Below are 103,465 nucleotides of genomic sequence, written 5' to 3'. Positions count from 1 at the left end.
TATCACAAACAAATAGGCCTATGTTGAAAAATAATATAAATACAAGCTAAAACCGTTGGGGTTCGATAATGAACCCCACAAAACTAACTGACTGTATTGGAAAATGCCATACGGCCAGGCGGTTTCACAAGTTGCCGGCTCGATCATGTCATCCGCCGCCTGATTGAACCAGTCATATAACATTGGGTAAAGTTATGTAATACTTCCTTTCATGTCTATTCCCAATTTGAGGCTCTCCCCGCATATGGCGGAACCATGCAATAGGCAAATAGTGGGCTATTCCATTTGAAAAACACATTCCCTGTGTGGAAGATTTAGCTAGTCTTACACAGAGGGGGTATGGGTTTCAAATAGAATGGATGATTGAGTAACTTCCAGTTGAAATAATGAGGTGATAGTGAACTGAAACATAGAAACTATCAAATAAATTTAAACAAAGGGCCGGATTGGGCACCTGGCGTGCCATCCCCCTATTTTTTGCAGAGTGGCGCCGCACCCCCCTAATTTTTGCAGAGCGGCGCCTGACTGTGTGGGTGCTGTGCCGCCGCAGTGGTGGCTCGGTACCCCTCCTGGATCCACCCGAACCGGAATGGTATAACAATTACAATAGCAGACATGTTGGTTCTAAGTGACAGAGAGACAGGTCTCTAGTTCGATTCCACAACCCTTCATACCTATCACCTGTTTTATTGTATTATCATGCGAATTGCCCTGTGGTCCCTTATGGTGGACAGAATTTTATTTAAAATTACGTATGGTATACTATACGATAGGCTCTATAACAGCAAAAAAGGTCCTGCATACCAAAACTTTTCCATGATTGATAAACTAGTCAAATATTATTAGGTTAAAAACCCACATGTTTGTTTCCTGTAGGCCTTGTGCATTTTGTTGTGGTCATTCCATTTGAAGTTCATACTCCCCCTGTGGAAGATATTTGCAAAATCTTCCACAGGGGTAGTGTGGATTTTAAATGGAGCAATTTTATCAGGTACTATTGTTTTCAAGCAATATGAAATTACTATTCTATGAAAATGAACCTATAATCTTCCTAAACTATCAATTTTCACATCTAACCTACTCTGCAGTGATTTCACATTGAATGGGCTATTCCCTTTAAAATCCACACTACCCCTGTGGAAGATTTTAGAAATATCGTCCACAGAGGGAATATGAATTTCAAATGAAATGAGCACATTAGCAGCTCCATTTGAATTTCACCTTCTCTCAGTAGAAGATTCTGGTTGAATCTTTCACAGAGCATGTATGAAATTCAAATGGAGCTGCCCAATGTGGTCATTCCATTTGAAATTCATACTCCCCCTGTGGAAGATATTTCGTAAATCTTCCACAGATATTTCCAAAATCTTCCACAGGGGTAGTGTGGATTTTAAATAGCCCAATACAAGTACTTTTGAGGCATGTTACTTCCAGACTTTTTTTTAGCATAAAACTGTTAAAAGATGCTACAACTCAAATAGTTGTTATTGGAAAAATAATATTTAATATCGTCATAGCCGTCTGCTTTGTACAAAATTGATACACTATTAACCAGAAAAAAAGTTGTTCTCAGCGACCTTTTGCATGAGATCCTTAACCCTAAGCACTATTATATGTATATTTTTATTATTGTTGTGATGAAAGGATCAAGCTATGTGGGTTTTTCTGTGTTTTTTTTCTTTCATTTTTGGCCCACTTTTCTTTTTCCAGCTACATGATAAATGCCAAATTTTCCCTTTTTTCCTGATATTGAAACATGTAAAAAGGAAAACAAAACCTGAACATTTGGATTTAAAAAGCTGTATGCAGGGTGCTGAGACAAACCTTTTGTTTCTATTGGCCTTATTTATTTACCCCCATAATTAAATGTACTGATAATATTATTACTGTTACATGTCAGTATAAACTACATTCAAAGATTTGCTCCCAGCAAACACACAAGAATTTCAAAAGGGTACACAAATGTTGCCATTCGCCAGAAAAAGTTCTAAAAGTTTCAAACATTTTAACCAAAAACATAACATACTGTTATTTAAGTGTTGACGGAAATGTTACACATTTTTTGTTTTCCCTGATAATGAATGTAATGTTTTCCAAATTTTTGAATAACTCAACATTTAAAGGTATTTATTGTTTTGAGGTGAACCAAACCTGACTGGTTATCATATTATCAGTGTCAAGATTATCTCTGACTTTGACAGGTGTTAATTGATGTTTTAATGTTATTGCATCAATTAGCACCATGTCACTGATTAATTTGATAACCAGGCAGGTTTGCTTCACCCCAGAAGAACTGCTCTGACAGGGCTTCCTCTTTAATTGCAAGATGTAACGTTGGAAACGAATTTGTGATAAAATAAATCAATAAAACTGGAATATTGACCAAATGAACGAAACGAGTGCAGTGTTTTTGTTGTTTCACAAGTAGAGCGGATGTATCTTTTTATGTTTTTGTCACCGGCTAAATCAAAACGTTGTCGTAACATTCTCAAAAGGACGCAAAGGTTACCAAAAAAGTTTAAAATGTCTGGTAAAAGTGACCAACCTTTTGATAACACTTTCAATACAAGGTTTAAAATCAACTTTAAATAGTTGACCATAGAACTTTTTTTCTTCAAATGTTTCCAAAAACATTTCGACAACATTCTAAAAATATCGCTGACGTAGTGCACGTTACTGGTTACTGCTCCAAGCCTGGGCTCATACACCTGTTCCGAATTTTGATATGCCGTAGGCTTTGTGTTGTGATCATTTCGATCAGTGGTTCGTAACAAAGAAAGCGTGATCCAGTTGACCTAGCAACGGTCATATTTTAACGTGCACTACGACACCGAATAGAATGTTATTAAAACGTTTTGCTTTTTTAAAATTTTGTAAACCGTTTAGGCCCTAACTGTTGTTGTTTTATGCTGAATATCTAAGATTTTTTTTGAAACATTTGCTTCTTCCAAACCTACCATTAAATCCTTTTGAAATTACCAGATATTTAAAAAAATAAATCATTAGAAAAGTCGGTTCATTTCAAGTGGATTCAATGGTGCGTTTGGAAGAATCAAGCGTTTCAAAAAGTACCAAAAACTGATAGAGAACAATCAGATTTGTTACTTCACGAAAAACGGCTTAAATTTGATTCGTTTTTGTACAAATATAAATAATGGAAACCTTTTTTTTAAAGTTGCAAAAAACTGAAATTCATGATTTCGTTTATTCGCGAAATACATTTGAAGTTCGTTTAGTTAATGATAAATATCTTGTCCTTCTCCGTCGGTTTATTGTGTTTAGAGTTGTAATAATTCCCAGCCGGTCCCTGAAAAGAAAATGGAAAATAAGGAAGTTTTAGTTGTATAAACGTAATCGGTGTAGAATGTTATTACAAGATACATAGGCCTATGGCAAGCCAACTGTGCAAGTAGGCCTAATAATTGCACATGAATGCTTGTCATATTCATGGTGGCTGATGATGGTTATATTTTGTCAATGCATGCAAAAATGAACTATATAGTTTGGCAAGTTATTTTGAACAATGAAGGTTTTGATAATTTCTTCACTTACAAAAAAGAAATTATCATCATAACTAGATCGATAAGACCAAGGTTGTCGTTCCTGTCCTTCTTCCACGTCGTCTTCACGACGATTTGATTTTCGCGGTAGTTGCCGGGCGGGGGAATCATCTTGTGGTCGATGTGGTTGCCATCCTTGGCGGACTGGTCTCGTCCTGTAGCAAATGTAGCAGGTAATGACAGCGAAGGTGATAATGAAGATGCCTAGGACCACACCTAACACTATGTATGCGATGAGGGCATTCGGGTTATTGGTGAATCCTGTGTAGGAAGGAATTGGTATATAGTTAGCGTCAAAATCTGCACTGGGTGCTTTTGGTGAGAGAAGGTAATGTGGTATACGATGTATTTCGCAGCATCTTGCGAATGGTAGCGAGCTTTAGCAAAAATTGCATTGCTCAATTCATATCGAGCGTGTAGAAGAATTCAAATATCACAGATATACTTTTGTAGGTCCTGTGGTTCTTGAGTTATGTTGTAAAGAGGGCTGAAACAACAACACTTTTGTAAAACGTTCATAACTCATTAACAACAATAAATTAAGCAAGTTTTTAAAGTATATGATTTGTAGAATGAACTTTTGCAAAACACCAAAGTGTTATTTTTCAATAATATATTGATTCAGATAATGAAAATCGAAGGCCAAAGAAATGGAAGTCATTTGGTGATTCTTCGATTTTAATGCACCAATCTTTTTAGGGAGTTGGAAAATATGGGGGTCAAACCATTTTTGGGTCCTAAAAAGGGGGATCAAAAAAATTCAGTCCTTGGGGGGATCAAAAACATTTGAGGGTAAAAGTCTGGGATAACATGTACGACAAGGCATGCACATTCCAAATTTTGACGCGTTTAGGGTCTAAAAAACAGTGATTTTCAAGAATAAGGGTAGTTTTCTGAAACTGGTCAACTTGTTTAGGGTACCTTTTCAAATTTTTGGTAAATTATGAGTCCAAAAAGGGTACATTTGTTGCATTTTCACCAGCCAAAAACTCATTAGGGGGTAAATGCTACACTAAATTACCTTATTAAGGGGGTAAATTTGCTGGTAGGGTAAAACTCGTTTAGGGGGTGTTTGAAAAAAATTTGGTCACGCATGCGTACACTGTCATATTTGAGTGCCCCCCCGGGGACTTGTGTCGTAACACTTTGGCTCGAGATTAGACATTCGTTATAAGCTGTTATACTTTGAATATAACACTTTTAATTATTTTTCTAAATCGATCAAGGGTACTGGAGTAAGTTAGACCGTTTTTGGACTTTCAAAAAATTTTGGCCCAAAATTTTTTTAATTTGGTTAGGGCCTGTTTAGACGAATTTCAACCTAACAACATCAAGTGTTCTGGAGCATTAGACACCATTTTTGGACATTCATAATTCATAAATAACTTGTTCAAAAATTATGAAATGTTTGGACCAACATTTTTGAATGTCCAAAAACTGTCTCAAATTGCTCCGGTACCCTTGATCGATGCAGAAAAACGATTAAAAGTGTAATATTCAACGTAATAACCGAGTGTCTAATTTCTAATCTAATCTCGAGCCAACTTCGCCGTGCTTCTAAAATTATACCCATATTACCAATCAGAAGAAACAATGACTTGTGCCCGGGGGGATCACTCACATAAATGGTCTGTACGCATGCGTGACCAAAAAACAAGTAAAAGGGGGTGTTTTTTTAGGCAAGGCAAGTTACGCGCGTGACGCGTTTAGGGTCTAAAAAACAGTGATTTTCAAGAATAAGGGTAGTTTTCTGAAACTGGTCAACTTGTTTAGGGTACCTTTTCAAATTTTTGGTAAATTATGAGTCCAAAAAGGGTACATTTGTTGCATTTTCACCAGCCAAAAAACTCATTGATGGTAAGTTCTACACTAAATTACCTTATTAAGGGGGTAAATTTGCTGGTAGGGTAAAACTCGTTTAGGGGGTGTTTGAAAAAAAATTGGTCACGCATGCGTACACTGTCATATTTGAGTGCCCCCCCCCCGGGGACTTGTGACGTAGCACTTTATTTTTTGTCTTATAGACATGAGGGGGGGGGGTATATGAAATTTATTAGGAAAGTTAGTTAAAGATCTACATTTACAGATCAATGATCTGTAAATGGTGCTTTAAAGAACCAAAACGGGTTGCGTGGAACTCAAAGATCCTGTTTTAGAACCATTTTGTGTCAAAAAGGTTCTGCAGAATTGTTTAGAGTGAATTACTAAAGTGCGTAACCAAGAAATTTGCATTTATATTTCTATTCTTCGACAAGATATACGATATACCTTAAAATTGTTAAAGCTAGAATGTACGATTTCCATAAAATTTAAATTTTGTTACTCTTTATCCAAAATGCTGGAAATGGTTTCTGTTTATTTTTATAAGCTGATATAACAAGGTATAATAAAGTGACTTTCTGTCACTTTATTATACCTTATAAACACCACTGGTTATTTTGGCCGTATAGCATGGAGTTCTAAGGGGGAATGTCGAAATTGCTCTGTTGACCTACAAAGACAACAAACTTGGCAGATTCCATTTAGGTACAAGTTGGGATTTGTGTAAACATTACAAAAATGCCAAAAGATCACGGTACATTATGGCTTTAATCTAACTTGAAGTTCAGTGATGATGTTAATTGCATGCAGATCATCATAAAATCAACATAAGAATTTATCTGAGATAGACAAATAAGGTATAGAGTATAGTATCATCATTACTATTATACATGTACAGTATAAAGCTTACCCTTTGGATCTTGAGCGTAACAAATCGTCACTAAACTGACGAATATTACCAGTAAAACAGACCGAATTTGTGATAAATACGCCATTCTGCAATACTATCACTCCACCGCATCAAATTAGCCACTGTGTTTTAAGTTTTCAACAATCAAGAGGGTCTTAATTATCGCCAACTTTTTGCAATCATGGCTGCAATATCGCAGTAGAGAATGAGAGCCAGTCAACTGACTGGTTTATACAATAATTATTATGGAACCCAGCTATAAGATATAAACTTGACCTTTTATTCTTGTTTTATTTTTTACAGAGAAAAATTAACAAAAGAAAATGCGACAGGTGACTGGGTGCTCAGAATGCGTGATTTTGGGTCAAAATTGCTACTGGTGTGTCGTTATGGCGATAATGTGCGTAATAAGGCGTATACCATGAATATTATTTTATACTCGGTCAAGGGTGGCAATGACCATGGGCGCCAATCTCCGGGGGGCGGGGACAAAAAGACCCATTTTAAAGACCCATTTTTTAAAAGTTCAGCCACTTTTTGACAAATCGACTGGGAACATGATATAGTCATAATTATCTTTATGACTTTTTTAGTTTAGTTATAGATACCCATAATCACCTCAACATTGTACAGCAAAATGCCAACTTTTCGAGTTGCATGTGAAATAATGTCGTCAGTTTAAAATATAAAATAGAGCTCAACATTCATAACATTGAAGCATAGAATTAGAAGCAGCATGAAATGCAGAGTGACCCCAATTGACAAAACTGAATCAAAAAAGGGGAAAGGAGAAAAAAGGGGAAGGAAAAAAACAAACGAAAAGGAGAAAATTAACCTTGAAATTATCTTTGGGCTAAAATATTGTAAAATAATTGCACATTGGTCATAATTATGACCATATTGGGAATCAGCATGTGCATTAAAATGAGTTAAAAATCAGCATGTAAAATGCATTAAAATGAGTACAAACAACCCCACCATTGGTTTAGTTGTTCTTGAAATGAGCACTTGATATTTTGAGAAAAGGTCTAAACTTCAAATTACACAGTGAATATTTTATGTTGAAGCATATGGCTAGCATCTAAAATTAATTAATTTCTTTATAACTTGCTATCTTCAGTAGATAACACACACATTTAAAATGGCAATAAAAGTTGGAATTTTTACACCACTGGAAACCTCTGGCTACGTAATGTTTATTACATTTCTTCAGTTAAGGGATCTGGAATGAGCGTTTTGAGCGTTTCGACAGTATTTTTTGTGGGACATGAGAGCACATCAGACATATCGAATTGCATTAATCTGAATACGAAGAATCTGATATCAAATAATTTTCATTTTTTTTTTTTCACTATATAATACAAATTTTATGACAAATTATTAAAATTTGATATTTTTCACATTTTTGATATATAGGCCTAACAGTCCTCGAAGTAAATTTGATAAATCTAAATGAAATATTCTTAAAGTGTGTGTAATTGGGAGGAAAAGCCGACGATCAATTGAAAATTTTGACCTTTCATATTGAAAATATGGATTTTTCTCCAAAAGACCTAATTTTTTTGGTGTTTGGGGGAAAAAAATTCATATCTTCAATACAAAAGGTTAAAATTTCCAATTGATCGCCGGCTTTTCATCCTACCTACATACACTTTAAGTATATATTATCAGATTTATAAAGTTTACTTCGAGTAGGCCTACTGTTAAATATCAAAAATATCAATTTTTAATCATTTGCCATAAAATGTGTATTACATTGCGAATTTTAAAAAAAATCTAAATTATTTGATATCAGAAGGACATTCTTCGTATTCAGAATGCAATTCGATATGTCTGATGTGCTCTAATGCCCCACAATAAATACTGTCCATGTCCAAACCTTCATACCCCAGCCCTTAATTCGTTTAGCAAAAATATCGTCAAATTTGAATTACGTTCTGGACGGTGTACCAGAACGAAATTACAACAGTGGCTTGGAGCAGTGTAATCCGAATCGGAGTGTAATACACATAATCATAATGCATAACTCCCAAACGCAAAATCAGAATCAACTGAGATTTTGGGAATAAGTTTTTTTGTGGATATCTACTGAAAAATGTCATAAAAAGAGGATGCTAGGATCACAAAATACTATTGTAAACAAGTCTTTAGCATCTTCTCCTGCACATTCATAACGTTTTAAAAACATTGTTGTGTTTGCTGCCCAGCAAACGCAAAACGTTTTGGACATCATTCGCAAAAGGTTAGAACAGGTTGCCAGAAAACGTTTAAATGTCGGGTTATAGAAAGGGTATATGGGTAATACCCATTGGGTATCGTTTTCATAACAATTAAAAACTTTTTATGATAACGTACTGCAAATATTTTAACATAATGTTATTTAAGTGTTGACAAAATATTTGGCAAAAAATGTTTGCAAAAAATATTTTACAATAACATTTTAAAAACATATTACAAATATTTTTGTATATTTTTGTAGTGTGTTTTCATACAAAACGTTTTAAAATGTTTTCATGACATTTATACAACCCGACATTTAATGTTATTAAAACGTTTTACCAAAACCAAAATATAACCTGTATAAAACGTTAACGTTTTGTGTTTGCTGGGTGGTATCCGGCATTAACGATAAAACGCTGAGGAAATTTATTTTAGGGCCACAAATTGGGGAAAAATTATTCATGTTAATATATGTTACTTGTTTGTCTTAGATATCGAATCATTTATTAATGCGGAATATTTTTTTCCTTTTTTGACGGATGGGCGTCAGCTCCCTCCACCTGAGACGTCTCTTTCCGACCCCTTTAATTGCCCCGTGGGATAATGGCCGACGTGATTTTTAGCTTTTTTGCCCAATTTTGCCAATTTTCATCAAATCTTGCCCCCCGAAAAGGATTGTACACATCAGACGATTATTGTTTCCTGGGGAAATGGGATGGGGGGAGGGGAACTGACAATTTTGGACGCTATAAGAATCTAATGGTGCAGTAATATCAATCTACGCTGAATTGCTATTCTTTGACAGTTTAGCTGTGTCGGGGATGGGAGGGGGGTACACCGAGTCAATTTTTTGGTGGGGCTGTTCCCCCGCAATTGGAGATGATGAGTTTGAGGGGTCTGACAGCTTCTGTCGGAGCTGCGAACAGGTGACTTGAAGTTAGCTTTTCTTGGCTTTCTGGTTGAAATTTGCCTCGAAAAAGCGAGAAATGAGCAACATATGGGTCATTAAGAGATTAAATATTTAAAATCAAGGGTTTTTAAGCTTTGTTTTGGTCAAAGTCAGGGGTCTATAGGAACTGTGTGATAAAAAAACATCAGGGGTCTTTTCGAGGGAGCATACTTGTATGGTCATTTGTGTTGGGTCCCCCGGGTGTGCATCAGGCGCGGCATTAACCTTATTTAAAGCCATATTATAACATTTGCTGAGGAGAACGCCCTAAAAAGATTTAATTCTGGTTTTTACACGATTGTATTAGCCAATGTACTTTAGTCAATAAAGAAACTCTGCAAAAATCAAGACTTTAGGTGCTGTAGTTTTGTCAAAATCCGAGATTTTGAATAAAACGCTGGAACCAGTGCAGCGTTTTATTATTACGATGGAAATATCAGTCGAACACGTATGCATAGTACGTACACGGCGTGCGGGATACACACACACACACACCCCTGTTTGTAAATACGTTCAAACGAGGACCTCGACTTTAGAAGGATCTAACCGAGGACTTACACACCCGTTTTTAATCGACACACCGTGGACCTCACGCAAACACACCAGGCAACTTACTATCCAACTGAGACGTCCTATACCCGCTATGGGGGGATCTTATATGCTATCTTATATGCATATTTGCATCATTTACGTCATCCTGGGCATAGTTTCAAAACGAGGACGTCCTCGTTTGGAGGTGTGTCCTCGTTTTACGGTGTGTATCCATATGTAGGTCCTCGTTAGACGGCATTTACAAACGCACCCAGAGGATTGTACCGTACAACCGCGGGATGGGAGTAACATGCATGGGCGCTGAGCCTTTACCTCACTTGTTCGGCTCAAAATTAAAAGGGGACATATCTGACAGTAAAAGCTAACATTTTATGGAAAATAAAATACTAATCTATTTTTACAGAAATGTTATAATATGGCTTTAACGCCAGAATTAGAATGACTACTCTACCGGTACATTGGACTGGATCATGGAATATCGAATTTGGAGAAAGAACTTTTCAGGAGACCGTAGACAATTAGTTTGTTCCTACCTCAAAGGATGTGGACATGAAATTCATTATAGATTTACTTTTCCCCATAGGGCGCGCGTAGCCAGCTTTCTTGGTCGGGGGGTAGTGCTATTTGGGCCAATGATCGTGGTGAATTTAATTGGCTCCTTTCCTAGTTTTCTTACTGGTTTTATTTTGTATTTTGGAGCACCATTCTCTCCATTTTTGTCAGGGTGGTAGGGCCCTACTCACCTCTCCCTATTGCTTGCAGGGACCCCGGGGGACCCCCCTGCAGGGGGCGCAGAATGTACTTGTGTTGATTTGTCCAAAAATAACAGCCCCATCATTTGTCACTGCCAGGTTGGGGGCAGTGGCGTGCCTAAACTTTATGTCGGGGGGGGGGGGGACTTTTTGCCCAGTTAATATTATTTTGATCCAATATCACTGGGATCTCTGAGCGTCTACATTAGTTTCATACTATTTGAAGTGAAAGTTGATATATCAGGGCTGTCAACTTTTTGGAATTGCTTGGCGTGAGACAGAGGCGTACCGGGATTTGCCGACTCCAATGTTCATTTTGTACCAGGATTATTTGAGCCACGAGCATGCTCTGGAGAATGTGAAAAGCGGGGGGGGTAGGAGCAACAAATTATTCAAGACAATGCGTGAGATTTTACTCATTTTCCAGCTTTGTGCGTGAGATTTACTATATGTACTACCAAGGCGTGAGATTATACTACCTTGGCGTGAGACCGTGAGAAAGTGACCCAATGCATGAGACTCACGGCCAATGCGTGAGAGTTGACAGCCCTGATATAATTTACCTATTTTTATACCTAAATCAAGGCGTTTACTTCGGTAACACAACATTATTATCATATTTGACCAACTGGAGGTATTTTCATAAAATTCTTTATTATTTCAAGAATGAAGTGGTTAATTGTCAGCATAAAAAACGTTTATGAAAGCTGCCCTTTTATGCAATTGCATAAACAATATGGTTCAAAGGCCCATTCAGTGATTTGCTCATCCGGAAGATCGTACCTTTGTCATTGTCATAGATGTGCTAACATAACCTGCGAATGGTTCAGCCGAAAGCCGTGTATTTAAGACAAAATGAGACATTTTACACGAATCTGTAATTTAGATACTGACGGTATCTAAATTAGTTACATGTATTTGAATGAGGCTTCAACTTCGTCAGTACAGCAGCTGTTTTCTTCGTTTTTTGCCAAATTTGTTAACTTAAAAATACCAAATAACAATTTGAGTGACTTATCCTTCACTTTTAAGCAATTTATAAACAATTTTATTTTTTTTTACACTTGCGCTGGGATCACTGAATGGGCCTTTAACATATAGTGAATAAGCTTGACTCAAATAATCACATGACTTCATTTTACAATTTACAAATGGCATTCAATTTTTATCAATATGTCACATTCTCAAGCACCCTAGCAAAGAAAATGGGACAATTAACCATGTTAGTCTGCAAACAATATTTCCGATTAACAAGTTGGCAAACAATATTTCCATCCTGGTATGCCCCTATTCAACAATATCTCACTCCAAATAATCCGAGAAAGCCTTGAAGTCACATGACATCATTGGCATGTCACATGACAAAACCAAACCAATGAAGACAAGAGATCACAGATGACACTTGGTGTTGTCAACATTTCCTGAAAAACATGGAAAAATCCTGAAAATGCATGTTCCCTATCCTTTTGCACAGGAAGCTAAAATGTTTTGAAATTTGTACATTTTCTTCAAAATTACCTGAAATCAGGAAATTTCTTTAAATGTGGCATCACTGAGAGATGTGTATCACTATGACAACTTCCAAAAATGTTGACATTTGGCTATTCCAGTTGAAGTCCATACACCCCCAATGAAAGATGTGTCCCTAATCTCCCACAGAGGGAGTGTGAATTTCAAATGGGGTTACCAGAATGAGCAACTCCATTTGAAATTCACACTCCCTATGTGGGAGATTAAGGCCATGTCTTCCATAGGTGTCTGCATTTCAACTGGAATAGCCTGATCCAACTAAAAGGTGTCCTAGTGCCCCACCCATTTAGTCTGTCCCTGCTTTCTGAGTCCAAGGCTCTTTTATGTCTACATTTCTCCCTGCCTTTATAACAACACATTCAGTCCCGACTCTCACTGCTTTCTGAGTTCAAGTCCTCATACATCTAAATTTCTCCCTGCATTTGTGTTTGCTACCCAGTAGCTCCCCCATTTAGTTCTGACTTCCCTGCTTTCTGAGTCCAAGCGGGAATCCAAGTCTCTTGTACGTCTAGATTTCTCCCTGCATTTATGTTTGCCAGTAGCCCCCCATTTAGTCCTGACTCTCTCTGCTTTCTGAATCCAAGTCTCTTGTACGTCTCGATTTCTCCCTGCGTTTGTGTTTGCCAGTAGCCCCCCATTTAGTCCTGACTCTCTCTGCTTTCTGAATCCAAGTCTCTTGTACGTCTAGATTTCTCCCTGCGTTTGTGTTTGCTAGCTAGTAGCCCCCATTTAGTCCTGAGTCCTCCTGCTTTCTGAGTCCAAGTCTCTTGTACGTCTCGATTTCTCCCTGCGTTTGTGTTTGCTAGTAGCCCCCCCATTTAGTCCTGACTCTCTCCAAGTCTCTTGTAAGTCTAGATTTCTCCCTGCGTTTGTGTTTGCTAGCTACTAGCCCCCCCATTTAGTCCTGACTCTCCCTGCTTTCTGAGTCCAAGTCTCTTGTACGTCTTGATTTCGCCCTGCGTTTGTGTTTACCAGTAGCCCCCCATTTAGTCCTGACTCTCCCTGCTTTCTGAGTCCAAGTCTCTTGTACGTCTCGATTTCTCCCTGCGTTTATGTTTGCTGGTAGCACCCCATTCTGGGTCTTTACTACTTCTTCCCCTTTGCTTCCCTGTGGCACTTGATCTCTTTCTTGTCTTTCCTTCACCTTTGGAGTTCAACAATGGATGCAATTCTGAAAAAAGGAACGAAAACATTTGTTGAGTTGTTATTGTTCAAAGATGCAACACTTGGGGAACAAACCAAAAGTCTGATAATGTCCAATAAACGAGAGTGCTTTCATTAGGAGCATGACCCCATCCCTTGAAATAAACTTTACAATGTAATGATATCGTTATGAACACAGCAGAGTGCCAAATACGCAAAATTGCTGTTCTGAGTAAACGGTGTTTGAAAATCTTGGTACCATTCCATTGGTCCTTCTAAAAATTTAGAACATTCGTGAGCACTCATTTGAAATGTATATTATAGAAGTGAATGCACACGAATTATTGGCAATACTTGCATGTTCTGAAATAATCGATATATCCCTCAAAACGCGTTTTAACAGCTATTCGGCTTTATGCTGTATCCAAAATGTCTCTACCACTGCACAGAGAGAGGTCGAATACGTATTCAACTACGTGTAAACCATAGCACGCATTCTTGATTTGGGGCTTTTGTGTAGAAATTACTGGTTGTCCTAAGGCTATGTAAACTTAAGTTGCTATTTAAGTTATAAATAGTCATCCCTGTAATATTTAGCAAAAACTCGAGGATTTTAAAGCAAAAATAACAATATTGGCCTATATTTTGCATATGATTTTCTGGGATTTTCTAATTTCACTGGCGCGCACTCGCATTATTAAACGACAGCAATATCATGTGGGGAATGTTTGTACTTATTTTGGTATCACTGGACAGAAGATACCTACAGCTATACGTTGGTATCAAATATATTAGTATAGGACATGTAATATAGAAAATTTGGGGTTTCCCGTTATACAATACTATAGATTAGCATGATTTGTACAGCTAAATAAGTATACGATTCGTCTCTCTGCCGAATTCATTTATCGCACTTATGCGCGATTCGTCCAAATCAAAATTTCAATAACTACGTCGGTGAGTAAGATTTGCCATTAATTTTTGGTGGAAATAAAAGATAACCTGAAACATAATCATAAGCATACAAAAACTCAATTTGCTCAAAATACTTGATTCGTCACTCTGCCGAATTCATAACGATATGTACTTAAAGTATATGTAGCTGGGATGAAAAGCTCTCATGTCCCAGAAAAAAACTGTGCAAACTTGCTATCCGAGCTCTTAAGGCTTTTTTTTTTTTATTTACCAAAAATATTGGTAAAAATATGCTTGGAAAGGATTTGTTGGTAGAATAGTGTGAATAACATTTTGAATTAGTGCAAATATTTCATGTGTATAAGAATTCAGTTTTGAGTCGGGAGGGGAGGGGAGGGGAGACAAAAGAATTGTGTTCCACAGTGGATTTTAAAATCTTTACAAGCGTTGAGACATTTTTATCTCTTGGCCAATAACCTACCATCTCTGCCTGTCACATCCAAGTCAACATCAATGGTCTTGATTTTCTTCTTCTTGGGTGATGGCGATGTCTTGTCTTGAGATGAGCGTTTCTGAGATTCTTTTTGTGGGGGCGCTTCATCAGTCTGCAAACAAAATAACAAAAAGCGGGGTCAGTGCAAGGAGACAAGTGCAATTGAAGAATTCACATGCAAAAATAGATATTCATTCATTCATTCATGGTTTATTAAAAGACACAGTAGCAGCTAAAAGCTGAATTGATGTGAAATGTACAATCATTAAAAACAAAACAAAAAGCATGACATAATTAAATATCAAAAATATCACTTAAAGTACACAAAATAATCCAAGGGGCGAGACCTCGTCCTGCAACCAGGTCCGCAGCTAAAAGTGCGGTCAACTGAACATGGGAAAATGGTGGAAAGGAGGTCTCACCCCAAGGATAAAATTATTCTAATACTGACCAATAAATATGATATTGCACGTGAAGGAATACATTATTCAAAATAGATAACAGTAAAAAGAAGGAGTCGTGTTGGGCGAGTCATCATGATCCCAGATAGGGGTGGGAGAGAAAGAGATGGAAAAAAGCACCAAACCCCTAATGAGGGCATGATCACTCGCTCCAAAGCAACTACACCAATAAAACATATCAAAGCATACAAGAAGATCAAAAGTTTAAATACTATTGCACGTATGGAATATATATAAAAGATGTAACACAGGCATTGTAAACAAAATCGACACATGGTTAAATTGTTGAAATGCACATCAGGTATGAAAACATCACTAAAAAAATGGTTGGCACATATTGCAGTTAAGAGTTCAGCAGTCTGGTTAGGTAAGGTATTGCACTATCATAGTATCTTTTGGTTTTCCAAGTTTGGGTTGTAAGTTTGTGAGCTCTACGCAAGTTTCTGCCATGGGCAGAACGCCTATCAGTGGGTAACCAGTCACGGAAGGTTGGGTCATCAAGTAATTTTTTGGCAAAGTCTAGACATATTTGATGCCTTCTTGTAGCCAACGAGTCTAGGGAGCATACTTGGAGTGCATCATGATAAGATATGTATTGTTGACGCAACATGATTCTCAGTGCCCGCTTCTGGACTCTTTCTAAAGCAGCGGATAGAACATTTGTGAGACTGCTATGCCACACAGGGACCGAGTACTCTAGCAGTGGTCTGATGAAGCCAACGTAAATGGTGATCAGATCTTTGCAGGGCAAGTTAAACCGCTTAGAGTAGTTAACATGAACAATCTACCTGCAACACGTTTTATGACACTGTTGATATGAATGTCCCACTTTAAGTCACTGCTGATCTGAACACCCAATACCTTGACAACATCAACCTCTGCTAATTGCTGATTGCATAATAATAGCGGAGAAGGTGTGACTGGTGATTTAGAAAAACCAACCATCATCGACATGCACTTGGTTGCATTGAGTGACATATTATTGCTCTCAGTCCATTGGTCAAAGTTATTAAGATGCTCTTGGAGATGACTTCGCTGATTCAGCGTACATTTCTCCACTAGTGTGATATCATCAACATATTTCAGTGCAGAAATTTGCTGAACATTGGAGATGGCAGCATCATTGTTTAACACTAAGAATGAAACTTGGCCAACCAAGGTACCTTGTGGAACACCCCCTTTTAGGGTTCTCCAACTAGAAGTGATAGACTGATAACGCACACACTGAGACCTATTGCTAAGAAAATCGCACAACCACGGAATGATTTCAGGTCTGGTACCCATATCAAGGAGCTTGGGGATGATGATGTTGTGATCAACCCGATCAAATGCCTTACTAAAATCAGTTACCACTACTCTACACGTACATATATTCATTTTGATTAATTTGAGGTGCAGGCATAACTGGTAAAGTATAAAGAAAATAATAAGAAAATATGTGCTGCTTTTGGTCATATAATATTTTGCAGTAAACCTTTGATGAGAGTGTATTAAACATACTTCAACAACTCTTCCTATACTTTTGTACAGGAGCCAACCGTTGTTAATCCGTGATGAATCCACACCTTTGCAGTAAGCGCATACGCGAACGCCAGCGCACATCCGTGTTACGTGTGAGCGCGTAAAATATGTCATGTCTGGAATCTGTGTGCGTATCACGCTTTTACAAGCTGAATTCAGTATTTTGAAGGAACGGATAAAGATTGCCGTTTTATTCAGTTTTATTGATGATATCAGCAGAAATCACCGATCTTTTTGTAAGGCTAACTGTCAATGATTAATGACATTCCCCATGAAATAATCGGGGAAATAATCATGTGAACCTTAGCTTCTTTTCGTTATTGAAAGGGAAAAAGCTGCCCTCGCGAAGTAAACCACGCAGACGACGCGGACGCATCGTTGTTAATCGGTGATGAACAACGGTGAAACATGATTGAATCCCTAAATCGCATATATTTAATGTGTTGAAATGCACTTGTCTCTGATTGGCTGCTGAGGAGATCTGCTATTGACAAGTGAATAAACTTTGCGTCATATGCGTTGTTAGCTCTGACTTTGCAACATAGTATGTGCTTGTCAAAGGTTTACTACAAAATATTATAGTTGCAAAATTTAGTTTAGAATGTTTCAATTAGAGTGTCAATATAAAGGTCATTATAGGGTAGATATTAGTGGATCTAACTCAAAACAAGTTTGGAAATGGTGTTTATTAGCTTTTGCATCTGATTTCTTCAATAGTTTCTTGTTCTGATATTTGTCCCGCTTGATGCGAAAACACAGTTTTCAACTAAATTGTGTCACTTCAAAAGAATCACCGACTAACTGGGTCTGATGATGGTGCCCACATGGGCTCTTCTGAATCATGACTTACTGGGTTTGATCATGGTGCCCATGTGCGCTCATCTGGATCATGACTTACTGGGTCTGATGATGTGCCCATGTGGGCTCCTGTAACTGGGTCTGATGATGGTGCCCATGTGAGCTCCTCTGACTTACTGGGTCTGACTCAGGACTTATCGGGGCTGATGATTGTGCCCATGTGGGCTGACTAACTCATGACTTACCGGGTCCGATGATGGTGCCCATGTGGGTTCCTCTGGATCATCAACTTCTGGTGAGATGGGTAAAAAGAGCAGAGCATTGGGGTCATCGCCCTCTTCATCACTGCAATTGAATAAACATAAATAATTATCATTGGGCTATTCCATACTAATATTAATAAAAAACATTTTTTTTTGGCCCAAGAATTTTTTTGTTATGTTGAACAAAAAAAAAATCGGGCCAGTTTCGGGATTTTGGACCACAAATGAGCATTTTGGCCCACATTTGACCTCACAGATGAATTTGCCAAGTCACTGTCATTCTGAATATGTATACTTTTATATACTTTAGACCAAAGGGGGGGGGGGGGGGATCAGATTGCACCGACCTCTTCAGGGCTATTTACAAGATTAAATCTACAAAAATGAGATCAACAACAAAGAAATCATACATTACTAAAGTAGGTTTTCAGGGGAACTATGAAGTGCCCAGCTGACAGACAGAATTTCTGACATGTTCTAGAAGTCTCCCTAGCAGAAATTCTATACAGCAAGAAGTGTATCAAAAGTGTATCAAAGTGTATTAAAACTGTATCAAACGGCAATTTGATACAGTTTTGATATACAAAGGTGTATTGAAAATGTATCAACTGAAAATATAGGGTATCAAAACTGTATCAAATACCACCTAACTGTATCAAAAATGTATCAAAAGTGTATCGAATTTGAACTTAGTTAATTTTGGCCATGCTTGTGGTGTATCAAAAGTGTATCAAATTGGACTTTGCAGTTTTTTAGTGTATGTAAAGTGTATCAAAATGAACTTTTTGGTGCTAGATGTATATCAAAAGTGTATCAAATTGGACTTAGTCAAATTCTGGCTGCATACAGTGTATCAAAAGTGTATTAAATTGGACTGTTTTTTAGTGTATGTAAAGTGTATCAAATTGAACTAAGTTAATTTTTGGTGGCTAGAGGTATATCAAAAGTGTATCAAATTGGGCTTTCATAAACTGACCTTTTGTAGTGTATCAAAACTGTATCAATAACTGATCACATGTCTAGATAATGACTCATCATTTTCAAATTTGCACATGTGGCATGCATGCAGTTAACACCAGGATTTGCATTTGGAAATGTACTGTATTTTAGAGCAAATTATGGTGTTTTATTTATCATGATGAAGATACAAACATGCTTGTAGACTGCACATTAGGTTACAATGTAGTTGTAATCAGGGACTGTGATTAAAGAGGATATTTTATTGACTTTGTTCTGATAAGGTAAGCTTACTATATATTATATTTTGGGCCTCTATATATATGTATTAAGCATGAATATAGCACATGCCTGTGTAGTAAAAAACCCTGCTGAATCTTTTTGTTATTGGTAGCCTTTTTGTCTCTTTATTGAGGGTAACAACTTCAGTGACAAGCACTGCTTTCCAAGCAGGCCCTCTGATGTATGTATGTTCCATTTTGGTTGGGTTTTGCTTCTTTTTGCAATACTTTCTCACACATTTGTCCTATTATGTTGTAATTTTGAACGTTGATAGGGAAAGTGCATTGAGCTGCTCGTGATGGGGAAAGTGCTAGAGGTCAGCATTGGCAGTAGAGGGCAGTGTTGAATTTGAGCTTGATTAGACTAATTTCAAAATTTCACGTTGAGCTTTGGGGTCATTAATGTTTGCAAATATGTTTAGATCATGTAAGGATAATTCTTGTTGAATTTGAGCTTGATTGGACCAATTTTGAAATTTGAAAAACTGTATCAAAAGTGTATAAAAAACTGTATCAAAAGTGTATAAAACCTGTATCAAAAGTGTATCAAAACTGTATCAAAAGTGTATCAAAAAACTATCAAAAGTGTATCAAAAAAACTCAAAAGTGTATCAAAAAAACTATCAAAAGTGTATCAAAAATCTATATTAAAAGTGTATCAAATGGCATGTATCAAAAATAGGGCGGTCCCGCTGGCCAGCATTAAAATTGGACATATTTGATACACTTTTGATATAATTATGTATAAAATGTGTATAAAATGAAAGGATAAGAATTTCAATGCTAATTTGATACAGTTTAAATTGGAACGCTGATTTCATACAGTGACATATTTGATACACATTTGATATAATTATGTATGAAATGTGTATGAAATGAAAGGATCAAAATTTCAATGCTAATTTGATACAGTTTAAATTGGAACGCTGATTTGATACAGTAACATATTCGATACACTTTTGATATAAATTATGTATGAAATGTGTATGAAATGAAAGGATAAAAATTTCAATGCTAATTTGATACAGTTTAAATTGGAACCCTGATTTGATACAGTTACATATTTCATACACTTTTGATATCATTATGTATGAAATGAAAGGATAAAATTTGAACACTAATTTGATACAGTTTAAATTGGAACCCTGATTTGATACAGTTACATATTTCATACACTTTTGATATAATTATGTATGAAATGTGTATGAAACGAAAGGATAAAATTTCAACGCTAATTTGATACAGTTTAAATTGGAACCCTAATTTGATACAGTTACATATTTCATAAACTTTAAAAATGTTTATGTATGAAATGAAAGGATAAAAATTTCAATGCTAATTTGATACAATTTAAATTGGAACGCTGATTTGATACAGTAACATATTCGATACACTTTTGATATAAATTATGTATGAAATGTGTATGAAATGAAAGGATAAAAATTTCAACGCTAATTTGATACAGTTTAAATTGGAACCCTGATTTGATACAGTTACATATTTCATACACTTTTGATATCATTATGTATGAAATGTGTATGAAATGAAAGGATAAAATTTGAACACTAATTTGATACAGTTTAAATTGGAACCCTGATTTGATACAGTTACATATTTCATACACTTTTGATATAATTATGTATGAAATGTGTATGAAATGAAAGGATAAAATTTCAACGCTAATTTGATACAGTTTAAATTGGAACCCTGATTTGATACAGTTACATATTTCATACACTTTTGATATAATTATGTATGAAATATGTATGAAATGAAAGGATAAAAATGTCAATGCTAATTTGATACAATTTAAATTGGAACGCTGATTTGATACAGTAACATATTCGATACACTTTTGATATAAATTATGTATGAAATGTGTATGAAATGAAAGGATAAAAATTTCAACACTAATTTGATAGTTTAAATTGGAACCCTGATTTGATACAGTTACATATTTGATACACTTTTGATATAATTATGTATCAAATATGTATGAAATGAAAGGATACATTTCATTTGATACTTTTTTGATACATTATCTTGGCATTTGATACACTTTTGATATGTATAAAATGTGTATGCAATGTTAATTTGATACAGTTTTGATACATAAAAGTGTATGAAATGAGGGTTCCAATTCAAATACTTTTTATTTCATACATTTTTCATACGTATAAAAAGTGGTGTATCAAAAGTGTATCAAATTTCAGCCAGGGCTATTACATTCTCTGTGTGCAGCAATTGGTATGGGCTCAAGAATGCAGAACTTGGTCGTTGAGTCCATAATAATCCTTTCAATGTCCAATAAATATTATTATGGGATGTGTAAAAGTGGTCTCCAAATGGTGTACCCTCTCAAATGGGGTCTTCCAGTTGAAATCCATATATGTGACACGATCTGGTCCATGGGGGCCAAAGGAGGCATTTTTGAAAATTGAGTTACTGTAATTATTACATTATACATACAATAGGCTATCATTTACTGAAAACACCAAAGGTCTAGCATACTTGGTTCTAAAGTTATGAAGGTTTTTGATATCTATTTTCTTATGTATTTTATTGTTTTTTTACTCCATATTTTACCTTTATCTCAGTTTCACATTTGCCGCCTTTTGCCCCCATGGACCAGGCGGCATAGGACACGCAACATGTGACGTTCGAGGCTGGCGAAAATACAAAGCTGACAGCCCCATTCAAATTATACTGGTTAGCAGTTATAAATTGAAAACAACAACTTACAGTGTGGTACATTGTCGCATTCCCAACGGTTTTAGAGTAAAATAATTTTGCTTTGACACCACATAACAAATTTAGAATTGTTTGTGAAGATTTCATGATTATGTGTTAATCCAATGGCGACGTCAAAAATGACGATATCGCATCCACCATCATCTACCATGGACCAGATCGTGTCAGATATACACCCCCTATGGAAAACATGAGCTTAATCTTCCACAAACAAAGTGTGAATTTCAAATGGGGTTACCCAAATAGGTGACTCTATATGAAATTCACACTCCCTGTGTGGGAGATTAAGTTCATGTCTTCCACATGGGGTATATGGATTTTAACTGGAATAGCCAAATGTTAAATCAATTCATCATTGCATTTATGTGCTAATGTTGATCAAATTAAATATCGCCTGTTTAAAATATGTCTTAGGAAATACCTTTCTTTATTAGGGATGTGTTTATTTTCTCGAACGTTTAACCCCCTGAGAACTACCTGCCGATCTAACATTGCCTCTGATTGGTCAATAACATGACATCCTCCTTTAATCACCAATCAGAATGGAGCTTTGCAAATAATTCACCCCAATTTTTTTGTGTGGTGAAATTATTCTAACAATGTTGCTGATTGGTCCAATTGAAAACTTCTTTTGGCCAATCGGCAGGTAGCTCTCATGGGGTGAACGCATCACAAGCTTTTAGCACATACACTTGCTCAGAAGCAACAAAATTAAACTGGCAAATTCTCTGCAACAAATGCGCACCGCAAATGAATGCACACAGCAGCTAGACATCCAATTAAGGAATGGGGTATGAACATTTGGACAGTATTTATTGTGGGATATTAGAGCATATCAGACATATCGAATTGCATTCTGAATATGAAGAATGTCCTTCTGATATCAAATAATTTTGATTTTTGAAATTCGCAATGTAATACACATTTTATGGCAATGATTAAAATGAAAAGCCGACGATCAATTGGAAATTTTGCCCTTTTGTATTGAAGATATAGATTTTTTTTTTTATTTACCAAAAAAAATTAGGTCTTTTTGGAAAAAAAATCCATATCTTCAATATGAAAGGTCAAAATTTTCAATTGATCGTCCGCTTTTCCTCCCAGATACATACACTTTAAGAATATATCATTAGATTTATAAAATTTACTTCGAGGACTGTTATATATCAAAAATGTGAAAAATATCACATTTTTATAATTTGTCATAAAATTTGTATTATATCGTGAATTTCAAAAAATGAAAATTATTTGATATCAGAAATACATTCTTCGTATTCAGAATTCAATTTGACATGTCTGATGTGCTCTCATGTCCCACAAAAAATACTGTCGAAATGCTCAAAACGCTCATTCTAGATCCCTTAAGGGTACAACACCCCTGCCCAATTTTGTGCCTATTTTTGCATTTTTCTCAAAAATTATAGCGCATTGGTAACAAGTACATATATGTAAGATATGTATATTATAGGGGCAAGGACTACAACTACTGCACTGTGAATTTTATTTTAGCACAGACAACAGTTGTGGAGTTACAGTCAAAAATGAGGAAAACCAATATTTGATCAATAAATCAATAACTACTTGCCTTGAGTTGCTGAATTTTCAGTGCAGTAGTTGTAGTCCTTGCCCCTATAATATACATATCTTACTTGTCACCAATGTTATATAATTTTTGAGAAAAATGCAAAACTAGGTACAAAATTGGCGAGGGGTGTAGTACCCCCTTAACGGAATGAATCAAGAATCCCGTCTCTCACCTGCTGAGGAAAGCCTCTATAGGTTCAACAGTGGTTACATCCACTTCTGTATCTTCTACTGCCTTTGCATCTGTAGACAAAAATGAACACACAGTAACAAACAATGAACACACAGTGACCAAACATTAAGACTATAAGGCCAAAAAAAAAAACAATGGTTTGTCTCAAAGCTCACGAGTGGTTTGAAAACAAATGCGAAATGCGCTTTTTTTTTATTCCCGACTTTTTTCATGGTATTTGGAGAGAAAAATCTAAATTTCACGATTTTTCTAAAAAACTATAAAAAAATGTTTTTTTAAATTAAAAAAAAAATCTGCATTTCTTTTTCCAAATCGCATTGCGATTTTACAAATGGGGTATGAGCTTTGAGACAAACCTTTTTTTTTTGCCTAATCAACCTCAGAGATAAAGAAACTAGACAATCCTGTTATCAACAAACCTCCCATAGCCTGTGATTGGCTGGTAACACATTAAAGGGAGATCGATTCATTTGGTTCCTTCATCGGAGAAATATTTGTTCTCTGTTGACAAGGGGCAGTCTTCAGTGAGCCATCAGTAGGCAAGGGCCGGTCTACATGTCTCATTCTTAGGTACTTTGTCCTGAAGAAGTCAGAGCTACACCTGACGAAAGCTTGACAGTTCTAAACTTGTCCGACGGCGAACCCACTAAAAAAAACACTAATTGTCATGAATTCCCGTCGTAAAAGCCTATCCCACAATATGGTGAATGATGTTGGTACTTTTCAAGGCAAAAAGCAACTTTTCAAAGCATTGTTGACATAGTGCCTTGAATGTTTCCTATTACTTACTAAGACCTAACTTTTGAGGTGGTTTGTTTATTTAAAGGTGAAACACTAACCATAGGAGGGGGGAGGGGAGGGAGGGGGGAGGGGAGGGAGGGAGGGGAGGGAGGGAGGAGAGGAGAGAGAGAGGAGAAAAGAGGAGAGGAGAGGAGAGGAGAGGAGAGGAGAGGAGAGGAGAGGTGAGGTTTTACTGCTACATTCAGAAATTTCAATCATCATGTTTCAGCTGGAATAGCCAATCATATCCTTACCTACTGGATCTACCACTGATTTGTCTTCATCTTCAATGTCAAATTCACTTTCCCTCTCATCATACTCTACATTTTCATCTAATTCTTTGAAGTCTGGTGCATATGCACTCCAGTTTTCCTGTAAAGATAATTAACAAATCAAACAAGGGTGTCAACCCCATGAGCATTTCCTGCCAATCTAACATTGCCTCTGAATGGTCAATAACATGATATCTTCACTTTAATCATGATATCTTTACTTTGCAAATAATTCACCCAATTATTTTGTGTGTTGAGATTATTCTAACAATGTTGCTGATTGGGCCAATTGATAATGAAATCTTCTTTTTGGCCAATCGGCAGGTAGTTCTCATGGGGTTTAGGGGACAGGCAAAGTCGGAAATTTTAGACATTGATTGTATATATAGTATCTTTAAAAGTAATGATGATAAGTACATAAAAGTACACATTTTCAGGAAATTATACAAAGAATCCATCTAGCATGGCAGATTTCTGTAAAAATGAGCAGTTTTTGAGAAAAGTGCCAAAATTGATTTTCCATGACCAAATTTTTTGATATTTTAAGGTACATTGTATATTTTTAAAACGAAGAAAATTTTGTAAAAATTTTAGGAATAGAAGCACACTTTTACGAAGTCAAGTAATTTGGGATTGATATTTAAGACTTGAGTCCATTAAGGGGGTACTACACCCCTCAAAAAATGTGTGTCTATTTTTGCATTTTTCTCAAAAACTAATAACACAGTGGTAACAAAAGTTATGTATATTATAGGGGCAAGGAATCCAATTACTACACTGGAATTTCAGTGACCCAAGACAAGCGGTTTGTTATTTATGATAAGAAATAAGGTACCGCTAGGATGTACCTCATTTCCTATCATATATAATAAACTGCTTGTCTTGAGTCAATGAAATTTCAGTGTAGTCATTGGATTCTCGCCCCAATAATATACATAACTTTTGTTACCAGTGTGTTATTATTTTTGAGAAAATTGCAAAAATAGTCACAACTTTACCACAGGGGTGTAGTAACCCCTTAATGAGTCCTAAAATGTTGACTCGAGTCTGAGTCGAGTCAAGTTGAAACGAGCCTGCCACATACCACTTGGTTTTGTGCCCACACAGATACCACACCACTAGACACTGATGCTATGATAGGCCTAACAGGATGCCACACAACATCACGTAAGAGCCACTTACCACTTGGTTTTGTGCCCAAACAGATACCACACCACTAGACACTGATGCTATGATAGGCCTAACAGGATGCCACACAACATCATGTAAGAGCCACTTACCACTTGGTTCTGTGCCCAAACAGATACCACACCACTAGACACTGATGCTATGATAGGCCTAACAGGATGCCACACAACATCATGTAAGAGCCACTTACCACTTGGTTTTGTGCCCAAACAGATACCACACCACTAGACACTGATGCTATGATAGGCCTAACAGGATGCCACACAACATCATGTAAGAGCCACTTACCACTTGGTTCTGTGCCCACACAGATACCACACCACTAGACACTGATGCTATGATAGGCCTAACAGGATGCCACACAACATCATGTAAGAGCCACTTACCACTTGGTTCTGTGCCCACACAGATACCACACCACTAGACACTGATGCTATGATAGGCCTAACAGGATGCCAAACAACATCATGTAAGAGCCACTTACCACTTGGTTCTGTGCCCACACAGATACCACACCACTAGACACTGATGCTATGATAGGCCTAACAGGATGCCACACAACATCATGTAAGAGCCACTTACCACTTGGTTCTGTGCCCACACAGATACCACACCACTAGACACTGATGCTATGATAGGCCTAACAGGATGCCACACAACATCATGTAAGAGCCACTTACCACTTGGTTCTGTGCCCACACAGATACCACACCACTAGACACTGATGCTATGATAGGCCTAACAGGATGCCACACAACATCATGTAAGAGCCACTTACCACTTGGTTTTGTGCCCAAACAGATACCACACCACTAGACACTGATGCTATGATAGGCCTAACAGGATGCCACACAACATTAAGTAAGAGCCACTTACCACTTGGTTCTGTGCCCAAACAGATACCACACCACTAGACACTGATGCTATGATAGGCCTAACAGGATGCCACACAACATCAAGTAAAAGTTCTCCTCTTGTGCCGTGAAGAATTTTGACAAGATTTCCATATTTCTTCTCCCATATGTATAATGCATGCTGCCTTGCAGATCCTGTCAACAGGTAATAAAAAATAACAAGAATAAAAACTAATAGTGGAAAAGAGTTTATAAAAAGAAAAGGAACTGAAAGAAACAGGGACACAAATATAAATAAACAGAAAAAGGAGGGAAGGGAGAAGAGAAAGAGAAAGAGAAAGAGAAAGAGAAAGAGAAAGAGAAAGAGAAAATATGAAGAGGGGAGGGGAGAGGGAATGAGAGGAGAGGGAAGGAGAGTAGAGGAGAGGGAAAGGGAGAGGATTTAGCTTGTGAACGCTAAATTTTATTAGTACCTGCATGTCGTCTATCACACGGTAGAGGATATGGTCAGTGTTGTTACGGAACACGCCTGCCGAGGTGCGCACTACCTGCACAAGTAGCGTGTTGTGCGTAATATGCAATGGACTATTTGCAACTGAATTTGTAAACAGGTTTAGTTCATTGTAGAATAAGGGGAGTTTACATGACTGTAAGTCTTGTAACTTATTTTTTCCTAAATAAAACTAGTTTTAGTTATCAAAATAGTAATTAATTGGCTAAGAATTACACGGTTGAAGATAGTAGAAACAAAAATTGCTATCGTTTATTCTCTAATTATTTTACTAGGACAAGACTTTGAGCTGCAACATTATATTCTCCATCGCCAGAAAAACAGGAAATAAGGAAGAAAAGAAAGAAGGAGATGAGGAGGGGAGGAGAGGAGAGGAGAGGAGAGAGAGAGGAGAGGAGAGGAGAGGAGAGGAGAGGAGAGGAGAGGAGAGAGAGGAGAGAGGAGAGAAAAATATTATTTTACTAATTTTGAGTCCGTAACACACCTGCAACAATATATTCTCCATCGCCAGAAAAGCAGCATTTTTTCCATGGTGTCCGGTTGACTAAATCTTGTAATTTCTGTATAGGTTCTGGTTCTCCATCTTTGCCGCATGCTAACACTTCTCCACTCTCGTATACTCGGATTATTCTGTCTGCAGTATTCACCAAGAATGTGCTGCAAGGAAAGATATCAAATTAGGATCAATTTTGGTTTTTTCCGTCGATATATCGATAATAATCAATAAATGACTATCCAATTATCGATATCGTTGATATTACTTTCTGAAGAAAATCGATATATCCAAGTTGCCGATAATGAATAAAAAGTATCGGAAAATTGGGGGGAAAAAGGACTGAAATTGAGCTCCATAAGTCGCTGGAAGGTGGCTGGCGCTTTTGTGAGTCCAAATGGTATAGCGCTTCCATATAAACTGGAAGGAGGCTGGTGCATTTGTGAGTCCAAATGGCATGATGCATCCTGTTACATAGGTATGGGTTATGTCATGTGTCAACATCATAATTTATGGATGAATATAGAAGATATGAGTAAAATTGGGAGGGAAATCGATTGAATGGCCAAAATATTGATTTTTTTCCCGTCGTAAAAGCCTATCCCACAATATCGACCGTCTTTACTGGTTGTCAAATTTACTACCTTTTTTTTAATTACCACATTAATTGTTTGTGTTAATGCCAGAGGACATGAAAATTTTCTAATATTGGCAAATCACAATGACTACCATTAATAGTCATGACTATGAGTATAGTCGCTTTAGTCATTCAACCCTGCATACTTACTCCCCCCTTCTTGCAAACTCTATGGATTTGATAGCCGTTGTGTTGCATGTCCCTGTTGTCACTTGGGATGACTACCATTAACCCTAACCGTACTAAAAATAAAAAAACCACACTTCACAAAGCATGTGCACGAGCAGGTATCCCACGTGATGCCATTGCATCATCGTGCGAAGTCATATGGTCGCGGAAAGATTAGCCGGGCACCCCTGTGGCAATGTAGGCCCGTGCACGTGTCTGGCTCCCGAGGGGTCGATGGTTCAAAACCGCACCCAAGAAAAAAGTTTTCTCTTCTTCTTTCTTTCTTCCTTCATTCTTTCCTTCCCCCTCGCCAAAAAGCAGCTAGAGTGTTAGGGTTAATAGTCACAACTATGAGTATAGTCGCTTTAGTCATGCAACCCTGCCCCTGTTGTCACTCAGAATGACTACCATTAATAGTCACGACTATGAGTATAGTTGCTTTAGTCATTCAACCCTGCATACTTACTTCCCCCTTCTTGCAAACTCTATTGATTTGATACCTACTGTGTTGGATGTCCCTGTTTTCACTCGGAACGACTACCATTAATAGTCACAACTTTAGTCATGCAACCCTGCCCCTGTTGTCACTCAGAATGACTACCATTAATAGTCACAACTCTGAGTATAGTCGCTTTAGTCATGCAACCCTGCATACTTACTTCCCCCTCCTTGCAAACTCTATTGATTTGATACCTACTGTGTTGGATGTCCCTGTTGTCACTCGGAATGACTACCAATGTTAATAGTGACGACTATGTGAATAGTCACTTTAGTCATTCAACTCTGCATACTTACTTCCCTCTCCTTGCAAACTCTATGGATTTGATACCTACTGTGTTGGATGTCCCTGTTGTCACTCGGAATGACTACCATTAATAGTGACGACTATGAGAATAGTCACTTTAGTCATTCAACCCTGCATACTTACTTCCCCTCCTTGCAAACTCTATTGATTTGATACCTACTGTGTTGGATGTCCCTGATGTCACTCGGAATGACTACCATTAATAGTGACGACTATGAGAATAGTCACTTTAGTCATTCAACCCTGCATACTTACTTCCCCCTCCTTGCAAACTCTATGGATTTGATATACCTACTGTGTTGGATGTCCCTGTTGTCACTCGGAATGACTACCATTAATAGTGACGACTATGAGAATAGTCACTTTAGTCATTCAACCCTGCATACTTACTTCCCCCTCCTTGCAAACTCTATTGATTTGATAGCTGCTGTGTTGGATGTCCCTGTTGTCACTCGGAATGACTACCAATGTTAATAGTGACGACTATGTGAATAGTCACTTTAGTCATTCAACTCTGCATACTTACTTCCCTCTCCTTGCAAACTCTATGGATTTGATACCTACTGTGTTGGATGTCCCTGTTGTCACTCGGAATGACTACCAATGTTAATAGTGACGACTATGTGAATAGTCACTTTAGTCATTCAACTCTGCATACTTACTTCCCCCTCCTTGCAAACTCGATTGATTTGATACCTACTTTGTTGGATGTCCCTGTTGTCACTCGGAATGACTACCATTAATGGTCACAACTTTAGTCATGCAACCCATTACCATGCAACCCATTAATAGTCACGACTATGAGAATACCGTAGAATTCCGTCTACAAGCATACATGCCTCTAAACGAAAGACGAAAGGCAAATACTGTAACGGAACCCCCAGTAGGCACCTCAGTAGGCCTACTAATATTGAAAACCATCATTTAAACTTCGGCAGCGCTAATCATATTTTTATCATATTTTCTAATCTGTTTATTTAAAGCTTTATTTCAGTCGCTCAGGTATTGCGTGCTTTTGCAGGCGCAGCGCGTACGCAAATTGCGCGACCAAATTGCTTGCGCGATATATAGAAAATAAATGCCGTTTGTGTATCTTGGAACGGCTGACTTGCGGCACAGGCTTTGTACCGGGTGGACGTGTTTTCATGTCTTGCAACTCGTACTGCGGTATGACATTCTGAAAGATTCGCTGATCCTTTTAGGATCAGCTATGTGAGTGTTGTAATAATTTGTAATGATTCGTATTTAACGTAATATGTGACCCGTTACAGCGAAAGGTACCTACTGTCGGCTGCTACAAGAGTCTCTTTTTCCCCAATGTTGGCAGAAAATATCAAACAATAATGACAATCTGAAGTGGCGGTCATTTCAAATCATCTACAAGTCAACGAGGTTCAGGAATGTCCTCTCATTGTTAGTGGGTGGCTAATACATACCTATACAAATACAATACAATGCTTTTGTAACCCACCACTCACGCCACTTGTACAGGGATTAGCCATATCAAATAAAGACTAGAGCTGTATAACAAACAGTTCTATAGACAGGTACAAGCTTATTATCCTCTACAACAATAGGATTAATGATTGGTTTAGAATGCATTTGTTACTAGCAAAATAAGGCATATGTAGCTCCCGACTTAAGGTACCTTTTGCTGTAACGGGTCACATATCTGACTAGAAATGTGCTTATTAATTTATTTATGTATGGTTTTTGTATACTTTTGGATCACTGAGACTCAGTAAGCGCGGATTTATCCGAGAGAGCACTCAATTTATGGCGTGATCAGGTTTTTGGCTATTCTATTTTTAACTTCAGTCAGATAAAGTGAATACGCATCGTCGTAAAACATAAATCATTAATTTATTTAGTTAATTCATCTCATTAATTGTCACGAGTTGTAAACTGGATATATAATATTGTGTAATAATTGTTGTGCATTGTGAAGCTTACAGTTTATGCTGGGAAACCAGTACAATATAATATTGTTAATTTTATATGTTGTCATGAGTCACCTTTATTGATCTGATTTCTTTAATTAAGTGACATAAATTAATTATTTCACAATCCGTGGCAAATCACAATCAATCCTACAACCAATTTCATAATTAACGACGACCAGGTATTTATGCCGTTTATGATCCTGACATTTAGGCCTATATTTCACATCGATCCTTGGGACTTTCACGCTACGATGTTTAGTCCAGATTTGTATTTGTAGGCCAAGGCACATCCGTTTTAATACCCTCCACAAACACATTACAATAGATTGGTCTTTAGGTGTTTGTACAGTCGCCTTTATCAGTAATATAGTTGTTCAAACTCCAAATAATGTTTTTGTGGAGAGTTTCTGCCTCTTGTCTCTTGCATTAAAAAAACCCGTTTAGAGGCATATATATGCTTGTAGACAAGGTTTTACGGTAGTCACTTTAGTCATGCAATCCTGCATACTTACTTCCCCCTCCTTGCAAACTCTATGGATTTGATAGCCGTTGTGTTGCATGTCCCTGTTGTCACTCGGAATGAGGCCAATGTAGCTAATGTTGTACCATGTATTACTAAAACCTATGGAGGGGAAAAAATTACATACGAGTGAATCATCATATGAACCATATTCAGTGGTCAGACAAAATAATGTGGAATTGTCCATAAGCCTCTCCGAAAGCTAGGATCGATCAATCAGATCTTTTGTTTAATAGAGGCCGTCAGCCTCTTCCGCGGGATCCGCCATCTTGTGGGTACTGCCGTTCTGCATGTCATGCGTTAGACATTACGCACCCGATTACGTGAAAGTCGCAGCGAGTGATGCACCTCTTCAGTCAAGCGTCAACGTGGTGATCTTAGCAAGAAGGCACTCCGTACCCACAAGATGGTGGCGTTGACGTCACAATGACTACCTCTGTTGTTTGTTTGCTTATTTTACAATTATAGCCAAAACTTCTATAATTTGCTCTAACCTTAGCCATTCTAGACCATACAAAACCATTCAGCAAGAAGCGACTGCAAGACCATGCATGCCACATGATCTGATTATGCAATCCTACCAACTACATATACGCACAGAACCATTGGCCGGGCACATGCATGGCTTGCTATACCCATTATGCTGGTTGGCACTCGAGGGGTCAGTGGGTCATATCCCGGGTGGGGAAAACAACTTTTCTCTTCATGGAGCTGATCCTGGCTGTGATGGTCTATTGTGGTATGTAAAGGGTGTGCACTACAAAACAATACAAGTAGCTACATTGTAGGCCTCTACTTAATAAAAGAAGTCTAAACAGGATGTACTGTATATCCCCCTTGTATGTCAAAGGATATTACACCAGGGGGAATGTGAATTTTTTTGCCAAGAAAGAGTGGGGGAATGCTAAGTTTTAAATGGAGAAATTTCATAAAATAAGGGAAGAATGCAAAATTTTTGATTGGAAGCGAAGGGGGAACACAAAATTGAAATCCTCCATTCCCCCGGCGTAAATAGTGACCTGTCCCTAATGACTCACCTTTCCCTTGGCATTGCCTGTATATATGTATTCCCCTCGTCTGTCAAACGATGCCACTATATTGAGATCCATCTGAAAGAATGAAGAATAGCAAAGCTTATATTCATACATTTGTTTTACAGAAAAGTAAACCTGGAATATCTGATTTAAAGGCCCATTCATAGAATGTCTGTACAAAATAGTTTGGCTAACTGCACCACCAATTTAGAAGGTCCTATCTGCAAAAGCTGCCCCGTAAAAATTTGGATAATTTCTGCATTCTATATTGTACACATCTAAAGGTTTGCCACCTGGCAGCTATTACATATAGGGCTTTCTTACCCTAAACCCACAATGTCTACTTTATCTCCTACATTATATTTTATGCTAAAACACATAATGCGAGTTTAGGGAAAAAATGCAATAGCTGCCAGGTGCTATATCTTAGATTGTGTACAATATAGGATGCAGAAGTTATCCAATAGGGCAGCTATTGCAGACAGGGTTTTCTTTAAGCAGTTTGTTGAAGGGATATTTTCAAATTTTTTGGACGTTTTCAATTATGAATTTTTCCTCTGAAGGGGTCCAAAATATTGCCCAAGTGGTATATTTATTTTGGAAGACGCTTTAACAATATTGGGTGTTTCTATATTCAAATCTTGTAATATTTGAACGCGTACAATTTCAAGAGTTCCCTTACCATAAATGAAGGCCTTCAATAAGCTGTTTGAAAGCCTTCACTGAACAAGTAATTTAGCTTTCAGATAGTAGCTGTTATTTAGCATGTACTAAGCCTTCAAAATGATGAATTATGTAAATTAGGTACAGCTAGTGATAGCCTTCACTACCTGTTCAATAGTAGCCTTCATTAGCTGTTCAATAGTAGCCTTCACTAGCTGTTCAATAATAGCCTTCACTAGCTGTTCAATAATAGTCTTCACTAGCTGTTCAATAATAGCCTTCATTAGCTGTTCAATAATAGCCTTCACTAGCTGTTCAATAATAGCCTTCACTATCTATTCGATGATTAGGCTAATGAAATGAAATTATTAGTTTCCCGTCACCCGCCCTCATAACTTTTTCAATTTGACCAAAACTTTCATTATTTTCATATATAAGTCAATTATCTGAACATTGAGATGGAAATAATCAAAATTGAAACTCTCAAAATGTGTGACATCCCCTGCTGATCATTCATAATCAGCAGTTTTTCTTAGTTGTCGGGGTAGAGGATGTGGTAAATAATGAAAATTTAAGGATTACCTCATCATGTTTCTAATGATTACAAAAATTGCAAATTTCTTTTCATTTTAATAAAAACAAATTTAAATCTTTTCTCAATCTGTTGCAAAATGTCTGTAATGATTATCTTGGCATTAATACCTGTTTTGGTCTTTTATCAACAATATAGGTAATAGCCATATAAATGAAACTTTTGACAATAATGAAATATTCTAAAATAATGAATAATGAAATCATGACCTCATATTTCACAAAAAAAATGTGGCGGGAAACTAATCATTTCATTTCATTAGCCTTATAGCCTATTCACTAAGCCTGCAAAATTTAAGCTATACTTACATTATCCATGATGTGGCATATATTATTGCACACAAAGATAACTACATGCATTACATATGATATTGTCCACATAAGTGCATCCCAAATGTATAAAGTGAAAAACAAGGCCTATAAATAAAGCTGGAAACATCCAAAGTATTAGATTCCATCTGCATTCATCCACACCCGTTCAAAATGGCAGTTAGAAATATATTCCCATCATGCACCTATTTGACCCACTGAGGAAGTGAAGGCTAGTGAAGGCTATAACTGGCTAACAGCTATAAGCCATGTTCAAAAATTGAACAGCTATAGCTAAACTAGCTGTTCAAAAATGTGAATGCTAAATTATAGCTGTTCCAAGCATGCAGCAGCTAAGCTACTGGCTGTTCAAACTTACAACTGCTTAGTAACAGCCTAGTGAAGGCTTAATTAGCTGTTCACTTTGGTAAGGGTTTGTACGCGTTGAACTTTGGATTTGAAGGGATCCACAAAGTGCGTTAACGCATCAATACGTGTGTTTTGTGCGTTAAAGTAAACCCTGATTGCAGGTATAATCTTCTGGTACTAATCTCTCACATGTTTTATGACACTTTGTTTATTTTCACACAAATCAATGACAATACTAAACTGAGCTCAAAAAGAAACTTATAATTTTTCACAACGTCATATCTTGAAATCCTGTCTATCAAATTCTACCAAAATTACACACAGGTTTACTTCAATGCGCTACTCTTAACACATGTCAGTAAGCAAACAGTTATCCAACTGACACAACAGCAAAATGCACTGACATGGAGCAGCTTCCTGGACCACATTCACAGCCCAGCCCTGTTTCATGAAAAAAGTGTATGAAAAGCAGAAAGCAGCACCGTTTATCATCAGAGCAAGGATCTTGTGTGCATTCTTACAGATTTTCTGTGCTGGGTACCAAATGTTGGGCTGTGAAAGTGGAGGAAGTCCAGGAAGCTGTCCCATGACAGTGCATTAAAGTAATCCTTTGTGTAATTTTGGTTCATTTTGAAAGACAATATTTTAAGATATGACCTTGTGATTCACAAGTTGTAAAAAATTATAAGTTTCTTTTTGAGCTCAGTTTAGTATACTGCGCCAATAAAGTATCCTTACACTTGGAAAAATAATCACAACTTCAAACCTGAACAATATTGAGGTAAATTTGTTTTCTTAATAGATGCACTATATAATCATGCACAATGCCACATTATGACACCACATTGAACCCAATGTGACCTCAAGAAGTAAAGTTACAAGCAATTGAATATACGAAGGTCCAGTTTTAAAAGTGACAAACTGGCCTATACAAGCCGCACAAAAGATTCCAACAAGCGCAACAAAGAGACAACACAGTTTCTTCAATGAAGCGTTATTTAAAGCAGTCTTTATTTCAGTTTTTACTTCTCTGTACTCTTCATAACTTTCATGTTATTTGATAGTTCTTTTGTTTAAGTTTTCTTTTGTTCCTTTTGTTTTAAATTAAAGCCAAACGCATAAATTAGCCATTCACCAGTCTCAAACCAGATGTCTAGTCTATGGAGTTTTGAATAGGCCAGTTTGTCACTTTTAAAACTGGACCTTCGTCTAATCAAATGCTTGTAACTTTGCTTCTTGAAGTCACATTGGATTCAATGTGGTGTCATAATGTGCAGGATTAGATTGTGCATCTATTAAAAAACAAATTTACCCCAATATTGTTCAGTTTGGAAATTGTGATTATTTTTCCAAGTGTAAGGGTACTTTATTGGCGCAGTATATTTACAGGCAACAGCACACCAGTTTGGTAAGAAAGATAGAGAGACAGAGAAAGAAAGAATTAATGAAGGAGAAGCAAAGAAAGAAGAAGAAAGAATGGTACCTGTGTTGAACGGGAACAGCATGAACATCATTCATTAATGCTCTGCAAATATTGCCACTTTTGCAATACTGGGCTATTACACTTGAAATCCATACACCCCCTACGGAAGACATGACCTTAATCTCCCACACAGTGAGTGTGAATTTCAAATGGGGTCTACCCCATTTGAAATACATATTCCCTGTGTGAAAGATTAAGACCAAGATTTCCACAGAGGGTGTATGGATTTCAAGTGGATCAGCCCATTTCACCATACTTACATCATCCTCTACATGTATCTTCTTGTACGTTCCATCAATTGTGAGTAATATAGGTGCATGCTTCATGGGACAAACAAGAATTTTGTTGCTGAAAGAGATAAGAAACACCATATAAACCATTTAACAATGAACTGGGAAGTACAGCTAAGAAGTGCACATCCTAAACATACCACAATAAACCATCACAGCCAGGATTAGCTCCACAAGTTTTCTTACAGGTAACTGAGAGAAACAAGCAGTTAGTTCCTTACCCAGGAGAATTTTTGTCAGCTCAATCATATACAAAAACAAACACTGCGCCAGGCTCGAACCCCCATCTTCTAACACTCTTGCATGCAACGTTCTGATGATTAGGTTAGACACACGCGATCGAACGATCGGCTCTCGTGAATACGCGAGAATTCACAGCATACAAAAAAAGATCGGGGACTTATGCTGTTAGCGAACAGTCTGTAGTTTCAATTCAGTATAGTAATAGCAGCTTGTCTCCAATATAATACAACATGCATTTGTACAAACTGGTTGACCCACACATTATGCTAGTCCAGTTGAAATCCATACACCCCCTATGTAACTCCCAGATTTCACACTCCCTGTGTGGAAGATTCAGGCCTTGCCCTTTGAGGTGAGCGATCGTTCTTGCTCGCCACCGCTCGCCCAAACTCAATTTCCAGTGAGCGATTTTCCACTCGCCATAGACACTAAATATCGCTCGCTGCGAACCACCATGATCACCGGAAATTGAATCCAATTTACATTCAAGTTTAAACACTTTCAATGTATTCATTTGATTTTTACATAATAAATTATCCCGTAAATTATAGCCTTAATCCCTGACAACGAATGAGAGCATGTCAGTAGTGTGTACGTGGTTCATATTGGAATGAATTAATGATCTTTCAGACCTAGAGAGTGACTCGACCACTACATATAACTAGAAAGTGATTTGAAGATTTGCCTAGCATCATGCTAGCGAGTGATTGACCACTTGCCTTTAAAATCTAGACGGCAGGGCCTGAAGACTAAGGTAATTTCAGGGGTGTATGGATTTCAAATGGAATAACTCGATGCACTTGTGTTTTTTTGTACTTACGCATCTCGGGGGTGAAACTGGACTTTGAGTACCGGTGCTGGGAATCTAAATCTGTGATCGCAATCCCCTGTTACAACATCCCATATGGAAATAGTGTTGTCTGTGGATGCACTCAGTAACTTCTGCCCATCTCTACTCCAACTGAAATGAAACAAAGTGTTGGCTTGCTTGATTAGCTTTTTAAAACACCATGACTTTTATTCACCCGCACACAAGGATACACACACCATCAAAATGAACATATCCCTTGACATACTCTGCCTAACCACACATATCACACTTTTATAGTTTTTACTATCCAATCAAGGACCCTACCCACACTGGCAAATGTGGCCTTGGTCTTAAACAAGCTTTTTATATGCTTATTATGTGTATATCCATATCAAAACAATGCACTTGTGGGCTGCTACATGCGTCTCTTTTTACATAATAGCTAGGAATAAATACCACCTTGGTATTATATGAAAAGAGGGACATGATGCAGCCGACAAGTGCATCCTTTTGATCCAAGTTTTGAAATGGATGTATACAACTATACATATGCCTTGTTTTGGCTTAATTCCAGCAACTGAGGACCAGCAACCGAGGACCAGCAACCAGCAACCGCGGACGTCCTTAGTTGGAATGTGGCTGTATTTATAAGAAGTGCATATCCTGGCCAATGTCCACGGTTGCAGGAGAATTAATGCACTCACACATACATTCTACACATGTGCACTGCCTAAGGGCCACACTAAGGTTGAAAATATGCACGGGGGGCCACTCATATATATATGAAAGTTGTAAGCATCCGTGTGATTAAGAAAACACAGATTTAGGGTGGTTTTGACAACGCAAAACAAGGATCCCTGCGGATCCACCATTAAAATGAGGGTTTTGAGACCCTAATTAGGGTCTCAAATAGGCCTGGCATTTTCGGGTAATTTTGTACCGGGTACCCGCCGCAATTTTCGGGCGGGTAACCGGGTACCCGAAATTGCAAAAAAAAAAAAAAAAATTTTATTTTTTCGGTTTTGTAGTGTCTCTGGACCTAGACCTAAATGCCAGGATCATTCATGGTTGACCTAAAAAAAAAAAAAAAAATTTCAAGATATTTTGTTATTTTTATATGAAAATTGATAATTTGTATTCATGTCATAGTCTATTAATGATTTCAAAATGTATTGAATTTGAATGCATTTTGAAATCATTAATAGACTATGACATGAATACAAATTATCAATTTTCATATTAAAAATAACAAAATAGGGCCTATCTTGAATTTTTTTTTTTTTTTTTTTTTACATTTTCTTTCTAATACTAACAACTATTTTGCTAAAAAAATAAAAAAAAAAAAAAAAAAAAAAGAAAAAAAAGACACGGTCGGGACCAGAGTACAGGGTCGGTCGGACGTGGACAAACAAACAAGCGAGGATCATCCTTAGGGTAGTTTTTAAAATTACCCAATTAACAGACATTAGTGGTGACATATTTATCAAATTATTCGGTACAAAAGGTTTCTGAGCAATCTTACCAACTAGATTTTTTTTTAATCGGAGCCGACTTCACCAGCGCCAATTTTAAGCTTACCGATATCACTGTACCGACACACGCAATGTCTATAATATATCCATGTTTAGGGGTAAATTTCAAACCAATTTCTTGCTTAGGGTGTTTTTATTTCAGTAAAATACTTGTTTAGGGTTAGTTACACAAATTTTCGACATCGTAGCTTAGGGTCATTTTTGAAAGTCAATTCACGTGGATGCTTACAACTTGTATACATGAATGATCCCCCTGTGAAAATATGGGGTGGTTATCAAGGATTGGGGCAGCCTAAATACGGATTTGTGTCCAAATTGGTATGTTTTATACATATAAATATCCCTGGGGGGGTACTCAAGTTTGGTTTTGGTAGGGACGTGCCGCTGAGAATTTGAAAGTGGACCCATAAATATACCAATTTTTCAAGAAATTTGGACCCATTGATATACCGAAAGTCAAAATTTTCGGCCGAATTTAACCCAAATTGTCCTAGTTTTTACAAATTTTGGGAAAATTTTAGGAAAATTTTGAAAATTTTGGCTAAATTAACGAAAAATTGGGCTATTTTCCGAAAAAAATTGAGAAAAAAATGAAAAAAGGACCCATTCATATACCAAAATAGGCTTTGAAAAAGGGGTCATTGATATACCAAGAGGCTGAAAATGCTACCCATATTTGCGGCACGTCCCCGTATGGTCATTTGTACTGAGACCCCCCCCGGGTAAATATCCCAAATTAATTAAAAATTGAACCTACCTCAAAGAACACACAGGGTGAGAGTGTGCGCTAGTAATCTTTGCAATGCCTCTTGTCAAGAAATCCCAGATGACGACACGACCATCGTTACATCCCACGGCCAGCAGAGTGCCTCTCTTATTGAAGCAGCATGTCAATGCCATACTAATACAATCCAGAGTGCCATCACTTTCCTAATGTCAAATAGGATAAACCAGAAAGGTTATAATATTAGGGATGTGACTTCACAGGTAATTGTGTGCCTGGGTACCATGTGTAATTTAGCCATAAAATCCAATTACAATAGGCCAGGGTTCAAACAAAACTGTTGTTTAACCTGTTTACATTCAATATTTTGCAGATATTTTTACTAAATACCATTTGCTACTAACTCACAACTGTTTGGAGACAATTTATTTCTGCGCATTTTGACGCCTCATTTGATACAATAGAATTTGAAAAAATAAAACACAGGTCAATTTAATGTAGTGAGGTCCAGATTTGATAGTTGCACTTACAACAATACAAAAACACTCAGATATCATTAACACAGATTTCCTTCCATTATACTGAATACACATCAATAGAATTTACTGCAACTTTCAAATCTTGGGTTACATTGATTTCAATGTACACTGTGACCTCAATATTTAGACAATTGCTACAAATGAGGTGTCAAAATGCGCAGAGCTAAATTCTGCTTCCAACGCATTTTCATATTTGTAATACAATCACCCGTTTTTGAATAATGGCCATTATTTAAAGGAGGGGGGGGGGGGGGGCAGTTACTTTTTTGAGATGTTTTGAACAATAGTGTGACTTGATAGCTGGAACTGGTATCACATCGACAGGCTGAGGCTTCCCGCTGACTTACAATGTATGCTAAAAATGACAACCAAAAATTTTAATGCTAAAATGGGTCAAAATGACGACAATTTAAGTCAATTTTGTCCCAGTATTTCAAGCCAGTGGGGGGGACTTGCCTCTGTGCATTAATATTGCGACCCACACTTTGGGAGCCCTGCCCTAGTATAAATCCTCATTATGACCGAGTAAATCACAAATTTTAGGGGAGCACAGGCAAGATGTTATTACATGATATTTTTAATTATCACCTTTGCATTAAATGAATACCTCCCAATCTCCAATTACATGTACATATTTCACTCATAGATTAAAGAGACAGATATCACACCAAGAGGCAAAGTCCAATGCTTTGTATACATGCAAGGAGACTTCTCGACAGGGCATTAGCCAGGATTTGAAAGTAGGGCATCCAACTTAGTCTGGGATTCTGGAAGAGCACTGCCCATGGCCAAAATCCAGCTATTCACCAAACCTAGAAGATAACAAGCTTAAACAAAATGGTGCCCACTGAAGGTTGTACTTGCGAAAACGCATCATAAAGTGCCTTTTTATAGACATTTAGAGGCTCCTAACAGTGGTTTGTAAGATTCAACATGATTGCTTTATCATTTTGTAGGCCATTCATTCTCTAGTGCCGTACTATTATGCTGACTTTCGTATTCGGCGAGGAGGACAATTTCGACCTCCTCGTTTGTTTACAAACAGAGAGGTAGACAAAAGGCCTGTCAAAACTGTTCCGCTTGTCCAAATACTCAAGTATCAAAAGGATGGTCCACAATAGAGTGATTCACGCAACATGAATAGGGGATTAAAAAACTGTGAAGTAGGACCATGTGCTTCTTTTGTCCAATTTGCCATCAAGATTTCGAATGGAAACAGTTCAGACCCAGAACACGATCATGTCAGAAATTAATATTTTGTTCTGGGTCTGATTATTCGGACTATCCATTCTGTGACAGGCGATGACGGCCGGACGGGTCTGTAGCTAAAGCTTTGCTCTTCAGATATTCATTCACGGCTTTGCATGCCTAGTAATATTGCGTTTACACAATATCAATACGTGCTTGAAAACAGGTCCTGTAACATGTGCAGAGTGGGCATACCAGTTTTGTCTCTCACTCTTTGTGGAGCAATCAGCCCTCATTAATGATACTGGACTTTGTCACTTGGTGAACCACCTATCATGCCTATTTATAGGGCAATTGCACAAAAGTTCATTAGATACTGTAGTTCAAATCTGCTTCCAGAAGACATGATGCATGGAACAAGTACGAGGGGGTATCAAAAAGTTTTAGAAATCGCCCAGAAGTGAATGAGCTATATCAATGAAATTTTGTCAGTGCAATCACTGGTCCTTATGTATATTATGGTGCAAAAATGGTCTCATAGGTATGTTTACTTTTTTTACAGGTGGCACTAGATGCCAATAACCCGCTGCCCCAGTTACTGCGCATAAACTTCAAGATTGAGAAAACTGAGGCAAGCAGCATTATTAAGATCCTGTTTTTGAAGGGTTGCAGTGCCTAGAAAATTGATGATGAAATGAAAGTTATCTTCGGTGGTGATTGTGATATGTCACTGTCGCTTTTTGGAAAAGGAATTTTTATTTCATCACAGATTTTCTGGGCACTGTAACCCTTAAAATGGAACTTAATCATGCTGCATGCCTCAATTTTCTCCATTTTGCTGGTTATGCGGTTACATAGGCAGGTAGTGACATCTAGCTCCTGTAAAAAAAGTGAACATACTTATGAGACCATTTTTGCACCATAGTGTACATAAAGACCAGTGATTGCACTGACAAACTTTCATTGATATAGTTCTTTCACTTCTGTGCGATTTCTAAAACTTTTTGATACCCCCTCGTACAAAGCAAATGAGTCAATCAATATCACTTGATGCATGCATGTCTTCTGGAGGTATATTTGACCTAATGACCTTTTGTGAAATTGTCCTATAGTCTGTAATTTCAGTACTCACCTCTGGAAAATTCTGACCAAATGACTCTGTAAATTAAAATGAATCATGCAGTATTAGTAACAACTTAACACAAATTTGTATACATTTTACACTGACAACTGGCTGAGTATTACATGCATTAACAAGATGTGACCCGCTCTGCAGGATTGTAGCTACAGTGGGCGGTGGTGAGCCCACCACTCAGCTGGAATTTTAGCACTGGAGTCCACCACTTAGAGGCCAAAATTGCACCATTTGAAAATCTTCAAAAAGGTTGAAGGGTGGGGACCAGTCTTCGAATTAATTGTTTTACATGTTATTAAGTTGTGGTGCATTTATGCACCTCATTTGGAAAGTTGTGGTGCAATTTGATCTGACACAGAGCAATTTGAAGTGCAGTCTCAGACAATCAACACATAAATAAAGTCAATACAATCATTTACAATGTGGTATCGCAATTTTGCACCACACTTTATAAAGGTCCCTGCAGGAGCAAAGAAATAATAATAATAAAAAATCTTATCCACTCTCCCCGTGGCTCATCTGGTAAAGGTGGGGCAGATAACCCATGATAAAAGACCTCATTACAGTTGGTTCCGATCAGGGTAATAAGCCCGATTGTTGGCTACACTTGACTGTCCTGTAAAATTGCCCGACGGCCCGACCAGCTATCTCACGGCGCCCCCCTTTGTTCACCAGGTCACTTGTGCCTGGCCGAAGATTCATCAGCGTTATCTCCTAGATTTCAGCTTGTTAATGCCTAGATATGCTCGACATAAAAAAAAAAGTTGTTCAAATCGACTATCAATCATGACTATTGCAGACCCTCCCTCAGGTCCATGGATAACCACTAGTACTGTAGACTATATAACATTAAAAATCAACCCAATACACAGACCCTTCCAATCTGTAGGCAATACGCCTTCCAGTTCCCAGTACTTTGTGGGAATTCACTTTTTACTGATCATGGGTCACACAATCTTCTATATACCATGTCCATGTTCTCACTACATTAACGTATGTGTAAGCGACTAAAACAATGATATTGTATCCGACCAATCAGCGCAGCTTGGCAGCGCTGGGATATTTGAAGAGGCTTCCCTAGCTAACTAATGTGTAAACATTTGCAAACAAAATAGATTAGCATTTCTTTGCCATAAAATGTTAGCTTTTACTGTCAGTAATATCCCTTTATTTCTGAGCGAACAACTACGGCAAAGCAAAGAAAATTGGAATTTACTACCAGCGCACATGTCATAATACGTACCACTCCTTCGGTCATGTTGTAGTACGACCCTTTGTTGTACAGTATATATCACCGTCCCGCACGCTGTGACGTAGGCCTACTGTGTGTTATGAACATCGTGTATGCGTTCGACTAATAATTCCATCGTAATAATAAAGCGCTGAATCAGCCTTTAAAGCCATATTATAATATTTGCTGAGGAAGACGCCCTCACTGATGTTTTAAAATTCCTTTTTTTACACGATTAAATTGTACTTTATTAAACCAATCTACCCTGCAAAAATCAAGACTCTAAGTGCTGTCAGTTTTGTCAAAATCCGTGATTTTGAATTAAAGGCTGATTCAGCGCTTTATTATTACGATGGACTTATTAGTCGAACGCATACACGATGTTCATAACACGCAGTACGTCCACGGCGCATGGGACGGTGATATACACAACAAAGGGTCGTACCACAACATGACCGAAGGAGTGGTACGTATTGGCTTTATGTGCGCTGGTAGTAAATTCCAATTTTCTTTGCTTTGCCGTAGTTGTTCAGCTCAAAAATAAAAGGGGTTGTTTCTGACAGTAAAAGCGAACATTTTATGGCAAAGAAATGCTAATCTATTTTGTTTGAAAATGTTATAATATTGCTTTAATTCAAAATCACGGATTTTGACAAAACTACAGCACTTAGTTATCTAGAGTCTTGATTTTGCAGGGTATATTGGTTTAATAAAGTACAATTTAATCGTGTAAAAAAAAAAAAAAATAATGGCGTATTTATTAAAATTTCAAGTACGGTATAGGAGTTTAGGCAAGAAGTACAAGAAGCTGTGTTTAGGCAAGAAGTACAAGAAGCTGTGTAATTAATATTAATTATTATGACAAACATGCAACTTTAGCTACAGGACTCAGGAGCTAGTAGAAGCCGCCCTTCCCCTTGTATTTTTTAGTGCAAACTCTAATTGAAATCATGCAATTGCGTTGCACTAGCTTTTTGAACACACTTTATCCCATACCGTTGTGCAGAGCTACTACGGTATGGGTTCCCTGATCCCTGCGCTATAATATTAATAATAATGGCTTTATCCAGCTAACATGGCAGCTGATGGCTATGTGACCAAGCTTCCGAATTTTACTACGATTCTGATTACAAAAAATACAAAACCCGAGACACTTCATTGTTACATCAAAATCGGCACTCTTCTTGAACATCCAGCTATTCATACATACCCAATAATTCTAGATTCATATTTCTGACACTAAATGTCCACAAGAAATCAGGAAAAACTACAAATCGGCGATGGGTCGAAAGCCTACAATCATCCAAGCAAAGTCAAAATCTTTGTTTTTGTAGGCACTTTGTTTGGGTCAAAGGTCGCGATTGCAGGTTTGTGTTCTAAGTGTTTTATTTTGCACGCAAAGTACCCATACAAACGTATTTGGGTACCAGCCAAATTAGGAAAATTAACTACGGCAGCCGGAACACGACACCTCACGACAGCGGTAAATGAATTACCGTAGTGGAGTAGTTTAACAAGGGGGTACTACACCTGTAGCGGCCGCAGTTATTTCGCAATAATTTGCCACCACGGTGTAAACTGACTCGCAAAACGCATACGAAGAATTCGCAAGTGACCAACGTGTTTCTGATTCTCACAGAAGTTTATTTCGGTAAAACTCCGTAAAACTGCAAATAACACACATAAGGAAAAATACAGTTTTAGTCCATAAAATCACTGAACATTACTTCAAAGGTTCACATTATCAAACAATTAAATCATATCATGAGACTAGTATGATCAGATCTGGGATCAGATTCAGTAAAATAATAGTTTACCAATTTCAAGATTTTGACACCTGACAGTAATCACAATTTGGTTACCATGGTTACAAAAGATTGATCATGTAGGATACTCTACTACATAGAACACCTGGTTCTTTCTTCATTAGCATAATCATAAAATGAAACGTTTATATAGGTACAAGAATGCATGTGAAATCCTCTTACACATAACATAATAACCCATTTCCTTGCATTACGTTCAACATGTTTCATGAAACTCTGTTTACATGCTGTATACACATGCTCTAACTCAATGAGCTCAAACACATCATTATAAGCTTTATGGCGATCGATCTAGCACCTTTACCTTACCTAAACACAAGTGCAATATTATTATTATGTGGCTATCAAACACACTTACCACCTTGGGTCCTATAAAAGGTCAAATTTACACCAAAAAGTTCCGCAAATATCAACAGTGCAGCGACATGTACGCTGACATGAGATCGGTAGAAATTCGCTGTGGAGATTCCTCCTTTTACTTGGAGCACCGCAGGGCGACTGTTACACACCCCCACAAATAAGGATTTTCTTATTTCCTTTAAACAACATCACACAAATTAAACATCAAATGCTGGATTTTCCAGCAACAGCACAAGTTTATGAATGGGACGGTCGAGGTAGGTTGCAGAGTGGGTACGCTTGCCCTTTGCATCACAGCGCTTGTCTGCAAGCTTCACCTTGACTTTGCGCATTACACGACCGTCTTCACTCGGGTATGTCTCCTCAATACGAGCCATCTGCCACTGATTGCGGGGTGAATCATCCTCCTTCAAAATCACGATGTCTCCCCTTTGGAAGTCTCTACAAGGCTGTTCCCACTTTGATCGGGCTTGTAGACTGGACAAATACTCAAGTTTCCATCGCTTCCAGAACTCTTCCGCTAGAAGTTGGACTCTGCGCCATCGCTTTTCTTGAGTAGATATCTGTCTCCTCAAATTTACCAAAGGGTGGTACGACGACTCTAGACTTCATAGTGAGGAGGTGGTTAGGTGTCAGTGGCTCTTGTTCAGCATTGTTCAGATACTCTGTCGTTAAGGGACGGCAGTTCACAATAGCTGCGGCTTCATACAGCAGTGTTCTCAAGGACTCATCGTTGAGCTGGGTGCCATCACGGTCAATCATGGACGCCAGGATATTTCTAGCCGTTCAGTATCTGACGTTCCCATACTCCACCCATGTGGCTTGAGGCGGGCACATTCATCTTGAAGTCAATAACAAAATCACAGTTCTCCTTAAGTAGGAAATTCCGTATGACTTCATGGTCCATCTTAGCCCATGCTTCCTGGAGTTCCCTTTTGGCCCCGATAAAGTTCGTTCCACAATCTGACCTAAGCTGCCTTATTGGGCCTCAGATTGCAAGAAGTTGCGGAGCGCATTTATAAAGGAATCCGTAGTCAGAGAATTTGCTGTCTCTATGTGGATAGCTCTACATGACATGCATGTGAATAGCACTGCATACCGTTTCAGTTCACTTTGGCCTTCCTTGATCATGAATGGCCCAAAGTAGTCCACAGCGCTGTATGTAAATGGGGGAACTGGTTCCAGTCTGTCTTCTGGCAAGTCAGACATTTTCTGTTGCTGACATGGGCTGCGCAATCTTCTGCACTTCACGCATTTGTGGATAACACTTGAAACTGCTGTGCTAGCACCTGTGATCCAGTATCCACTAGCCCTAAGTGCATTGATGGTCATGCCACGGCCTTGGTGCTGGACTTTCTCATGGTAGTGACGTATAAGGAGGGTTGTTATGTGATTGCCCTTTGGTAGAATTACTGGATGCTTCAATTCAGGTGCAAACTCTGCCCTTCTTATTCGACCACCAACTCTAAGGAGTCCGTCAGAGTCTACAAAAGGGTCCAGACGATACAGAGAGCTGGTCTTCTTGATACCTTCATTGCGCCTCTTTGCACTCACTCTGTCAGGAGTGTCCTGAGCCATGGAGGCAATCACCTCCAACTCCTCTCGGTATGCCCCCAGCTGCACTACCCTGATGACATGACGCTCCGCTCGCTGGAGATCCCCAACACCAACACCCGACTGCCCGCCGGCCTGCGCCCCCTGGCGGACACGATTCTTGAGAAGATCTTTGAACTTGGTGCAGTTCGCCATGGCTCTTCTTGCCCGGTCCCAGTCGGAGAAGTATTCTAGTCGCTCAAGTTCAAATTGTTCGGGGAACTTGCTCACACTCGTGGCAAGGGTGGTTGAACGCCTAACCTCTGGATCATCTTCATTCAGCAACTGGCCAGTATCTACCTTCTCGGGAAGTTCAGTCTTCCACAGGAATTCAGGTCCAGTCAACCACTCGAAGTGTGCACAAGATCATAAGGACTTATGCCTCTGGACGCTTCATCTGCCGGGTTTTGGTCAGTTTTGACATGTCTCCATTGTGCTGGGTCGGTGTAGTCTCTGATCACTTCTGTACTCTATTAGCCACAAAGGTGTGGAATCTACGGGTGTCATTCTGGATGTATCCCAGGACTACCATACTATCTGTCCAGAAGACTTCCTTTATGTCATTCATAAGGCTGAGTTCACGTCTCAGAAGATCACTTACATGTACAGATACCACCGCCGCAGTAAGTTCAAGACGGGATTGTAACGGCTTTCAAGGGCGTGACTCTGGCTTTGCCCATAACTAGCCCACAATGGATACGGTCTGTCTTGTCAATCAGACGCAGGTAGGAACACTGTCCATAGCCTTCTGTGCTGGCGTCTGAAAAGTGATGCAGTTCAATGGACTTAACATCACCAAACTTCTCTGGTTTGAAGCATCGTGGTATCTTCAGCCCTTCCAGTTGGAAGAGAGTGCTTCTCCACTTTTCCCATCGTATTCTCAATGTGTCTGATATTGGAGAGTCCCAGTCGGCTCTCTCTCTGCACATTTCTTGCAGTATCTGCTTGCCTACAAGCAGGACGGGTGCTATAAACCCTAGAGGGTCATAGATCGAGCAGACCGTGGAAAGAATGCCACGCCTTGTCAAAGGCTGGTCCCATAAAGTGATCCGGAACTGGAAGGTATCCGCTTCACACACCATTGGACCCCCAAGGCTCTCTCTATGGGAAGATCATTATTCTGTAGATCAAGATCCTTCATGCCTTGTGCCCTGTCTGTAGGTGGTATGATGGCCATTACTTTCTTTGAGTTCGATATGAACTTGTGCAGTCTTAAACCACCTCTAAGACACAGTTCTCTGGTGTTGTTGATCAAATCAATGGCCTCTTCAACCGATGGCACGGATGTCAAACCATCATCTACATAAAAATTCTCCCTCTCGAATTTTGCTGCTGCAGATCCACATTCCTCTTCATGGTCATTTGCTACACACTTCAGGCCAAAATTGGCGCATCCAGGAGATGACACAGCCCCAAACAGGTGTACCTTCATCCGATATTCCAAAGGCGGTGAGTCGCAATTTCCATTCTCCCACCAGAAGAATCTCAGGAAATCCCTGTGTTCAGCATTCACATAGAACTGATGGAACATTTGTTCCACATCACATATCACTGCTATAGGTTCCTGGCGGAAGCGACATAACACTCCAATCAACCCATTTGTGAGGTCAGGGCCCTGTAAGAGGAGGTCGTTCAGGGATACTCCTTTGGATCGTGCACTACAGTCAAAGACCACTCGGAGCTTGTCAGTCTTCTTGGCGTGGACTCCATGATGTGGCACATACCACACATCAGGGTTACTGAGTTGATCAGGTGGAACCAGCTCTGCATGTCCATTGTCTATAATCTTTTGCATGAAGCACGTGTAGTTTTCTTTTAGTTTGGCTTGACTAAGTAGACGTTTCTTTAATTGTGTTAATCTGTCCCATGCCTGTCTCCTGTTGTTTGGCATTTTCACCTCTTTCGCTTTGAAAGGCAAGGGCATAACATAATGTCCATCCTTCATATGGACTCCATCCTTGACTATCTCCATGAAGTGTCTGTCATCGTGAGAAAGAGACTTCTGTTCACTGCATCTGTCAGAGAAATCTAACTCCATCATCTGACACACCTGGAACGGGTTGATGGTTTCTTTGACGGTAGATCTTAGAGAGATTTGTACATCAGAAGAGCGGTTCAACTGTGGAGGACTTTCACGAGCGATAATACGGTGACTCACGCCGATGGGATCATTTCCATCTTCATCAATCTGATGATCGATGATTCCCACGATGCCCCAACCGAGGTCAGTTCTTTGTCCATAGGGTCCATCAGAATCTGGAGCCGGAAGGATCACCTCACGCGGTGCAAGTGCTCTCGAACAGTCATACCCTATCAGGAGCCCAACCTCGCAATCAGTCAGAGGCATCAATCTTTCTGCGATACTCTGTAGGTGGGGCCACTTTCTGGTCATTTCCATGGTAGGGATATGTGAACGATTGGCTGGGATTAGTTGTCTCGTGTATGCATTAGGAAGAGGAATCCGTAAGTCACTATCATAACCCCTCACTTGCAAACCAGCTATCTTACGGCTGTTCACCACCAGATCCTTTGCCGACATGGTTGACAATAACAGATTCACACTAGGTCCATCCAGTCCAAGAGCATCACAGCTGCTATCTAACATAAATGTGGTGTCTGACTGGGTGTCCAGCAACGCATATATCAGTTGCTCTTTATCTGGTCTTGCACAATGGGAGATCCAGACTGGGACAATCATTGAGCTTTTGCTGCATCTGTCGCTTAAATGTTCAGATGTATGATGACTAACTGATGGAATAGCTGCCAGGGAATCTTCCTTTAGAGTAGGATCAGCTTTCTTCTCTCTTATGTCCCCATGGAGGGCAGTTGGATGATTTTTATTACAGGTCTCACACTGTAATCGATCCTTGCAGCGTTTTGCCATATGACCCTTTCGCAAGCACCCGAAACACAGGCCTTGTTTCATCGCAAAGTCTTTCCTTTGTTTAAGATCCACTTTGCAGAAGCCCCTACACTTGCTGATCTCATGGCCTTCTTTGTCACAAAATACACAGACCAGAGCTGGCTTCGTGGCTGTGGAGCAGGATCGTGCTGGCTTGTGAACTGTGGTCAGCTTCCCTCCTTTCTCTTCAGGTTTGGTTTTACTGTTTAGATTCATCAGTGCTGGCTCGCATGCCACCTTAGCTTCCTTTGTGACAAACTTGACAAATCTGCTAAACGGTGGAAACCTCTTCTCCTTTTCTTTGAAGTCTGAGATGACACGTCCCCACGGTGCACAAGCCACTCTGGTAGCTTGGCTGCCATTTTCCTGTTTTCATGCATATCGTCCAATACCTTCAGGCTCTCATTCCTTGACATTGCTGTCTCACATTGATGTAAAAAATCAGCAAATTTGCGAAGTCCTTGACCATCGCGAGATGGTACTTTAGTCCAGGAATCCAATTTTGTCCTGAAGGCGTTCGCTACAGCAAACGGATCACCATAACGGTTCTTGAGGGCCTGCTTTGCTTCAAGATAGGCATCAGCAGAGCCAAGTAAGAAGTAGCCATCTACCGTTTCCTTGGCTTCACCTGCTACATACTTTTTCAGGTAATACAGCCTTTCCGCTGGAGGTAATCCTCTTTGCTCAATCAGCGTATCGAAGGCCATGCTCCATGCCGGGTACTCAATGGGGTTACCTGTGAATACCCCTGGTTCAGGGGGAGGAAGTCTTCCAAGATTCAGCAGGCTGAGGTAGGTGGAGGCAGGCGGAGGTTGAGGAGTGCTCAGACCATCAGAAGGTTGCCTGATATCCTCACTATACCCTGTGGGCATAGCCCCAGTATCACTGAAGCTTTCGGGAGGGGCGATGATTTGAGATGAAGGGCGTGGCCCGGTTTCAGCTGGAAGGGAACTGACATAATTTTGGACAAACTCCGTCTTATCTACATCGGGCAACAGGAGGCTTTTACGACTTGAACTACTGTAGCTGCCCTCATGCTCTAATTTAGTAAGAGCCTTGACCTGTGATCTGGCGACATGCAGTTCTTTGACTGTCTGAAGTTTCTCAAGTTTGCCTTTCAATTGTATTTCTTCATCCAAGTACTTCAATCTAGTCTCCAGTGCAGCAGCATTAGCTACAGCATCAGACAGTATACTTCCACCAGATCTTACTGACCTGGACGATGATTTTAATGACCTGGACGGTGATCTTACTTCGGACCTCGTTTCCCATGACTGTTTCTCCAAATCCTTCACGAGGTCACTAAACTGTCGGGTTCGATCAGTAATTGATACATTACTACGCAAAAGTCTCTCTTCCTCTCCATTTCTGGGTGTTCTTTCCCATGGATTAAATGCCATGCTTAAGCTTGGTACAATACATACACAAGTAATTTCAAGCAAATTTCATACACGGGTACAGCATTAGATACCAGTACATATATCATGTGACACACTAAATTGTTTTGACCTGTCGTAAAACAGTGTGAATATTGAAGGTCCAATTACTGGCATTCATACAAAATTTGCCGCAACAATGGATTTACAAGTCCTGATTATATATGCTCGCAGTACATCTAATAATATCATGTAGGTACCTGGTACATAATATAATATTACAACTACGCATTCACAGCCCATGCACCAACTTGTTAACATACACCTTCATAATTTTCATTTATGCAAAACTTATCATGTACATCTCAAATTGTGAGACAGACAGACAGACGGACAGACAGACACTGGCTTGCGCTGACATACATGTACACAGACACAGAGAAAACTGAATCCCCAACACCAATTTGTTGGCTAGGGATAAACAATGCTATTAATAGCAATAATATATTTGGTTTCACAAGACACAATTCATCTATTTGACTATACAGTTTCAGGGGCCCTTTGGGCCTTTGTCCCTTGCTTCAAGCAATTCACGCATAGAAAAAGAAACAACATGTAATTTTAACAGTGTTTCACAGAACAATGTAGCTATGACATTGACAACCATGTGTTATTTTACACATACCTTTGGTCACCACAATACTCTTGTATACATGTATAATACCTTTGCAAAACCTGTTTTATATGTTGAGTATGGTCACCACAATACTCTTGTTTATAATACCTTACCAACAGGGGTAACTGTTTTATATGTTGAGTATGGTCACCACAATACTCTTGTTTATAATACCTTACCAACAACATGCAAAAACTGTTTGATATGTTGAGTACACATTAACATAACAAATTTGACCAATATGTGGTGGACACAAAATTATACCAGATCATGGCAAACCATGCATGGATCACAATGATACTCAATTGTACTCAATGAATCAAAAAAGGGAGGTATAACCTTGCTTGTGCTAATAATACCACTGTTGTTGTGACAACTGTAAATGTATACGGTATCATTCATATACCCAGATCCTTTATGGACCATTATTCATTACGATGGTAAATGTGCTTTGCTAAAATTAGCAAAATCAACTTTAATTTCATAAAGTTCAAAGTTCACTGAAGTTCTCTGATTTCCAGTGGATGTTTCCTGTCGCATCTATGCTGAAGTTGAAATGAACGGAGTTACAGCTTCTGCACTCAGGAATCGCAGGTACCGGTAGTTACTATCGGTGTTCGTTGACATCTCATCTCATCAGCTGCGGTCGTGGCAGCTGGACAAACATCTATTAGCGCCAAGTACCACTGATGTTTTACTTGGACCTCGGTGTTTTACTGTAGCGGCCGCAGTTATTTCATAATAATTTGCCACCACGGTGTAAACTGACTCAAGCAAAACGCATACGAAGAATTCGCAAGTGACCAACGTGTTTCTGATTCTCACAGAAGTTTATTTCGGTGAAACTCCGTAAAACTGCAAATAACACACATAAGGAAAAATACAGTTTTAGTCCATAAAATCACTGAACATTACTTCAAAGGTTCACATTATCAAACAATTAAATCATATCATGAGACTAGTATGATCAGATCTGGGATCAGATTCAGTAAAATAATAGTTTACCAATTTCAAGATTTTGACACCTGACAGTAATCACAATTTGGTTACCATGGTTACAAAAGATTGATCATGTAGGGATACTCTACTACATAGAACACCTGGTTCTTTCTTCATTAGCATAATCATAAAATGAAACGTTTATATAGGTACAAGAATGCATGTGAAATCCTCTTACACATAACATAATAACCCATTTCCTTGCATTACGTTCAACATGTTTCATGAAACTCTGTTTACATGCTGTATACACATGCTCTAACTCAATGAGCTCAAACACATCATTATAAGCTTTATGGCGATCGATCTAGCACCTTTACCTTACCTAAACACAAGTGCAATATTATTATTATGTGGCTATCAAACACACTTACCACCTTGGGTCCTATAAAGGTCAAATTTACACCAAAAGTTCCGCAAATATCAACAGTGCAGCGACATGTACGCTGACATGAGATCGGTAGAAATTCGCTGTGGAGATTCCTCCTTTTACTTGGAGCACCGCAGGGCGACTGTTACAACACCCCTGCCAAATTTCTTGCCTATTTTTGCATTTTTCTCAAAAATTATAGCGCATTGGTGACAAGTAAGATAAGTATATTATAGGGGCAATGACTACAACTACTGCACTGGAAATTCTATTTCAACACAGACAACAGTTGTGGAGTTGAGTCAAATGAGGGAAAACCAATTTGATCAATAAATCAATAACTACTCGCCTTGAGTTGCTGAATTTTCAGTGCAGTAGTTGTAGTCATTGAAGACCCCCCTGGCCCCCTTTGAGAGCCTTCTCACCGAAAGACCCTCACATCACTTCCAAAGTCGGCACCCCCCACTGATCCACCTCCACCCGGGAGGGGGCCTATGTAGGGAACCAAAGCAAGTGGCTCCGGATTGAACCGGGGATCCTGGAACTGCCAGGGCCGCCCCCAATAATTTTGGTGGCTATGGATGGACAAGCCACCTATTAGGCCTAGCCCCAATAACTTGGACCAGCACATCATTGTCATGCTCCCCCCATATTCAAAAATCTTCCTACTGACAAAGATTGTATAGAGCTATCAATTTCATACGTTTTTATTTGATGCTGCATGCTGCACAGTGCTGTTTCCTATTTTTGATATGCTTTTAATTTATGTTGTTTTATTTTATTCTAAGGGACCGTTCACAAATACTTGTAAGGGGGGCCTGATGCAAACTATTTTCATCGTGAAAATTTTTCGCCCCCCTTTACAGACCTCAAAAATTTCAGCCCCCCCCCCCTTGACCGTGAAAATTGTAGGTCAACCCCATAGAAAAAGCATATAAACTCAATTTTTCCAGCCCATCAGGGCCCCTCAAAATTTTTCAGGGCCCCCTTTTTGCATCAGGCCCCCTTTACAAGTGTTTGTGAACGGCCCTAAAGTGCATTTTGTGCTGGGGTGGGGGGGTTATTATCTGACTACGGCTCAAGGACATGTAAGCTCATGTACTTTTATGTCAGTGTACTTTTTGTATTTTTATCCTTGGTTGATTTAATGCATATCACTTGCTCGGGAGTGAAATTGTACAAAATATTAATGTGAAAAATGTACTTTTATTTTGAAATCTCGGTTTGAAATAGGGCCTACGCTTTTCTTGGCAATATCCTTTTTTGACCGGCCGCTGAGGCCCTGAGACGAATATACAGTTGCGCAGCGAGTGGCTCTGAGCCTCTGACGGATACTTACGCGTTATAAATTTAATATTTATTATTATTATTATTATTTATTATTATTATTATTATTATTATTATGCTCCCTTTTGGCCTGCTATTTAATCTTTGAGAAAATAAAATTATAAAACTCAAAAAACTGTGTATGTAGCATGTATGAAAATTATTTTTAAAAAGGCCAAAAAAATATCTTCTACCTTTTTGTTTGTTTTGCTTTTGATAACAACGGCCCTAATTTTCTACCATACCTTGATTCGAGCAGCCAATCAGTTGATGGAAGACGAGCTGTCAGCTAATGGCGTCTCACTTCCGGCCTTCAGTAGTTTTACTTCCTGTGTTGTTGTTTTGGTGCGAATTTCAACTGGATTTTAAGTATTTTCGACCATCATAACTGCTTGTAAAGTTTACGGTATTTGCTTATTTGTAAGTCGATCAATAAAATTTGAGTGCACATTTTGTATTTATGCATATTTGTCAGTGAAATTGGAGAGCGTGTTGTAACAAAAGACAAGGAAAATTTATCATCCAACATGGAACATTGACATTCATTCAATTGTGATGTAGGAATAGAATGAGAGAGGGCAAACCATGGAATGGCTGTGTACTAGAGAAAATCTCTTTTGTTTCAGCCAATTCGGAGACTCTCTTGTTTACATTTCAGAACATGACTTTCACCAGTTGTAAGCAAATTAATAGTTCCAACTTTTGTTTTTGATAGTACAAAAAAATATATAAATCAACATTAGCCTACATGTAAGCACTTGAAACTTGATTCGTAGTTTAGCGTCCACCGCCCGCGTTATGAATTTTGTGCCGTGTTTGAGATGTAAAATCTGAAAATAATTCATTATTTTGCAAATTACTACTAAACCAGAAAGAAAATTTGTTCTGCCAAATTTTTAGCCCCCTCTTTTTTGTATTTGAACCCTTCAAAACTAAAGCCTTGGGAAACTATTAGATGAATCCATCTAAATATTTTAGCATTTAAAAAAATATACAGGTTTTTGACCCTTGCTCTATCCAATTATTTCAATTATACCTTTGGGATACCAGGGATACCCTAGCCAAAATGTTTTTACCAGATGGACATTGTTGATGTTGTAAATAATTTAACTCGGAAAGACCTAGTTTTGACAAATTGGTGCCAAAAATTTATTTCATAATGTTCTGCATGATTGTTATTTTTGTATAAAATGAGTCAACCCCCCCCCCCACCATTTCCCCCTATCCTCAAATGTATACGGAGAGGTTAGTACAAACTGGAGTGAAGAAGACTGCCCTTACCATAAGTCGAGGCTAAATAAGCCTTACCTTAGCCTCAACTTGGCCTCGATATCTTTTGAGGCTAAAAATTAACCTCAACTTAGCCATCGAGGCTAAGAAATTAACCTTATCGGTGACAAGGCTAAGAAATTAACCTTGTCTTAGCCTGAAATGTTTTTGAGGCTAAAAAATTAACCTCGTCTTGTAGGTCTCATAAGTATGTTTCAGGGCTGTAAATTTCAATTACTCCATTACCGTACTCCATTAATGGTTTGATTTGTTCAAACTTGCTTGTGGGGTCAGATATGTACCTATAGACAATGTATCTATGACATTTGAGTCATATGACCACATATTTTTGGCACCAAAATGACAATATCACACTTGCGGTTGAATAAATGACCAACTTTGGGTGCTCATAACTTTAAATGGAAAGCAGATATCTAAAATTTAGAGCCAGATTCTGAAAATATGACATAAAGTTAGCTAGATTGCAACATTGCAGCTTTCTGTTCAGAACAAGAAGTTATGAGCTACCCAAGTTGGTAAAAATCACCAATGACACTCGCGAGTGCCAAAACGGGGGGGTCTGGGCCAAACTTCAAAGGGCCATTTCTCAAAAACGACATGGCCTATGAGGCCAATTTTTTGTATGGGTTCATTGTGGCCACAAAAGATTATTCTGATGGAATTTCATCAAAATCTGAGAGGGTCATCTGGGGACCCCTGGTTGATTTGACATGGACTGACCCACATATGCATCATATTCATGAACATTATGTAAAAGTCAGTAATGACAATGTGATTTCCATGAATGATCATGAATAATTGAGGATGCACTAGTTTTTAAGGGGGCTCAGGTGAAGTCACAAATTCATGAAAATGGGCTCTATATTTTATTATTTAGGTATCACACACAGGCAAATTAAACCGTTAGTTTTCCCACATTTTTGTTATTTCCCCAAAGCCCTACCACTTGATCGAAAAGTCTATCCTCCATCCAGGCCACTGATAACCGACGATGGATATGAGGATAGAAGAACATGGATCTCAAAATACATCAGAATCAGTGAAGCATGACACCATGTAAAGCAATGGAAATTTGGAAGTAAACAACCCTGTAAACAACACTGATCAGGACAGGTTTTTTTCATAGCGCCCGAAAAAGTTGCTCAAATGACACACTGGCGAATTGTTAGCATATGGTTAAAGTCCCATTCAGCACAAGTGTAAAAAATTAATTTTTTTAAAAATATTATTGCTGGATTGGATTTGGAAAAGCTATAACAGATCGGGGTGAGGTTAACAGAAGTTCAGATCGGACGGTCCGTGTGCACAAAAGTTTCGAACGGGTCGGGTTGGTATTATTCAGGGAATGCCAGGATCTGGGGAGGAAAAAATCTTGCCCTGCAGTTTGATTGACAGTGATGTGAGATTATGCAATCCAATTCCTATTCATTTTACAGTTGTGATAACGATGAAGCGAGCTGAAGAGGACACACCTATTGGTAGTGATGCCAAGAAGGCCAGGACAGAAGAGAAAGAAACGGATGCTGTGCAAACTGAAGGAGAAGGCGGTGTGGTACAGGATGGAGAAGGTGGTGTAGTACAGGAAGGTGGTGTAGTACAGGAAGGAGAAGGTGGTGTGGTACAGGAGACAACGGATGATGAGTAAGGGTTACATGTCGTCGTTGGGCAGGAAAAACCTTGTGTATACATGTGCTTGGGGCCCCTGAACATGTTTAAAGTGAAAATGCCTATGTAACCTGTTGGCAGTTTTGTTTTAAACATGTTCAGTAGCCACAAGCACATAGGAGGTTTTTCCTGCCTAACAATGATGTACAACTTCCCATGGTGCATTAAATTGTGTTAAAAATCACACAATCATGGAATATAAATAGGGCCTAACCGATATGACATTTGTCTAACATACATGTATCAATGTTATAATATGTGATACATTAAGAGGTAAACATTGGTTAATGGTTTGAATATTAAGGGGGTACTACACCCCTGGCCAATTTTGTGCCTATTTTTGCATTTTTCTCAAAAATTATAGCGCATTGGTGACAAGTAAGATATATATATTATAGGGCCAAGGACTACAACTATTGCACTGAAAATTCAGCAACTCAAGGCAAGTAGTTATTAATTTTATTTATTGATCAAATATTGGGATTCCCTCATTTTTGACTGTAACTCCACAACAGTTGTCTGTGCTGAAATAAAATTTCCAGTGCAGTAGTATAATATACATACCGTTAGTTTTCCCACATTTTTGCCCCTATAATATACATATCTTACTTGTCACCAATGCACTATAATTTTTGAGAAAAATGCAAAAGTAGGCACAAAATTGGACAGGGGTGTAGTACCCCCTTAAGGATAACATTATCATAATATAATATAATCTCAAACCTCAGTTAAAACAGTTTACATCTGCAAGTCACAAGGTTCACTAGTTTGAAAGTTCACTTTACATCGGTTTTCAAAGCACTGGGCAATCGCTATTGGTTGCCACTGTTGCATTTATACAAATTGCAGCAATCAAGCTCTGTTGCAACATTATTTTTTAAAATAATACAAAATACGTTTTTAGGACATCTATTGCTTTTTGAATTAATTCACTTTCACAAGTAATAATAGAGCTGGCTGGGATGGGAGCCTGTGATTGGTCATTCTAATTCATCAGTTGGTGCGTCTTGTTAAGAATACACACAAATTGATTGGTTTTCACCTATCCATTATGACACGATAGTGGATAGTCATATAAGACAGTGAGCGCGTCGACATGCAATGGCAGCACGCTTGTAGAACCTTGATGATCGCGCGATAATGCGTTCGCGTAATACACATGCCCGAATTAAGAACGCCATTCAGCGGCTTAGATGTCCGTTATGGTTTTGTTCATTTGAAACAACGGGGATGTACTCACAAAAGTAACATGATTTTTTTTTTTTCTGGAAAAAGCACTTTTACTTATAAAAATATACTTAAACTGAATTAGAATGAGAATAAAAGATAGATTTTGTCTTTTGCCTATCAATATTGTGTCATAATGGATGGGCTGGCCAATATTTTATGAATTTTATCATAGTGTGCACCGGCATCCACTACTCAAAATATTGGCCAACCCATCCATTATGACACAATATTGGATAGGCAAAAGACAAAATCCTATCTTTTATTCTCTAAATGTAATGCATGTGACAAACAACATCGCTCAGAGGTTGAAGCTTTCTCAAATCGCAAAAGTGATAGTGCTTAAATTGCTAAAGCGATGGTTATCCAAATTACAGACCATTCTAGAACAAGGAGTACCTAATTTCACCTAATAAGCGCCCCCCTCCTATAGCGCCCCTACATAATTTTTCGAGTGACATCTGTCTAAGCACCCCCTTTGCACCTGTGCAGCTAAATTACATCAAATGTCTGAATAAAATATCTTCAAACCCTTCCAGTTTACGATTATGAAGATTATAACTTCATATGCACAGTACATGTATTTTAAATGTTTATTTGTGTAAATTTCATTTCATAATTTTAATAAGCACCGGGGGGCGATATTTAGGTCAAATATAGTACATTGTAACATGCATGTTTGTTTGTTATTTCTATTTATAGGACCGTTGCTCTTCAAGGCGGCACTGTACAGAATGTAATCACACAGATGATGGACATAGCTGAACCAATGTCAAACTTACGCACAATTCTAGAACAGAGATTACAATGCAACCTGTGTGAGCATGAAATATATCTACAAAACACTGCACAGGTAGGTAATGGGTGTTTTCACTTGGTTTATTTGGTTTATATCTTAATGGCCAGTAGAACAGTACTGCAGTTGATGCAGTGAGGGGTAGGGGAGTTCCCTGATGATTGACACAAGAACACTGGGTGATACCATGTTTTTTGCAGGCAGGTACATCAAGGATTCTCGTGTAATAATATACTATCATGGATAAGCCACACATTTGCATGAGATGAAGTCAGTCACAAACTCAATGCGCAATCTTGCTTGTGGTGGTATGTCTTGTGTAAGAGATTGACCTGTGGAAGAGGTGATGCATATTATTGTCGTTCTGTAAAAAAAATGTAAATGACGAAAAATGACAAACATTTGGCCGTTTCTTTCCATTACTATCATATTTTGAAAAACCAAGTAGCTAAGGTTGAGATAAGCTCAATATGCCAGGAAAATATTCAAACTGATGCCCCTATGTTGACTTTGGCTAAATAAGCTGTATTTTTGCAGGAAAGGGTTTTTTTATACAGGGATTGAATACGAGTGTCACGGCCCTGGGTACATTCACAAGTTTGTGACCCCCACTCCATTCCATAAAACCTGGCTATGCCACTGGATGTGAGGCTGTTAATTACCTCACATGGTAGAATTCTTGGTCTTCAATTTGTTTGATAACTAAAATATTTGTCAACTTTTCTTCTTGTTTTCTTGTTGGTGATTTGTTTGTTTTTGATTTCTTGCTTGTGGGTGATTTGTTTTTATTCAGCTTGATCCAGCAAAGAGTCTGCTAGAGCAGGGTGTGAGTGCAGAAGGGGTAGTGCAATATTAGTGTACAGTGGGTGATTTGTTTGTTTGTTTGTTTATTTAATCAGCTTGATCCAGCAAAGAGTCTGTTAGAGCAGGGTGTGAGTGCAGAAGGGGTAGTGCAATATTAGTGTACAATGGGTGATTTGTTTGTTTGTTTGTTTATTCAGCTTGATCCAGCAAAGAGTCTGTTAGAGCAGGGTGTGAGTGCAGAAGGGTAGTGCAATATTAGTGTACAATGGGTGATTTGTTTGTTTGTTTGTTTATTCAGCTTGATCCAGCAAAGAGTCTGTTAGAGCAGGGTGTGAGTGCAGAAGGGGTAGTGCAATATTAGTGTACAATGGGTGATTTGTTTGTTTGTTTATTTATTCAGCTTGATCCAGCAAAGAGTCTGTTAGAGCAGGGTGTGAGTGCAGAAGGGGTAGTGCAATATTAGTGTACAATGGGTGATTTGTTTGTTTGTTTATTTATTCAGCTTGATCCAGCAAAGAGTCTGTTAGAGCAGGGTGTGAGTGCAGAAGGGTAGTGCAATATTAGTGTACAATGGGTGATTTGTTTGTTTGTTTGTTTATTCAGCTTGATCCAGCAAAGAGTCTGTTAGAGCAGGGTGTAAGTGCAGAAGGGGTAGTGCAATTTAGTGTACAATGGGTGATTTGTTTGTTTGTTTGTTTATTCAGCTTGATCCAGCAAAGAGTCTGTTAGAGCAGGGTGTGAGTGCAGAAGGGGTAGTGCAATTTAGTGTACAGTGGGTGATTTGTTTGTTTGTTTATTTAATCAGCTTGATCCAGCAAAGAGTCTGCTAGAGCAGGGTGTGAGTGCAGAAGGGGTAGTGCAATATTAGTGTACAATGGGTGATTTGTTTGTTTGTTTGTTTATTCAGCTTGATCCAGCAAAGAGTCTGTTAGAGCAGGGTGTGAGTGCAGAAGGGGTAGTGCAATTTAGTGTACAATGGGTGATTTGTTTGTTTGTTTGTTTATTCAGCTTGATCCAGCAAAGAGTCTGTTAGAGCAGGGTGTGAGTGCAGAAGGGGTAGTGCAATTTAGTGTACAATGGGTGATTTGTTTGTTTGTTTGTTTATTCAGCTTGATCCAGCAAAGAGTCTGTTAGAGCAGGGTGTGAGTGCAGGAGGGGTAGTGCAATTTAGTGTACAGTGGGTGATTTGTTTGTTTGTTTATTTAATCAGCTTGATCCAGCAAAGAGTCTGCTAGAGCAGGGTGTGAGTGCAGAAGGGGTAGTGCAATATTAGTGTACAATGGGTGATTTGTTTGTTTGTTTGTTTATTCAGCTTGATCCAGCAAAGAGTCTGTTAGAGCAGGGTGTGAGTGCAGAAGGGGTAGTGCAATATTAGTGTACAATGGGTGATTTGTTTGTTTGTTTGTTTATTCAGCTTGATCCAGCAAAGAGTCTGTTAGAGCAGGGTGTGAGTGCAGAAGGGGTAGTGCAATTTAGTGTACAATGGGTGATTTGTTTGTTTGTTTGTTTATTCAGCTTGATCCAGCAAAGAGTCTGTTAGAGCAGGGTGTGAGTGCAGAAGGGTAGTGCAATTTAGTGTACAATGGGTGATTTGTTTGTTTGTTTATTTATTCAGCTTGATCCAGCAAAGAGTCTGTTAGAGCAGGGTGTGAGTGCAGAAGGGGTAGTGCAATATTAATGTACAATGGGTGATTTGTTTGTTTGTTTGTTTATTCAGCTTGATCCAGCAAAGAGTCTGTTAGAGCAGGGTGTGAGTGCAGGAGGGGTAGTGCAATATTAGTGTACAATGGGTGATTTGTTTGTTTGTTTGTTTGTTTATTCAGCTTGATCCAGCAAAGAGTCTGTTAGAGCAGGGTGTGAGTGCAGAAGGGGTAGTGCAATTTAGTGTACAGTGGGTGATTTGTTTGTTTGTTTGTTTGTTTGTTTATTCAGCTTGATCCAGCAAAGAGTCTGTTAGAGCAGGGTGTGAGTGCAGAAGGGGTAGTGCAATTTAGTGTACAATGGGTGATTTGTTTGTTTGTTTGTTTATTTATTCAGCTTGATCCAGCAAAGAGTCTGTTAGAGCAGGGTGTGAGTGCAGAAGGGGTAGTGCAATTTAGTGTACAAGTCATATCCACACAAGGTAAGTAGGCAGCTCTGTAAAAGTGGACATTTTTTTTACATTAATTTTTCACGCTTTTCGCATGTGACACAGCTACAGCAAAAATAAAAACATGCGAATATGTTCTTTTAATGTATAGGTCTATGTAAGAAAACTCAAAATCACGAAATTAAAAATAAGTAATGTAGTTTTACCCAGAGGCCCGTCCACCCATCCAAAAGAGTGGCATAAAAGTAGGTGGGTGGAAAAACCCTCAACCTGTCTTTAATATGGACGGGCACTTTTGATTCTCTCAAAAACGTTCTCATTTTTTTTCCTTTCTGAAAATGTAATACTTTTATATACTTAGGCTAAAAAAAAATAATGCTATGTCTCAAAGCCCATGGCAGTTTTAAATGGACTCATTTAAAAACGAATACGGATTGCGTTTTTTTATTAAGATTTTTATTTTATTTTTTATTTTTTACTTAAGAATATTTCAAAACTTAATTTTGAGTTAAAATGTAATTTCTGAGTGTTCAAAAGTACATAGCATAAGATTGTAGTTGAATTACACAACTGAACTACAAATATCAATACCTTAACAATGCGAGTATCAAATCAAGTAAATTTTCTTCAAAATATGTCTCAGAATTTCATGATTTTACGGCAAAAAACTAAAATAAAAAAAGGAAAATAAAAAATGAATTGCGCTAAGAAAAACAAATGCACGCAGCTTTGAGACATGGCTTTTTCTAGCTGTATCACCACCACCATCATCATCATCATCATCATTACATTTAGAGATACAATAAAAAACAATATTTTAATTACTGACTCAAGGACCATAGTTCCTCTAATTATATCATTTTTGTTGATATTTTGCTTTTATACAGGTGTTAAACCTCGTCTGAATATAGTAGACATCGTGAAGCCTATCATTGAGACAGTAGAAGTACCGGTAGAAACAATGGAACATGGTAAGAACCAGACTTGTAGTTCCTGTACTCGTACCTGTACTCGAGTCCCAATTTCCGTACCTGTACTCGCACCCATGGCTACGGACCCATGGTCAGGGACCTGTACCCGTATTCATGGCGGGTCCCTATACTGCAAGTCTGTTAAGAACCCCAGTGTGTAACTATAGGGTGAAGTTTTCATTGGTTATGTGTTACTAATCATTCACATGCTGTGGGGAATTTTGATTGACAGGATCGTCAGAAGTGAACTAGTTATTTCTGCCTTTTATCATAATCAGTTCGACCCCTGATTCTAATTTGGAAAAAAAAAGAGCAATATAAATGCATGGACCTCCAAGAAAAAATAATAATCATACACAGTGTATAAAATAGCGCCCCTCCGCGTGTCCGAGATGGGCTATTTTGTTATCTGATGTACTATTTCTAACATCTATTCTGATTGGCTACTTGATCTGCATATATTTCTAACATCTTTTCTGATTGGCTACTTGATCTGCATATATTTCTAACATCTTTTCTGATTGGCTGTTTGATCTGCATATATTTCTAACATCTATTCTGATTGGCTACTTACACAGATATATCAGCACCAGGTGAAAGTAAATTACAAACAGAAGAACAAGTGGAAGAGGTGACTAGATGGGTTGTGTGTAATAACTACAGAGATGAACAGGAGAAATACAACATACCGTTTGGTAAGTGATCATGGACGAAAGAGATAACAGACCGCGTATGATCACTCAAAGTCTCAGCATCATCCGATAATGAGGGCGGATTGTTCCATGAAATGCGACAAGCGAGACTACTACGCACTTACTGCGTATTTTACGGTCTATTATTGCGTGTCGCGAAAGCATGCAACGCTATATTGCGATATCTGTGAAGGCACGCATAACACTGGCGTGATTGTTAGACACTGACGCACGGTCGAACAATCGGTCCTCATGAATATGCGAGAACTCACAGCATACAATGCATGGGGGCTTTGACTGGTTGTACACTGTCTGTTACTCTTTCGTTCATGGATATACCATAAAAAACTTGATAGTTAGCATATGTGCTTACTATTGAGCGCTTTTGAAACATGCAAACATGAAGAGCCCCATCCACAAACGTGTTTTGGGCAAATCATCGATACACAAAGTACACGGTATATTCTCGTATAACATTCAAAGCCAGCCATCCAATATATAATTGCCAAGGAGAAGATAGGTACAGCATTTGCTCATATTGTAGCAGCGTACTACTGATGGAGGTGGTCACAATGTGGAGAGTGTGTAATAATTACAGATACGAAGAAGAGAAATACAGCATACCATTTGGTAAGTGATATATCGAGGGGTCAGTGACACAAAGACGTAACTCCATTTTGGTCATTCTGAGAAAAATGAGTTTAAAGATAATGGTCCACATTGACTTATCTAATTAAGTCTATGTTTCACTGGCCATTGATTTCAATGGGGTACTAAATGGAGTTACTTCTGTGTGTTTATTGGAAAGTGCTCCTGAACATTTTGATATCAAAATCTCATTTTCGCAAAAAAATGGAGTTACATCTTGGTGTCACTGACCCCTCGATATATTTTGAGCCAAAATGTTCCCAAAACATTTTGAGCAAAGTTGTTGAATTTGGCCAAAAATTGGGTGTGGGTATAGAGATGGGTCCTATTTTGGACGAAAATTTATATAAAAATGAGTTGTACTTTCTGACTCTCGGAGGCACGTTGGTACTGAAACCACTGGTAGGTGGAATAGTGTTAGTCAATATAGGAATCGTTGGGTGGGATATAGATTATTTCTAGAACTCATACACGACCAGGCTTTTGAATCAAGCCATTTACAGGTGCCGAGACTACTTGGTGGGTTGTCCTCCATAGGATACCGCAGGGGTATTTTAACAAGAGGTGTGTGGTGACAAAAAGTTAAGGGTGTTATATGCTTTATTTAAATTTGGTATTGGAAGGCTGGTTGATGCAGCCTTTCAGTAGGTCATTCTACTGCTTGATGGTCCTGAGGAAGAATGAGTTGATGAAAGGGTCCAACTTGGTGGTGTAAATTTGAAACTTTTGGTCGTGTCCTCTTCTTGTCTTGGGAGTGATGTAGGTGTTGGCGATGTCCAGGTCGCTGTGATGGATCTTGTATAAACCCAACCCACATGGTCCAGCTCTGGTAACATAAACCACAGCGTCTGTGCATAAACACCCAAGGCTGCATTTTAATGAGGTAGCATCATAGCCAGTATTAAAGTGCATAGTTCATTGTATATTCCAAATACGGTAGACCATTTTTTTCATGGATAGCTAGCTGTTGGATCAGAATAGGATTGGAGGATTTTCCATGGTCAGAGGGATTAGAGGGATGATAAATTAAAATGGTTTAACTAAAGTAGACTAAATTTCACCTTTTTTGGGGCAAGATTGGTGCTATGAGGGTGTGGGTGAATGACAAAATGGAATATGCACCAGGTTCAAACCACTTCCCCCCCATTGCATTAGGCAGGTAATGAAGGGGAGGGGAGGGGTTAGGGGAGGTGGGAGTATGTATGTACTCCTCCCTCCTCTCTTGTCTTGGGTAGTGAGATTGAAAGGGGAAGGGAGGGATTAAGAGGGAGCAGGGATGAATTTCAAATAGAATATGCAACAGGTACAAACTAGTAACCACACTCCTTCCTCCGATTGTGTTGGGTAATGAGGGGGAGGGGTTTAGAGGGGGGGGGAGTGAATTTCAAATGAATGCCACAGGTACAAACAATTTTCCACCCTCCCATCATGTTAGGCAATGAGGGGGAGGGGAAGGGTTAAGAGGAGGGGTGGGGATGAAGTTCAAATGAAATGCAGCAGATACAAGCCACTTTCCTCCCTCCCATTGTGTTAGGCAATGAGGGGTAGGGGAGGGGTTGAGAGGAGAGATGGGGAATTAATTTTAATTGGCATGTATGCAACAGGTACACACTACACTCCTCCCTCCACCCCTATTTGCTGGGGGAGAGGGAGGGGTTGAGAGGAGGGGGATGTATTGGGAAAATGAATTTCAATGCAACTTGCAACAGGTATAAGCAATGATAATTATTACTGTCATATTTTTCTGTAGTGAATACAATTACAACAGTTACACAGTCACAATATTTATAATTATTTCTCAATTTCTGCTTTAATGATGTTCACTCCTGAAACAGCTATTAAACAAGCATGCTTTGTACTTAAAAATGTACTGCTTACATTATATTGAATACTACCTACTGTCCAGACCTCCAAGTAAGACAACTCCTGATCCTTCTAATGGAGTTGATAGGATTGCTGTGCATCCAGGGACCCTCACATTTGTAAGAGCATTTGGCTCATGGACCTGCTTTATTTTGAGGCTTGTCTACCATGCATGAAAATACAATATTGAATCTATAGGCATTTTGGGTGAATATTTGAATGACTAGTTTAAGGGGGTACTACACCCCTCGATAAAATAGTGTCTATTTTTGCATTTTTCTCAAAAACTAATAACACAATGGTAACAAAAGTTATGTATATTATAGGGGCAAGGAATCCAATTACTACACTGGAATTTCAGTGACCCAAGACAAGCTGTTCGATATTTATGATAAGAAAAGAGGTACCACTAGAATGTACCTCATTTCCTATCATATATACTGAACCGCTTGTCTTGAGTCACTGAAATTTCAGTGTAGTAATTGATTCTCTTGCCCCAATAATATACATAACTTTTGTTACCAGTGTGTTATTAGATTTTGAAAAAATCAAAAATATCATGAATTACCACAGGGTGTAGTACCCCTTAAACAATTACAGAAATATATTTGAATATACTACAACAAAAAGTTCATTTCATTTTGCTACCACTAGTTTCATGCGCACTGTACATGGCGATCATCAGACAAAATACAATTTTTGACTTTATCGCCCTGCACTACAACGTTCACGCAAAATTTGAGAAATGATTACAATTTATAAAATCTTAAAATCTGCCAATTTCTAAACCTGCCAAAATATGTTAGACCCATAAGATGTGTAGCAGTTTTTGAAACTTGAATAAAAGAAACTGCAAATGGTTCAAAAGAGTTCAAATTGCAATAAATTGCTGCTATACTGTGGTTTTTTGCCACTTATCTCATGTGACACAATTCCTGCATTTGGTCTCATATATAACTGAATACATTATAAAGATAAAATAGGCTATTCCAGTTGAAGTCCATACACCCCCTATGGAAGGCATGACCTTAATCTCCCACACAGGGGTATAGATTTCAAATGGAGTCATCCATTCAGGTAGTCTCATTTGAAATTCACACTCCCTGTACAGGCGATTAAGGTCATGTCTTCCATATGGGGTGTATGATTTTCTAAGAGCCCAATAAAAATTCAGTACATATCACAAAAGAAGTCTAGAACCCTTAAAATGATTTATATAGATATAAGCAATTGAATACCTGAGTGGAAGAAGGGCCCAACTTCATTTTTTTTACAAAAAATGAGTTAGACCCAACATTTTATTGCCAGCAGACTGCTCTTCCTTGTGTGTAAAAGATGAGTCAAAATCCACTCTCTAAATAATCTTCCACGTATATTTAATCATGGTTTTCATGGAAGAAAGGCCCAACTCCATGGAGTTGGGCCCTTCTTCCACAAATATTGTGTTAAAGAGGAATTTTGTTCATCCATGAAATCTGCTTTACATTGCAACAAACTTTCTTGCTAACATATTTACATGCTTCTACTTGTGCAATTAATGGATAATTATCAAATTTCTGTAGCTATTTATAACACATCTGCTTACAGAACTGGCACTTGCAGTATATTAGTGGAAGAAGGACCCAACTCCAGCTCGTATTAAGACCTGTACCGTTGCCATGGAAATATCATATATAATTTCAAATGTATAAATATTGTATGTTCATGTATTGAAGGTCCCCTGAAGATGAAAACATTGTGTCTATAAAACTTTTCCAAATATTAAGTTTTTTCTCAATATCTCAAAAACAGTTTTGATGGAGTTGGGCCCTTCTTCCACTCAGGTATTCAATTGTTTCACAGTTCAATTTACTGTGTCTAAATTTGCTTATATCACATTGTTAAAACACAATTGATTTTCCATAAATAATACAGATGTATTTATCAGTTTTCTGTCCGAATATGAATTAAAGTGTACACTACAAGATTCCTATTGGGGTTGCCTGCACAGGTACACCATCGCTGAGGTACCTGACTGGTACACCAGAGTACCTACACAGTACCAATGCTGCTACTGCACAGGACCCACCAGCAGTGGTACTACACTGGTACTACACTGGTACTACCCAGGTACTGCACAGTACCAGCCAAGTACCTTGGTGAACATGTACCTGTGTAGGCCGCCCTAATAGTAATCTTGTTGTGTATAATTATTATGTTAAACAAGAATAATAAAACAATAACTAGACAAATAACATAAATAGTACACACAAATAGTATACACACTACATGAATATGCTGTCTGAATACACATAAACAAGTATAAACTGATACGTTTTTAGGATCACATTGTTAAAACACAATAGGTTTCTCATATAATCGTCACAGATGTTTATATGTTTTCTGTTTGAATATAAATTACACTGCACATATCATCATTAAACAGGAATTGTAAAACAATAACTAAACAATTAAAGCGTTTAACTTCAACACTGCACTACGATGTTGTGCCGCCCCAATGGGCATTTTCGGTTATCCCAAATAGGGCCTATTTGAAGAGGAGGCGGCACAACATCATAGCAGTCTGTGATGGCATCTCGTCAAGCACATGACATCATCAGATATGACTATCCCGATTGTAGACAACTGTCATCAGAGCATGACCATCTGCTGAAAATGTTAGTCGATCTAGATAGCAAAAAGCGTTCCAGGTGAGCTAAATATATTAGTGTTTTATCTACCACTATGCATGTATATTGACTTGTATAATAGCAAAACAACTATTATAAAATGTAAATTGCCGAAAAATCCAAAGGATGCGTTGCATGGTAAAGAGTGTGAAGCCACCTGCACCTGTGTCACTCATACTGAGAATGATCGGGGCTTGGTTGAGATTGATTGCATTTGCCAAGGTGCGATACTTGAACTTGAACAAACTTGATACATATACACTGAACAGCGCATCCTTTGGATTTTTGGCCGGGAATATACATACGATACATAATTACAAATGACAGACCAGTCAGTAGCAATTTCAGATCAGAAAGCATCAACCTTTGACTACATATGTCTAGGTTCTTTCTAATATAAAATTATAATCATACAATGTATATTATGTCTTATAAATAGTATATATGCACACTACATTTAAACATATATATGCACAACTTTTCTGTCTGAATATACATTAAAAAGTAGTAATTAGTTTGGGGATCACGACTGTTAAAACACAATAGGTTCCCCATGTTATAAGTTACACAAATGTTTGAAGTTTTCTGTCTTTTCTTATGTACATATCATCATCTTATACAAGAACAAAAAACAATAACTAAACAATTACAGAGTTTAACTACACTGTTACAATTATATTTTTATACATTTTCTGTCCGAGTATGAATTAAAGTGAATAACTGTATATCATCATATAATTAACAAGAAGTTAAACTCTTTAATCAATAAAACAATAGCTAGAAACATATCACAAATAGTATGCACACTATATAAACATATATACAAACTTTTTTGTCTGATACATATATTAAAACTGAGATATTGAGGGATCACTGTTGTACAATCATCACAAATGTTTTTCTATCTGAATATGAATATGTACACTATATGCATTATATTAGTCCATGATATCCGTGATAAAAGTAGTGAACAAAAGCGAGAATAGTGTTACTATATGTTGCTGGGATGTTTTCATTAAGCATTAGAGCTGCAGAATAGCAGGTTTGATATGCGTAATTGTGAATATATAGGCAGTTCGCGATATCCGTGATAGATGTAGAACAAACCAAGCATAGAGTTCAGGAAGTCCATATATTGACAGCGATCCAGAATATCGGTGCTCAAACCACTTAACCTTCAAGTGAACCATTTCAGTCGTCTCCCTTCATATAGCCACCATGTTCGTCTAAAATCACACTATTAATGTACAATTGGGTTTTCATTCAAGTATACACTACAAGATTCCTATTGGGGCCGCCTGCACAGGTACACCATCACCAAGGTACTTGGCTGGCACTGGGTAGTACCAGGGGAGTACCTGTGTAATACCAGTGTATTGCCGCTGCTGGTGGGTCCTGTGCAGTAGCAGCAATGCAGCATTGGTACTGCGTAGGTACTCTGGTGTACCAGTCAGGTCCTTTGGTGACGGTGTACCTGTGTAGGCAGCCCCAGTAGGAATCTTGTAGTGTAGAATACACTCTGCATGCTATACTTGCAGAACCTTGACCTTTTTATCAAGTTCACAAACATTAGGTTTGCAAGAATGTCCGGGGTGGAGGGGGGTGGGGTGGCAATTTGGGATTTTGGAGTACATCCTAAAGTGGATACATGTAAGGCCTAAAAAAAATTGTTTGATTGGCGTAACATGAAAAAAAATTACGGTAGGTCGGTAGAAAATTAAAAAAAATTTTTACACACATTGTAAGCTGAAAATCACAATTTTTTTCTTTTTTTCTTAAATTTTAATCTTTTTTGATATTATTATTCATTTTTGCAAAAAAATAATAAAAAAGTCTAGGTCAGGCCTATTGTTAGGGTGGGTCGGTTATGCCAATCAAACAATTTTTTTTTAGGCCTAAGAAACTATTTTTGGCATGGCATTTTACAAATTCATCCTCCTTGCACATTTAGGTAGATATTATCACACAGCCCATGTACCTTCTGTTGGTCATTGGGATAAGAAAGCGACACAATTTCATCAATTGTTTCACATCACTTGCAGATATTAAGAAACAGGTTCAAATTTAACTTTAAGGCCACACTCACACAAGTTTTGTTTATCTTTGTCATAATTTTGGCACAATTGCAACTGTTACAGAAAACTTGTTAATTACACATGAATCATTCCCTTCTCATATGGAGAAAGACTGGCGCATTGAATTTCATGCTCTGCTTCTGTTCCAGTTCATTGATAAAACATGATACAATGCGCACTTGATTTTGGCATTTAATTACGATCAACTGGCCTTATAATGAAAATTGTCATCAATCTCGGATGATGCCACAATTGTATAATGTTACACTGTGACGCCTACATGTAGCAGTCAACCGCAACTTGTGTGGCAATGAAAATTGTCATCAATCATGATGACGGCACACTACACTGCTGATGTCTGCATGTAGCAGTCAATATTGGAACATGATCATAATTGATGCAGAAAATAACTTTCAAACTTCTGTGTAATTGAGGACTTAAAAACTGAAAGAACATAATTGCCAAAATGATTACAATTTGTGTCACTTTCCTTTCTAGAGTAAAAAAGGTTCATTATCATAACCAAATTAAACATACACTACAAGATTCCTATTGTGGACGCCTACACAGGTACACAGTCGCCAAGGTACCTGACTGGTACACACAGAGTACCTAAACAGTACCAATGCTGGTACTACACAGGTACTCCATTAGTACTGCCCAGTGCCAGCCAAGTACCTTAGCGATGGTGTACCTGTAGTGTATCAAAGGGTTAGTGTAAGAATGCCTCATCTGCAATAGCTGCCAGGTGTCAAATTGTAAAATGTGTACACTACAGAATGCAGAAATTGTCATAAGTACATGTATATAGGGCAGCTATTGCAGATAATACCTTCTTGTACTAACCCCTCAAATCTGTCCTCTTAATGGGTTTTTCTAGTTGAAATCCATACACTCCCTATAGTAGACATAACCTTAATCTCCCATATACGAAGTGTGAATTTCAAATAGAGCTACCCGAATGGGTGACTGCATGTGAAATTCATACTCATTTGTGTGGAAGATTAAGGGCATGTCGTCCATAGGGGGTATATGGAATTCAACTGGAATAATCCAATGATAATTGCCCACAGGGCTATACCTTAAATTCGCTGTCACAGTGCACGTTAGAATATGACTGTTGCTAGGTCAACTGGATCACGCTTTCTTTGTTACGAACCACTGATCGATATGATCACAACACAAAGCCTATGGCATATCAAAATTTGGAACAGGTGTATGAGTCCAGTCTTGGGAAAGTAACCAATGATTACTAACGTGCACTACGAAAGCGAATAGTGGCTGTGTTCAAATCTTTGGTATTGCATAATAACAGTTTTTGTAACTCCTATTGTGAGGTTCCAGACTTGACCGGGCCTATTGAAATTGTGACAAATGGAATATATTATACTCTGCTCATTAGCAAACAAAGTCAGCTCATTAAAACAAAACCCTTTCTCGGAATTTATTCTGTGTTGCACTGTTCAGCAATACGACCTGTCAATGACATTTTGAATAATTCACACGTAATGTAGGTGTAATTCAATCCATTTTACACAATAATGGGCCATTCCATTTAAACTACACACTACCCCTGTGGGTTTTGGAAGTATCTGCCACAGGGGGAGTATGAATTTCAGATGGAATTAGCTCATCTTTATAGGCAGCTCCATTTGAATTTCATCCACCCTCTGAGAAAGCTTCAACCTGAATCTTCCACTGAGTGAGAGTGAGTTTCAAATGGAGTACGTTGCTAATGTGTTAATTCCATTTGAAATTCATACTCCCCCTGTGGAAGATATTTCCAAAATCTTCTACAGGGGTAGTGTGGATTTTAAATGGAATGGCCCAATGTGGCTGTCAAACACATGTTTAAGTTGTCAAAATGTGGATCCTAATAATAGGAGTAAATACTCTTAATAAAGCTATTGTTAACAGTATGTAGAGTAGACTCATATTGGACTTTGTCATTTTAACATTTGTTTGAAAATTTGCTCTTTTCAGAGTCTTGGTTGAGCAGCAACATATACATAGCTTGCGGCACCATCACATTGGGCTGTTCCATTTAAATTCCACACTACCCCTGTGGAAGATTTAGCTGAAGTCTTCCACAGAGGGAGTATCAATTTTGAATAGAATAGACAATTGGGTAACTTCCATTTGAAATACTCACACCAGTTGTGGAAGATATAGGTAAAACCATAATATAGAGGGAGTATGGGTTTCAAAATGATTAACCCTGACCAAATACATTCAAAAAACATACTCCCTCTGTGGCATATAATTCCAAAATCTTCCACAGGGGGAGTATGGATTTCAACTGGAATAGCCCAATTTGTCTTCATTCAGCTCAAAAGGGATGATGGATAGGATGCCGCAACCTGCCCACCATGTATGATGATCTGCTGACAATACCACCCCATCAGGTGTTCAGGTGATGAATGCCGAATGAATATGCAGTGATGGGTGTTGCAAGCTACGTTTCTGCTCAACCTAGACTCTGAAAAGTGTAACTTTTTACGCAAAACTACATATGTGACATGATCAAGGGGAATGAGTCGCATGTTGACCCTGGTCGAAAATGAGTCTTGCATATGTTTCTAAAGAGGACATTTAGAGCTTTCAGAAACTGAAAACCTCATGTTGATATGACTTTTCGTTGCGAAGTTACGTCAATTTATCAATTGCTGAAAACAATATAAAACAAAAGAATTTTAACACTTTCTTTGCCAACATCTCAAAATCGATATTAGTGACATCCAACTCATTTCCCTTGATCGTGTCACATATGTACTATTATTATTATTATGCAGTACCATAGATTTGAATGAACCATTCTCCTTATTATTCCTAATCAAGTTACATATTTGTTTGCCATGATTGGTCTCAAATTTGTCTTTGGGTTTAGCTTTGGGTTTTTTTGCTCAATTTCTTTGCCCAGCAAGTTCTCTCATTGGGATGTTCTCTTCCTGTCCTCCACGTTTACAACATGGGCACTTTACTCCATCAAATAAATACCCAGCCAAGGTATACAGAAATGGATTGATGGTGGAATTGATTGGCAGGACGATTGTTGCTATCCAGGCATACGCCGTAGGGCTTACTTCCACCGCGCCAGCCTGAACAAGAATCGAAAGAATCCCAATCGGTACCCAGCACAAAAGGTCTGTGAGGACAAGGAGAGACATCTTCATAGCCATGCGTGTTTCTTCTTTTGATGTTTGTGAACGTCCAGAGGCTCTGCATGTTTTTTTAGCAGTAATGAATATGGATATGTAACAGAAACCCACTATTAAGAAACAGACCAGGTTTAAACCTGTAAACATTGCGATAGATAGGTACAAGGAGGCTTTGCTATAGAGATGTGTATTCTGTGTCACATGGTCACGTTTGACGTCTTTCCACCAAGTGTAGGCAACATCAGTGTGAACAGTGGCAGTACTTTCATTGTAAACCTTGAATTGGGAAATGGGAATCCCAACACATATCTCTGAGGTAGTATAGGCTATAGATTGAACACCTGCTAATACAAACGTGGTGATGCTGAGGCTGAATGCTATCAGCCACAACACAGCCACTAGCTTACGTGCTAATCTGGTTCCCAGACGTCTGCCTCCAAATGGGTACCTGATACCCAGAAAACGGTCTATGCTTATAAGAGTTATAAAGAAGGCTGAAGCCTCACTAGATAAAACAGATAAGGCTCCTGCAAACCTGCATAATACACTTCTTCGCCAAGATTCAGAATGTGATGGGAAAAAATCCATATAGTATGCATCTGCTGAAAGCAGAATGATCATGTACATGCACATTGTCAGATCAGATATTGAAAGGTTTGTGATAAGAAGAAACTGGACCTTATTACTTTCCCGTCTATGTTTGAATCTGGTGTAAAGAGCAGATATATTGCCAAGAATGCCAAAAACACTCAAAAACCACATAAGGATTTGAAGGAATTCATAGTTCAACATACGTGCACATGTTAGGAATGGGGAGCGTGGCTCTTCACTTTTACACTGGACAGATGTATAACAACATGTTGCAGGACTAGTGACAAGCAAGGTGGCATTTTGATTCATCCCTGAAAATACTTCACTGTGTATCCTGAGCAGTGGATTTTCTTTCAAGATAAGTGTCTTTAAAGACTTGCACTGAGATAGCATTGGAATTTGATCCAAACTATTCTCAGACAGGTTTAAATACTCCATATGAGTCAGGCTGTGAAAAATATTTGCTGGAAGATAACTAAGATGGTTATGATTAAGGCTCAGTTCTCGAAGATTGGTTTGGTTTTGAAATGTGCCAGGATGGAGAAATGCTAGCTTATTGTTGGATATATCCAGAACAAATAGCCTTCTCAATGATCTAAATGCATTGAATGATATCTCACCTAATGCATTGTGATCCAGGTATAACCACACCAGTCCTTCAAACACACCAGGTTGTATCTCACATATTGCATTGTGATCCAGGTGTAACCACTGCAGACTCCTCAGTCCTTCAAACACACCAGGTTGTATCTCACCTAATGCATTGTGATCCAGGCGTAACCACGTCAGACTCCTCATTCCTTCAAACACACCAGGCTGTATCTCACCTAATGCATTGTGATCCAGGTGAAACCTCGCCAGACTCGCCAGTCCTTCAAACACACCAGGCTGTATCTCACCTAATGCATTGTGATCCAGGTGTAACTCCCACAGACTCCACAGTCCTTCAAACACATCAGGCTGTATCTCACCTAATGCATTGTGTTCCAGGTGTAACTGCCTCAGACTCACCAGTCCTTCAAACACACCAGGCTGTATCTCACCTAATGCATTGTGTTCCAGGTGTAATTCCCTCAGACTCATCAGTCCTTCAAACACTTCAGGTTGTATCTCACCTAATGCATTGTGTTCCAGGTGTAACTCCCACAGACTCCTCAGTCCTTCAAACCCACCAGGCTGTATCTCACCTAATGCATTGTGAGTCAGGTTTAACTCCTCCAGACTCATCAGTCCTTCAAACACTTCAGGTTGTATCTCACCTAATGCATTGTGTTCCAGGTGTAACCGCCTCAGACTCACCAGTCCTTCAAACACACCAGGCTGTATCTCACCTAATGCATTGTGATCCAGGCGTAACCTTAACAGACTCCTCAGTCCTTCAAACACACCAGGCTGTATCTCACCTAATGCATTGTGATCCAGGCGTAACCTTAACAGACTCCTCAGTCCTTCAAACACACCAGGCTGTATCTCACCTAATGCATTGTGATCCAGGCGTAACCTTAACAGACTCCTCAGTCCTTCAAACACACCAGGCTGTATCTCACCTAATGCATTGTGATCCAGGCGTAACCTTAACAGACTCATCAGTCCTTCAAACACACCAGGCTGTATCTCACCTAATGCATTGTGATCCAGGTATAACTCCTCCAGACTCATCAGTCCTTCAAACACACCAGGCTGTATCTCACCTAATGTATTGTGATGCAGGAATAACATCACCAGATTCATCAGTCCTTCAAACACACCAGGCTGTATCTCACCTAATGCATTGTAACCCAGGTTTAACACCTGCAGACTCGCCAGTCCTTCAAACACACCAGGCTGTATCTCACCTAATGCACTGTGATTCAGATACAAGCCATCTAACCTGCTTCCAAACCTTGCAAACGTCATTGGTTCAATGCTATGCAAAGTATTGTTATCCCAGTAGAGATAAGTCACATTACCTGGTGGATACAATACTTGAGTCATAGAAACATGTCCATTGGTGCAATTACTGATTACGGTGACATCATCCAAAGTACAGGTGCAATTAGATAAGCACTCCATGTGACATTTTATTTTCAAGTAGTTCTCAGAAAACGAGTATCTTTTCTCTCTGACACATTTGATTATCCCACTGTCCTGTCCATTCACAGTCACCTGTATACTACATGAAAACAAAATCAAGTATAACACCAATGCTATTCCTATATAGCATAGGAGTGTACAAGGAATCCTGCAATAAGCAAATCTAGCCATGGTGGTGTTATCAGCTCTGTTTCAAATCACAAACTGATCATGTTATCCAGATTGCTTCATGTGTTAAGTGTACAGGTGTAATATTCCAGTTAGAAATTAATTACTTGATTGACTGATAATACAATACCTGTATTGCACAGATTGTGTCGGACATGGCGTGTTAATACTCCTTGGTAATCACCGACAGAACAGTGATGGGGGTGGGGCAACCTATACTACCACTAACCAGAATATCATAGTCTGTTGGTATAATGAAAAGTGGGGGCAGGGCCTATTGATCAACTAAAATCAGACACATCGTCACTTTCTGTCTACTTGTAATTGATGATGACCATGTAAAAGATACATGTAGGCAAATTAGGTCCCAGCCCCCAACTCAACACAAAAATTGACAACCATGAGAGTTACCAAATAGCGCGGAAAAGGGGTAATTTTTTTACCAGTAGCCATGGTAGCGAGGACCGCGAAATTGGGAAAATAGGGGGTATTTAATTTGGACAGTCCGCGAAATTTGACCGTGAAATCAGCAAAATAGGAGGTATTTAATTTGCACTGTCCGCGAAATTGGATAAAAGGGGGTACTTGGGAAAATCCGGTAATTCTATGTCAATATTTAGTGTCACTGAAAAGGGGTGTTGGAAATTCTGGTCATTGAAAACCACAAAAAAGGGGTTGTTTTTGGCCAAAAATTGTCCTCGATTTTGCATGAAAAAGGGGGGTAAATTTGATGAAAAATCATTGCAAAGGGGGGTCTTTAAAAGATTTGGTAACTCTCATGGTTGCCAACTTTTGTGTTGAGTTGGGGGCGGGAATTAGGTGCAGATTTGAAACGGTCATATAAACGGTCATATACAGAGAGCTATAGTCTTCCACAGAGGGAGTATATGTGACACGATCTGGTCCATGGGGGCCAAAGGCGGCAAATTTGAAACTGAGATAAAGGCAAAAATATGGAGTGAAAAAACAATAAAATACATAAGAAAATGGACATAATAAAACTTCATAACTTTAGAACCAAGTATGCTAGACCTTTGGTGTTTTCCTATTGTATGTATAATGTAATAAGTACAGTAACTCAATTTTCAAAAATGCCTCCTTTGGCCCCCATGGACCAGATTGTGTCACATATGGGTTTCAGTTGCGAAACTTCCATTTGAAACACTCACTCACAGCTGTGGAAGACAGGTAAAGCCATTATACAAGGGGAGTATGGGTTTCAAAATTCTAACCAATTTCATTGAAAAACATACTCCCTCTATGGATGATTTTCCTTAAATCTTCTACAGGGGTTTGGCAGATGGAATAGCCCCCTCTCAGCCTGCCAAAAATTCTTTGCCTCCCTCCTACTTGTAATTGATGGTGACCATGTTTAGTCAGCATACAGCATGTAAAACATACATGTAGGTAAATTTGGTCTGAAACTGGATTTTCTCGTCATATGTTTGTTTGCATCAGCAAAATCATTATACAGCGTGTCCCAAAAGTAACTTAACATTGTGAATTTGCCATATCTCAAATATTTCCTACTTCATACCAAAATGGAGAACATATTCACATAGATTGATTTTTTAGAATTATTCTGATACCAAAAACAGCATTATTGCTGACCCCTTGACCTTACTGTGCGACTGTACATATGTGTGTATCAAACCCACAAAAGCAAGCTCATAATTATGTTCTTTTTTCAGGCACATGAATGATGTGCTTCCCTCGACAATAGAGTTGGTTCACTCACTGCACACATAACATTTAGGTATGAACATTCATGGATTACATGGCTTAGCGTAAGCGTGACTGCTGTTTTAGATTATAATTAGGATATATTGACAATATTAAACTTTACTTTAAAACAGTTGAAGTGAAGATGAATTTCCTATAGATCAACGGATTCAGATTCTTTGCCGAGACAAAGTCGGACAAACTCACTCAAGCAAAGTTTAGGGAACATTTTAATGTAAATTATGCACCCAGCCGAAATACAACCCAGCAACTAGTGCAGGAATTCCTATCAACTGGATCTGTTCATGATCTACCTCGGGCAGGACATGGAAGAACAGGAAGATCGGCTACAAACATCGATGTCATACGAAGAGTGGTGGCGAAAAGCCCAAGACGATCAGTCGACTTTCAATGGAGAACAACGTACTGCGTACAACTGTTCATCGAATCCTCAGAAAAGATCTTAAGCAGTTTTCATGTAAAATCCAGATAAAACAGAAAATGAAGATTACGCATTGAAAACAAACAAACAAACAAACAAACAATCAAACAAACATAGCAAAATTAAACAAAACAGATTTGAAAGCGATAACACGTTATATCGTGTTATCACGTCTCAAATGACGAGATTTATTTTGCGTTTATAAAAGTGGGTTTTACGGTACGGTAGATATCCGTTAATTTCATGCCAAAGGGTCATGACCACATAGATATGTTTGGTATCATAACATTTCTAAAAGAATTATTTACATACTGTGCAATTTTTGTAATAACACTATTAACACAACGCAAGTTATGGCCAATTCACAATGTTAAGTTACTTTTTGGACACCCTGTACTTACTAGCCCCGATTTGAAACGGTGGTACACAGAGGTTTTGAAATTCAAACTACCTCAGTGGAAGATTTAGCCACAATCTTCCACTTAGGGAGTATGGGGTTTAAATCGAATAGACAGTTGGGAACTTCCATTTGAAATAATCACTCCCATTGTGGAGAGTTGCCAATTGGCTTCTTCTTCAGAGGAATTAGGTGAAACCAGATAAATACCTACATTGGATCAAAGGCAGTGAAAATCAGGCAGCAATGAACCATGAACAGAGATAAGGGGCAATATAATCTCAGGCTCGTATTTTACGATTGTTATGATTGTGCTACCTATGGGGGGTACCAGGATTTTTGATTGGGGGGTTGTGAAAATCTTGCCATTTTTACTCAAAATAGTGTGATTTAAGGGGGAAGGGGGAAATTATGCACCCATGGTGGTACTACTGTCCATTGGCCTCTTTCAGTTGGCGGCCTGTTTTGTTTGTCAACTTTAGATTTATCATGTTCTGTCAAAGATAATAGATTGATATTGCCACCTTCAGATATATAATATATGTAATTAGTGTGATGCTTCCTGATTGTGTATTAAATAACGGTAATTCTAGATATTTAATTTGCGGTGTGAAATGAATACTTGTTATTAGGTTTACAGGAAATTAACCAATTTAATTACTTAATTATGCTAATGGTGTCACAGTAGATTTCATGTAATGTATCCTGGTTGAATAATACATCAAAAGACCAGAGGCGCAACTTATAATCACTGTTTCTGGTATTATTTAATATAATACTAATAGCAAAAATAGACTTTGATATGATGCCAAAGTGCCAAATACAAAAAATTAAATTCACAATGAATAATTTACCAAATCAGAGTGAGAAGTTTGTTTTTTTCAGCGAGAATTTAGATGAATAAATTCTTTCCGAATATCTAGCCCTTCAAAACAGATTGCTTAAGGGTAGACGAGGTATTGTTGGTGGAAGCAACCTAAAAATCGATTTTCATTATCTAGATCAATATATTATTCAAACTTAACACCTTGATGTTTTGCAAAAGTTCATTCTACAAATCGTATACTCTGCAAACTTGCTTAATTTATTGTTTTTCATTAGTTATGTACGTTTTACAAAAGTGTTGTTGTTCCAGCCCTCTTCACAACGTAACTCAAGAACCGCAGCACCTATAAAAGTATTCTGTGATATTTTAATTCTTCTACACGCTCGCTATGAATTGAGCAATGCAAGTTTTGCCAAAGCTCACAACCATTCGTAAGATGCTGTGAACTACCAAATCACAACAGTTTAAAATAATTAATAACCTTAAAGCTCCCAATCTATTATAAACAGTACAACACACAAAAATAAAGTCCTCACTTTAATGATCCGTCATAAATCTAAACCTATCATGTGATAACAATTTGATTGATACAATCGTATGCAGAATCATGTTAGCTCTGATCATGTGATAACAATTTGATTGATACAGTCATATGCAGAATCATGTTAGCTCTGATCATGTGATAACAATTTGATTGATACAATCGTATGCAGAATCATGTTAGCTCTGATCATGTGATAACAATTTGATTGATACAATCGTATGCAGAATCATGTTAGCTCTGATCATGTGATAACAATTTGATTGATACAATCGTATGCAGAATCATGTTAGCTCTGATCATGTGATAACAATTTGATTGATACAATCGTATGCAGAATCATGTTAGCTCTGATCATGTGATAACAATTTGATTGATACAATCGTATGCAGAATCATGTTAGCTCTGATCTTGTGATAACAATTTGATTGATACAATCGTATGCAGAATCATGTTAGCTCTGATCATGTGATAACAATTTGATTGATACAATCGTATGCAGAATCATGTTAGCTCTGATCATGTGATAACAATTTGATTGATACAATCGTATGCAGAATCATGTTAGCTCTGATCATGTGATAACAATTTGATTGATACAATCGTATGCAGAATCATGTTAGCTCTGATCATGTGATAACAATTTGATTGATACAATCGTATGCAGAATCATGTTAGCTCTGATCATGTGATAACAATTTGATTGATACAATCGTATGCAGAATCATGTTAGCTCTGATCATGTGATAACAATTTGATTGATACAATCGTATGCAGAATCATGTTAGCTCTGATCATGTGATAACAATTTGATTGATACAATCGTATGCAGAATCATGTTAGCTCTGATCATGTGATAACAATTTGATTGATACAATCGTATGCAGAATCATGTTAGCTCTGATCATGTGATAACAATTTGATTGATACAGTCGTATGCAGAATCATGTTAGCTCTGATCATGTGATAACAATTTGATTGATACAATCGTATGCAGAATCATGTTAGCTCTGATCATGTGATAACAATTTGATTGATACAATCGTATGCAGAATCATGTTAGCTCTGATCATGTGATAACAATTTGATTGATACAATCGTATGCAGAATCATGTTAGCTCTGATCATGTGATAACAATTTGATTGATACAATCGTATGCAGAATCATGTTAGCTCTGATCATGTGATAACAATTTGATTGATACAATCGTATGCAGAATCATGTTAGCTCTGATCATGTGATAACAATTTGATTGATACAGTCGTATGCAGAATCATGTTAGCTCTGATCATGTGATAACAATTTGATTGATACAGTCGTATGCAGAATCATGTTAGCTCTGATCTTGTGATAACAATTTGATTGATACAATCGTATGCAGAATCATGTTAGCTCTGATCATGTGATAACAATTTGATTGATACAATCGTATGCAGAATCATGTTAGCTCTGATCATGTGATAACAATTTGATTGATACAATCGTATGCAGAATCATGTTAGCTCTGATCATGTGATAACAATTTGATTGATACAGTCGTATGCAGAATCATGTTAGCTCTGATCATGTGATAACAATTTGATTGATACAATCGTATGCAGAATCATGTTAGCTCTGATCATGTGATAACAATTTGATTGATACAATCGTATGCAGAATCATGTTAGCTCTGATCATGTGATAACAATTTGATTGATACAGTCGTATGCAGAATCATGTTAGCTCTGATCATGTGATAACAATTTGATTGATACAATCGTATGCAGAATCATGTTAGCTCTGATCATGTGATAACAATTTGATTGATACAGTCGTATGCAGAATCATGTTAGCTCTGATCATGTGATAATAATTTGATTGATACAATCGTATGCAGAATCATGTTAGCTCTGATCATGTGATAACAATTTGATTGATACAGTCGTATGCAGAATCATGTTAGCTCTGATCTTGTGATAACTATTTGATTGATACAATCGTATACAGAATCATGTTAGCTCTGATCATGTGATAACAATTTGATTGATACAATCGTATGCAGAATCATGTTAGCTCTGATCTTGTGATAACAATTTGATTGATACAATCGTATGCAGAATCATGTTAGCTCTGATCATGTGATAACAATTTGATTGATACAATCGTATGCAGAATCATGTTAGCTCTGATCATGTGATAACAATTTGATTGATACAATCGTATGCAGAATCATGTTAGCTCTGATCATGTGATAACAATTTGATTGATACAGTCGTATGCAGAATCATGTTAGCTCTGATCATGTGATAACAATTTGATTGATACAATCGTATGCAGAATCATGTTAGCTCTGATCATGTGATAACAATTTGATTGATACAATCGTATGCAGAATCATGTTAGCTCTGATCATGTGATAACAATTTGATTGATACAGTCGTATGCAGAATCATGTTAGCTCTGATCATGTGATAATAATTTGATTGATACAATCGTATGCAGAATCATGTTAGCTCTGATCATGTGATAACAATTTGATTGATACAGTCGTATGCAGAATCATGTTAGCTCTGATCTTGTGATAACAATTTGATTGATACAATCGTATGCAGAATCATGTTAGCTCTGATCATGTGATAACAATTTGATTGATACAATCGTATGCAGAATCATGTTAGCTCTGATCATGTGATAACAATTTGATTGATACAGTCGTATGCAGAATCATGTAGCTCTGATCATGTGATAACAATTTGATTGATACAATCGTATGCAGAATCATGTTAGCTCTGATCATGTGATAACAATTTGATTGATACAATCGTATGCAGAATCATGTTAGCTCTGATCATGTGATAACAATTTGATTGATACAATCGTATGCAGAATCATGTTAGCTCTGATCATGTGATAACAATTTGATTGATACAATCGTATGCAGAATCATGTTAGCTCTGATCATGTGATAACAATTTGATTGATACAGTCGTATGCAGAATCATGTTAGCTCTGATCTTGTGATAACAATTTGATTGATACAATCGTATGCAGAATCATGTTAGCTCTGATCATGTGATAACAATTTGATTGATACAGTCGTATGCAGAATCATGTTAGCTCTGATCTTGTGATAACAATTTGATTGATACAGTCGTATGCAGAATCATGTTAGCTCTGATCATGTGATAACAATTTGATTGATACAATCGTATGCAGAATCATGTTAGCTCTGATCATGTGATAATAATTTGATTGATACAATCGTATGCAGAATCATGTTAGCTCTGATCATGTGATAACAATTTGATTGATACAGTCTTATGCAGAATCATGTTAGCTCTGATCTTGTGATAACAATTTGATTGATACAATCGTATGCAGAATCATGTTAGCTCTGATCATGTGATAACAATTTGATTGATACAATCGTATGCAGAATCATGTTAGCTCTGATCATGTGATAACAATTTGATTGATACAGTCGTATGCAGAATCATGTTAGCTCTGATCATGTGATAACAATTTGATTGATACAGTCGTATGCAGAATCATGTTAGCTCTGATCTTGTGATAACAATTTGATTGATACAGTCGTATGCAGAATCATGTTAGCTCTGATCTTGTGATAACAATTTGATTGATACAATCGTATGCAGAATCATGTTAGCTCTGATCATGTGATAACAATTTGATTGATACAATCGTATGCAGAATCATGTTAGCTCTGATCATGTGATAACAATTTGATTGATACAATCGTATGCAGAATCATGTTAGCTCTGATCATGTGATAACAATTTGATTGATACAATCGTATGCAGAATCATGTTAGCTCTGATCATGTGATAACAATTTGATTGATACAATCGTATGCAGAATCATGTTAGCTCTGATCTTGTGATAACAATTTGATTGATACAATCGTATGCAGAATCATGTTAGCTCTGATCTTGTGATAACAATTTGATTGATACAATCGTATGCAGAATCATGTTAGCTCTGATCATGTGATAACAATTTGATTGATACAATCGTATGCAGAATCATGTTAGCTCTGATCATGTGATAACAATTTGATTGATACAATCGTATGCAGAATCATGTTAGCTCTGATCATGTGATAACAATTTGATTGATACAATCGTATGCAGAATCATGTTAGCTCTGATCATGTGATAACAATTTGATTGATACAATCGTATGCAGAATCATGTTAGCTCTGATCATGTGATAACAATTTGATTGATACAATCGTATGCAGAATCATGTTAGCTCTGATCATGTGATAACAATTTGATTGATAGAATCGTATGCAGAATCATGTTAGCTCTGATCATGTGATAACAATTTGATTGATACAATCGTATGCAGAATCATGTTAGCTCTGATCATGTGATAACAATTTGATTGATACAATCGTATGCAGAATCATGTTAGCTCTGATCATGTGATAACAATTTGATTGATACAATCGTATGCAGAATCATGTTAGCTCTGATCATGTGATAACAATTTGATTGATACAGTCGTATGCAGAATCATGTTAGCTCTGATCATGTGATAACAATTTGATTGATACAGTCGTATGCAGAATCATGTTAGCTCTGATCTTGTGATAACAATTTGATTGATACAATCGTATGCAGAATCATGTTAGCTCTGATCATGTGATAACAATTTGATTGATACAATCGTATGCAGAATCATGTTAGCTCTGATCATGTGATAACAATTTGATTGATACAATCGTATGCAGAATCATGTTAGCTCTGATCATGTGATAACAATTTGATGGATACAATCGTATGCAGAATCATGTTAGCTCTGATCATGTGATAACAATTTGATTGATACAATCGTATGCAGAATCATGTTAGCTCTGATCATGTGATAACAATTTGATTGATACAATCGTATGCAGAATCATGTTAGCTCTGATCATGTGATAACAATTTGATTGATACAGTCGTATGCAGAATCATGTTAGCTCTGATCATGTGATAACAATTTGATTGATACAATCGTATGCAGAATCATGTTAGCTCTGATCATGTGATAACAATTTGATTGATACAGTCGTATGCAGAATCATGTTAGCTCTGATCATGTGATAATAATTTGATTGATACAATCGTATGCAGAATCATGTTAGCTCTGATCATGTGATAACAATTTGATTGATACAGTCGTATGCAGAATCATGTTAGCTCTGATCTTGTGATAACTATTTGATTGATACAATCGTATGCAGAATCATGTTAGCTCTGATCATGTGATAACAATTTGATTGATACAGTCGTATGCAGAATCATGTTAGCTCTGATCTTGTGATAACAATTTGATTGATACAATCGTATGCAGAATCATGTTAGCTCTGATCATGTGATAACAATTTGATTGATACAATCGTATGCAGAATCATGTTAGCTCTGATCATGTGATAACAATTTGATTGATACAATCGTATGCAGAATCATGTTAGCTCTGATCATGTGATAACAATTTGATTGATACAGTCGTATGCAGAATCATGTTAGCTCTGATCATGTGATAACAATTTGATTGATACAATCGTATGCAGAATCATGTTAGCTCTGATCATGTGATAACAATTTGATTGATACAATCGTATGCAGAATCATGTTAGCTCTGATCATGTGATAACAATTTGATTGATACAGTCGTATGCAGAATCATGTTAGCTCTGATCATGTGATAATAATTTGATTGATACAATCGTATGCAGAATCATGTTAGCTCTGATCATGTGATAACAATTTGATTGATTGTCGTATGCAGAATCATGTTAGCTCTGATCTTGTGATAACAATTTGATTGATACAATCGTATGCAGAATCATGTTAGCTCTGATCATGTGATAACAATTTGATTGATACAATCGTATGCAGAATCATGTTAGCTCTGATCATGTGATAACAATTTGATTGATACAGTCGTATGCAGAATCATGTTAGCTCTGATCATGTGATAACAATTTGATTGATACAATCGTATGCAGAATCATGTTAGCTCTGATCATGTGATAACAATTTGATTGATACAATCGTATGCAGAATCATGTTAGCTCTGATCATGTGATAACAATTTGATTGATACAATCGTATGCAGAATCATGTTAGCTCTGATCATGTGATAACAATTTGATTGATACAATCGTATGCAGAATCATGTTAGCTCTGATCATGTGATAACAATTTGATTGATACAGTCGTATGCAGAATCATGTTAGCTCTGATCTTGTGATAACAATTTGATTGATACAATCGTATGCAGAATCATGTTAGCTCTGATCATGTGATAACAATTTGATTGATACAGTCGTATGCAGAATCATGTTAGCTCTGATCTTGTGATAACAATTTGATTGATACAGTCGTATGCAGAATCATGTTAGCTCTGATCATGTGATAACAATTTGATTGATACAATCGTATGCAGAATCATGTTAGCTCTGATCATGTGATAATAATTTGATTGATACAATCGTATGCAGAATCATGTTAGCTCTGATCATGTGATAACAATTTGATTGATACAGTCTTATGCAGAATCATGTTAGCTCTGATCTTGTGATAACAATTTGATTGATACAATCGTATGCAGAATCATGTTAGCTCTGATCATGTGATAACAATTTGATTGATACAATCGTATGCAGAATCATGTTAGCTCTGATCATGTGATAACAATTTGATTGATACAGTCGTATGCAGAATCATGTTAGCTCTGATCATGTGATAACAATTTGATTGATACAGTCGTATGCAGAATCATGTTAGCTCTGATCTTGTGATAACAATTTGATTGATACAGTCGTATGCAGAATCATGTTAGCTCTGATCTTGTGATAACAATTTGATTGATACAATCGTATGCAGAATCATGTTAGCTCTGATCATGTGATAACAATTTGATTGATACAATCGTATGCAGAATCATGTTAGCTCTGATCATGTGATAACAATTTGATTGATACAATCGTATGCAGAATCATGTTAGCTCTGATCATGTGATAACAATTTGATTGATACAATCGTATGCAGAATCATGTTAGCTCTGATCATGTGATAACAATTTGATTGATACAATCGTATGCAGAATCATGTTAGCTCTGATCTTGTGATAACAATTTGATTGATACAGTCATTATGCAGAATCATGTTAGCTCTGATCTTGTGATAACAATTTGATTGATACAATCGTATGCAGAATCATGTTAGCTCTGATCATGTGATAACAATTTGATTGATACAATCGTATGCAGAATCATGTTAGCTCTGATCTTGTGATAACAATTTGATTGATACAATCGTATGCAGAATCATGTTAGCTCTGATCTTGTGATAACAATTTGATTGATACAGTCGTATGCAGAATCATGTTAGCTCTGATCTTGTGATAACAATTTGATTGATACAATCGTATGCAGAATCATGTTAGCTCTGATCTTGTGATAACAATTTGATTGATACAGTCGTATGCAGAATCATGTTAGCTCTGATCATGTGATAACAATTTGATTGATACAATCGTATGCAGAATCATGTTAGCTCTGATCATGTGATAACAATTTGATTGATACAATCGTATGCAGAATCATGTTAGCTCTGATCATGTGATAACAATTTGATTGATACAGTCGTATGCAGAATCATGTTAGCTCTGATCATGTGATAACAATTTGATTGATACAATCGTATGCAGAATCATGTTAGCTCTGATCATGTGATAACAATTTGATTGATACAATCGTATGCAGAATCATGCTAGCTCCAGTTTGATACTACATTTGCTACCAAAGATACCCGTATACTTTACAATTTGGTGCATTTTCAAGAGAAATGCGAAATTGCTAGGCGTAGTCAACCTTACTGGCCTGTTATGACTTATGAGCCCATATCAACTATCCCATGTGCACATACAGACAGGACAGAGCGCAATTTATTCAGATATCTATGTGAGAGGCATGATTAAACATTTCTTGGAAGCAGAGGGGGTAGATCGTCTTGACTTGCAGGCATGGTGCCATCAATATTACCTAGCGATTGTTTCAGGCCATGACATGGTCGGGCCATGACATGCATGGTCACGCTCTGCAATTTATATCTCTATACTCTTGTAATTTGCAGCTTTTGAAAATGCACAAAATTTCATTTATTGATATAAATCTTTGTCAATTTAGAGCCTTTGATAGCAAATGTGGTATCAAACTGGAGCTAACAAGTTTATGCACCACACGACTGTATCAATCAAATTGTCATAACATGACAAAGTTTAGATTTGTGACGGGTCATTGGAGTTTTGTGTTGTGTTTATATCAGTTTGCCCGAGCTTCAAAAGTATTAAAGATTTATTATAAATACTTGCATCGTATATTTCCGATCCTCTTAGTTGCGTCTATTATTGTATTGCGCTCTGTTAAGCAGGTGAAATCTCTGATTTTTGGCGGGATTCCAAATTTTTCAAAATCTCCCAAATAGCGGAAATCCGCTTTTTTTTTTCATTTTTCTGACTGATTTCAATTTCTGCTTTTACCAAAATTGTGTCTGTGTACCTCTGATAGCATTATGTGTCGCAATAAAACAACTGGAAAATTAGTTAACGATTATCAGAAATGTCATGAAACGCAGTTCATTAATAACATCATCGCGATGTTGTGGAGTTCACATATTCTTTGATTCCTTGTCCGTACTCATTGTGTAATGTGTGTGTTTGGAACTGTCCCCAGCGGAATGATGTTAAAATGATGTTAAGATAGCGACTGCGACCACCAGTTTTTTCCCCAGGTATTTTCAATCCAAACCATCCATCAAAAGTGTAACAAATCATGGAATTAAGAGAGGATACAACATGCCTACCATTAAATATAATTTTGTCGGCCGATGCTCACATAATTGTCTCTTATTTTGTTGATGAAATACGCACGGATAACCATTGAATTTGATTTTCTAAGTTGTAAGTGTTAATTTATGTTCAAAAATGCACTCTGAATGTGCCAGAAACCAGGCGGGCCCCTGGACCCCACTCGTAAGGCAAGACGCTGGGCATATAGATGCTTGGACTTGGAAATGTTTCAGCTATTTTCCAATTTTTTTTTATAATTTAAACCCCACTCACAGGCCTGGTTAAGGTGAAGCATAGACTGCATATTCTCTTCATCAGTATATTTTAAATCATCCATTATCATTTTAACTATTTCTACAGATCCAATGGAATGGGAGTCACACCACACAGTACACTGGTTACGCTGGGCTGCCACAGAATTCTCATTACCGGTAGAAACTAGCATCATCAATACACTCAAGATATCAGGCAAGGAACTCTGTGTTCTCACCAAGGATGACTTTGTCAGCAGACTTCCTAAACCAGCAGGGGATTTGTTCTGGACACATCTGGACCTGCTTAGAAAAAGTAAGTACCAGGGGTGTGATTCTTCTGGATTTGTCCTGATTTCAGGATTTTTGTGGCTAAAATTTACATTAATTTTATTTATTTTCAGTCTGTTTTGGGGTATTTTAGCCAAATTTCACGCTGTTTTACAGAATTTTCTACTATTTTCAGGATATTTCACAAGCTTTGAATCGCATCCCTGAAGTACAGCTGTGGACAATTTGGTGTCTTTGTTGTCTTCATCACATACTGTTGTATCTCAAAAGGCTGCCTTGTGCGATTTTTATTATCATTGTTGTATTTCATAATGTTATTTTATATTTCAGCATGTTTCTTTTTTTCATGAATGGACGCAAGGTTATAATATTGTGATAATACCTCAAAATTAATATATATTAAAGGAGTATTTCGTGATCCTAGCATCCTCTTTTTATGACATTTTTCAGTACATATTCACGAAAAAAGCATATTCCCAAAATTTCAGTTGATTCCGATTTTGCGTTTGCGAGTTATGCATGATTATGTGTATTACACTGCTCCATACACAATACGTTGTAATTTCGTTCTGGTGCACCAGAACGAAATTCAAATTTTGCGATATCTTTGCTAAACGAATTAATCTGCAAGAAATATTTTGTACATAAACATTATGTAGCCATTCAAGTGATATAAAAATCTCAACGTTTTTTGAGAAAAGTGGGGGATGAGGCTGTGGATCACGAAATGCCCTTTTAAGTTAATTTTACAGTAAACTTCATCACAAAAATCCCAAAAGGGAGGGTGGGGCATTCACTCTACCCTGCCTAATATGTTGGCCAAGTTGTGCTTGGAAGTCAAGCTGGTCTACCCAGTAAGGGGGAGAGGGGCCTTCACCTGGCCCTGCCTAATATGTAGGCCAAGTTGTGCCTGGTAGTCAAGCTGGTCTGTCCGGTAAGGGGGAGTGTAGGGGTCTTTTTCATTTATGGTTTATTAACACAATGCATTGTAGCCCGTAGGCTAAATTACAGCAAAGTTTACATTAAAAGACATATATAATATACACAATAAAGAATTATGACATAATGCAAGTGAACAACAAAATAAATAACAAAATATTGCAGCAAACCCTATAGCACAAACCATACGAAAGCAAAACAAGTTAATAATCCACCCCAAGAAATCCAACCCAGACTACTCACAAGCACACAACATTTGCACAGCACAATCCACTTACAGCACACTGGAAGGGCACATAACCACTCACAACAGTTGCACACCCACACCACTCAGCATGACACTAGACACATCCTGAATTATACCACAATCAGAGTCCTCACACCAACAAAACTTCACCTGGCCCTACCTAATAGCCAAGTTGTGCCTGGTGGTAAAGCTGGCCTACCTGGTAAGGGGAGGGTAGGGCCTCCACCATGCCCTACCTAATGCTGGTATATGTGTATCGTATGTCTAATTAATGCTGAACCTTTTTTTTTTAAATTTCAGCTGTGAATGAGACAGAAGGAACACTCTCAGAAGCCAAATCAGCTCCAGTACCAGAAGGTAAGCTAAATGGCCTATTCCAGTTGAAATCCATACACCCCCTATGGAAGACATAACCTTAATGTTTTACAAAGGGAGTGTAGATTTTAAATAGGGTTTTCCTGAGTGGGTGACTCCATTTGAAATTCACACTCCCTGTGTGGGAGATTAAGGTCATGTCCTTCATAGGGGGTGTACGGGTTTCAACAGGAATAGCGCAATGATTAAATTGGCAAATTATGATCTTCTGTGCAGATTTGTGTACTGGACCTCCTCAGGCAACCCTCCAATTCTCAGTCCAGAGTGTGTTAATGGAGGGTCTGCATTGGCTGCCCATAGATTTCCATGCCCATTATGTATGTTTGCATGATGATGCAATACTGCATTTCTTGGGATATGTGCGCTAGCAAATTCTTTGTGGATTGAGTTTTTATGATGTTTGGAGTGGTTAGGGTTAATAAAGAAACAACAAAAAGTTTCATGAAATTTGATATTATAATCTGATCTACTGGACTTGCTTTTTTATGAGTGGCAATATCACATCCTATCCCGGATAACAGGCCAACTGATGTTCTGGCGGCAAAAGTTTGTTGACCTGTGAAGCGGATGTTATTGTGTCACAGATCAAAGTTGAGTTAAACCTCTGAGGGATCTTCTTAATCACTGAACAGTCAAGAACTGTTCTTATAGAGTGTCTTCCAGAACTGATCAGTGGTCAAGAGAAAACAAGTTATTTCCTGACCGACCAACATGCCACACAACTATTTCCAAGACAATATTGTGGCAAGACAACACTTTTTAAGGCCTTAATTATAGGCTTCATATATACATTACTCCATTAGAGACCAAACTTCACCAATTTATCAATGTCAATTTCATAATCTTTTCTGTTTTCTTTTTTTATGAAATATTATGAATTTTCTAGAAATATTGTTGTTAGGAGTAAACTAATAAAGCAGTGTCCTCAAACTGTTTTAATATCAAACTTTTATGTGTTTGCTTTCTTGTATCCACAGAATCAGAGACTGTAACACTCTCAGAAACACCAAGTAAGTATCAAATAATTGAATCTCCATATGAGAACTACCTGCCTATTGGTCAAAAAGAAGTTTTTATTATCAATTGCACCAATCAGCAACATTGTTAGAATAATTTCACCATGCAAAAAAATTGGGAGTGAATTATTTGCAAAGCTCCATTCTGATTGGTGATTAAAATGAAGATATCATGTAATTGACCAATCAGAGGCAATGTTAGATCAGCAGGTAGTGCTCAGGGGGTTAAAGAAAACAGCCGGACGATTTTTTTAAAAAGGACATATTGTAGTACTTGCCTTTCTACTTACATTGACGGTATTGTTAGAAGCAAACACTTTTGCTAATTAGTGTAATTAATTAATTAAAGTCATCAGTGGAAGTCGCCATGTTTCGATACTTGGGCTGTAGTGACGTCACAGGTCATGTGATAGCGATATTGGCAACATCCAAATCAGTACAAAACGGAACAAGAAAATCCAAAATAACGTACATGTGCAAGCATGACTGTTTTAAAATAGCCCGCCAAAGTCCTACATGCAGGTAACTCCGAGGTCATGCATTGAATTGGTTTGAATGAGGAATACTACGGGAACCAATTCCTTTTGTTAGAAGTCACACATGAGTGAAATGGATAACCTCCATAGGAAAAAGTAGCCTAGCCCACTCGGCTGTATCAACACTTGGGCTACTCGGGCTGTAGTGACCTGTTGTGACGTCAAGAAATGATAATGATGAAAAGGCAAAGTTGCAAAGATTCCATGTTTCTCGTCCTCGCACGCTTCCTTTTTAGCCGCCACCGCCTTTTTTTCACTTATCACTATTGATAAAAATGTGAAAAAAGAACCTTTCTATTTTTTTTCAAAGATCATCGAAAAGTGTTTCATCAAAATGGCCATTTTTATCCCGTGCATTTGCGAATGTAATAAAAGTTGCTGAAATTGCCTCATTTATCACACTCTACAATAATGCCATAGAGCATGCTGAGATTACATTAAATTAAACTCTGGCTGCATACAATGTTACTAACTTTTATTTTGTATTCATAATATAATGGGCTGTTTAAGTTGAATTCCATACAACCCCTATGGAAACATGTCCTTTTTCTCCCACACAAGGAGTGTGAATGGGGTTACCTGAATGGGTGATTCCATTTGAAATTTACACTCCCTGTGTGGGAGACTAAGATCATGTCTCTCATAGGGGTCAGGGCCGTTCCTAGCCTCTCCCTGCCGCCCACCAAAGCATACCAAAAAGTGTTTTAACACTTTTCAGTTTTGACCTATTTGTATACTGCCCATTTTGTCTTTTTATCCGCCTTCATTTTTTCTTCCCTTTTCTTTCTCCATTCCCGTTTTTTTCCACCCCCATTTTTTTTTCTCCCTCTGCGTTTGCCGCCCTAGACGACCACCTTACCTGGCCTATTGGCCGGAACGGCCCTGATAGGGGTGTATGAAATTCAACTGGAGTAGCCCAATGTTATTTGGTGTATAATAAAGAAAATGTGTTGAGGCCGCATTGAATATCATGAAAGGCCGCATACGATGACAACTCCTGGCTTAGATTGGAGAAACTGCCGTCATTGCCTTCTTGCGAGTACAGAACAGTCATGTCAAGGATTCAAATTATCTCCTGTGCAAACTACATCCTGGTTATAAGCAGTACTGGGCTGTAGTTTGATCAGCTCGTAATCGGCGGGCCTTATAACATCGTGGATTAATATCAATATATTTTATTTGGAGAATTGTCTTGTGACATCTCGCCAGAAGTATTACAAATTATTAATTGAAGTCCTATGATTTGTCTACTTTCTTTAAGATGCAAAATATTGACCAGGCAGGTCAACTATATCACTCTTAACGTGGTTCTAATTTTCAGCGTAGTGGTAAAAGCTCGCCGATTACGAGCTGATCAAAGTATAAATTGAATTCCATACACACCCTATGGAAGACGAGATCTTAATCGTCCTCACAGGGAATGTGATGGGTTTACCTGAATGGGTGACTTGATTTGAAATCTACCCCCTGTGTGGGAGATTAAGGTAATGTCTTCCATAAGGGGTGTATGGATGTCAAATGGAATTGCCCAATAACCCTAATGCTGCAAGTGTTTTTGGCTATTGGAAAGGGAAAAAAAGTAACAAAAAGTAAGAGAAGATGAACAAAGAAGTTGCTAGGTACCCCTGGTTTCGACCACAGGACCCCTCGCATGCCAAGCAGTGTATCATCGTTTTTAAGTCACAGGCGTTTCGCTGGCCCGGCCAACGAAATAGTGCGTATATATAACTGAGGGTGATTGTGTCATCCCATCAGGTGGGATGTATGTTTTGCGCAGCATTTTTTTGCTTTGTTAGATTTTGTTAAATTTAGCATGGTTAGGGTTAACGAAGAAAAAGAAAAACTAAGAGCATGTAAAAAACAAGGAGCACAAATTTTAGGGTTTTTTTGTGACTAATTTATTTGTCGTGTTTTCTGTGTGTTTTTCAGCCATAGTTATTCAAACAATCAAGGGACCATCTACAATAACAGGAAAATCATTATCCAAACCACGCTCACCACGCATCACAAAATGTAGTTCAGACGACAAAGTTTCACCCGGAAACAGAACAGGTATAGTATTTTTTCTGCAATTTGTCATAGCCTATTATGCACATGTCATACTAAGCAATTGGATGTAGCATAGTGTTTTCATAAAGTATTTTTTTATTCTTGATTGGAAAAGTGATTGGCCGTTGCCGATGTATCGATCATAAGTTGCTATACAATTACCAAGCCCCACTGGGTGGGGGTACTTAACACAAATGGCCATACAAATACTCTCCCCCGGAAGACCCCGGTGTTTGGACCGTGCAGCTGCAAAATGCCGAAAAAAACCCTGAATTTTACCAAAACATAGTTTTGAAAGACTCTTAATGTTAATAATTCCAGCTTTAAAAGACTCCTAAATTGCACATTCATAACATTTCTGGGGTTTTTTTTCATCACATCAAAATTCCGAGGAGCATACCCCCAAAAAATTGATGACGTACCTCAAAACATATAGCGTGCAGTTATTACTGTCTAAGTAAAGAATACAAATACCTATGTATTTGGTAAATATTTGAAGTAATCCTATTTAGATGGAGAAGCAGAAAAATGCTTTTGATGTCATGACAGTATCTGCAGCTGGAGAGGGGAGGGTTCCCGGGACCAAAGCGATCAACCCACCACCACCGCCCATCCCAAGTCTGGGGCAGTTGTAGTAGACTAAGAGAACTGACAACAGGATGTACTATAACCTGAGCTGTGCTAATATGTGACATGATCAAGGGGAATGAGTCACATGTCGGCCCTGGTCGAAAATGAGTTCTACATATGTTTCTAAAGAGGACATTTAGAGCTTTCAGAAACTGAAAACCCCATGTTGATATGACTTTTCTTTGTGAAGTTATGTCAATTTATTAATCGCTGAAAACAATATAAAACAAAAGAATTTTAACACTTTCTTTGCCAATATCTCGAAATCAATATTAGCGACATCCGACTCATTTCCCTTGATCGTGTCACATATTAACACCTTCATGCACGGATTGTGCACATCCCTATAAAATGTTGATGCAGATCAAGCCAGGTAGCGGCTAATTTTTGTAGCTAATTTGTATACATTTCCCTGAGTGCAATTTCTTGGAACTGGTAAGGCGTATAGTGATGTGACTTGGTGGAGGGGTGGCAATTAGCGGTTTTCAAATTCCACTAAGTTTTTGTCGCAATTTAAAAAAATTGTTCCCCCAACTCTAAGTGAAATCACCATGGTTAAAATGATGCGTGCCAAGGTGGAGGCATTGCGGCCGATGCAGAACGGCGCAACCCAAGAACCGACCACAAAATTCTAGTTTAAATCAATTTTTACTTTTTGAATGAATCTAGGAAACAATGGTCAAATCCAGCTGTGGCAATTCTTATTGGAGCTTCTGACAGACAAGGACTCGCAAGATTGCATATCCTGGGTGGGCGAGAATGGCGAATTTAAGCTGAATGATCCGGAACTTGTCGCACAACGATGGGGAGCACGCAAGAATAAACCATCTATGAACTATGAGAAACTCAGCCGAGCATTAAGGTAGGTGGTGTCTATAGAATGGCCTTATTATTGTAAAAAGTTAACTTTTTTGGTAAAAGGATGCAGAGTGGTTTCCCTTCCCTTCTTATTCACAGGCACTTATTAGGGGAAGGGCACTAATTGGGCTGAATATGGTACAGGATTTATTAATCCAATTTAGGTATTACATGTTCATATGTTTTTTTTCTAGAATCATACAAAACTGTTCAAACCATCTTTTGCCATGGTATTTGTTTGCCTTTGTTTACTGTGTGTGATCATTATTTGTTGTTCTTTTTATGTTGCTTTTTACACTTGGAAAAGGCACTATAAATGTCAAGTTAACCCTAACCGCCTAAGGGCTTTTTGGCGACGGGAAGGGAAAGAAGGAAAGAATAAAGAGAGAAAAGAAGGAAAGAAGTTGTTTGCTCTGGGTGGGATTCGAACCCGAGACCCCTTGCATGCCAAGCACTCGGTCGGCGACACTTTGCCACGGGTCTTGGGCTTCGCTGGCCAGCGAAACCGTGCCTATATATCACTTAGGGCGATTGCGTCATCACACCACGTGGGATGCATGCACTGAACAGCGCATATATCAAGTAGTATTTTGTAGTATTCAGGAGGGTTAGGGTTAAGGAAGCCTATACTGAGTTTCGATAGTGGTAACCTAACCCTAACCGCCTAAGGGCTTTTTGGTGACGGGAAGGGAAAGAACGAAAGAATAAAAAGAGAAAAGAAGGAAAGAAGTTGTTTGCTCTGGGTGGGATTCGAACCCGAGACCCTCGCATGCCAAGCACTCGGTCGGCGACACTTTGCCACGGGTCTTGGGCTTCTCTGGCCAGCTTATATATCACTTAGGGCGATTGCGTCATCACATTATGTGGGATGCATGCACGAACAGCGCATATATCAAGTAGTATTTTGTAGTATTCAGGAGGGTTAGGGTTAAGTTACATGGGAAAAAGGAGCAAGAGGTAGCTTTAAAGAATTTAACAAGGACCACTACTCATACCTCTCTCCCAAACCAAGAAGAATTTTTGAGTTTTGACTTCCATTTTTGTTTCCATTTTGTAGGTATTACTATGATGGTGATATGATCGCCAAGGTTCACGGCAAAAGGTTTGTCTACAAGTTTGTCTGCGACTTGCAAGCGCTTCTTGGGTACAACGCTGTCGAACTTAACAGACTGGTCACTGAATGCAGAATGAAGAAGATGGAACAGCTAAGAGGTAATGTCAGTAAGGTCACAATATTGAAATAAAGTATCAGTGCAACTTGCAAGACTGTACCCTAATCCATTCTGGAGATATTCAACTTAAATTCTATTTTGTTGTCTACGGACGACAGATGATGGTGATGATGTATGGTGGAGCAGTATTGATTTTAAAAAGATGGCACAGCAAATGGTAACTTGCAAGAATGTACTCTAATCCATGCTGGAGATATTCAACTTTAATAGATTGTATTGTGGAGCAATGTGGATTTAAAAAGATGGCACAGCTAAAAGGTAACTTAAGGTTATGATATTGAAGAAGCTTTCAGTGCAACTTGCAAGTCTGCACTGTAATCCATTCTGGAGATATTCAACTTAGTATGGTGGAGTGATGTTGATTGAAAAAGATGTAACAGGTGACAATATTGAAGTAACATTCAGTGCAACTTGCAGGAATATACTCTAATCCATTCTGAAGATATTCAACTTAATATGTATTGTGTTGTCTACGGAAGACAGATGATGGTGTTGTATCGTGGAGCAGTATTGATTTTTAAAATGGCTCAGCAAAAGGTTACGTCAGTTTGGTGACGGTATTGAAGTAACATTCAGTGCAACTTGCAGGAATGTACTCTAATCCAATCTGGATATATTCAACTGTGATAGATTTTATGGTGGAGCAATGTTAATTGAAAAGATAGAACCGGTAAAATGAAAGCGTCAGTAAAGGTCTGTTTATACTACGCCGCAATTTTGATGCGATGCCACACTGCATGATGCTGTGAGTTGGACCCTGTCCCAACATCACTGGTCAAAGAGTGTATTGATGACTTTGTTCCTCACATTACCAACATCGTAAATAAATCTTTTGCTGAAGGTATTTTTCCAACCACTCTCAAGACTGCATACATTAGCCCCCTGTTAAAGAAAACTGGTTTGGACAAGGAAGTCCTAAAGAATTATAGGCCTGTAGCCAATCTGGAGTTCTTAGGAAAGACAATCGGCGTGTTGTATCAGCTAGACTGAGTTTGGTTATAAATGAAAATAATCTTTCCGATGGGTTTCAGAGCGCTTACAGGCCAAAACACAGCATTGAGACCGCTCTATTGGCGTTGAAAATGATATTTTGGCTGCTATGGATGAGGGAAACATAACCGCTCTCATCCTTTTAGATTTAAGCGCGGCATTCGATACCGTGGACCACAACATTTTGCTAAGCAGACTTCGTGAGTTGATTGGCTTGAGAGGTAGTGCGCTTGCATGGCGTCAATCATATCTGAGTAACAGGCCAGAGTATGTTCGCGTTGGAAACTCCTCCTCCACTCCAGTTGTTCATGATTATGCAGTCCCGCAAGGGTCAGTCCTTGGACCCCAATGGTTCACCATTTATACCTATCCAGTTCATAAGATAATCCTCAAATACAAATTACAGTATCATGTATATGCTGACGATACGCAGTTGTACATGTCTTTCAAATCAACCCAAGAATGTGCTGATCAAACCATTGAGTGTATTGAATCATGCATTTGTGAGATCCGTAAGTGGATGCAGGAGAATTTTCTAAAATTGAACGATGAAAAGACTGAATTTGTTTTAATTGGTTCTCGACAACAGCTGTCAAAGGTTAATGTCCCACATATTACAATAGGAGATTCTAACATCACTCCTTCATTGAGTGCACGTAATCTAGGTGTTATTTTGGACTCGTCAATGTCTCTTAATACTCATGTATCAAGTATTGTACGTTCAGCATCATTCCATATCAGAAACATTGGTAGAATAAGAAAGTACTTAAGTCCTCATGCTACTGAACAAATTGTTCACAGTTTTGTAACCTCCCGGCTTGATATGGGCAACTCCCTCTTGTTTGGCCTTCCTCAAGATCAGATTGCACGTCTACAGCGTACTCAGAACACTGCTGCGCGCTTGGTCACTTTAACTAGAAAGAGATCTCACATCACTCCAGTTTTAAGAGAGTTACATTGGCTGTCGGTTGGTTACAGAATTGTTTACAAACTGTTGCTCATTGTTTTTAAATCACTAAATGATCTTGCACCAGAATATCAAATATCTCCTCCAACCATATAACCCTCCTCGTATGCTCCGTTCTAGTGACAAATCGCTTCTCTGCGAACCCTGTTCAAAACATTCATGGGGGGATAGGGCTTTTTCAATTGCTTCACCACATCTCTGGAATACTCTGCCAACCCACATTAAACTAAGTACATCTTTAACACAGTTTAAAAGTTCTTTAAAAACTCACTTAATGAAAGAAGCATTTTACTGATGTGCATCACCATATTTTGTTCACCTATTGATTGTTGTTCATGTGTAGATTAAGCTGTAATGTAAATTAATTTTTATTTTGTAGTTTAAGTTAATCTATGTATCGCGCCTTGAGCGCCATTGATTTGGTGGAGATGTGCGCATTAGAAATTCACATTATTATTATTATTAAAATACTGCATTGTGGTATCATAATGAAGATAAATACATTTTAACTTGAAAATGCGACGAGTTGCAGCAAAAAGTAATCAATGAATCAGCAACACATCGCACCCAATTGCGGCGTAGTATGAACGGACCTTAATGTGGCAATAATGAAGTAAATCACAGTGCAACATGCAAGGCTGTACTATAATTCATTCTGGAGATATTCAACTTAGTTTATGCAATGTTGGTATGGTAAAGGTTCTATCATCTGTCCTCATTTTATGGCACGTTTGATGATCCACCTAAAAAGTTGATTCCGAATTTGTGAGTTATTCATGATCATGTATAATACATTGCTCTATAATTTTGTTCTGTTAAGGGGTACTACACCCCTGTGGTAAATTGTGACTATTTTTGCATTTTTCTCAAAAATAATAACACACTGGTAACAAAAGTTATGTATATTGTTAGGGGCAAGGAATCCAATTACTACATTGAAATGTCAGTGTCTCAAGAAAAGCGGTTCAGTATATATGATAGGAAACGAGGTACATCCTAGTGGTACCTTATTTCTTATCATAAATAACAAACCGCCTGTCTTGGGTCACTGAAATTCCAGTGTAGTAATTGGATTCCTTGCCCCTATAATATACATAACTTTTGTGACCACTGTGTTATTAGTTTTTGAGAAAAATGCAAAAATATACACTAATTTATCGAGGGGTGTAGTACCCCCTTAACAGACCATAAAATGAATTTGACGATATTTTTGCCAAGCAAATGAATCTGCAAGAATTTTTTTGCACAAAAACATTATGTAGCTAGAGCTTTCCGGTGGTATAAATATCTCAACTTTTTTTTGAGAAAAGTTGGGGATGAAGCTTTGGATCACGAAAGGCCTCTTCAAAATAATAGAACAGCTAAAAGATAACATCAGTAAAGTGACGATATCGAATTATCCTTCACTCCCCTTCCAATCAAGAGAAGATATCTTACCTTCCCAGAATCCTTTGCAAGCTTCAAGTTTTCTGCTCGCTTTTAATTTTCGAGAGAATGTAATATAAATATATCATGTTGATTTTGTACAAATATATGTATATACATTACAGTTGCGTTCTTTGTATTCGTGTTAATAGGGTATTTATACCAAACTCTCTCTCTCTCTCTACCAAGTGAGCTTTATTTCTTAGGCAATTCCAACTGAAATCCATACACCCCTTATGAATTTCAAATGGGGTTACCTGAATGCGTGGCTGCATTTGAAATCTACTCCCCTTGTGTCAGAGATTATGGTGTTGTCTTCCAATAGGGGGTGTATGGGTTTCATGTGGAATAGCCTATTGTCAGATGAAAGGTAGGTGGCTTTATTAGGCAAAAAAAATTGTTTGATTGGCGTACCCCAACTGACCATAAAAATAGGCCTGACCCTAGACTTTTTTCGTATTTTTTTGCAAAAAACAAAAAAAAAATTTTTTTAAAGCAAGGCCTTTATCATGCACAATTTACAGCTTAAAAAGTGTGTGTAAGAAAAAAATGCCTACCGACCGTCCGACCTACCCTAATTTTTGTATGTTACGCCAATCAAACAATTTTTAGGCTTTATGGTAAATGTTGTATCTTATGTTTACTTCACTAACATCTTCTATTTGCCATAGCTTTTGGTCAACATTTTTCAATTACTTTCACAGGGTAAAAG

The 103,465-nt window shown here is 38.0% G+C and overlaps 5 protein-coding genes across 5 annotated transcripts; 1 reads left to right on the top strand and 4 right to left on the bottom strand.

Annotated features, from left to right (window-relative positions):
• Nucleotides 1-1,480: 1,480 nt before the first annotated feature.
• On the bottom strand, nucleotides 1,481-6,533 carry LOC140170428 (uncharacterized). The gene is made up of 3 exons (XM_072193798.1): nucleotides 6,292-6,533; nucleotides 3,553-3,821; nucleotides 1,481-3,307 (listed from the first exon to the last, which is right to left on the bottom strand). Exons 1-3 carry the CDS (start codon nucleotides 6,374-6,376, stop codon nucleotides 3,233-3,235), a joined length of 429 nt encoding a protein of 142 aa, XP_072049899.1. The 5' UTR covers nucleotides 6,377-6,533; the 3' UTR covers nucleotides 1,481-3,232.
• A 6,630-nt stretch (nucleotides 6,534-13,163) lies between these two features.
• On the bottom strand, nucleotides 13,164-45,319 carry LOC140170427 (retinoblastoma-binding protein 5-like). Its single transcript, XM_072193797.1, has 14 exons — nucleotides 45,178-45,319; nucleotides 42,734-42,759; nucleotides 39,908-40,080; nucleotides 37,628-37,768; nucleotides 36,535-36,622; nucleotides 32,863-32,934; nucleotides 31,818-31,927; nucleotides 27,744-27,916; nucleotides 26,771-26,943; nucleotides 24,689-24,806; nucleotides 23,635-23,704; nucleotides 17,871-17,970; nucleotides 14,834-14,957; nucleotides 13,164-13,465 (listed from the first exon to the last, which is right to left on the bottom strand). The coding sequence occupies exons 1-14, from the start codon at nucleotides 45,194-45,196 to the stop codon at nucleotides 13,281-13,283; spliced, it is 1,572 nt and encodes a 523-aa protein (XP_072049898.1). The 5' UTR covers nucleotides 45,197-45,319; the 3' UTR covers nucleotides 13,164-13,280.
• A 1,812-nt stretch (nucleotides 45,320-47,131) lies between these two features.
• On the bottom strand, nucleotides 47,132-47,902 carry LOC140169568 (uncharacterized). Its single transcript, XM_072192831.1, has one exon. The coding sequence runs from the start codon at nucleotides 47,900-47,902 to the stop codon at nucleotides 47,132-47,134; it is 771 nt and encodes a 256-aa protein (XP_072048932.1).
• An 868-nt stretch (nucleotides 47,903-48,770) lies between these two features.
• LOC140169567 (uncharacterized) lies at nucleotides 48,771-50,864 on the bottom strand. The gene has a single exon (XM_072192830.1). It carries the CDS (start codon nucleotides 50,862-50,864, stop codon nucleotides 48,771-48,773), a length of 2,094 nt encoding a protein of 697 aa, XP_072048931.1.
• Nucleotides 50,865-60,285: 9,421 nt separating this feature from the next.
• Nucleotides 60,286-100,049, top strand: LOC140170430 (GA-binding protein alpha chain-like). Its single transcript, XM_072193800.1, has 10 exons — nucleotides 60,286-60,430; nucleotides 63,215-63,299; nucleotides 64,154-64,237; nucleotides 64,816-64,932; nucleotides 91,308-91,514; nucleotides 92,976-93,032; nucleotides 94,028-94,060; nucleotides 96,532-96,654; nucleotides 97,951-98,143; nucleotides 99,197-100,049. The coding sequence occupies exons 1-10, from the start codon at nucleotides 60,326-60,328 to the stop codon at nucleotides 99,381-99,383; spliced, it is 1,191 nt and encodes a 396-aa protein (XP_072049901.1). The 5' UTR covers nucleotides 60,286-60,325; the 3' UTR covers nucleotides 99,384-100,049.
• The last annotated feature ends 3,416 nt before the right edge of the window (nucleotides 100,050-103,465 follow it).

This window comes from Amphiura filiformis, chromosome 14, assembly GCF_039555335.1.
Source record: "Amphiura filiformis chromosome 14, Afil_fr2py, whole genome shotgun sequence".
Taxonomy (NCBI): domain Eukaryota; kingdom Metazoa; phylum Echinodermata; class Ophiuroidea; order Amphilepidida; family Amphiuridae; genus Amphiura; species Amphiura filiformis.
Note: the sequence above shows the minus strand (reverse complement) of the source record. Positions and strands in the feature narration are given on the sequence as shown.

Coding starts and splice junctions, on each gene's coding strand:
- LOC140170427 (XM_072193797.1), bottom strand. Junction 36,623..37,627: donor CAGTTTCACCCCCGAGATGC/GTAAGTACAAAA, acceptor TATCTCTTTCAG/CAACAAAATTCTTGTTTGTC. Junction 17,971..23,634: donor ATAGAGGCTTTCCTCAGCAG/GTGAGAGACGGG, acceptor ATTCAATTGCAG/TGATGAAGAGGGCGATGACC.
- LOC140170428 (XM_072193798.1), bottom strand. CDS start 6,376: ATGGCGTATTTATCACAAATTCGGTCTGTTTTACTGGTAATATTCGTC. Junction 3,822..6,291: donor TTACGCTCAAGATCCAAAGG/GTAAGCTTTATA, acceptor CTTCCTACACAG/GATTCACCAATAACCCGAAT. Junction 3,308..3,552: donor ATGATGATAATTTCTTTTTT/GTAAGTGAAGAA, acceptor TTTTCTTTTCAG/GGACCGGCTGGGAATTATTA.
- LOC140170430 (XM_072193800.1), top strand. CDS start 60,326: ATGATGGACATAGCTGAACCAATGTCAAACTTACGCACAATTCTAGAA. Junction 64,238..64,815: donor GGTAGAAACAATGGAACATG/GTAAGAACCAGA, acceptor CTACTTACACAG/ATATATCAGCACCAGGTGAA. Junction 96,655..97,950: donor TTCACCCGGAAACAGAACAG/GTATAGTATTTT, acceptor GAATGAATCTAG/GAAACAATGGTCAAATCCAG.
- LOC140169568 (XM_072192831.1), bottom strand. CDS start 47,902: ATGGCGAACTGCACCAAGTTCAAAGATCTTCTCAAGAATCGTGTCCGC.
- LOC140169567 (XM_072192830.1), bottom strand. CDS start 50,864: ATGAATCTAAACAGTAAAACCAAACCTGAAGAGAAAGGAGGGAAGCTG.